The sequence below is a fragment of the Schistocerca nitens genome, chromosome 3 (assembly GCF_023898315.1).
Source record: "Schistocerca nitens isolate TAMUIC-IGC-003100 chromosome 3, iqSchNite1.1, whole genome shotgun sequence".
NCBI classification, from domain to species: Eukaryota; Metazoa; Arthropoda; class Insecta; order Orthoptera; family Acrididae; genus Schistocerca; species Schistocerca nitens.
In genome coordinates, this window is record NC_064616.1 from 918,232,838 (window position 1) to 918,377,016 (window position 144,179).

At 40.4% G+C, this 144,179-nt stretch overlaps 1 protein-coding gene across 4 annotated transcripts; it reads left to right on the forward strand.

Annotated features, from left to right (window-relative positions):
- The first annotated feature begins 2,962 nt into the window (after positions 1 to 2,962).
- Positions 2,963 to 93,868, forward strand: LOC126248980 (dynamin-1-like protein). 4 transcript variants are annotated; one of them, XM_049950542.1, is made up of 14 exons: positions 2,963 to 2,991; positions 3,239 to 3,341; positions 8,610 to 8,754; positions 43,711 to 43,919; positions 44,504 to 44,714; positions 59,970 to 60,070; positions 62,629 to 62,775; positions 63,012 to 63,175; positions 67,111 to 67,270; positions 71,278 to 71,511; positions 82,919 to 83,113; positions 83,195 to 83,453; positions 83,536 to 83,747; positions 92,801 to 93,868. In XM_049950542.1, the coding sequence occupies exons 2-14, from the start codon at positions 3,240 to 3,242 to the stop codon at positions 92,855 to 92,857; spliced, it is 2,196 nt and encodes a 731-aa protein (XP_049806499.1). In that variant the 5' UTR covers positions 2,963 to 2,991; position 3,239; the 3' UTR covers positions 92,858 to 93,868. The 4 variants fall into 4 exon arrangements, with proteins under 4 accessions (XP_049806499.1, XP_049806498.1, XP_049806497.1 ...); XM_049950541.1 differs by having other exon boundaries at positions 2,972 to 3,137; positions 3,221 to 3,341; XM_049950540.1 differs by having other exon boundaries at positions 2,972 to 3,137; positions 92,801 to 93,867.
- The last annotated feature ends 50,311 nt before the right edge of the window (positions 93,869 to 144,179 follow it).

A 144,179-nucleotide genomic window follows, 5' to 3' on the forward strand; every position in this document is an offset into this window, starting at 1 on the left:
TGGCATGAGGAGGGAAGAACTATACTGACGTGAGGTCTGGAACATGACAAGGAATGAGAATTCAGAAAGCGGACGTAATTAGTTTGATACTTAACTTTAATCCATTAATGATGAACATCGCTCTTGACGGTACATGATTCACAATATTATCTGTTAAGAATACATTCTTGAAGATAGTAATTACAGTAACTGAATATGGCGCCTTGCTAGGTCTAGCAAATGAATTAGCTGAAGGCTATGCTAAACTGTCGTCTCTGCAAATGAGAGCGTATGTAGACAGTGAACCATCGCTAGCAAAGTCAGCTGTGCAACTGGGGCGAGTGCTAGGGAGTCTCTCTAGACTAGACCTGCCGTGTGGCGGCGCTCGGTCTGCAATCACTGATAGTGGCGACACGCGGGTCAGACGTATACTAACGGACCGCGGCCGATTTAAAAGCTACCACCTAGAAAGTGTGGTGTCTGGCGGTGACACCACATATTCAATGCGGCTATTCGGCTCGGAGAAGATCCTAGAAGTCCCCTCAACACACCAGAGAGAATATTACAAAGAGTAATTATGCGCTCATGGAATAGTAATAGTACTGTACTACTTTGCGCATCGATTCTGCGAGTATATAGATGGTCAAGTAGGAAACGTAATTCACTCATAGAATTGTGCAGGGATAATTAGTAGAATATAAAGAGATATCACAATTCAGTGACTATCGAGGATTGTAATCGTGGGAGTTTTATTCTTTTCGAAAAGAGACGTGATGGGCTGATATGACATCGCAGACAAATAGCGCTATGCGATGTTTGATTATTTTTAATTTCTTTATTTTTCTTAACAATGCTGGAGGAAAGTACATGGCTCCTTTGCACAGGAATAAGGTTTCAAGTTATCTTAACAAAGATGAGCTAATCCAGGGTGGAGTTTCTGCTCTCTGTGGCCACTTGAAGGTCTCTATATGTATGAGAAATAACTTCCCAGGGAACTGTGGTTTGCAGAAGTCGGCGACGCGAGGACTTTTGTCAACACAGGTGGCGTTGTACTTTATAGTCTGTGGTAAGTCATTGAGGGTTCCTAGAGAATCAATGAGTGTGACTAAGGAAGCTTACTCAAGGCAAATGTAAGAACATGCTGTTGCAGCTATGCTGTGCAGCATGAGAGAATTAGGTGTATTGTCATCCAACCAAGTAAATCGGTTGGCCTCTGCCCCATAGCGAGAATGGCATGACAGTGAGCGTTACCAAACAACTATGGGATAGTGCTATCATTTTTTTTTTAAAGGAGAGGGGCGAATACATTTAATGTAAGGAGGACTTGATACTTGGTTGTCTGGTCATGGAAAGAGAGGCGTCTGGTCCAACTTCGACCAGGCGCGCTTGCTTAGTTTTCGAGTAAGTTTTACACTTTGCGTTTGTGCTATCCTCTTTCTGAGCAGTTCACAATTTGTGTGGCCTGCTACACAACTTATGTTGATTCATTGATTGTATTGTTTCATGGATCTCGAATCCGTTTACCCTTGAGTTACAAGCTACATAGATTAGGAAAGTGTACCGCATTTCCCAAGCAGTCTTCCAGACAATTCTGAGGTACACCCCTATTTGTTAGCGCTACATTCATTACGCATTTGAGCTTCTAGTGAGCTACCATTTGCTATAAATTTTACGACAATTAACATTCTTTCTACTAATAATTCATTGTCAATAATTTTCATTATGCTTCATATCGAACTTTGATGTCAAACAATCAATATTGTAAAACGCAGACTTGATTTGCATTTCCAAACCTAATTGTCCTACAACAGATCTTGATGAGGTTACCTTTCAGTAAAAAAGTAATCGGTACATAGACAGCACACACCACAGCCAAGCTCCAACATGACACAAAACATAGACATTTCAATATCTTTATTTTGTATAAAAACAACAAAACGTCATATGTGTAAAGAGAGGAAATATATGGAATTTTAAAATTTTTTGACAGTAGTCGACAGGCTACCAATCGTTTGGCAACATACGTGTTCCTAATTATTTTCTTCTGTAACGCTAGGAGCCTCGTGACATGTGCTGAATTTCACCAGAATATGCCATGACAGTTAACTGACTCAAAGTAGCAGAGACCGACAATCTTTCTGGTGTCTATGTTTGTGGCACTTGACCAAATACACATCGCTGTCGCTACGTTTTTAAATTTACTGGATAATTTGCAACATAAATTTTTGTCGAGATTGAGGCGTAAGTACTTTGCAGACTTTGCTTCTGTGATATCCTCATCACTGCAAGTTACTTTTATGTCAATCTCTTCTCATCATTTAGTTTCACACTGCATCAGTTTAGTTTTAGTTACTTCTGGTTGTAAGCCGTTTCAATGGAACCAACATTCAAGTTTTTCTAATCTATTTTTGACACTTTCTGGAATTCTTTCAGTCACCTCCCTTCGAATTACAACTAATATGTCTTTAACAAATAAAACTGAGTGAAGTGCATGTGGTAGGTCCTTTACGAAGAAAAAGGATGGATAGGAACCCAATATCGAACCTCCTGATCCTCCTTGGGAAATTGTTTTCCAATGTGAGGAGTAATTACTTGTATTTGAAGTTACGCCTCGGTAAATAGTTTTCCAGTTTGAGGAATAAATGCTTGAATTTGAAGTTACAATTTTCCCATCTGTTAAGTGGGAGATGAGCCATTGGAAAGCAGTGTGTCTGATTCTATAAACCCGTAATTCGTGGACAAGCAAGGAGCTATTCACTGAATCGACTGCATGGGTCAGATCACAGAATATCTCTGGTATATATTTTTCAATAAATTCATTGATGGCATTTGCAGTGTTTGAATTAGATCAAAATATTCAGTAATAATTCATTATTTCATATTGTAATGCCTATTTAATGTTGCTACACTCAAACTTCAAATGGGAAATTGATGATATATTTTGAAGTTCTTTGTGTTGGGTGTGTTGCCTTTTGTTTTTGACGAAGTTCTCAGGCAACGTAGGTTCAAGAGGTAAGAGGGAAGTTGTGTTTGTATTGCGAATTGTGTGTGAAAGTTTAGTTGTTTGTCAGTGTATTTACAACCTTAGAATGTTTGTTCAGATGGGTTGAATTGCCGAGAGAGAGAGGAAAAAAACTTAAGTTTTTCTTAGAGTAAATGTACGTACTTCCAGTGAGATATGTTTGAAACATAGATATGGGAGGTTTTTGTCATTTTATGAATGATTAATAGTTATATATAGAAATTGGGTGTATTACAGGATGGAGGCGTTAATACCGGTGATCAACAAACTGCAGGATGTGTTCAGTACTATTGGGGCCGATTCTATACAGTTACCTCAAATTATAGTAGTCGGCACGCAGGTATGTACAAGAACTACAGAACGGTGTTTACATCTGATGACATAAATAAGTAAGTGTTATATGTTACAGGTTCTTAGTGAACATAGAGATTAATTCTGTTGTACGCCGGTTTAAGTACGGTATATGTCGGATGATAGCGCAAGCGAATGTAATCACAAGACCGGATTTATTTTGTGAAACTGTTCTGTAGAAAATGATACTTAGTTCGAAGAAGAGCTCTGTGACAAGTGCATAATTTCTTTTAAAGAGCTACATTATTGTAGCAGAAACTATTGTTGTGACATATCGTTTCTTGTAAACGTCCAAGGAAGGTGGCATAGTGCTAGGCCTTTCTACTTTTATGGCAGCGATTGTGTAGTTTTTTCAGTGACAGGGAATTTGTACAGACAGTTATGTTTAGTAAGTATTCATAAGTATTAATAGATAAATACCAAGGGAAGAAGATAGTTCAATGTGGTATTGATAACGGTTTTATTTTGACATTGTTAATATTAATTTTCATTAAAATTTTTAATGTGTTTATGTGGATGCTCCAAAACATCAAATAGCGAACAGAATTTTTTGTTTATGAACTGGAATCAGCATTATAATGTTCACATATTGATTGATAATGCATCAGAGATACCACAGTTGGGCCCTGATGCCTTTCAAATCGGCATGTGACATTTGAAGAATGTTGGTATTATTTTCATTAGGGTGCAGTGGGAACCACTCCGAATGATCAACAACCTTGTCAAGTGAAGAATTTATTTTTGTAAATAGATTTAAAAAATATATCTGCATAAATCTTCCTTATGAAGAACAGCTATCAGTGATTTAGAATGATCAATTCATTTTCAATTAAAAAAAATATGCTTCTTGGCATTATAATAAGACTACCTTTGTAAAAAAAACTAAGAAGTTCTGCATAATCATTTCAAAATATTTCCATTTTATGTTATGCCTGTGCTATATGACTTTATCCATTGTTTTGGCATCTTTCTTACATTATGAAACTTCGAAGGTTTTTGAGGGCTTGTGCTCTGATATTTGTGATCGTGGTGTTATAGCGATCACTAGAGACACAGCACTTTGCCTCAGTTATGATGAAATATAGTGCATTTGCTTCAAAAAATGTCCAATAGTTAATGCACAAATCTGCTTTACTTAGTTATAGTAGTGATTATATGACAAGAAAAATGGTAATAGGCCTACTGACTGGAGATCCTGAAATCCTTGGACAGGTAGTTGCTGGACAATATAGAACAATGTCACCAATGCAACACTATGTGATTTGAACTGATTGCCATGGGCATCAACTTGCAAGCTGTTTATTCTGTGCACACACTTGGCTAGTCCAGTTAATCTACTGCAACAACCTAAAAGTTTAATGTCTCTATTCTCCCAATATTTTTTTTTTTCTTCTTACTGAATCATGTCAGTACTATGTACTGTGGTGCTATACATTGGCCACCACTGAAAGTGTGATGATTGGATGCCATACAGTTAAAGAGAACTATGAACATTGAAAACAATATGGAACATGCAGTAGCATTGCTAAATCAGTTTGCGTTTGCACTGTCACATTTGTCTAAAAAACTAGGCATGATGTTTAAAAATGAGAACAGTCGTTTCTGTGCTAGCAATTCTGGTGGAACTGTCTATAAAAGTCAGTCAGTGTAATGGAAACCTATTGAGATTAATTGGGTACAGCAGAGAAAACTGGTTTTTCTGTACTGACATCAACCAGGATTTATAGACTACGTCAGTAGTATCATCTGCGGTGCATCTGATACATACTTGATTTGGAAGATAGTGTAACCGTGATAGTACGCCATATAAGATACTTGGAGATCCTCTTTTAGTGTAACAGTGAAAAGGCGCACTGAATTCTAATAAAAGAGCAAGAAGAGAATATGGCCAGAGTCTTGGGGTCTCAGTAATTTATCTAGTTCCATTAGGCAACAATGCTTGTACAGCTGGGTGATGTCTTTGGGCAGTTGTCGTAGACATCGCCTGGTTGCATTCCCGTAAGCTATTTTAACAGTTTGTGTGCTGGGGGAAAGTAAAGTTTCACATTTGTGTAGTGTTTTGGTATTGTTGGTGGTGGCCTCCGGCTGTCCCCCCCCCCCCCCCCTCAACCCACTCTTCCCCCTACCTATTGCCCACCGTTGTTCCATCTTTGGATGATCATCATTGTCGATTAATTGCTGAGAGGAGGTACGCTTCACTTCCACTAACATTAAAGAACATAGGGACACACTGCAAGAAAACAGATGCTTAGCTGGGTGGTAACGTGCTTGCTTCTCATGCAAGCGGTCCTGGTTTTGATTCCCGCCCAGGTTGGAGAGTTTCTCCGCTCGTGGACTGCGTGTTGTGTGTCCTCATGATCATTTCATCCTCACCACTGGCTCACAAGTCGCTCAGTGTGGTGTCGACTGCAATCAGACTTGCACTTGGCGGTCGTACTTCACCAGATGGGGCCTCCCGGCCAACACTGCCATACTCTCATCATTTAGTGAGGCCTGATGGATAAATCTTAATAGCAGAGGGGTCAGTGCAGTCATAGCCCAAGATGTTAAACGAAATATTTGGAGGTATTGTGTGGACTCACTTGCAATGTACTAATTTTATGAACTTTCAAAAGGCACACTTGGCAGGAAGTGTACAACAGACAGTTGCAAGGAGGAAAAGAGCTTTAATAAGTGGCTTGTTTGTATAAATACTGACATTATATTTCTGTGTAATATAAGAAATAGGACTTATATCACAACTGGCAGTTGTAGTGGAGTTACTGAATTTAATAGCAGATAATGCTGCTAAGTTCTACAACATGTTACCAGACAGGTTCTACCATTTACACTAAAAGAATAGGAAGTTCAAGGAATAATATGGAAGTTTATGGTGAGTCATGAATAAAAAGAAAAGCACCAGGGCAAAAAGAAGGAGCTCAACATATTATGTCTTCTCCATGGGAAGATGAAAGTGATGCTTCACCAGAGTTCTGTGAAATATTCACTATCAGCTTCTTTTCTATAATTGGGAAGTTGAATGAAAGTTTTATTGGTACAAGCAGATATGCAGGAGTTTTGAAAGCTGGTGTCTAGAGACAGTTAAATCACTTGTAGCTACAAGGAATAAGGAAGGGGGAACTTTAATTAATTATTGAATTGCTGGAGAGTTGAAACTAGAGTGTTTATGTGCAGACCAGAGTACAGTACATTAGTGTCATTCTGTCACCTGTGTTTTTCAAGTGTAATCAATTCATTGATAGATTGAAATGCTTCTTCACGTGTGTCTATTAAAAAGGATAAAGGGATAACAAGGAAAGTTATAGGCCTGTTTCCCTGCTACAGGTTTCCAGAGATTGTTCAGAAGACAGTTTATGTAAAAGCAGGGTGGTGATTCTTCAGGAAAACATGGAATTCCCAGGGAATTATAATTTACCTGGAAAAGTTGGGGAAATGTCTGAGAATTTGAGGAATTTCATAAATTATTTGGGAATTCTGCGTATTTAACATAGCACTGAAATTAAATTGTACTGAGTTTTATAAATCACAAATTTTAAAATATTTAATATTTCAAAGTGTGTTAATTGAATGCATGTTATTCCATGTTAATAATTAATGTTTTAAAACTATTGTTAGGCTACTGCTTATGGCTGGCATATAGCTCATAGGAGAGGAAAGAAAAGTTATTATTGTGGTGACATATACCTCACTCTCACCACACCTCACCCCCTCCTTGTAAACCATTAATTTATTTGGAGCTTCTTACCCCATCTTCCTCCTCACACCTGGAATTCTTAGGGAATTTTTTTCCAAGTTTGAGTAGTACCCTAGAAAGACTAATCTCTGCACTATTAATTCATTTTTGGGCTTGCAGTTAGTGTTCAGGAAGCAGAAATAAACATGGAATGCAGTTTATTCTTTTCTCAGTGAGGCACTTTTAGGGCGATAGTAAATACCTTATTTTATTTAAGTAATGTATGTGATTATGTGGACACTGATACAATTTTGTATAAAGTGAAGCATTATGTTAAAGGGAAAGCAAACACCCACACTACATACAGTGTTAGATACAGAAATCTTATAAAAGTGAAATTGTTTACTCGGTGAAAGCATGTTATTTCCCAGTACAATAGGGAAGGAGGTAAGTAGCGAGACTGGTTGGTAATTATTATTATCAATCTTAGCATACTATATTTCTTGTAGAGGGGTCTGAGAATAGCACATTTCAGCCCAGCTAGAAATATACTTTTCAATGGTGGTGTATTGGCTATGTGACTAAACGTGTGTGTGTGTGTGTGTGTGTGTGTGTGTGTGTGTGTGTGTGTGTGTGAGAGAGAGAGAGAGAGAGAGAGAGAGAGAGAGAGAGAGAGAGAGAGAGAGAGAATAGTACTTTAATAATTTGCTTGAGCTTTCATCAAGTACGTAGTAGCTTTTGCTTTTCAGAGGTAGAAATTTTGAATTTCATCGTCAGAGCTTGGAGTAATGATGATTTGTCTATGTGGATATGACATTGTTTTTTGCATGTATATTATTGCATTTTTTCCTTTATCTTTCCATTCCAATCTTGTGAGCTACTTCCAGGAAGCTGGGAAAAAGCCATCGATATCTGTAACTTATTATTTGGCTGTTTTTCTTTAATAACGAGGTTCTCATATTCTTTAACTGATTTCCTGGTTTCTATTTCAACTATTGGCCACAAATATTTAATTTTATTATTTGCATTCTTCATTGCAGACGTTACGCAGATCGTTTGATTTTTAATCACTTTCCTTAAGGTAGCACACCATTTCTTGATATGTGACATCTACTTATGTCATGCCCAAAATTACAGTTTCCTTTTCCTTCCACCTGATATTTGAACTCCTGATTACGAAGCTTTTAGGCTTTCTTGTGCCATGGGAAAGCAGTTATTAAGAGTTTACAAGCAGCCATCTAGAAATACATTACTCAGAGAACTGGCATCTGTAACATTATACCCCACTCTGCCCAGCTTCCTGCAAGGCTACCTTGAAGCATTCTGTTGTCTGTTCACTCTGTTTTTCATTATACCACCAAATATAACATAATGTAGTTTTCTTTTTAAATATATATGTTAGAAATAGTTTGTGTTTAAAATCTCTTTTCTCACCAATGAGATGGGATTTTTCATTGTTTATAATATATGATATGATCCACTTTAGAGCTGTTTGGTTTTGTGTCCTGCACTGTAAGCTCCTATTTATTTAAAAAAAAAAATCTTGATGAGATGATTGTGACTGAACCCAGTCTGTTGTTACAGAGCTCGGGCAAGAGTTCAGTTATTGAGGGTATAGTTGGTCGTTCTTTTTTACCACGTGGTGTGGGCATAGTCACCAGACGCCCTTTGGTACTGCAGCTCATATATAGTCCTAAAGGAAGTACACGTCATAGGTCAGCTGAAGAAGGTAATTAATTATTATTGTAGTTGACTTAACTTCTTTCATATTTGTAATAAACAAGCCCATTCCTAGAATATAAATTTTTGTGTCATTACATTTAAAATAATGCTGTCAGTAATACTTCCATTACAGTTTCTTTCATGTCACCCTGTAATAACAAAAAGGAGAATTTTTCTGATGTGGGAAGCTTGGAAAGAATTGGCTGATTCTTTTGCAGCCATAAGGATTGTTAGGAATACACTGTGGCAGTGTTGTCTCTTTGGCTGCCATTTTCACACTATTAGATATAAGGTTGTATGTCAGTGAGAGACTGACTGGAAGCAAGGACTAGTAATAATTAGTATAGAATAAAAATCCCAAAACATTGCAAGGCCCAATGAAAGGTTAAAAATATTTTTAATATAGCTTGTGGTAAAATCTTCTGAAAAGTTGTAGCTGCTAATCCTCGTTTATTGTGGAATCAGGCTGCAGCCGGTTTCACAAAACTGAATCACATGTTCAGGTTAAATTTTGCTGGAATACATTGAGATAGGATTTACTAGTAGTTGCATCTGCATAGCTGAGTTAGCTGTTCTTAAATGTACTATCAGGAGTGCAACGCTGGTTCAAATTAGTATGTCCCTCATTTATTACCCATAATCGTCTAAAATTATTGATGGATTTTTCAACCTCCATTTCCATTTGATGATAACTGGATGTGTGCCTTATAGAATGTTGGGAAACTGTATTGGTTTAATGGCTTAATGTAAACAAGCTAATGCTACGGTCGCAGGTTTGAATCCTGCCTTGGGCATGGATGTTTGTGATATCCTTAGGTTAGTTGGGTTTAAGTAGTTCTAAGTTCTAGGGGACTGATGACCACAGATGTTAAGTCCCATAGTGCTCAGAGCCATTTGAACCACAAACAAGCCAAATTAACCTGAAGAGATCAGTTCATTATTGTGAAGCTGGTTGTACATTGATTCCTCAATAAATGAGAATTAGCAGCTACCAGCAGCCTGTACAATTTTTTAGAAGACTTTACAACAAACATTTTTTTATAAATGATTTCTTATCTATCAATAGACAAAGCTGTAGTTGCTCACATAGAAAACTTAAATGTTTAGTGAAATGGTCAACCTGTACAAAGATATAATAGTGTGTGTAACACTCCCTTGTAGCATCTATGCTGTCCATGCTTTAAGCTGAATAATAGTATCGAAAGCAACAATTTATTGAAAAAGGGTACATTGAGCCAAACCATAACAACGCTGATTACATCTGGTTGTGGGAGATATTGCCAAATATCTGTAGGTGTGCATGTACAGACACACCACTTTCAAGATAAATGCTAAGGTTGCACTGGACTCACATTCAGGATGATGATGGTTCAAATACCTGTCCCACCATCCAGATTTAGGTTTCCTGTGATTTCCCTGATTCCCACCAGCTAAATCCGTTGTTGTGAGGTCACTGGAGCAGATGAGATATGGAGATGGAGGAAAGCTCCATAGTTGTTACGACATCTTTAATGCTTTAAAAGCAGTCAAATAGATTTAATCCAGAAGATGCAGTATATAATGCTTCTTCTACAAATGCTGGAGGAAATAATAATCTGAGTATACATGGGAAGGAAATGAAATGAGGTAGTGGATAAAACACCAAAAGCAGCAAGCCTCTAAATCCCTGCTGTTCACTTAATGTCCTCCTGCAGAGGAGAATTAGTGCACGATGAACTGATGTCAGTGAGGTCACAATCTACCCACTTTACACCTCTTTCTAATATTATAGGAAAGTCAAAGGTAATTCTTAGTTGTCTTTCTGTTGGGCATTGTCCTTGTAGATGTTTCTACTTCCTCTGATAAGAAGGCTGCCTGAAATGCATTACTTGCATAGTTCTCACTGTGTACAATATTTTAGCTTCCTGTATGCTATGCTAAGGATATGAAAACTTTTGAGATTACCTTTAATTTTTATTTGTGATTTGTTCATTAATTCATCTAAGGATCATCTCAGAACTGTGCAGGATTTGTCGTCATAATACAATGAAAGTAAATGGCTGAAATGTAGACTTGCATGTAGTACATAAGGATGTTTGTACGGAGGTAGGATAGGTGATAATAGGGCAGATGATAATGAGATAACTGTAATATAGATGTTATAATTTTATATAACATCAGAATAGCTGTAGTTTAAAGGGGCAGATAATTAAATGTGTTTTAGAGTGGCTGATTTACTTTATGAAGTGTGTGATCTATAGACCATATCTACATGCTGAACTGTTTGATCAGAAGTTCAGATGTTTGTTTTTATGGACTAAAATATGTTTTAAGAGAGTGGTGTATTTGTATGCAATATTTTAAATACTATATGGAGGACAGTCTATTTTTACCTAGCTTAAAAATTTTAATTATTTTCATCCCATTATTTCAGAATATGTTGGGGACCTTGATGCTCAGTACCCTAAAATTAAATATGCCCATACAACACTAATATGAACCATGGTTTGTTTGTGTACGACAAAGTAGGACATTTAATGTATGTGACTCGCTGGCCACTGTTTTCTCTGTATAAACAGTTGCGTACTTCTGCCAACATCCAATGTGAATAAAATTTTGCTTAAAGATCCAGCAGGTAATTGTAAAATGAAGTTTCATTTATTTTTTTATATTTTTGAAGAATGTAGTAGAAAATGTACACATTGGTTCCTTCAATAACGCTACAGCATATTTCCTTCCTCATATTGGCTAACAGAACATGTTACATTTCTAATGACCTCCATCGATAGAGATGAACTCCAATCGAACTTTCTTCTCTCCTTCTGATCCATCAGTAATACAGAGTTACAGTATATCCCTTGTTGAGGGATGAAAATGTTGTGGATCTGCATAGAAACGAAAACAATTCTCCTATTGACATAGGCTCTTACCTGACATTGACTTTCGTGTGTGTGTGTGTGTGTGTGTGTGTGTGTGTGTGTGTGTGTGTGTGTGTGTGTGTGTGTGTGTGTGTGTCAGGTGGGGGAGGGGGGGGAGGCGCACACACTCACTTCACGACAGCACCAGTGATTGTATGAAAGCAAGGTTGAGAACATCCTCTTACCCTCTACTATCTGTAACTCTGAATTAATGTAATGAATCTTTCACTTACTGTAGACTGATGGACTTGTCTCGTGTGAAGCCCCCAGGCACTGATTGAGTTTATAAAAAGATATCCAACATTACAGATACATCTCTGCAGTTTTGATACACATTGTAAACCCGGGGCCTCAGTATCGTAGCTTGCTGGTAGAGGAATCAAAACAAAGTTGCACAACCCATTAATTATGCAGAGTTTGTGTGGTAATTCATTTTCTGCTTTTTGTGGGGTACAGTTATGTAAAAATCCTTGCTAAGTTAGTGGAAATGTACAGCAACAGTATATCTTCGTGATACAGTGGCTACACTTCACCACTGCCAATGTGGCAAACAAGTCTGAACGGTGTACAGCAATGTGGTAGACCCTCGCTTTGTGAAGAATTGGGAATTGCAAGAGAAGTGGAAGTCCTGGTGCTGAAAGACCAGTGTGTCACGTTTGAGACAGAAGTGGAAAAAGTGGAAAAAATAGTAATGGATGAGTTTTCAGTGTCATGCATGACATTTTGAACATGATGATCACCACGCACTGCTATCTATGAGTACTCATCCTCATTTGTAGAGCCCACCGAACCAAGGCATTGGCAGAAGAGATTGCATTGGTGTCAGCACAATCCAGGTGATGTCTTTAGTTGGTAGTCGCTATGCTGGGTGTTTCACTGTGGTCCCACGACAAAGGAGCAAAGCAGACAATGAAAAAGTGAAGTTTTCACTGGTGAAAAAGATGAAGGCATGACCATCATCGGGCAAGGTAATGCAGAGTGTTTTATGAAACTGCCATAGTGCGTAACTATCAGATTTATGATCGTAAGGGGTAAACTGCTACGAAAAATCTCCTGATGACGTTACGGGAGGCTGTCGAGGAGAAGTATTGTGAGAAAATATCGAAGGTGGTGTTTCTTATCAACCACAACTCTTTAGCTTAATGTTCCATGAACGTAGAAATCTGTGACAGTAATGTTGACGTAATTTTCTTTGGGTGAAAGCTAAAAACATTTACTGTCACTTTAATAATTTAAGGCTTGCTCAGGCATGCAGGGTTTTGCCCGGGTCAACGGTTGTTTCCCTAGTATCTCATGGGATCCCTATGGAACGGCCTCATCAAACTGCTACTCCTGGGGGGATGGGTGTACTGTCAGGTGTACCTACACCCACTCGTCAAAGAGAGTTCTGATGTATTGGTCAGATTTGAACAATGTTAGGTTGCACGTAGCTGCAGCAGTGTAAATAAGCCTCCCCAACCACAAATATCAAATAGTTATTCAGTAATAAAGTTCATTCTCCTATTTCACACTTACTAAGCATAAACTGCTGACAAAATTCATCCACCAGGGGCTCAGCATTTGGTTGCTGGGTACAGGCTTGGTGACCCCAGGTTCCTGAGCTGGGGACTGGTAAGCACCATCAGTCCTCTGTTACTGTAAGCTCTGGGCATGCTTCAGTAACCACCATGCGGTGCAACAGTGGAATGTTGTGTGTTTCGGATATCGAGGACCTCTAATAAAAAAAACCTCAACCTCAGGGTGTGCTACATGCTGATTAGGTGAATGGCTGTTGAGGTTAAACAGTCTCTAGTGGGCAACCTCTGGGTCTCCTGTTGCCCCCCAGTTTTTTAAGGCTTGCTCAGGCATGCAGGGTTTTGCCCGGGTCAACGGTTGTTTCCCTAGTATCTCATGGGATCCCTATGGAACGGCCTCATCAAACTGCTACTCCTGGGGGGATGGGTGTACTGTCAGGTGTACCTACACCCACTCGTCAAAGAGAGTTCTGTTGGTCAGTCCTCCTGAAAAGAAGTGTCAGAGTCATAGTAACAGGGCATTAGTGTGCCATAACACTTTCATTGTAATCAAGTGAACAGGAGGAACCTTGGAGAAGGTCTCCCCTTTCTATATTCACAAGGCGTTGGAAGGCATTGCTGGGTCTCTAAAAAGTGTCAAACGACTTAGCAGTGGAACACTTCTAGTTGAAACTGCTAATTCAAACCAAGTATCTAAGCTTACCTGCTCTGATATAATGGGGGTAGACCCTGTGGAGTTAATGTGAAGAATGGAAAAATATAGGCATCACGGAAATACAGAACTATGTGAGGAGAGTGAAGGGCAAATTGGAAAAATCTGCAACATTTACTCGAGCGTTTGGTAATCCAGAATTACCTGACATATCCTTGCAGGCTATATTCGCCTTAAGGTTTGCCCATTTGTTCCTAACCCAATGCAATGCTTCAGATGTCAGAGATTTGGCCATACCACTATGGGATGTAATGGGAGTGTTACGTCTGGCAATTGTGAAGGCTCAGCTCACAAATTGGACAATTCTTGTACACTGCTCCAGAGATCACCAAGTGCGGAGCAGAAAGTGTGATGTTTACAACGAGGAAAGGAAAATTCAGGAGTCAAAAGTCAAGAGATGCTTACCATGTGCTGAAGCTAAGAAGCTTTCAAAGATAAGTGACCTCCTGTTTTTGCTACTTCTGTTGCATCAGCCCTTAAGATGCCAATTGCCGAGTGCAATACCTCTGCACAAACTGAGACCACAGATGTTGTCAGTGTACCTGTGGGGGAAACGCTACATTTGAAACAGAAGTCATTCAGAAGCCATTGGCATTGGGCTTACCACACAAGCCAGACACCACTTCCCACCATCAGATGCCCACTAAGCTGTCCCCTCAATCCAGGCAACCAACTCCTCCCATAAGTAAAGAAAAACATCCTTCAAATAGTTCCAAGTCAAAGGAAATGGTAGGTAAACCTTTGGATCGGCAAGTTCTCTCCTTCTCTGATTGGGACTATGTTCCCCCCAACCTCCCCAGTAAATCCCTGCCTCCAAGGGAGAAAGAAAAGAACAACCTTCGCTAAATAGTGGCTTCCACAGGAACTTCTCTGTTGCAGTGGAATTTAAATGGATATCAATCACATTTGGAAGAATTCAGCTCCTGGTGTAGGAGAAACAGTTCTGCATCTGCTTACAAGAAACGCATCTTAGTCACTGACAGCTGCATTATGCAGTTACCACCTCTATGGGAAGGACGGTATTACTGGAGGCAGGGCTAAAGGTGGAGTGGCTGTTTTCATTGATGACAGATGCCAGTTCTCTCCTGTCCCTCTTACCACGATCATACAAGCAATTGCTGTGCACATTCTATCACACTTTAACGCCACAGTGTGTTCTTTGTGTCTTCCACCTAATGATGCTTTGGATGCAGATGCACTGCCAGAACTCCTACATGCACTCCCACGCCTGTTGCTAGTTGTGAGGGACGTCAGTGCACACAATAAACTGTGGGGCTCTGCTACCACTTGCTCCAGGGATCAGATGATCGAGCGACTCTTCCATTCTGAGAATATCTGCCTTCTGACTGTGGGTCAGGTGACACACTTTTCCACAGCTACAAGGTCTTTTACAGCCATTGACCTTTGTTTTTGTTCCCCAGCTATTACAGACTCAATTTAATGGGAAGTGGCTACGGATCTACATTCTGGTGACCACTTCCCAGTGTGGATCCATCTGCCGACTAGAACGGTGGCTGACAGAAGACCATGAAGATGAAGATGGATGATACAATGGACAAATTGGTTGCAGTACAGTCGACACGCTGTTTTTGTACAAGAAGATTGTGCACAGGAGATAGTGGCCCATATCACTTGTGAGATCCAATGGGCTGCCACAGCGTCCATCACCTGGTGTAGTAACCACCTCAGACGATGGCCTGTACCATGGTGGAATGACAACTGTTGATTGGCAGTCATAGCCAGACGAACAACTGTGTGGGACTTCAAACACCATCCAACTAAAGAAAACCTTCATGCCTAAAGATATGCGAGGTGAGTGATGAAAGAACTGAAGAGGACTTCCTGGAAGGAATTCAAGACTTCCATTAGAAGTTCCACTTCCACTGCAGAAGTTTGGGACTCAATAAGACAGATTTCAGTTATGGGTAGCACCCATCCCCTTATGGCCTTGTCAAGTAGTGGACCTTGGTGGACACGCCAGAACACATGGCTCATGTTTTAGCTGAACACTTTTTTACTCTCATTACATCATCTAGACAAGTTTCTGGTTTTGAGGTGTTCCATAGTACTGCAGAGATGAGGAAGCTCAATTTATTCTTTACAACCTTCCATTCTCCATATTGGAACTGGAATCAGCTTTGTCTGCAGCCAGACACACTGCTCCAGGCCCTAATGAGATCCATTATGCCATGCTTCATCACCTGTGCCCTGAAGCAAAAGGACAGCTTCTTTCTTGTTTCAATGACATCTGGTTTGATGGACAGTACCCCATGACTTGGAAGGGGCAATATTAATTCCATTCTCTTACCAGTGGTAGGGGTAAGACTCTCGAATCCATGGTTAACCACCACCTCATATGGCCGCTAGAGTCCCGAGGTTACCTGAGCTGCTCCCAGTGTGGTTTCAGGTGCCACTGTTCTACCCTTGACAACTTAATTCTACTACAGCGATACAGTAGTCCTCCTTATGCTGAAACCATTTGGTTTGTGTGTTTTTGACCTCAAAAAATCATGTGACAGTACTTCGAGGTACAACATTCTTTGCAAACTTCATGAATGGGGACTACGTGGATGCCTGGTCTTTCTTATGCAATCCTGTCTCGGCGACTGGCATTTTAGATACTGTGTTGGAGATGCCTTGTCTGACTGCTTTGTTCAAGAGAATGGAGTCCCCCAAGGCAGTGTTCTCAGTGTCAAAATTGTTTGCCATCACTATCAATGGCATCTCCTCCACAGTCAGGAGCCCTGTCAAATGCTCTTTGTTTGTGGATGACTATGCAATCTTCTACTCTTCCTCAGGTCTTAGTGACGATGAGGTAGCTACAGCTGACCATGAGGAGGCTGGAAATCTGGGCCAGGACAACAGGTTTTCAGTGCTCACCAGAGAAGACTACATGTGTCAATTTTACCCATGCTCATCAAAGTTTCAACCAACCAGTGCTCATAATGGGGGACAATATTTTATGTTTTCAAGAAACTGCGGTTCTCGGTTTATTCTTTGACTCAAAATTAACTTGGCTCCCACACCTGAAAAAACCCATCATCAAAGGACTTAGTCATTCACTATTTTGAAATGCCTTAGTGGAAAAACATGAGGAAGCGACAGGTCCCGCCCTCGTGCAGTTTTATAGGACATTTGTTCAGTCATGTTTAGATTATGGCAGTGTGGTCTACGGATCAGCCCATACTTCCTAACTCAAGATGCTAGACGCTGTCCAGTGTGGGGGCATTCGGATATTGACTGGAGTATTTCAGATCAGCTCAGTTCAGAGTCTGTGTGCAGAGGCTGGTGAACCACCACTATGGATTTGGTGACATATCCTTGTAGCTCGACAGGCACTGAAAATCTCTGTCGCCACAGTCATTGACATATAGTGCAGTGGTCCAACACACCTTTGAATGGCTGTTCAGGAATCATTCTTATGGGACCAAGCCATTTGGGATACATGCTACAGACTGGATCTGGATCTATTGGACGTCAAAATACAGAGCCAGGGATGGAACGCATTGCCGCCTTGGTGTCTTCAGAGGCCCAAAGTGATTTTAAGCTTGACACAGTACAAGAAAAGTTGTACTCCAGTTTATGTTTTTGCAACTGTGTTTTTGTCCATTTTAAGTATGTACCACAGTTTCATCATTGTTTATACAGGTGGAGCCCAACAAGACTTTGTCCTTGGTTTTTCTGCTGTTTTCTCTGATAGGGTTTTTAAAGTGTGTCTTTCGGAACAGTTTACAAGTTATGATGCGGAATTATATGGCATTCTAATGCCACTGAAGAGGATTCACATACCTGGCCACATTGAGATACAGGGAAACAACATGGCCAACAAAGCCACCTAGGAAGCATGTTGGAATGATGCTGTCCATCGGTGTCCCATCCTGTTACACGCTATCATCTCATTTTTCTGACAGATGGAGCATGCATCAGTGGGAGACTGAATGGTTGCAGGTAACAGAAGACACACTGCGGTCTCTCAAATTGACCACACAAGCATGGTGGACTTCACGTCAGCCTCACCGCTGGAAGGAGGTTCTTCTTACCAGACTGTGCATTGGTCATAGCCCTTTAACACATGACTTTCTCCGCCAGTGGGAGGATCCATCACTCTGTGAAGTTCGTGGTGTGCCACTTTCAGTTCAGCGTATTTTGGCAATGTGTGGCCTATATACTGATATTAGGGCAGCCCTCAGTCTCGATGGAAATCTGCCCACCATCCTCACAGATACTGATTCCAGTGTTGCAAGAATGGTGAAATTTTGTGAACTGTCAGGCCTCATCCCTAAATTAGTGGGGAAGGGAGGCAGACTTTAATACATTATAAACATGCTCTGCATCTGGGGACAGCCTTCGTTCGTCCCCAGCCGTGAGATTGTCATGCCGACTTTTCATCAGGGTGCTGATGACAATAATGTTGCGTGCCCCTCACCTCAAATCATCCATCATCATCAGACTCAACGTTGAAGTTAAGTGAATCGAAAATAGTTCAAGCCCTCAGTATAGTGGTTAACAAACACACCATAAAATTAATATAACTGGACAATACAACAAGTGTTGATTGTTTGAAGTCAAATGAACACTAACACAGTAAAATGCAAGTCTGAAGAGACACAATGTGATGATCCTAAGCGTCGACCAGTGTGGAATTGAACAGAGTCTCCACTAACAGACAGAGTTAGACTTGATGCATGTAATTCAAAGTTCAATCTAGATTGACACGCAAAAAATTCAAGTTCATCTGGACTACTGGCAGAATAAGTTGGAGTCTAGAATACTGTGAATTTTTCTGACTTCCTACTGAACTAATGCAGAATATTTCTGAGTATCATGCCTATTGTCACAGAAAACTTCTGAGTTCAAAAGTTTGCAGCTGGACTGCCACCCAAACCTACATAGGTCTTAGCTCTGCAACTCCATCCAGAACAATGCTCTTGAGGCCAGATGGCCACCACGTGTAATAAATTTGGCATCCTTTTCTCCAGAAATTCCAAGCTTCTATGTCACATGACTTAGAACAAGTTAGTTAGATCTTTATACAATAATGCAGTCCTAACAGGATGTGCCTTTAGATGTGCACTAAAAATCTGAATAAAATGACATATTACATTTAATTCTAGAAAATGCACACTGCTCACAAATTGAAGGTAAAAAAATGCATATTTTAATTGCAGTAATTAAATGCAGTTTATGCTTTCTTTGCCTTGAGTGCTTATTGTAAGGCACATATGCATCTCTCTTTCATTTGAATTGATATATTCTTTCCACTGCTGCAGTCAGGTTTAATGTAACTCAACTCCATTTTTAAATTAAAGTTGAAAGTGTACAAAATAATAATCAATTAATTAAAATAACAAACACGCAAATCTTATCAACAAAGTGTTGGTGATATATATGTGTCTGCCAACACGTACTGACTTGCTGGTAGTGTAACTGTTTTGGCCTACAAAATATGCTGATTTTAACCAAATTTATCATTAAACCATGGCTCATCGGTTAATTCTTTAAGTAATAGAACACATAGCTAGCTCAGTTGATGCGTGTTGATGATCAGTGCTAACTGATATGTCAATCTTTTTTGTGCAATTAAAATGAAAGTACTTGTTAATTATTTACTAAATTTCTGTTAAATTAACCTTCTCAGCACTGTAACTTCCCTTACACATCATCTGCATAGCAAATCAATGTATCTTTTGATTCATTCTTTTTCTCCTCTTCAAAATGGTGTATCGTGCTTTATTGTAATTATGATAATTTGTGCTACATGCGCGCATACACAAGCTTGTGTCTGTATATGTGTGGATGGATATGTGTGTGTGTGCGTGAGTGTATACCCGTCCTTTTTTCCCCCTAAGGTAAGTCTTTCCGCTCCCGGGATTGGAATGACTCCTTACCCTCTCCCTTAAAACCCACATCCTTTCGTCTTTCCCTCTCCTTCCCTCTTTCCTGATGAGGCAACAGTTTGTTGCAAAAGCTTGAATTTTGTGTGTATGTTTGTGTTTGTTTGTGTGTCTGTCGACCTGCCAGCACTTATATATATTTAGCGCACAGATCTGACAGTTCCGTATAATTTCAGCCATGCCACTCCACGGTACACCACACCCTCCAGTCAGCTGTCAGAGCCACACCAGCCTGGCCTCTGCACCACAGCGTGCCTAATTCAAATGCCATGCTCGACCAAAATCAATCACTTCAGCTCAAGTTGTAGTGCATTGTGACACATCATTCAGAGCAGGACACAGTTGCTCATGCTGCTTCTTTGGGCTGTCAAATTTTGCTTCACCCCTGTGTTGTTCTGATATGGCAGATCAGATCAAGAAACTGTTCTGTGGCAGTCATTTTCAGAGTGATGATTGATGGTGATTTTTGAGGTGTGACCTCTTGTGAATAGCCAAATTACAGACTTCTGTAACCAAGGTCTTCACCAAGTCGCTCACCAGTGTGTGAAAATGTCACACTGGAGGTGTAATATGTACAGATGGACTAAGACCGTAACTAAGTTTCTCACAGCTTGATTTTTTTTCCAGATGATAATTTAAACTTTATGACCCACCCTTGTGTATAGGAATGACCTGATTTCACTGTGACAAGTACTGTGTTTAAATAGCCATTGGTTCCTCCCATTTCACTCATGGCTTGCAATCACAGTGGCTACTGCAACTCCAATGTCAACCGCAATCTGCACAAGTCAACATTGCTGTACATTCTATGCTGGCCAGAGTGTTAATTTAATCACAACTGCTTCTGACTAGCAGGGATAAAATATGATACAGCTAATGCCTATTGCAGATGTAGATGTATATTTTTATGAGTGCTGAGTTAATAATGGCTGCATTGTATATGAATCAGTGTGACCTTCATACCTTCAAATGCTGTACTTAGTGCACTGTGAGAAAATCTGATGAGCCACTGGAGTGTTACAGGACTAGGGCAATAACCAGTCTATCTGTAGATATTGGATAACTGCCAGTAGCAATCTTATGGAAGTTAGTAATGGTACAAAACGTGTATTATGATCACAGCCACAGTCAGCTGTTTCTGTTGCTGTTGTTCATGCACTCGTAGAACATGTGTATTAGTGCCATTGCCCCATTTGGAGTCTGTATGGAGCAGAATGTGACCTAACTGAGTTTTGCATATATGAATGCCCTTGCACAACACTGGTAACCATTTCAGTGTTACTTATTAAGGCCCAAGTTGATTTTATATATGTTTGAGTGTAGAAAGTATTGCATTCCACTTTTAATTTTTAAAACAATTTTACAATATTTTATGTAAGTATTGCAGTTTTAAGTTTTTGTTTTGTGACAAATTTGAACAAGGGGACAGTCAGCTGCTACACCACTTTCCTTCACAATATATTCCGGATTTAGCAACTTCATGAGTATATTACGTTGGTTGCCAAACTTAACACTCTTTAGAGTGTGTAGGAGTTAATAAATTGGTCCAAAACTTCTTAGATGCTCCTTTCTTCGCAAAGGGAAAGGAAGAGAGTGCCGTTTGGCTGGATATTGGCCCATATGGGAATTGTGGGTAGGTACTTATTGCAGCCATGAAGGTGTGGAGTTCAAATCTACATCTTCATTTATACTCCGCAAGCCACCCAACGGTGTGTGGCGGAGGGCACTTTACGTGCCACTGTCATTACCTCCCTTTCCTGTTCCAGTCACGTATGGTTCGCGGGAAGAACGACTGTCTGAAAGCCTCCGTGCGCGCTCTAATCCCTCTAATTTTACATTCGTGATCTCCTCGGGAGGTATAAGTAGGGGGAAGCAATATATTCGATACCTCATCCAGAAACGCAACCTCTCGAAACCTGGCAAGCAAGCTACACCGCGATGCAGAGCGCCTCTATTGCAGAGTCTGCCACTTGAGTGTATTAAACATCTCCGTAACGCTATCATGGTTACCAAATAACCCTGTGACGAAACGCGCCGCTCTTCTTTGGATCTTCTCTATCTCCTCCGTCAACCCGATCTGGTACGGATCCCACACTGATGAGCAATACTCAAGTATAGGTCGAACGAGTGTTTTGTAAGCCACCTCCTTTGTTGATGGACTACATTTTCTAAGCACTCTCCCAATGAATCTCAACCTGGTACCCGCCTTACCAACAATTAATTTTATATGATCATTCCACTTCAAATCGTTCCGCACGCATACTCCCAGATATTTTACAGAAGTAACTGCTACCAGTGTTTGTTCCGCTATCATTCGCTACAATTTTCTAACGCTGCAACTTCTCTGTATACTACAGCATCATCCGCGAAAAGCCGCATGGAACTTCCGACACTATCTACTAGGTCATTTACATATATTGTGAAAAGCAATGGTCCCATAACACTCCCCTGTGGCACGCCAGAGGTTACTTTAACGTTTGTAGACGTCTCTCCATTGATAACAACATGCTGTGTTCTGTTTGCTAAAAACTCTTCAATCCAGCCACACAGCTGGTCTGATATTCCGTAGGCTCTTACTTTGTTTATCAGGCGACAATGCGGAACTGTATCGAACGCCTTCTGGAAGTCAAGAAAAATAGCATCTACCTGGGAGCCGGTATCTAATATTTTCTGGGTCTCGTGAACAAATAAAGCGAGTTGGGTCTCACACGATCGCTGTTTACGGAATCCATGTTGATTCCTACAGAGTAGATTCTGGGTTTCCAAAAACGACATGATACTCGAGCAAAAAACATGTTCTAAAATTCTACAACAAATTGTGTAGATAACTATGTTATCCTACTACACATAGTGATAATGAGATGTAGAAGACACTTCTTGGGTCAGTGGGTTTGTTACTGGCTGGAGGTGAGTAGTAATATGTTATGGATTGGCCAAGCAAATATGATAAATTTGCTCTCAGTAGACACTGCCTGTTGATGTGTGAGTTCCTCCTCTATTTTTAGTTAGAATGCATGAACACAACATTGATTTTAAAATTTTATGTGATGTTAGGACTCCCCCCCCCCCCCCCCCCCCTAAATGGATAGTATGAAGGTTTTAATTTCTAATGCACTAGCTGGGATGGTCAGACAAAGTTTTTTTATGTTAATGATCAGCTAGGCTCATGTGCATGAAAAACTGTTTCATATGCTTTGACCTTTTATTAGTCTTCAAATTTTGTGACTTCTGAGAGTGGTCAAAGTAGCAGTGAAGTACACATAGTTGAGAAGGCAAGTAAATGTCATTAATTTGTGCTTTTAGGAGCAAAGGCAATAAAGTACAACTGGAATTATTGTCTTTGCGAGAGAATAATAAAGATACAATAAAAATGAAGGTTTTAATTGTATAGATGGATTACAAGGGAAAAATTCACCAGTTCTTTTAATTATTTCTACACACTGAAATATAGGAGTGAATCAGTCATCAGAATATTGAAAAATTAATGAAGTTTGTAACTGCTGTAACAAATTTACTATTGTTGTCCCTGTTTATGTACATGATGATCCCACCATATTTTCACCATAAATATAGTGTGTATTCAATAAGCGTTGATGTACAATTTTATTTTGCACCCCAAAGCCATTTGCATTATACTCTGTCCATCGTTTATTCCTTTAAGAACCAGTCATCAAACTGTTCTCTTTTTTTCCAAATACCATCAGCATTAATGGCCCTACACATAAGAGCTAATCATCTTTTAACAAAATCATTGTGCTTGTGAAATTTCTGGAGAGCTACAAATTTAGTGGTGTTCTGGAACATTGTGTGAGTATGAGTAAGTATCACCATTAGTTGTCATGATACGGCAATTATCTCTTCAGTGATAGTAAGTAAGGAGTGAGGCTGCAGGTGCATCTGTTACTCTCGGAATTACCCTTGTGGTGCTTCACATTGCACAACTTTCCTACAACTGAAGTTAAATTATTATATAAATTTTGTATACTAATGTAGTTGCCTAGCAAGATGACATTGGAGTTGCATTTGGGAAGTGTGGGATTAAAAGTCCCATGTAGCCATTTCGATTAAAGTAATTTGTGATTTCCCTTGAGTTGCAGGATGCTTATTTGGAAAAGGACATGGCTGACTTGCTTCTCCCATGTAGTGCATTGTGATCTTGAGCTTCTTCTCTAATGACCTTGTGTGTGAGAGATTACACTCATGTCTTCCTTCCTTCCACTAGCCTAAGACAGAATTCTTTTGTGGCTGAAAGTAAACAAATTTCGGGATAAACTCTGAATTGCCAAAACTTGGGTAGATTAAGAGGCCTACTTCCATAGCTGCGTGGGCAGCACATCTTTTTTGACTGCCCTGCAGAGGATCAGAGTTAAATTACTCTTACTGCCAGGGATGTTTCCTTGATGGAAGGAGTGGAACAGGGTCCACTTAGCCACTTAGCCACTTAGTCTTGTTATGCCAATTGAGGAGATAATTGAATAAGAAGTAGCGGCATCGACGTCTGGGAAGCGAACAGTGGCCTTGCAGGGTGGTGTGTTGACTCCGTCCCCATCTGTACCACATCCAAATGATGCCTTGTGAAAACTGATTTGCATTGTGTGGTCTTCTGAGCTTGATCAAGGAGTTTAGGTTAAAAATAAAGTAGTCTGAAGTATGTTGTTTTTTTCTGTTGTAATATTAAGGTCATGTTTAATAAATGTTGCTTTTGTCATCAGTTAGTCATCCTAGGATGTGAGCATTGCTGTTTGCTGTTTCACTAGCATTATTGAAATATCAGAAATAAAGTGAAATTTATGACTGGATTCAGGATTTTTTGGTAGGGAGGTGCAACATATTATCTTGGATGGAGAGTCGTCGTCGGGTATAGAAGTAAGTTCCCAGGAAAGTGTGTTCGGACCCTTGCTGTTCATGTAGTGTATTAATGACCTCGTAGACAATATTAATAGTAAATTCAGTCTTTTTTTTTGGAGATGGCACAGTTCTCTATAATAACGTATTTTCTGAAAGAAGCTGCACAAGTATTCTGTCAGGTGTGAAGATTTGCAACTAGCTGTAAATGTTCAGAAATGTAAAATTGTGCATTTCACGAAATGAAAAAATGTGGTACCCTATGACTATATAGTCAGTGTCGCAGTTGGAATCTGCCAACTCATAAAAATACTTGGCTGTAGCATTTCCTACAGATATGAAATGGAATGGTCACATAGGCTCACTTGTCAGTAAAGTAGAAGGCAGATTTTGGTTTATTGGTAGATTACTGGGGAAATGCCATCAGTCAGCAAAGGAGATGCTTAAAAATCACTCACGTGACCCGTTCTAGACCATTGCTACAGTTTGTGGGACCTGTACCAAGTAGGACTAACAAGGGATGGTGAACATCTATGGAGAAGGGCAGCATGAATAATCACAGTTTTGTTTGACCTGTGGGAGAGTGTGCACAGAGATACTGAAGGAACTGAACTGGCAGACTCTGGAAGATAGATGTAAATTATGCTGAGAAAGCTTATGTACAGTATTTAAAGAACCACTTTAAATGATGGCTCTAGGAATATTCTGCAGCCTCCTACATATTGCTTGCGCAGGGATCAAGAGTAGGAGATTAGATTACTTACAGCACACAAAGAGGCATTAACTCAATCATTATTCCCACACTCCATACATGAATTGAATGAGGAGTGGCTTGTGGAGTACAGATGTAGATAAGAGTATTTGATTATGCTCTCTCATGTATCTGTAGAAAACACAGGAGAGAAGAGAGTATGAGAACAAGGGCATTATTTTAATGTCCCAGTGGCAGAGTTAAAAATGTGTATTTGGAACTGATTGTGTAATAGGAGAGGTGTAGAACAGATGATACAAGAAGAGTTGGGATATCAGATTATGAGTAATTGTTAAACTAAATTTGGTTAAAGCAACATAGGAGCCTTCAAAACTACAAGGGCATTCTGCAAAGTAATGCCTGTGAATTTTTTTATCTGAAAACTCTTCTAGCTTTTTAAATAAAACAAACATTATTAACATTCTTCCTATTTATTCTTCATGTCTACATACATATTTCTCAACATAGTCACCTTGGCAATGATCGCATTTCTCCCAACAAGAGAGCAGTGTGTTGATGCTGTCACCATAGAATGTTTGACTTTGTTGACGGAACTGCAGCCTCACTTCTGCTTGCACCACTTTTTCACTATCAAAGTGAAGTCCTTGAAGTTGTTATTTAAGTTTTGGAAACATGAAAATCAGATGGGGCCAAGTCGGGACTACATGGAGGATGATAAATGACAGTGAACCCAAGGCATTGGATTGTTACAGATATCGTGGCACTGATGTGGTATAACACTGTCATACTAAAGGAAAGGGTGCTCTGTTTATGGACGAACTCTTTGTGTTCAAAGCTCAATTATAACCTGCTGTTTCTCATGCTCTGACATAGTTACATTACACTGCCGTGTTACACACTGCAATTCGGGTTCCTATAGTGGCAGAGGGCTGCAAATACAGTGGACATTCAAAATAATGTGAACAGTGGTAGTAATGGGATGGTTGTGTTTGATGGTCAACAATGCAGATAAGGCAGGTGTCGTGCTGGACTGTGCATGTTGAGTACGGATTAGGCAACAGTGCAGAGTGTTTACAAGTAGTGCACACTTCGTATTTGCATTCAGAGACGGAGGTCAACGTGCAGTGAATGACCTAAAAGGGTTCCAAACAGGGTAGATTGTGGGGGCTCAGTTAGGTGGAGCATCAGTAACCAAGACAGCCAACTTATTGAATGTTTAAACAGCAACTGTTTCAACAGTCATGGCAGCCTACACAAAACATGGGAAGACATTGTGTAAACATAATAGTGGGCACAATTCAAAACTAAATGACAGAGATCGTCATACGCTAACACAAATTGTCAAAACAACACAAAACTCCGAGGGCTAATGTGACTGCGGAGCTCAATAGCCAACTTAGAGACCCCATATCTATTGACACTGTCTGCTGAGAACTCCATAAAGTAAATATTCATGAACGAGCTGCTATACTGAAACCATTAGTGACGACAACTAATGCAATGAAGTGTAAAACGTGGTGTTAGGAGCTTAAAACCTAGACAGGTGATCAGTGGAAAGACGTCACATGGTCTGATGAGTCAACGTTTTCATTATTCCCAACATGAGGCTGGGTTTATGTCTAGAGAAGGCCAAAAGAAGCCTACTGTCCTGATTGCATGATTCCAACGGTTAAGCATGGATGTGGAAGTGTGATGGTGTGGGCAGCAATATCGTGGTATTCTGCTGGTCCCATCATTACTCTCAAAGACCGTATTACAGCCGATGATTATGTGAACAGTTTAGGTGATCAGGTGCACCCCATGATTCACATGTTGTTACCTAACAGTGACGCCATATTTCAGGATGATGATGCACCCATTTACACAGACAGGATAGGCTGGAGCATGCAACTGATCTACAGCGTCTTCCCTGGCCAGCACAGTCTGCATACTTGAACATTATCGGACCCTTGTGGGTGTCATTGGAGTGCAGACTCTGGAGCAGATTTCTGCCTCCCTCATCACTACAGGATTTAGAAGAGGTTCTGATCGAAGAGTGGCATAACATTCTACTGGAGACTAGACAATCATTATATGCCAGTATTCGAAGAATAATCACAGCTGTATTGTGGGCAAGGGTCCAATCCCTTATTATTAAACCATTCCAAAGTATGTACAGGTGTTCACATTATTTTGCCTATCCCCTGTATGTAGACATGAAGAATATAGATTTAAGTATTAATAACATTTGTTTTGTGTAAAAAGCTTTAAGGGTTTTCACATAAAAAATTCAGAGGCATTACTTTCAGCACACAAGTCAAGTATCCTGACTAAAAACATAGATTATGGCATCCAAAATGACCTTTATGGAATAGGAGCTGTAACATCACACCCAAATGTAAATCCTATGGTGATTTTGCAATACCATGGCTCACTTCCAAAGTAAGAATTTTGTAAGCAGCATAAAAAAAGAATTGAACTGGTTGCAATTCACTATAACAAGCTACTGTATGTCTGATGTGGCTGTGGTGGAACTGAAAGCTGTGGATTTACAAACCATAGATGGACTTGATGGAGGGGGGGGGGGGGGTTAGAGAAGGGGAGAGGAGGAGAGAGAAAACCACTGTAGTAATTTTAGGCAGAATTAGAAATGGTGTATTTTGAGTTCAGGTTATTTTTAAAGCTAAAGCAGGGTCATATGTTTCCAGTCGGGGCCATATAGACCCTAAATAGAGGAGGGATGCTGTGCCACAACTACAGTCACAGATTATTGTACAGTAAAACTCCCATTTTTACACCTTTCAGTGGACTGATCTAAGAAAGTGTAAAATACAGGAAAGCATGGGAAACGCAATAAACAAAAACGAATAAATTACTGTTACTGTAATTCTCTTTATATTGTTAAAATATGAACTGAAAACAAAATAAGTATTTAAAAAATCTGAAATACTTAATTGTTTTTGTTTCTTTCTAATAACAATTAGCTCTACTTCTCTCCCCATAGTGTACAAAGCATCAGATGCATTATCACCACGAGATGTGCTACAGATGTACTGCCTCAAAGTGTTGATAGCTTCCCTACTGCTTGTCACAACTAGTTCTTGGTACAGCAAAAGTGGATATATCGGGTTTTGTTCTGGTGCTCCTCAGTTCTTTTTGTGACATGTTGGCACAATTTGGAACATCTCCTGTTGACTATTTTACGTTTTCAATTGTGGCAACTGGAAACAATTGGACAGTAATAACTCAAGTTGCAACCTTCATTGCACAGTTGTGTATAGAACAAGCATACGTGTGCGCGCCTGTTATTTGTGTGTGTGTGTGTGTGTGTGTGTGTGTGTGTGTGTGTGTGTGTGTGTGTGTGTGTGTGTGTGTGTTTGTTTGTTTGTGTGTGTGTGGGTGGGCGCGTGCACGCGCCTGTGTGGATACACACAGCCACTACCTTTGTGATAATCAGAAAGGCAGTGGCTGAGGGCTGACACAAATTAATGCGCACACGAGTTTCCCTTGTTGTTATCTATAGTTTGTTGCCGACAAGATCACTAGGTTCAGGGATGTCCTGGGTGAGAAAGAGGGTGGACATTGTCATGTTACTGAGCATCTTGAAGAGGAATGTTTATATCCGACATCAGCTTGTACCAGCCGAAAGACTGCGCACCTGGTTTAAATTAGCATATTTCTTGCAGATGTGATGACAATTCGTGAAACCCCATTATAGAGAAGGCTGTCTTCAAAAGCAGTGTACACTCGTGTATATGACTGTGAAATTAAATTAAAATGTTGTAATACAACGCAATGAGCACAAGGAAGGTTGTTACTAGAGTCAAAATCATCAGATCGTGATTATCATTAAGACAATATCACGGTATACTTTCTCACCCTTCCAAAAATTGTGAACCTATAATACAGGGGCCATGATCCCAACGTGCTGACAGCAAAAATATTGCTTATTGTGCTAACTTTACATTACGTGATAATAACTTTAAGTGTCAGCATTTGTGCTTTGTTCCGTATCTGACTTTGAGTTAGAATACAACACACTTTTTGCAGAAATCTGTGTGAAATTCAACGTTAAAGGTTGTGATAACATGAAAGAAAACTTAAAATGTGGGAAATGTTGTATCAAGGTATTGGTGGGAAAGCATTGTATTGAAAGAATAAGACTTAAGTTGAGGCTGACTGAAATGAACATAAAAAGCAGGAAAATGTAAAATGTGGGTATGTAAAAATGGGGTTTTACTGTATATCCTCTGGTATATTTATCTACATGGCAGACATTCCCTCTTTCTGTCTGCAGCCTGAAAGCTTCATTCACAAAATGTCTAATAACTCTTTATTGGTAGCAATATATTACAGAAATTTTAAAGAAAGAGCAGGTATGGACAAGTTCTATAATGTTCAGTACACACATTGCCTAATCCCCCCAAGGGGTCCACAACTCTTTTGTGGATACGTGCGTAGCGAGCACGGGACCCCGAGCTAATGTGGCCCTCCTTCCCTTCCGGGCTGCATACCTTCCTTTTCCGCATCCTTCCCTCTCCCCCATCTTCGCCCCTCCTCCTCTCACCTCTGGCTCTTTCCTTCCCTTTCTCCCCCTCTGGGAGTATGGTTTGTGCCTACGTCCGGAGACGGATGCTCGTAAATGTACCACATTCTTCGCCTTCTCTGCTTGTATGTCTTCATCCTTCCTTTGTCCTTCTCTTTTCCTTACCTCTTCTCTTTACCCTTTTCTCCGCTGCGGCGTTTGAGACCTCTCCTCTTTCCTTTCTCTTTCTTTGTTTTTCCCTTTCTCTTTTTTCCTCCCTGTGCATGTCTGAAGGCCGACCCACGCATTTTTGTGCGTAGCCGGTGATGGGGTAACGTGTAATTCCCTGCCCCGGGTAGACAGGTAGGACACGTACGTACCCCCTGGTAACGGCCAGGCCCAGGGAGGGGTGATTACCTGAGCTGATACCTTCCGAAAGTGCCGATTGGTCCCTCCGTCCGTTTGTCGGGAGGTGTGACCTGAGGTGTGAACAATCACCTAAGGCCGGAGTGCCCTCAGAGAGGGCCCCCACAAGGGAGGAGCGCGCCATCGGAGACGCCGGTAATCATGGGGGATTCTTCCGCATGGTTTCCTCACCTTCCACTATGTCTGCTCACAAGCGTAAGTTCACTGAGTCTCAGCCACAGACAGTTCTTCCATCGTTGCCACAGTTCCTTGTTGTTTCTCGGTCTGACGAAGGTCACGACTTCACCACGGTCAACCCTTTCATTATTCAGAAAGGTGTCGACGCAATTGCAGGTCCTGTAAAGTCTTGTTCCAGATTACGGAATGGCACCCTGTTGTTAGAAACAGTCAGTGCCCTCCAGGCACAAAAATTGCTGCGTACTTCACTGCTCCACACCTTCCCTGTCCGGGTTGAAGCGCACCGCACTTTAAATTCCTCGCGTGGAGTCGTTTATACACGCTCCCTCGATGGATTGTCTGACGAAGAAATTCAGCACTACCTGTCTGACCAGGGCGTAACGGCTGTTCATAGAGTTATGAAAAGGGTTGACACGAACATCATTCCAACCCGCGCTGTCTTCTTGACATTTGACAAAGTTCAACTCCCATCGAAAATCAAAGCAGGCTATGAGATAATTTCTGTTCGCCCTTACGTCCCAAACCCTACGCGTTGCTATCGGTGTCTGCGGTTCAATCACACCAGCCAGTCCTGTTCCAATCCGGCCAAATGTGTTACGTGTGGCAGGGATGCCCATGAGGGTGCTTGTCCACCTCCATCCCCTCGCTGCATCAACTGTATGGGTGACCACGCCGATTCCTCTCGAGATTGCCCCGTTTTTAAGGATGAAAAGCTCATCCAGGAAATAAAAGTGAAGGAAAAGGTGTCTACCTTTGCTGCTCGAAAATTATTCGCCAGTCGACAGCCCACCGTGCCTCAGACAGGAAAATACAGCACTGTCCTTGCTTCTCCTCGGCCAACAAGGGAGGCGGCCATGCAGACTTGCGACCTCACCTTTAGTGCCACGGTCGTCAGATCGGCCAGCGCAAAGATCGCCCGTTCAACCTCACCACTTTCACCTGCCCACTCTCTGGCTCACCCTTCGTCGGGTTCTGCTAAATCTCGAGCCCAAAAGTCAGACACCAAGACTTCGAAAAAAGAGCATACTCGTGAAGATTTTTTACGTACCCCAACTTCACAACCATCGGTTCCTCCTTCATCTAAACATCATACTTCCAAGAAGGCTACAAAGAAACCCAGTTCATCTCCTTCTCCGCCAAGGCGTGTCCCATCTACAGCACCACCTGGCGGAAATCGCCCTCGGCCGTCTTCTGTGTCGCCGAGGCGCACTGCTGGCGGCCGATCAACCAGCCGATCGCTGGTGGCAGGAGCTGCTCCTGAACAACCTATGGATCAGGATCTTCTGCCTTCGGCTGAATGCCATTCCATGCTGTCGGTCGCAAGCTCTGAACAGTCGTTGAGTTGACAGCAACCTTGGTCACATTCCTCCAATTTCTGTTCACCCTATGCCCATTATCCACTGGAATATCCGCGGCATTCGAGCCAATCGGGATGAATTGTCGATCCTCTTACGATCTTACTCGCCGGTCACCTTCTGTCTTCAGGAAACATAGCTGCGTCCCCATGACCGCTTTGTTCTCCCTCATTTTCAGTCCGTCCGATATGATCTCCCTTCTGTTGAAGGCACTCCAGCCCATCGAGGACTTACGATTCTTCTCCATGATACTCTCCATTATCACCCAATCCACTTAAACACTTCCTTCCAAGCTGTCGCCGTCCGTCTTTCCCTTTCTGGATACACGTTCTCTCTTTGTACTGTATACATTCCATCGTCCACACCAATGGCACGAGCTGATCTCCTTCATCTTCTTGGTCAGCTTCCACCCCCCTATTTGCTGGTTGGGGACTTCAATGCCCACCACCCGCTTTGGGGATCTCCACATCCTTGTCCACGTGGCTCACTATTGCTAGACGTCTTCCACCAAGCGGATCTAGTTTGCCTCAACACTGGGGTCCCTACATTTTTGTCTGCCTCCACGACAAATTTATCTCATTTTGAGCTTGCGGTCGGTACTGTTCCGCTAGCTCGGCGCTTCGAATGGCTCGCCCTTGATGATACACACTCGAGTGACCACTTTCCATGTGTCCTTAGACTGCAGCCTCAACTGCCATATATGCGCCCGCGATGCTGGAAGTTTGCCCAAGCCGATTGGACACTTTTTTTCGTCTCTAGCGACATTCGATGACCGTCACTTTCCCAGCGTCGACGATGAGGTCACACATATTACCGACGTTATTCTTACAGCTGCGGAACGTTCAATACCACGCACCTCCGAATTGCCCCGGCGCCCCTCAGTTACTTGGTGGAACGAGGCATGCCGTGACGCATTACGTGAGCGGCGACGTGCTCTCCGCGTTTTCCGCCACCATCCTACTTTGGCCAACTGTATCCGCTATAAGCAGTTCCGTGCGCAATGCCGTCGTGTCATCCGCGATAGCAAGAAGGCAAGCTGGAAATTCTTTATTAGCTCATTTAACACCTTCACTCCCTCCTCGGAAGTTTGGAGTCGGCTTCGACGGTTCTCAGGCGCGCCTAGTTTCTCCCCAGTCTCTGGGCTCACTGTCGCGCATGATACGTTAGTGGACCCCGTCGCAATTTCTAACTCATTGGGTCAGCACTTTGCTGAGATTTCGAGCTCTTCAAATTACCCGCCCGCATTTCTCCCGAAGAAACGTGCAGCGGAAGTACGACCTCGTGCTTTCTCCTCTCAAAATCGCGAAAGCTACAATAACAAAGGAAACAATGTCACAAGATAGTTTGCCAATTTCCACTCATTAATGATTGCATGAAAGAAAACAGTAAAAATAATAGCTGATGCTCATCCAAAACTGCCTTGTATGTGCTTCTTCAAGGAGTTAGGGATTGTAATTACTGCTTCACAGATGTACAGGGTGTTTCAAAAATGATCGGTATATTTGAAACGGCAATAAAAACTAAACGAGCAGCGATAGAAATACACCGTTTGTTGCAATATGCTTGGGACAACAGTACATTTTCAGGCGGACAAACTTTCGAAATTAAAGTAGTTACAATTTTCAACAACAGATGGCGCTGCAAGTGATGTGAAAGATATAGAAGACAACGCAGTCTGTGGGTGCGCCATTCTGTATGTCGTCTTTCTGCTGTAAGCGTGTGCTGTTCACAACGTGCAAGTGTGCTGTAGACAACATGGTTTATTCCTTAGAACAGAGGATTTTTCTGGTGTTGGAATTCCACCGCCTAGAACACAGTGTTGTTGCAACAAGACGAAGTTTTCAACGGAGGTTTAATGTAACCAAAGGACCGAAAAGCTATACAATAAAGGATCTGTTTGAAAAATTTCAACGGAGTGGGAACGTGACGGATGAACATGCTGGAAAGGTAGGGCGACCGCGTACGGCAACCACAGAGGGCGACGCACAGCTAGTGCGGCAGGTGATCCAACAGCGGTCTTGGGTTTCCGTTCGCCGTGTTGCAGCTGCGGTCCAAATGACGCCAACGTCCACGTATCGTCTCATGCGCCAGAGTTTACACCTCTATACATACAAAATTCAAACGCGGCAACCCCTCAGCGCCGCTACCATTGCTGCATGAGAGACATTCGCTAACGATATAGTGCACAGGATTGATGACGGCGATATGCATGTGGGCAGCATTTGGTTTACTGACGAAGCTTATTTTTACCTGGACGGCTTCGTCAATAAACAGAACTGGCGCATATGGGGAACCGAAAAGCCCCATGTTGCAGTCCCATCGTCCCTGCATCCTCAAAAAGTACTGGTCTGGGCTGCCATTTCTTCCAAAGGAATCATTGGCCCATTTTTCAGATCCGAAACGATTACTGCATCACGCTATCTGGACATTCTTCGTGAATTAATGGCGGTACAAACTGCCTTAGACGACACTGCGAACACCTCGTGGTTTATGCAAGATGGTGCCCGGCCACATCGACACGACATCTTTAATTTCCTGAATGAATATTTCGATGATCGTGTGATTGCTTTGGGCTATCCGAAACATACAGGAGGCGGCGTGGATTGGCCTCCCTATTCGCCAGACATGAACCCCTGTGTCTTCTTTCTGTGGGGACACTTGAAAGACCAGGTGTACCGCCAGAATCCAGAAACAATTGAACAGCTGAAGCAGTACATCTCATCTGCATGTGAAGCCATTCCGCCAGACACGTTGTCAAAGGTTTCGGGTAATTTCATTCAGAGACTACACCATATTATTGCTACGCATGGTGGATATGTGGAAAATATCGTACTATAGTTTTTCTCAGACCGCAGCGCCATCTGTTGTTGACAATTGTAACTACTGTAATTTCAAAAGTTTGTCTGCCTGAAAATGTACTGTTGTCCCAAGCATATTGCAACAAACGGTGTATTTCTATCGCTGCTCGTTTAGTTTTTATTGCCGTTTCAAATATACCAGTCATTTTTGAAACACCCTGTATGTCTGGTAATAAAATTTGACATGATAAGCGAACTAATTTAACAACAATGATGTACAAAATGACAACACAAAAAGTAAAAATTGCCTTCATTATTTATTATTATACGAGGTTCATTCAAGTTCTAAGGCCTCCAATTTTTTTTCCAATTAACTACTCACCCGAAATTGATGAAACTGGCGTTACTTCTCGACGTAATCGCCCTGCAGATGTACACATTTTTCACAACGCTGACGCCATGATTCCATGGCAGCAGCGAAGGCTTCTTTAGGAGTCTGTTTTGACCACTGGAAAATCGCTGAGGCAATAGCAGCACGGCTGGTGAATGTGCGGCCACGGTGAAGCCAAAAGTCACTAGGAACCAGGTCAGGTGAGTAGGGAGCATAAGGAATCACTTCAAAGTTGTTATCACGAAGAAACTGTTGTGTAACATTAGCTCGATGTGCGGGTGCGTTGTCTTGGTGAAACAGCACACGCGCAGCGCTTCCCGGATGTTTTTGTTGCAGTGCAGGAAGGAATTTGTTCTTCAAAACATTTTCGTAGGATACACCTGTTACCGTAGTGCCCTTTGGAACGCAATGGGTAAGGATTACGCCCTCGCTGTCCCAGAACATGGACACCATCATTTTTTCAGCACTGGCAGTTACCTGAAATTTTTTTGGTGGCGGTGAATCTGTGTGCTTCCATTGAGCTGACTGGCGCTTTGTTTCTGGATTGAAAAATGGCATCCACGTCTTATCCATTGTCACAACCGACGAAAAGAAAGTCCCATTCATGCTGTCGTTGCGCGTCAACATTGCTTGGCAACATGCCGCACGGGCAGGCGTGTGGTCATCCGTCAGCATTCGTGTCACCCACCTGGATGACACTTTTCACATTTTCAGGTCGTCATGCAGGATTGTGTGCACAGAACCCACAGAAATGCCAACTCTGGAGCCGATCTGTTCAACAGTCATTCGGCGATCCCCCAAAACAATTCTCTCCACTTTCTCGATCATGTCGTCAGACCGGCTTGTGTGAGCCCGAGGTTGTTTCGGTTTGTTGTCACACGATGTTCTACCTGCATTAAACTGTCGCACCCACGAACGCACTTTCGACACATTCATAACTCCATCACCACATGTCTCCTTCAACTGTCAATGAATTTCAATTGGTTTCACACCACGCAAATTCAGAAAACGAATGATTGCACGCTGTTCAAGTAAGGAAAAAGTCTCCATTTTAAGTATTTAAAACAGTTCTCATTCTCGCCACTGGCGGTAAAATTCCATCTGCCGTACGGTGCTGCCATCTCTGGGACGTATTGACAATGAACGCGGCCTCATTTTAAAACAATGCACATGTTTCTATCTCTTTCCAGTCCGGAGAAAAAAAAATCAGAGGCCTTAGAACTTGAATGCACCTTGTAGCAGTTGCTGGCTCAGAGCTGTGCAATATGCAATTACGAAAATCTTTGATCATTTACCCAATAGAAAAATATCAGACCAATAGCAAAGTAAATTTAAATCTAAAGGAAATTCAGCTACATATATTTGACAGCTTAAAACAACCAGTAAACAGTAAAACAAAAATTGATGAATAGATGAAAAGACATGGGGGAAGAGGCCTGACTTGGGGAGGGGGAATAGAGATAGAGAGAAAGAAAGAAAGAAAGAAAGAAAGACTAAACCCTGCTAGAGCAATTGAAGCTTCGACAAAAGTGCTTTAGCCGTGAGAAGACTGAGGGATTTCACTTTTGAATTATTGGAACATCTATCCCTGTTCATCCTGTTTCTCACCTTTTGCTTATCTTCTCATTTGAAGACATTTGTTAGTGGCAAACAGCTTTGGTGCAATGAGTGGGTTAGCGCAGGCATAGATGAGTATTTTGCAAACCTTCCAGAACTACACTTAAGGAAAAGACTGTAATCACTGGAAAAACCTGGGGCACAGTGCTTTTAACTAAAAGAAACTGACAAAAAAATAAATGCACTTTGATCTTTGCAGATGATTCTATCATGCTAATAAGTTAATGTGGAGGCTGATATTTTTTTTGATCTCTTTATTACAGCTAAGATATTTATCCTTAGTGATTGCCTCACACGATTTTTTTGGTACTTCTATCATTGGCAAATATCAAGCAGGTTTTAGGAAAAGTATACCCTTTGTGGAAGAAATTCTCAATTTGTCTTAAAAATCTGCAAGACAGACGAACTGTGATCTTCTTTGTAGACTTCAAAACAGCATATGAGTCAATAGATAGCTTACACTGTTTAATATACAGAAAGAGTTTAAAGTTGATAGAAAGACCACACAGTTGATTAAACACTTTTGATATAAAAACTGATCTGACAGGGAGATTGGTATCCCCCTTACTGTCCAGTCTTATAACAGAAAAAGAAGTATGTCCGGAGAAGGGTCTTAAGGGATGGGAAAGACCCACTGTAGTTTAATAGCTGTTTTTGGAATCAACAATGTAAACAAAGAGAGCTTCATGACATATTCAAGCGCTTTCAAAACTTGTGTGACAAACGAAAGGCTGAATGAAGTGAAAATGAACATAAGGAGAGCAGCTACATACTCTTTTTTAGTGTAAGATCAGTGTGCAGTGGGAAACTCAGCCAGGCAAGTACTAAAGATGTTAAAAAAGTTCAAGATACTCACAAAAGTAAAGTGAAAAATAATGTTAGTATATTTCATCAAAATATTGGCGGATTGAAGAATAAAATCAGGGAACTTCCAGCTATTTCTAGAAAACGTGGATGCTTTGTTGTGCTATCTGTCAGACAGGGGGAAGCAAATTATCATTTGTGGGGATTTCAATGTTGACTCCCTGAAAGAGTGTAATAGGAAGAATGACCTTGTAGTATTACTCAGTTCTTTCAATTTGAGCTCCGTCATTGATTTTCCTACTCGGATAACAAAGAACAGCAGTACGTTAATAGATAACTTTTTTATAGACCAAGATAAGTTTAAGGACATAAATGCTTATCCTGTTGAGAATGGTCTTTCAGATCATGGTGCACAGCTAGTTACAGCTAGTTACTTAAACATTAGTGTCATGCAATATTTTGTGTAATGTAATATCTTGTACAGACATCTTTTATTAACTGACACGTTCCACATCATTACGAAGTGTCGTATTCATGATCTATGGAACAAGTATTAATCTAATCTAGTGAAGGAAGCTTTCAATCACTTTTAACGTAAAATTTTGTCAACTGATCTGAGCAACAACCCTAAGAGGTTTTCGTCTGATACAAAATCAGTAAATGGCTCAAAATAATCTGTTCAGTCACTCGTTGACCCTAGTGACACTGAAATGAAAAGTAACAGGGGAAGGCTGACGTACTGAATTTGCTCTTCTGAAATTGTTTCATGGCGGGAGACTGTAATTTGGTGTCCCCTTTCAATCATCATATGATCTTTGAAATGGCAGATATGAGGTAACTGATCATGGAATAGGAAAAAAATTAAAATTGTGTTGTAGTAGAAAGGTATCAGGATCAGATGAAACACCTGTAAGATTCTACAGAGATTATGTGAAATAACTTACTCCCTTTCTAGCAGTAGTTCATTGTAGGTTACTGGAGCAATGAAGGGTATCTTGTGACTGGAAAAAAACAGAGGTCATTCCTGTTTTCAAGAAGGGTCATAGAACAAATGAACATAATTATAGGCCTATATCATGGATGTCAATCTGTTTTAGAATTATTATCATGTATTATGACATTTGTGGAGAACGAAAATCTCCTCTATTTAAGTCAACATGGATTCTGCAAACAGAGATCTTGAGAAACTCAGCTTGCTCTGTTCCTCAAAGAGATCCACAGAACTGTTGACCTCGGCACACAGGGTGATGCTGTGTTCCTTGAACTCATGAAGACATTTGACACTGTCCCTCACTGTAGATTTGCGACTGGATTCAAGACTTCCTCACAGATAGAACTCAACATGTCGCTCTTAATAGAACAAAATAGACAGATGTATAGGTAATTTCCAGAACACCCCAAGCAAGTGTGATAGGACAGTTACTGTTCATGATGTATATAAATGATCCAGCAGAAAGTGTCACAAGCTCTTTAAGGCTTTTTGCAGATGATGCAGTTGTCTACAAGAAGGTTTCAACGGCAGAAGACAGTAACAACTTGCAGAAGGATGTACAGAGGACTGTTGAACAGTGCAGGGACTTGCCGTAGACTCTGAAAATAAATAAATGTGAAATATTGTACATACATAGGAAAAGAACTCCACTACTGTACAAATTTCTGGAAACAGTAACCACCATAAGATATCTAGGAGTATCTGTTGAGAGCAACCTTAAGTGGAATACCCACATAAAACAAATAGTTGGAAAAGCAGATCTCAGAATTAGGTTCGTAGGAAGAATATTAAGGAAATGTAATAAATTTACTGAACAAGTGGCTTACAAGACACTTGTTCAACCAATTCTTGACTATTATCAATCGTCTGTTACATTGCCAAATCCTAAGTTTATTTTGTTTGCAGATGATACAAACATTGCAATAAGTAGAAAGTCAAGTACAGATTTAGAAATAGCTGCTAATCACATTTTCACTGACCTTAATAAGTGTTTTAAAGCTAATTCACTGTCATTAAACTTTGAGAAGACCCACTATATGCAGCTCACAACCTGTAAGAGATTTCCTTCCAGCGTGTGTATAACATATGGATACATGCAGATCGAAGAGGTTGGTTGGTTTGTGGGGGTTAAAGGGACCAGACTGCGATGGTCATCGGTCCCGATCGAAGAGGTTGGCAGTGTTAAATTTCTGTGGTTACAACTCGATTATAAATTCAGTTGGGAAGGGCATACCACAGAATTGCTTAAGCACCTAAACAAGTCTGTATTTGCTGTGAGAATGGTGTCTGGTGTGGGAGATATAAATATAAAAAAAAAAAACTTGCATACTTTGCTTACTTTCATTCTATTATGTCATATGGGATCATATTCTAGGGTAACTCATCAAACCGAGCAAAAGTTTTTAGGGTGCGAAAGCTTGTGATAAGAATCATTTGTGGTGTAAATTGAAGAACATCATGTAGAAACCTATTCAAGGAACTTTGTATTATAATCACTGCTTCTCAATATTTATATTCCTTAATGAAATTTGTTGCAAGTAATACATCTCTATTTCCAACCAATAGCTCGATACATAGTATCAATACTAGGAATAAGAACAGTCTACATAAAGACCTAAAATCACATTCCTTGCTCCAAAAAGGGGTCCAATATTCAGGAACACACATTTTCAATAAATTGCCAGCAACCATTAAATACTTGGTTTCAGATAAAGCACGGTTTGAACAGAATTTGAAAGAATTTTGATAGGCAACTCCTCCTACTCCATAGATGAATAATCTTAACAGAGACTGTTAAGTGAGCTTAAGTAAAAATAACTGTTAGATTTCGGTTTTGACGGCACTTGGTCACAACAGTCAAGATTAGGTATTTTGTGTATGATAAATTTATTAATAGTGTATAGCAGTGTTTCATTTTGACAGCATATTAATTCTGTAAATATTAGCTGTTACAGTTTACTGCATTGTATTCACCTATCTCCTGACAAATGATCAGGGTTGTAAGTATTATATTAAAGTGTTGTATGTTATACTTTCTGACATGTTACACACCCACGAGAATCATCTCATTTTTTGGGTCTAAGGAACGTAAACTGAATCTAATCTTATCAGTTAGGACTGATGGGGGGAGGGGGGGGGAGAGAGAGAGAGAGAGAGAGAGAGAGAGAGAGAGAGAGAGAGAGAGAGAGAGAGAGAGAGAGAGAAGAAGGAGAAGAAGAAGAAGAGCAGCACATTTCTGCATGTTATTGTTCAGTCAGCATGGTAGCATTACAGAGCTGCTGGACAAACTCTTATGGCAGATGCTACAAGAGAGGTGTTCTGCATCATGAAGGGGTTTACTAATTCAATTTTGGGAGAGTACTATCCATGAAGAGTTGGCCCACATATATCTTTCTGCCACACACATTTTGCAAAATGACTATGTGAAAATTTGAGGAATTAGAGCTGATATGGAGGCTTACCGACTATCATTCTTTCGACCTGCCATTTGCGAATGGAATAGAGGTTGGGCATCAGTTAATGGTACCAAAAGTACTCTTTGCCACACACCGACCTCTGGCTTGCAGAGTATCGATGTAGATGTAGAAGTAAAAGAAATAACCATTGGCAGACTACGTGAAACTAAAATTCTTTTATGATGATTGGCTGATGCAGACAATCTAGGAATCATTTCAAATAATAGAGGAGAGTAGATTAACTCCCTTAGAGAACTGCATGAAATAACAGCTAAAAGTGGACTGAAAATTTCTCAAGAAAAATCCAGTACCTGGAAGGTTCTCCTCTGTGGGCAAATCATGTTTTCACAATTTGGCAAAATATCTCAAGTATCCAGATTTAAATACCTATGAGAAATCATCCAGTGCTCAGGGTCAACTCTGGAAGCAAACAAAGAGGGGATCATTAAATTACTAAATGCTTATAGAATTACGTGGGATAGATGTAATGGAAAATAAATATCTCGTAATGCAGAATTAAAACATTACATCACAGTAGGCAACTGGAAGCATTATATGCATCGGATACTGTCATCATTGGAGATAGATCTTTAACTAGAGACATAGAAAAAGAAGAAAAGAAAATACTAAGGATTTTTTTTCTGGTTTGTATTGATGCTAAAGTCTGGGTGAAGACAGACATCTAATCAGTTATATCAAAATTGGGAGAAAATATGACTCTTTTAGGGAAAGAAGGTTGAAGTTTTATGGCAAAAATTAATGGCAATAGATTGGCCAAAAGGATTCTTACCTATGCCTTTTCAATGAAATTTAAAAACAATTAGATACTTAAAATACATGTAACAGGCATTACAAACAAAATTCGACAGGACACAGCTGCATTCAAAACTTTGACAAGGCATCAGTTTAAAGCCGAAACAAGTGTTACGTGTGAGAGAACATAGATAGAAGATTATAAGAAAAATCATAGTGAGAAGATGAAGAGATTTTAGAAGCAGATGAAAGCAAATACGTCAGTGTAAGTTCAAGTGTGCTCCTTAGCTGGGCATAATGGTGTAGAAAAAAAGATGCATATTGATCTAAAAAGCCCAGTCTTTCAGTACCTGGCTAAGAAAGTCTCTCTTTGCCCTCATTTATTTATTTATTCATTCTCAGTGTGTAAAAGTATCACTTCATGAGAGTATTGTACCATTAGAGGTAACATTTTTTAGCATAACTTGAGAAAATGCCCATTGGGTATCACAGTCACTTTCATCAGAATTTCCCTTTCAACTTTTTTTCTGTGCATGGGATTTTAGGTCTAGGAGTAAAATTTTCATTAAACCAAAACCAGAAATTACGTACTAGCAAAACACCTGTAGGCTAAACAATGTAGAGATTTTCTTAATAGTCTAGTCACTACTTCCATTCAAGTGTATCCAGTGGCTTAGCATTCAGTTTGCTTGTTCTGAAAGTTTGAACCCAAAGCAAAAGGGTTGAAACTGTTCAGAACTTTAGCAGTTTGCCACAACTCTTAAATGAATACGAAATATCCGTTATTTTACTGCTCAAAATCATGTCATACTGCTAGCACAAGAAGAGTATAGGTGGCTACTTTGTGAATTTTTTTACAGCCTTGAATACTGCAACAATACTGCTAGAATAGTTTGTGTATGATGATTTGAACAATTATTCCCAAGACAATAGGAGATATTTTGTGAGTTGGCAGAACTAGACTCAGGGTATTAGAATATAAAAAAAAGAGAAATTGTAGACACTGTACACGCGACAGCAATCAAATTTGAGGTAGCTACTATGTCGACAAGATAAAACTCCAGTCATTGTAACAAATAGTACAGTTTAGTGAGATGCATCATGGGGACAGCAACAGGTGTTGTACGGGCAGTCTTCACCATAATCTAATGCAGGGTGGGAAAGGTAGTGGGTGATCAGTGTGGTCACTGAACTTATCATGTGCCACCATGTTGAGGCTGTATGCAAGTACTCCACCTGAATTGACTAACTAATGCAGGCAAGAATGTTGATAACAAGAATCGCAGTTTATGACCGTGGATACTTGGATGATAGAACTACAAATCATTTGCATATTAAATGCGGAAAGATAAGTCAACAGCTGCAATGTTGGGAACAACTGCCTTGGTACAAGGTGCAGGAGCGACTGTTGTTCACGTGTTCCTTGCATGCCACATGTCGTAGAGATTGGAATGTTCAGAGGAACAGCACCATGCGACACTCAGTGTGTAAAGGAAGGTTCCCTGGAGTGGCAAGGCGTGATGATGTGTTAGTGGCAAGGTAGTAGTGTATTTGACCAATAGCCCTCTCTCCAAGTAGGTGAAGGAGCTAGCCTGGTTATACAACATAAATTGGACCCCTCACAAATGACATGGGAATGTACTGTCCATTTGCGTGCATTCATTTATTGCTTACAGTATTCTGTAGGGTATTAAAAGTTGCTTGTGAAGCCCTCAGGTTACTAGATTTCATTACGCTGAGCACGTCTCTCATGTCATCGGGAGAGATGCACGCATCTCTGTGTCAACTCTGATGGGTCTCAATGGCTTGGGGGCAGTGGCTGAGCAGTGGCAGTTTGACTTTGATCTGCCACACTTTTGACATCTCGTAGAGTTCATCTCACTTCACACTTCTGCCATCATTGGGATAGATTTCTTGAATTTTGCTTCTTGTGAGCACAGTTCGTGTGGACACTGAAATGTGCCGTGTTCACATGCAGAAACATTATAGTAGAATTACACTACAGGTTGTGCATGAGCATTTATGCCAAAGTACTTGAATATATCCTACTGTTGTATTCCTTTCCTTTAATGAATTAATCATTACAGATTTCATGTAAGTTTCATCTTTTATTCTAGGCACACTCAACATTGAAGAATTTGGGAAGTTCCTTCATAAAAAGAATGAAATATTTACTGATTTCAATGAAATACGCAAAGAGATTGACACAGAAACTGAAAAAGTAGCGGGATCAAATAAGGGCATCAATGCAAATCCTATCACTTTAAAAATTCATTCACCACATGTTGTGAATTTGACTCTTGTTGACCTACCTGGCCTTACAAAGGTAAGGGTATAATGGCTGTGAGTTCTTCAGATATGTTGTTGTCTAGATATGTTAGTGGAACATACGTGCAAGAGAAGAAGCAGAATTATTTTAAACATTATACTACCTGTTGTGCCTGTACCAAATTGACTCAATTTTTAGGTGTCTTGTTGCTCTGCTTTTTACAATTTCTGATATTAAACATTTTTAATGTGACCACATTTTGTGATTTAGTATGTGCTCCTACTTCTGTGTGAATATAAATAACAATAATGTGAAACTGAGTGTTGTAACAACAAGTTCCAAAGTGTAATGAAGGTGTACTTCAGCTACAATTACTAATCTGCAAATAACTGAAAAGTCTGTTTTCTCCATAACATTTCTTATCTTTCTTGTTTGTTTTCTCAGAATCTGGCAATTTCACAAGAATTTTCCATTAGGTGCGACAGTGTCATTTTTTTTTCTTGTCAAGTTACTTACATTGCTTTGTAATCATTGTATTTGTTCCATCCATTGAAAGCCTTTAACAATAAGTAGGGAAAAAGTAAATAATGTAGTTTTTTTTTTTAATTCTAGATCTGGTAAAATCAACTCTTTTGTTACAGGTACCTGTTGGTGACCAACCAGAAGACATTGAAGTTCAGGTACGGGAGTTAGTCTTAAAGTATATAAGTAATCCGAACTCAATAATATTAGCAGTTGTTACTGCTAATACTGATATGGCAACTAATGAAAGTCTGAAACTGGCAAAGGAATGTGACCCTGATGGACGCAGAACTTTGGCTGTAGTAACTAAACTGGATCTAATGGATGCAGGTATTTTGTTCATTTGAATTACTTCAGTGTATCTTAAGTTACGAATGTAATTTTTGTCTTTGCTGCAGAAATATTTCACAGAAAAGTCCTTCCCAATTCAGGGGACTAAAGCAAGAATAAACACATCTGGAAATTATGTACGTAAAATGATAGATTTGAAGTTGTCAAAGAATGGTCTTCATTGTCAGATGTAGCTGTACTAAGTTATGAATAGTAAATTATAATTATATTCAGAAAGAACTAAAGGAGACCAGTAGCTATGAAATTGATTTAGGAATGTACAAAACATATACTGGGCTGAATGAAGTGTGCAACGAGTTTGTTTTGAATTGTGAGAATGGGTATAATTAATATAAAGCATGTGAAATTTTTTTTAAAAAAATGAGAAGGAGAAAGTGGGCGTGTTTCCAGGAAAGGCAACAGTAATTTTCAACAGTGAATAAAAAAAAACTATATATGAATGGGAATTTGTAACTAGAGCAAAGGTGCCAAGATTAATGGAAAGGAGAGAGCAGCTGACAGCACACAAATTTAAAAAGATGTTCATTATAAAGAAACTCTACATATGAGGGGGGTAACATACATTATACAAAAACAAGGCATTAGTAGTGAAGTGACAAAGTGAAGTAACTATTAACTAGTAATGCAGAATTGGTGGTGATTTGCTTTGTTTCCTGGTTAATTTAACTTTTGATGCTTCAAATAAGTTAATCCCTAGCTATATGCCTTTTCTCTAAAGTAGTATGGCAGTGAGAAGATTGGCTACTAGCATGACATTTTTCCCCATTGCCAAAGCAACAGTGAAATTCAGTGAACAGATGGCACTTGAAAACTTCCAGTAGGAAGTAGTAGAGGCATCACTCGGTAAGGCAGAGATACTAGGCGAGGAATAGACATATGCGAGACAAAGGTGGAAAATAGTATAAAAGAAAAAGCAAATAGTGAAGGAAACTAATACCCAAATAAATGGAAAAAAAAACAGAACAAAGATAGTGAAATGTAAATATTGTATGAAAACCTGAATTACATAGTTGAGGCTGACTGTCAGCTGGGAGCTGCCAAACATGTGGGTAAAGAAGTTATATATTTGAATGACATACTGTATCTGCTGTTTTTTGTTCCTCAATAAATAATTCTGTATGTACCTATCGAGTAGCAACTGTTTGCTATTGAAACAACTTGTATCAGAAAAGAATATTTTTCAAGAGAGCGTAAAGACAATATAACTTGTAAATTGTTTAGTTCAGTTGCTTCCTTTCCGTGAGTGTCAAATTCTGAAAAATTGCTAAACAGCCTGAGAATAATGAGAATTACAGAGTTCCAGATTGTTTTTGCAAGGTGGTCAGTAGGGAAGAATAACAGTATATTGTTTTTGTATGGAGATCAATAGGGAAGAATAACATTATTCCGAAGTTTTTGCAGGAATCTGTATTCAGACACAAAACATTATTCATAAATCAATTTTTTCTTACTCTTCATTGCTATAGGTGGCATAAATTCTTATCAGACTTCAGTCTGTCTCCTCTTCCTCTACAGTTAATCTGCATTTTGTAAAACATTTTGACTCTTGCTCATTAAGACAGGAAAAAAATACAGTGTGTCTAAAGTCTTAAGCTTTTGGTTGCCTTCCCTCAGTTCTGTCATAGCACTGTTTGAAAGTTCTCTTGTGGAATAAAAAGTTACTGGTTTCTTCACTTTGTACCTTCTCATTAGGTGAAGTATAAATATTTTCATTGCCTGTTTATTTGCATTACTTGAAATGCAGTAGAAGTCATGGTCCGAAGCTCTCTGAGAAAGTTTGGGAGCTTGTAGCTTGTAGAAAATAATTAAATTTCCCGACTAAACTTTTGAAACTTTTGTGCCCTGCATCTGGATGCATGAAGTGGAATAAAGTGCCTCTTGGAAGCAACACATTCATAGGAAGTGAATATTTTGCTTCTCTGATTGAATATTGCATTTATTAGTTGAGAAACTGAATGATTTTCCAGGTTACCAAGTGATAAAACTGCTCTTAGGGGCCCAGCATTCAGTTGCTGGGAACAGGCTTGGTGGCTCGGAGTTCCCCGTAGCTGGGGACTGGCAAGCGCCACCATTCCTATGTTCGCTGCACACTTCAGCAACCACAGTATGATGCGGCAGTGGAACATTGTGTGTCACAGGGACTGGGGATCTTGGCTTGACTGCTCGGATTGCAAGGATGGTAGAAACCTCTATAAAAAAAACCACTAAACCTCAAGGTGTGCAGCACACCAATGAGATGTGTGGCTGTTGACGTCGAACAGTTGTTAGTGGGCAACCTCTGAGGTAACTACCAAACCTCAGTTGTACAGGGCTTACCTAGGTGTGTGGGGCACTATGTAGGTGGACTTTTATTTCCATAGTTGCTCATGGGACTGAGATGGATCCTTCAACATTATCCTTTCTCCTCCCAGAAGAAAGAGTGAGCTCCTGGAAGGTACCAACACCCAGTCCAACAAGAGAGCTCATGTAGCTAGACATCCCTACTTGGAACTGTTTCAGAACTCTATTCTGTACTGTAACAGAATACATGCTGCTAGTCGTAATGTATTATTATTAGTTAAAAGGGAGGGGAGAAGTTTTGACAAAGTGTCACATTTTATATTCAATTAGGTTTAGGGGGGATTGCAGGTACGTTAAAATCTGTTAAGCGGTTACAAAATGGTGCACTGTTGATGATGACCTCAACTTCCCTGCTTGTGACAAACCTGCAGAAAACCAAACACCATAGGGAGTATCCCACTGAGGCTGTGCTCCATTCCACATTAAACTACGGTTAAGGTGTTGTGACATGCAGGGATGTGGTGGACATCCCCAAAGATGACCTCAATGTTGAGTGGACCCAAGAAGGCATTGCAGACATGCAGAATATCATGAAAAGGGTGTAAGGTGATCTGATTAAATCTGACTCATTTATCCTCACTTTTAATGACACAAAACTTCGCTTAACCATGCGGCTTTGTCTCCCCAACCCAATGTGCTGTTTTAAGTGCTAGTGCTTTGGGTACACCACTCTTGGATGTAAGGCGAAAGCCACTTGCGATAAATGTGGTAAGGCTGCCCACAAAGGGGTTGGATATCCTTCTCTTCCAAAGTGTGCGAATTCCTCTGGGGTTCACCCTGTCTGGAGTAGTGACTGCTGTGTCTTCCTTGAAGAACAGAACATACAGGAGATCAAAACTAAGAGACGGATCCCCTATAGTGAAGCCAAAAAGATTTACAAGGTCCTGCAGCCCCCCCACATTCACTACCTCCTTTGCGTTACCTGTTAAACAGTCGGCTCAGAAATCTGTTGCTGCTATACAAACAGAAGCTATTACTGTCAGCACTAGTACCTGCATTTATCAGTGCACTTGTGCTGCTGCAGTTACTTGAAAGCCTGCACTACCTCCCAAAACATCAGCCAAGGCTGTGGTAGCCAAAGTTGTGGAGCTCTCTGCTCCTCCAAAGGTTCAGTGTGGTCCACCACCCAGTGCTGTCCGTACCACTGCTGTGGTTGTGGCTCCGAAGCCTACCCACGACAAAAAATCAAAGGTCAAGCATCTACCACTGATGGATTCGTGAAGTAAACAGTCAGACAGTGTCAACATCATCCTCTCTGAAATTTCTTGGGATTCTTCTGTAGAACTAATGGACTGTGATGTTAGATTGGGGCAATCATCTCTGCCCCCCCCCCCTCCCCCTCTCCAAGCCTGGGCCTCCAACCAGTATGGGCTCCCCTCCCTGGCAGAAAGACAGGGTGAAAGTGCAACACCTGTGATAGATGGCTCCTGTATTACAGTGGAACGTTGATGGGTTCAGGACACATGTAGAGGGACTGCAACTGCTAGAACAGGAATGCCCCTGTGCCTGTGTTTGCAAGAAACACACTTGCCACTGACACCCCTGTATCCTTTACCAAAGGGATGACCTGACTGGGGAGAGCCAAGGGAGGGTTTGCTGTGTTTGTCAGTAAGATGCACCACTCCTCTGCTTTCTCCGTGGTTACTGACCTACAAGCAGTAGCTGTTGCAGTTCATGTGGGTCATATCATCACTGTGCTCACTGTACTAACCTCCACATGATGCGATACTCTAAAGCTCTCGTGGGCATTATTGAACAATTCTGATGCCCATTTCTCCTGCTGGGTGATTTCAATGCCAATAACGTGTTATGGGGCTCGAGCTATACTTGCCCTAGAGGTTGAGTCTGGGAGAACCTCATGATGTCTGAGGAGCTTTGCATCCTCAATACATGCAGTCACACTCATTTCTCGGCTGCTACTGGATCATCCTCAGCCATCGACCTCTCTTTCTGCTCTCCCACCCTTGCAGACTCAGCTCAGTGGGAAGCATCTGATGACCTTCATTCCAGTGGCCACTTCACACTGTGGATCAACCTACTGGATGGAGGATTGCTTGGACAGAAGCCACCAAAATGGATGGTCCATAGGGCTAACTTGACACTGTTCAGCCAGCTGGCTGTGTGTTTGAGCACTGCAACAGTGTCCAGGAATGGGTGGACCTCATCACACAAGTGATCCCTCATGCCACTGACTTATCCATCCTGAAGTCTTCACGTCATCTTTGAAGGCAGCCTGTACCTTGTTGGACTTATAAGCGCCACTCAACAATCCGGGACAGGCTTTGATGGTTTAAATGACACCCAACAGCAGATGACATCACAGCATATTGAGTCGTGAGAGCCTAGGAGGCTCGACACATAATTAAGGAGAGCAAATAAAGGTTATCGCAAACATTCCTGGGCTCTGTCAACCATTCCACTTATTCTACCAAACTATGGGAAGCCATCAGGATTATTTCCAGTAAACAGTCATTTACCAACAGCAGCAGTGCTGAAAGAGGGGTGTCATTGCTCAGATGATAGCAGAGCATTTTGCAGAGACTACTGACAATGCCAGCCAGGATCCGCCATTTTGTCAGTACCATGTGACTGCAGAGAGGGGGCACATTGGATTACAGATACAACATATCTGAGTCTTACAATACCCTTTTTCCATGTGGGAACTCTAATTGGCACTGTCCGAGACTAGTGATGCTGCACCCAGTAACGGCGAAATCCACTACAACATGCTTTAATATTTGCCAGCATTGTCAAAGGAAATCCTCATTGAATATTTTGAATTGACTTGGCAGTCAGGTCAATTCCCCAACTTGTGGAGAGAGCAATTTTGATACGTCTCCTCAAACCAGGGAAGGACCACACATGTCCCAGTAGTTAACAGAGTATTGCCTTAATGAACTATGTCGCAAAGACCCTGGAATGAATGGTTAACCATTGTCGGGGATGGTTGTTAGAGACCAGGCAACTTCTTAGCCATTCTCAGTGTGGGTTCTGGAGATTTCGGTCCACTGTTGACAACCTGCCCCTGCTAGAGGCAACTATTCAGCAGGCTCTCCAACGTCAACATCACGAGCTCGGTATTTCCTTTGACATCTGTTCCTTTCATCATATAGTCTTTCCTGTCTAAAGTGGTATTTTAGGTCCTGCATTGGTGACATGCTGTCAGATCGTTTTGAGCAGGAGAATGGTGTCCCTCAGGGCAGTGTTTTAAGTGTTACCCTCTTTGCTATAGCCATAATCAGTATCACATCTACAGTAACTGAGTCCTGTACAATACTCAATATTTTTGGACTGTTACTCCTCCAGTATTGCAACAGTGACTCATCTGTTGCAACCTACAGTGCAGAGGTCAGAGGAGTGGGATGAAAAGACGGGTTTTCATTTAATCATTCACTTTGTATTTTAAATTTACCACATTCGCATGCGTGGTATGCCATTCTCCATTTCAAGGCTCTGTGAGGTTTCTGGGCCTCATTTTTTGTTTTTTACTCCAGACTGTCGTGGTTACCACACATGTGAGACCTGAAAGCCAGAACCCAGAATGCACTGAATATCATAAAGTGTCTCAGCCACGGGTCACGGGGAGCAGACAGGATGTATTTGATCCAGTTTTATAAGGCTTTTGTGTGTTCACTACTAGACTATGGGTGCACAGTGTAGGGATTCACAAGGCCTTCTTATCTGAAGATCATTGACAGTATCCACCATGAGTGGATAAGGCTGGCCACAGGTGCTTACAGGACTAGTCCCATACCCAGTCTTTGTGCTGAGGCTGGTGAACTGCCACTTACAATATGAGGGCAACTCCTCATGGTATGTCAGACATGTAAGTTTCTCGCAGCTCTGAATTCACCTGCATACCAAACTGTTGCTTGTGTGCATCTGTAACACCTTTTCTCCAATCATCTCTGAGCAACGAGGCCATTTGGGATCCATGTACGGCATGTGCTGGAGTCTCTTGGTTTGGACCAAGTACAATCCCAAATCCAGGGTTTTAACTGTGTGCCACCTTGGTTATCGCAGAGATGCAGAATACTTTCAGATTTAGTGCGCCCTTGCATATGTTTTTAATACATTATTTAAGGATGTTTAACTGACCAACACACCTTTACAGCTGTCTTTACAGATGGGTCAAAACAGGGGGACTCTGTAGGTTGTTTTCCCTGATCATGTCCTAACGCTTTTTTTAAGTTCGGTTCTCAGATGGCATACTTAAGCTGGAACAGCTGTGTATAACAACTAGCATCTTCTAAATTAATGTGATTTTTTTGTGCTGGCTAATGTTTAAACTGTGATAATACCCTCCCACCCCCCCTCCCACCCCCGCCCACTGCATCCTTTAGATGCCTAGAATGTTTTTGGCTCCATGCACATTGTCTTTTGTATTCTTTACACTTTCACAGCTACATAAACTAAGACTTCCTCTCTCTTTTTTTGTAATAAATTGCAAACTCTCCAGGATCTAAAGACAGGTTAGTGGAGTGGGATGTTACCCATGGAGTTTCACAGTTTCAGTTACAGGCTTGATTAGGAATACATGTCTGGAAATGTACTATTTGGATATAAAATAAGTGGAAATGTCTGATCACTTTCAAATGTTTTTCACAGTATGTCCACAAGCTGAGAAGAGTGCCAATGTCAGCCTCTGTTGTAATTATGACATTACATACCATTTTCATCAGACTACAAGAATGGTTGTGGGAAACTGGTGCATTTGCAACTAGGAGGGTTGACTGTGGCACTGCACTGTGGCCGAAGAGGACAACTTTCATCTCATAGAAGAGAACCTGATGACGAATACTCGAAACACTACCTGTGCAATGATCTGTAGAGCACACAGATCAGAGCTCATTATCTCCACTGTTTGTATACCATGAGCCGAGAAAGTTTAAAGTGATGCGATATTCAAACTTATTTTACGTCCAAATGGTACATTTCTAGATGTGCGTTTTTTTGTGAAAACTTTATCTAGTAAGTCCCCTCTACAATCTCTAGAAGCTTTTAATAGAAATTGTGAAACACTCTTTATAAGATCAAATGGTATGTAGTAGGGTTATCATAAGAGTAACAAAGAGAATGAACACCAAATAGAATTATGATCAGACAATATGGCTTACTACATAGGAACAGAACAGGGATTAAATGCAAATGTAGGAGTCTCGATAAACAAGAAAATTGAAGGTGATATTACAGATTTTGAACAAATCTTGAGTAGAACGATAAAACTTGTTTCAAAAATACACAAAAGATATTCCGTAGAGATAATTAGTCTGTGTACCAATATTGTCGCATTCTGGTGAGGAGGAAGAACTACTTTATGAGAGGGAGGGGGGCTGATAACTGGCAAATGCGCTACAGAATGATTCTATGCAGAAGTAGGACAAAAACTAATGAACTATGGATAAGACACCAGAAAAGACGGGAGACAGGTTGTATGTTAGTAGATTTTACTGTGCCCTTAACACATTCTCCCAAAAGAAAACAAATAGAAAATGGATTTGGCAGGGACCAAGGGGTACTAAAAGTGAACTTTTGTGCTCTCTTGTGAAAAACTGACATTCATATCAGGGACTTGATATACTTCATTGAAAGTTTCAGGAAGTTATAACACAGATCGAGTGACATTCTGCTCAGTTTCGATGAAGTTTTGTTGTGTACAAAGTTGCTGCTAAAGGACTTGGTGAAGCACATCAGGTCCTTCTTCACGGATTATATAACAACTGTTCCATACTTACCTCACATTTAGTTACCTCATGTGTGATGGTGATTTCTATGAACAGCTGGAAGAGGCTACTGTGTGAATTTCACTAAGTCCAGTGGTATCCAGTTGATTATAGAACAGTTCAAATAGCAGGCTCGGGACTTGGCACCATGGAAGCTTACAGTGAATAGCTACATGGATGACACCTTCATAGTGTGGATTCTGGTCTTCCGGCATATTGGACATTTAAATAACTGATAGGACTGCAGCTGGGTAACATTCTCAAGAATTGTCACTATTTTGACAGGTTAACTCTGTTATTGCCAAGACACCTTTGAAATTAGAGATCACTGGGCGTGGCTATTCGAACAGTCATCTTGGTGTATGCATAAACTCAACACACAACTAGTACGACGACACAAAGGTAACCAACATCAGATATTAGTGATGGTGAAATGTCAATTAACAACAGGTGAGCATGTACCGTTGACCCTGTCCTTGTGTTGTTTGACCAGGAAGAGAGTAGGAGTCAAAGTAGAAGTGGAAACATTAGTATCTATTTATAAGGTTATGTTCTAGCTTAATTCTGAGACACTGTTAAGACACTATCCCAATAACTCAAAGTGCACATCAGAATATCTGTGTTGTTACACTCCATTGGACAACCAGTAAAAAGGCAATATTCTCCAGTCATAGATTTGTCTATCTGTTATACGTCTGTGTGACGTTTAGTCAGTTCCCCACACTCGGACCATCAGTGTGATAGTGCAGTAGCATAATAATGCCCTTGCAACAATTGTGCGAAGAGTATATGAGTTGTGACACATTGGAAATGAGGTATAGAACTTGGAATGGGTTTTGTAGGCAGTGAAAGAAATCTAATATGTGACAAAGCCTGACACTGGAGAAATGACACCTTTAAAGAAGATATTTCAGGCTCAGTGTTTTTTTCTATTCAGCCAGAGTGATGGACAGTATGAGCTGTATACTCTGAAAATTCACCATAAAGACAATATATGGACCGACAAAGTTGATGAGTGCCTCTGATCAGCCAGAAATGTACTGGACCCACTCACAGTATCGGGGGCTTACTTAATAATGTGTAGGTGTGACAAAGTGTTGATCAGTATAACAAGATGATTAATTAGCACCAAGATCACAGAACATAAATGAAATTGCAGTCTGAGACAGATGTAAAAAATCATCTGTGACTGAGCATTCATTTAATGATGCAAGTTGTTGTACAAAATTAGCTGAAACTCTAGTTATATCAGCAAGGGAATTACTGTACTCGATTGAGGAGACAGTGAGATCTATGAACATGATATCCTGTCTTAGAGAGAATGGTGACCACATGTAGCAAGTGTAAAGGCTCATTGAAAATGATCCCAGAGAGGCCCTCGAATGGTGCCGCCACAGTGGCATATATATTCCACTCATGAACTTGACTTTGGTTCACCAGAAGTGATGTAAGATAGTTCTTCAAGAATGCCAGCTAATTGTGCTGGTGAAACATCTGACGATGACTCAAACAGCTATTGCATGAAATAACCAAAACCTACAGCTCTGGCCAACATGTCAAGATGTGTTTGTGAATATTTTGGTTATGTAACTTTTGTGTGCCAGGCTGAAGGATACCCAAGAAATACTGCTAGAGGCCACCGCCACCATACAGGCATGGAACCTCACCTTGGCACCTCTGTTGTGAGCAGCAGGCTCCAGATGGCACTTACAATCCGGACATCTTTCTGCTTCCATGCCACATCCTTGAGCATGTCCGTATACATCTACTAATAGTGTGGACAGTTGCCAAAGTGTATGCTGTCAGCCATGGATGTCATTGCTTCCAGCTTGTAGTGGCGGATGTAGAAATTTTTCTGCTGACATGCACAAAACACGATAAGCCAAACCAGCAGTCTAGACTGTTCAGTTCAGTGCCTGCAGCAGCTCAGGACAGTTATCTGAAGAGTAGATTGTGACTTAGCATTTGCTATTTACGGAATAATAGAACAGCCAAGTATGGTTGCTTCATTACTATCAGTTATACGGACAATCTCATAGACTGCTGAGACACAGAAAATATTATTTAGATTACATTGTATTAGGTTCAGGACATAAAGTGCCCTGCAACACACTGTAACAAAGTTAAGTGCCATTGTTCTACAGACTCCTAAAAAATGTTATTAGTTATTTCTTGAAGTGTTGCCACTTTTCTGTTCTAGTGTTGCCATGTCAAGCTTGTGTTTATGTCGCTGATTAGTAAGCATTTAATCTGCTACCATTGCAGAACAGTAGCAGTAAACCACTTATCTGCTACCATGGATGTTTCAGCTGAATTAATTATAGCATTCAGTCACAACAGTCCCATCAACCACCAGCAGTTACATACATATTTTCTGATCAGTAAATTCTGTAAATTTACTTACTTTCAATTAAGCCCTATAAGTATTACTCTGATATTGATTTTGAGCTGGTTTTCTAGTGTTAAAACTGCTCTAGTCTACAACATCTGGTCTTTTCTTACATATTGCGCTGTGAATTTTCTCTTCTGATATGAAGTAGGCACAATTAATTCTTAAACTGTGAAAGGTTTCCAGATTCCGTCCATCCATCCATTTGCTCGATGCAAATTTTGGACCTGATGTGTCAGGTGATACTTGGGTATTTCAGTGTGCGAGATTAAGCTTACTTTATCTGTAGCATTCTATAAATTACATATGATGTTTGTGTCAAGCATCATCCATTCTGGGTTGCTCACTCCATGTTACGAAGTGCGAATCAGGTGTACTCTGTGATCTTTTTGGCGTATGTCTAGGCACTGGTACTAAGTATAACCATCATTACTGTGCACGTAATGTATGCACTAATTGTATTATGCTTACTGAGGAATGTGCCTATGATTTCTTTAGCCATCTGGATAGGCCCGACACAGCTGCAAGACATCGGCTGTGGCCAAAAATGAATTACCACACAATACTCCTCTTCTCAGTGGGTTGAGCCATATTGTTTAGACTCCTCTAGCAGTGTGCTATGAGACTTTGGCATGGAGATTTCAGTGTGTAATAGAACTACAGACATGTATCTGCAAACAAACAAAAATAAATTATGTAACTTAATTTTTTCAAGATGAGAGTTGAAACTTCATGACTACCTGTTACACATGCATAAATTACTCCATCGTTATAGGAGGTACAAGAAGAGCCAGTAAAATAAAACCTACCCTTCATGCCTTTGAAGCCTTTGGTTTCCATTTTTCAACACTACTTCAGTGGAAGTGCAATGGTCATGAATGCCACCTGCCATCTAGCAGAGTTCCATCAGCTGATGACCATTAGCCCTCTCCCCCCCCATTTCCTGTGGGTATTGCAATACAGGAGTCAGTGTTATGATGAGATCACGTTCTAAACATCAGAAATTACCATGTCATTTGCAAAAACAAAGTAAACTTAAGGAGGGCATCTGGAGGAGTCTGCACACTGATAACTTTAACACTCTTGGCACCAAAGTGCTGCCTAACACCACACTAGATGCAGCAGTCAGATTAGAGGCCATAGGAGGGGGAGTTTTCATTGCAGTTGAGAAAAATGTTATCTCTGTTCAGGTTGAAGTTGAGTGTGACAGTGAAGTCATCAGGTAGCATGTAACAGGTGTAGATGAAATTAAGTTCATTGTTGGATGTTTTTACTGGCCACCCGATTCCACTGTGGAGAGTCATTCAAAGAAAGTCTACGGTCAGTTGCATGTAAATACCCAGATCAAGCAATTTTAGTTGGAGGCGACTGCAAGGTTCGCAGGGGAGCTTCTGTAAAGTTTGGAAGGTAGGAGACGAGGTACTGGCAGAAGTAAAGCTGTGAGTACCGGGCATGAGTCGTGCTTCGGTAGCTCAGATGGTAGAGCACTTGCCCGCGAAAGGCAAAGGTCCCGAGTTCGAGTCTCGGTCGGGCACACAGTTTTAATCTGCCAGGAAGTTTCACATCAGTGCACACTCCGCTGCAGAGTGAAAATCTCATTCTGGAAACATCCCCCAGGCTGTGGCTAAGCCATGTCGCCGCAATATCCTTTCTTTCAGGAGTGTTTGTTTTGCAAGGTTCGCAGGAGAGCTTCTGTAAAGTTTGGAAGGTAGGAGACGAGGTACTGGCAGAAGTAAAGCTGTGAGTACCGGGCGTGAGTCGTGCTTCGGTAGCTCAGATGGTAGAGCACTTGCCCGTGAAAGGCAAAGGTCCCGAGTTCGAGTCTCGGTCAGGCACACAGTTTTAATCTGCCAGGAAGTTTCACAATTTTGAACACGTTTTCTGAAAATTGTCTTAAGCAGCTAGCTGGGCAGCCCACACACAATGGAAATATCTTAAGCCATGTAGCTACAAGTAGGCCAGATCTTACCGACAATGTCAGTATAGAAATGGGATTTAGTGATGACAATGTCATTATAGCAACTGTGATTATGAAAGTTAATAAACCAGTCAAGATGGCTAGAAGAGTGTTTCTGCTAGATAGAGTAGATAAGCAGTTACTAACATCCCACTTAGTGAATTGGCATCACATAGTTCCAGTAAGATGGATGTAGAAGAATTACAGGCAAAGTGTAAATAGATTGTAAATCATGGTCTAAAGATTAACGTGCCTAGGAGGTGGTTAAAGGATGGAAAACACCTACTGTGGTTTAATAACGAAATTTGGAAGATTCTGAGGAAGCAGAGGCTGTTGCACTCTAGGTTCAAAAGGGGACGCACAAATGACGAAAAGCAAATGTTAGTAGAGATTGACGCATCTGTGAAAAGATGTCTGCTTGAAGCATACAACTACTACCTCCATCACATCTTAGCAACAGGACTATGGCAGTTGAAGATAGCGAAACAAAAGCTGAAGCTTTAAATTTCACATTCAAGATATTGTTCACAGAGGAGAACCGTACAAACATACTATCATTTGACCATCGGACAGACTGCTGTATGGACGATAAGCGTACCTGGTGTAGAGAGGCAACTTCAAGATTTGAAAACAAACAAACCACCACATCCAGATGGAATCCCAATTTGATTTTGCAGAGTGTACTCAATGGCATTGGCCCCTTACTGAAGTTGCATATATTGTGAATCTCTTGCCCAGCACCAAGTCCCAAGTGACTAGAAAAAAGCGCAGGTGACTCCAGTATATAAGAAAGGTAAAAGAATGGATCCCCAGAATTACAGACCAATATCCCTAACTTCTGTTTGCTTCAGAATCCTTGACAATATTCTCAGTTCAAATATACTTCCTTGAGGTTAAGAAGCTTATGTCCATGAATCAGCATGGTTTTAAAAAGCAACATCAATGCAAAACTTGGGTTGCCCTTGCCTCACATGATATACTGCAAACTGTGGATGAGGGCAGAAGGCAGATGCCATATTTCTAGATTTCTGGAAGGCATTTGAACACTGTACCTCATTGCAGGCTGTTAACGAAGGTACGAACATATGAAATAAGTTCACAGTTATGTGAGTGGCTCTAAGACATCATAAATAATAGAACCCAGTATGTTGTCCTCGACAGTGAATGTTTATCAGAGACAAGGATATCATCAGGAGTGCCCCAGGGAAGTGTGACAGGACCCCTGTTGTTGTCTATATATATTAATGATTTGGCAGATAGGGTGGGCAGTAATCTGCGGTTGTTTGCTGATGATGCCGTGATATACGGTAAGATGTCGGAAGTTGAGTGACTGTAGGAAGATACAAGACGACTTAGGCAAAATTTCCAGTTGGTGTGATGAATGGCAGCTAGTCTAAAACTGGAAAAATGTAAGTTAATGCAGATGAGTAGGAAGAACAAACCTGTAATGATTGGATACGGTATTACTAGTGTTGTATAAATATATGAGTGTAACGTTGCAAAGTGATATGAGATGGAACAAGCATATGAGAACTGTGGTAGGGAACCCGAATGGTCGACTTCAGTTTATTGGGAGAATTTTAGGAAAGAGTGGTTCACCTGTGAAGGGGACCACGTATAGGACACTGGGACGACCTGTTCTTGAGTACTGCTGAAGTGTGTGGAATCCATACCAGGTTGGATTGATGTTGGATTGATGGAAGACTTCAAAGTGGCTCAGAGACAGGCTGCTAGGTTTGTAACCAGTAGGTTTGAACATCACATACGAGCTACGGAGATGCTTTGGGAACTCAAATGGGAACCCAGTATTTACCAAGATGATTGAAGGGAGAACTATTGGCGGTGTGAAGCTTTTAATTCCTGTACCTCCATGTAATTGGTTGTTGGTGTGTACCATTTCTAAGTAACATACCTTAAATGTGACACTTAAATTCTGACCACCCCATGCAGTACTTTAGAGTGAGGCCTCTCCTGCTCCTGTGGTACTACTCAAGAGACATATGCTGTATGCCATAAGCTGGTTTTATCCTGTCCCTCCCTTTCATTCCCTATCTATCTGTAATGACAAAAAACACACTATATTGCATAATTTCATCAGTCTTTCATGCGAAACTTGATGCTTCATCACACAATATTGATAAACATTTAACATTTCCCATCTGTTACAGCAGTCCCTGTATGTAACTCCACAATTTTATGTTTGGGGAGGTGACAGTGTGAAACAATGTGTCTTTCCTCTGAAGGCTACCATTTTGCTGTAGAGTTGGAGAGCCGTGGCACTCTCTTAGGAACTGCTGCTTGTGAAGTTAACTGTCTGCCTGCAGCATGTCTCGTAGCAGTTAGTCCACTGGGACTGGGTCAGAAATTGATAGTCCTTTGCCAGGGCACCAACATTTTTCTGTTGTATTTTTTATATCCTTATCTGTTAAATTTATTTAACCTTTGTTCAATTTATCATTTGTATCATAAGTTTATAAAACTCACAAATAAAGTGTGTGATATGTAGTGGAAAATGTAAACTTTTATCACTTTTGCTGACTCTTGTCTCCTAAGATTAAATAGGGACACTGGAGACCTTGTTGTCCTTTTTAAAACCTAGATGTGAATGGGTCTTCCAAATATCTTGCTACTCATACTTTAACCAACATATTTAAAACCACAGGACTTGCAGTGGGTCAGTGCACAGTGCTTTAGTTGAAGGTGAAAGGCCCTATCCTGTAATTGTTGCTTGTCTAAACATATAATATTAACTAAATTTGCTTTTATAAAATTGCTGTTACTGTGTTGATTTTGCTTCATTTTTATATTAAAAATGTCATTTTTAGGCACAGATGCAATTGACATACTCTGTGGCAGAGTAATCCCTGTAAAATTGGGGATCATTGGTGTTGTTAACAGATCCCAGCAGGATATAATGGACAATAAGGTAACAGAGCTGCTTGTGTAATTTAAGTGTAACATTTCCTTTATGTAATCTGAAATTTTATCCACTGCATTTACTATTCTTGCTACTTAATTTCTCAGATACTGTCTGTACAGTTCCAGTTTTTATTAGTACAAACCGCTTGAACTTGCACCATTTTCAGCTTAAGTGCTTGGCAACTATACTTTCAAATTAAACTTTCACATTTTTCTAGCTGTTACTTCACAGATATCTTATCACAACACACTGACATTTCACACCACGTAACATGAAAAAAAGTAAAATGTTAGTAAGTTTTGCTGCACGCTTACTGGTTTCAGACCTGAGCCCATCTTCAGATGGTAGTGCTGACTTCATTGCAAGTTTTACGTGTTTATCTTCCTGGTAACCACTCTTCTACAAATTATATGACAGAGGTTTTATATTCTTTTACAATCTATATTGTTCAATGAATTGAACTAATAAGAGATGGCAGATAAATTCTACCTTTTATCTTGCATCTGTTCCAGGAAAGCTTTTGCACTTCAGTTGCAGACGAGATACTGAATTCTGTGCATACTTTTCTGATTGGTTCACACTGCAATAGACTTTAGTGTATTGTACTGTGCTAATAGTCTCTGCTGAGTAGGTACATCCCCTGATAGATTGCAAATCAAAGATATAGCTATAAAGTTTTGAGTATACGAAATGATGAACAATTAATGACTGATCCTCCTTTTGGCTTGACATTACGTATGAAAAAGCTGACAGTAGCTGAAATTATGAAAGACTGAAAAGCTGACAATCACTTACCTTCAAGAGATGCAACTCCCATTACTGCTAATGCTAAAAAACATGTTTTTAATTTTTGAAACTACATGTTCCTTACTCAGAGAAGGGGAGAGGGTTAAATTGCGACAACATTTAGGAACTCTGCATCAGAGTCATGGCTTTCATAGCTGCTGTGCATTCTAAACACAGAAAAAAAGAAGAAATCTGATGTTAGAGCTATTTGGGGAAGTTTGGTTCAGTCATTTGCAAAAGCTAGCCGGCCGGTGTGGCCGTGCGGTTCTAGGCGCTTCAGTCTGGAACCGCGTGACCGCTACAGTCGCTGGTTCGAATCCTGCCTCAGGCATGGATGTGTGTGCTGTCCTTAGGTTAGTTAGGTTTAAGTAGTTCTAAGTTCTAGGGGACTGATGACCACAGATGTTAAGTCCCATAGTGCTCAGAGCCATTTTGCAAAAGCTAGATCTTTGTATATTTGACAGAATTATGTTATCTGAGGAATTTTGTGGTGAATGATGGAGAGGACATAGGTCTACAGCCAAAATCTGCATTTGCGTTTTTTTAATTTGTTAAGATACAACTTGTTTAGGTGTTGGTCAACAGCATGTATGAATTTAACAAAATGTATTAAACTGTGCTGTCAGTGATAAATGATATTTATTCTGCTATCAGTTTTGGTCTTAAATCATCTTCACCGGCAGCTTTGCATGTTGATAAGCCAAGATTGCCTGGACCGAAACCGGTAGCTGAATAAATATCACTAGCACAGTGTAATGCATTTTGTAAAATTCGTACATGCTGTTGACCAGCGCCTAAATAAGATCTTCAGTTTACTGCCAAACACAGCAAAACAGACAATCTTGGCTTATCAATGTGCAAAGCTGCTGTTGAAGATGGTTTAAGACCAAAACTGGTAGCAGAATAAATATCATTATCACAGACAGCTCAGTGTAATGCATTTTGTAAAATTTTTTGGACATGTCGAATGCGGCCTTTCTAGAACTTGTCTTCAAGTCTGCTCACCAGTGCCTCCTCTCTAATTATTTAGTGTGAACTAGAGAAGGTCCTTCAGAAACACGTTGCAGTTGCAGCAGCTCGGGGTCCAAACTTTCATGGATATTTTGTTTAGCTTTTCAAAAGAGATTCACATAGGCACTAGAGATGGGCTGTAAAGTGACAAACTGTTTTAATTTCGGACAATTAGCATACCAATTCGCTATTAATGCCCTCATTTTTTCAATTTTGATTGTAATCATGTATGCTGTTGCTGAAGAGTAAGTGTACTTTATACCTACATTCATTCTCTTTTTACACTTGATGGGTGACGACATTAGGAAATAATAAGTGCACAACTATCACTTCTTTGTGTCATTTGTTGCATTTTTATTTTGAGCAGCCTGTCATTCCTAGCATATGTTGGCAGAACTCCAAATGCTGAGTGTTGTCACTGTGTTAGACACTACAGTATCTACATACTGGAAACTTAACCAATATGACTCTACTGCTAAAATTTTACAGGCGGTTGATGATGTAGTACCTACAATTTAGTTAATGTGATAGTAGACGTAGGAGGTATCTTTTTTGGTTGTCTGAGTATAAGACGCAATGTTTTCAGTTGCAGTTGTTACTGTGTGCCCAGACTGACCTTCATCTTAGTCTCTGGCATTAAACTGCTGAAATGATATATATCAATTTGCAGTATATCTCTGCCGTAAGTGTAAAATAGATACCACATATTCCAATTATGGTTAATTTTTTTTTTTTTTTTTTTTTTTTTTTTTTTTTTTTTTTTACAGTCGATAGCAGAATCGCTTAAAGATGAAGCAACATTTCTTCAGAGGAGGTACCCAACTTTAGCAAATAGGAATGGAACACCTTACCTTGCCAAGACACTTAACAGAATGCTGATGCATCACATACGTGACTGTTTACCTGATCTGAAGGTAGTTCTCTCATTTTAAATGTTAGAATGTACATATTTGTTAAAGGTGATTTTTTTTTTTTTTTTTGTCATAAACTTGTTACTATTAACTCTCATTTCGTTGTTTATTTCGTGGAACTTACATTGACTTTTTTCATCATCATTTTTAGTCATCTATAACTAGAAATTTTATATGAAGAAGAAAAAAAATTGAGTTGATTGATTGATTTCTCTCTTTCTTTCTTTCTATTCATACAGACAAGAGTGAATCTTATGATATCACAGTTTCAAACATTACTTACATCATTTGGTGATGATGTGTCAGACAAGAGCCAGACACTACTTCAGATTATTACAAAGTTTGCTTCAGCCTATTGTGCTACTATTGAAGGAACTGCGAGGCATATAGAAACTAATGAATTGTAAGTACTTGCTCTATAATCATGCTTTATATTATGATGTAATTGGCACATTATTGGATAATGCTGTGGTATCACAGAAATAGTGAAGATATAATTGAGCTTATCATGGTGTGGCCATCTTGAGTCATGTTTTAGTACAGTTCACTTTATTTACCTCAGCTGAGCTATGAATTAGTTCCTTGAATGATCTCCCATTCATTTCCTCCATACCTCCATATATTCAAACACTTGCTGTCATCCTGCTCATGGTCCAGGTGGTGGGTGATGCAAGAGAAATTACCACACAACACTGTACTCCATGGCTGAAAAATTTTATTGGGTATCACCATGGTCATTATTATCATCATCATCCTCCTCCTCCTCCACCCAAATCAAGTTCTTTGAATAAGGTTCATGAGGATAGAATTAGTAGTTCATACTCCTGTATTAGGTGTTTCAGCGGAGAACAAAAGAATTGAGTAGATTGAATAACAGGACAGTATGTTAGTACATTTTGAGGAGAATGAAAAATACTGATAACTGAAAGCAATATAATGTGGTGTTCCCCTGGTCATTTCATCTCCTGAGAAGGGAATGCCACCATCTTTCTGTTGTGAACTGAATACAACCTGAAGATAGATGTACTGCTTGACAAGCCCTGCGTATCACAAGCTAAGATAGGATCTGACTGGCAAGATTCAAAGAAAAACTGTAGACCTCCTCAGGAAGAGTTCTATTCCCACAAATTTCGTCCAGGACCTGAGTCAGCAGGCTGTAGTCCCCCAAGACTGTACAGCACACGGAGGATTCAAAAGGATGGTTCCACTCTTTGCCACACTGTAAGCAACATTGGAGCACCTACCTATTTTGTGGGTAAACATCTTACTTTGGTGTTGCGATTTCTCATAGATGAAAGTGACAATCGTATTTAGATGATTTCTTAGGATGCTTGAATATGCTTAAACTAAAACAGTTGGATTTTTCAGTGAACTTCGATGTTGTATCCTTATTTACAAAAGTGCCTTTGTGGACTCATTAGAGCTTATTCGCAACAGATTTTAGAAATACATTGTGACGTTATCTAAACATATTCCTACCTCAGGGTATTTCTTATGTGATTCCAAGTATTTTGAGCAAGTGGAAGTTGTGGCCATGGGAATCTGTAGCTCCCAATGTGCCCAACTATTTTACGGAAGACTTTGACGAACGTGCACTTAAGGTGGCAATTCCCCCAACCTTCCTGCTTGTTGTGCTTTTTAGGTGATGTGGCCCCATGAAATAGACAAACTATGTGTGTTTCTTCAACATTAGAAATCACTCCATTTGAATATTCAGTTATCCATGGAAGTGGAGAGAGGTGACACCCTACCACTTCTGGGTGCTATGGTTAGAAGAAAGGTCGATGGAGCTCAAGACACAGGTATTGCAAACTCCCTCTCACAGGACTTTATTTGCAGGCCAAAAGCTGTCATTACCCTCCACAGTGCAGTGGTGTCTACATTCCTTTTTGCATAGAGCACATGTGGTCTCAGATCCCAACAGCCTGCTAGGTGAGCTGCGACACCTAAGATAAGTGTTCCAACAGAATAGTTATTTTTATAAACAGTTATACAACATATTATGAAAGGCAAACACAACTCGCACACACATGACCAATGTCTATGGCAGAGACAGTGGTTTTGTGTGTGTGTGTGTGTGTGTGTGTGTGTGTGTGTGTGTGTGTGTGTAAGGCTTTTTTTGGCTGAAAGCTTGCTTGTTTAGCGGTATTTTTGTTGTGTGTGTCTGTCTGTGACTCTGCATCTCAATTGTATGTTGAATATCAATCTGTCCTTTTCATAATATTGTCATTGTTCCATCCTGGATATTCCATTGTTTGATATGTAATGTATTCTGACCAAAGTGAATGCATTGTTGGGGTGTGAATGAACATGCGGAGGCATCCACTGCAATTGCCTTTTTTGGCATGATTTCAAGAATTGAAGGGGTCCTCAAGAAATAAAGACACTTAGTGTGTTTTTTGTCCACCAGGAAAACAGTAGAACTTCTTACATTTTTAGAAAACGGGGTCTACTTAAGATCACTTGCCGGTATAGGAAGCCAGACATGTCGCATTGTGCAAGAATGTTGTGCTGAACACTAGTATGACATACACGTGTGGGCCAGCTTTACAAATCAGCTGTGGTGGAACACTGCCTGAATATGGAGCATTGCATGGTCTATGAAAAGTCTGAAGTTTTATGCTCAGCAAGTTTATACTCAGCATCATCATTCTGCAATTGTAGTTTTGAGGAGGCCATACTTATCTGTACAGCAGACAATTTTATCAACAAGGATGTGAATTTTATCGAAGCACTGCTTGAAATCCAGCACTGGCTGCCATTAAATCAAAATGGGGAGAATCAGGGACTTCAGATTTTTGACCTGACACAGCACACTGCTGACAAGTTAATTTAACTTTCGACCACAGCAGCATCTGGCAACACAGTCATTATCCACTGCACACTTGCAGAAAGTCTTTCTTCGGCACTCGGCAGGGGACACAATGAGCAGTACTTCTGTCCAGTTGTGTGTGCCTCTCTATGTGTGCCATATTCCAGCCCCGGGACTTGACAAATTTTGATGCTGTTGTGCAAGTATCATCAGTCGCATCTTGCAGCAGTAAATACCGCAATATTTACAACCTGAAGATATTAAACAGTTGTTTTGGTGAAATACTGTTGGATGTGCATAAGGTTATCCAGTGGCATACCTGAAAACTGTATTACCAACAGATCTGTGAGGAAAGCTTGAAAAATTATAAGCACTTATGCATTGAGGAAAACTACAAGTGAACGAGTGAGCCATAAAAATCTGTGGACATGGACTAATTTTTGATGGTTTACAATATTGTTATAGAATACCAGAGGGCAGGATCTATCAGATCCTATGTTCTTAACTTGAAATATTTGAGGACGACTAATATTTTCTTTGATTTTTGGTTAATATTTCAGTCATATGGGGGCAATTTTCATTCTAAAATCATGTTTCTAATAGTTTGCTGTGACTTCCCATCGTGCAGTGTCAAATTTAGTTTGGTTTTCTTGTGTCAACAGATAGAATTTCTTAATAGTTCAACAATAAACATAAATTGCTACAGTCTATCATTTGTAGGTGGAATGAGGGAAAAAATACATGTTTTTTACACAGTCATTGTGAAAGACAAGCCTGAAGAGGTCGCAGCAGTGTCGTAGTGGGGACGGAAAACATATTATACTCATCACACTAAAGGTAAGAAAAGAACTGCTGAATCACAATGTGAAAACACACGCGTGTGAATCAAAGCAAATCATAATGTATGCATAAAAATTGGTTGCCGATTTATGCAGGTTGTTCACACAACCATGAATGTGTACCAACATTTTTATGAATAGGATTTTGTGTTTTTGTGGGTTCATGTGCAGAATTTGTGGTAATAAATTACAAGATAACATCCAGTATCCATCTGACTTGTTGGAATTCACAAATGACATTGCATCTCTGATAAAATTTCAGTTGCCGTACAACCAGCCTCGTAGAACCAAATGAATGTACTGTCGAACATATGCCATAGGATAGATGGGAACAAGCAAGTGTGAATATAATGGCTCAGCCACACTGTGCAAAATGCAGAATTCTCTGATACTAAAATATATCATTACTGAGAAGAGGAATAGATGTTAGTGATAAAAACCGTAGTGTAAAAATTATGTTGCTTGACTTGTAAATGCTAAACTAGATATCTCAAATGAATACAGTAGTTCATTCAGTTACAGTGTACCATTCTTGCAGAAGTGAAAGTTTCAGCTCCATGTGCATAGCATTCATTGTTAAAGTTATGTTTTAACATTGATTTGAAGTGTTTGAAGGGCAAAGTAGTTCCATAAAAGGAGGTTTTAAAAATTGCTTTGTGAATGGTTTTTGTGATAATTTTCTTGCAGATGTGGTGGTGCTCGGATGTGTTTCATTTTCCACGAAACTTTTGGGAGAACTTTGGATACAATTCACCCATTAACAGGCCTTAGTAAAATGGATATATTAACAGCAATTCGTAATGCAACAGGGCCTCGACCAGCATTGTTTGTTCCAGAGGTTTGTAAAGTAAATATTATTTCACATACATATTTAGTGATTCTGATGTTAAAACCATTCCACATTTTATAATACTTGGGTGGTGATTTGCCTGGATTAATTTGAATTTTTGGAAAAATTGATTTTTACCTAGAAAAGCTCTGAGAATATAGAGTTATTCTAAGAGACTGGTGGAATCTTTCGAATTTTCAACTGTTTGTTGAATACTGATTGAAGGGTGCTTTGAATAATGTGTTATAAATTCCAGAATGTATTTTTGCTCTATAGGGGAATGTGCGCTGATTTGAAACTCTGCTGCAGAGTGAAAATTCATTATGGAAACAATCCTCCAGATTGTGACCAAGACATGTGTGTGCAGTATTCTTTTTTATAGGAGTGCTAGTCCCACAAGGTATGCAGGAGAACTTCCGTGAAGTTTGGAAGGTAGGAGATGACATACTGTTGGGAGTAAAGTTGTTAGGGCCGGTCATGAGTTGTGCTTGGATGGCTCAGTGGGTAAGAGCACCTGCCCGCAAAAGGCATCATGATCATCTCTACGAATTACTTTACATCCATTAACCACACCGAACTGTGTTTTTATGGAAATAACTTTGCATTGTAGTAGAGAGGGTCCATGATAACCCACAATAATTTTCTTTTTAATAGTTGATCTGAAGATCCTTACTTTACCAAAATGGACCACCAACTACAAATAAAAAGTGATTATGACTCTTTCCAGATCTGCTTTACACCGAAGAATTTGTGATATCTTTTGCATAGCAAGAAACAACACTTTGTTTGCATGTGTTTCACCTTTTTTTTTTCTCTCTCTCTCTCCAAGAAACATAGGTTTCTGGTTCCAAGTCGATACCCTAGTGTGGCTTGGATCCAGCAACCTATGTCCTTTGTCTTGTGGAGTAAAAATCAAGTTAAACAAAATCAAAAGGATGTGTGTTCCTGCGTATTAATTCCATTGCTTCACAAAAAACTGACAGTCAAGTCAATTAACCTTTTGCTGCTAGCAGATGTCCTCTCTGCATTCCGTGCTGAGGTTGGCTTTTGTTATGGCTATACTGCTCGCCAAATGCCGGTGCCTTTGTTGAGAGACTGCATTCTGTCCATATGAAATACTTAACATATGATTTTTCAAAAACTTTAGGTGAAAAAAAAATTGATTTTCGCACATTTTGCAGTATGATATCTTCACTTGCCAAATAATTGAATTTCTTTTCGTTATCCACCATACTATTTGCGCCACATCAAGTTAAGTAAAACATTGCATGAAAATTTAAAGAGTTCACAGGGGCAACACACACTGCGTAAACTTTACTTAGGGTTGATTTTAGCTGATACATTTCAGTGAATGAAAGGCAGATAAGATAACCAAAATTTTATTTAAAACTGAGTGCAGAAAAATATTCCATTTGGTTCTGAAGTTTTTGGGTTTCCGAAGGACAGTCACATGTGATGCATCCCTTCATGTCCTTGCACATTGCAAATTGTGTTCATAAGAACCATCATATCTCATAAACAATTCAAAATATTGAAATGAGATATTTTGCAAATCATAGTATGCAATGAGGCACATATGTTGTATGATAAATACTTGAAACTTTTTAATTCCCTGAGATATCGAAGTAGTTTGTCCGCAGCAGTGGAAAGTCAACGGCTCGGGACGCGTACAGATGTCTGTAGCACTGCAGGAAAGCCCAAGAGGTGCGTGTATGCATGTCCATAGAACCTGGGGAATAGCATAACAGGACGTTTATACATTTCCAAATTAGCAAAACAGTTAACATAATTGACATATTAAAAACCTTAAATTGCATAAAAACATTTCTGGATAGCTCTTCTCGGAAAAAAAATGCAGGCAGTGTTGTTAGAAGGCTTCTAAGTGAACACTATACATTATTGCTTTTGGAGAAATAAGAGCAATCATTGCCCATCACCAAATCGATGTACACACATAAAAAAAAATGAATGTGGATATTGTATCACAGACACAGTCCCTTTGACTGTTCACAGACATCACTAAACCTGCCCAAAGATGTAAACAACCTTACATGAACAGTGCCTATTAGACAGAGGGGGTCCAACAGCCCATCAGTTCCATTCATTCCATCAGTAAGGAGATACACGGCTCGTGTTGTCTGTAGTTCAACCATCCCTAGACGGTCAATACTGCAGTTCGATCGCGTACGCGTTGTTACTTTCTGCCAGGAAGGGCTCTCAACAAGGGAAGTGTCCAGGAGTTTTGGAGTGAACCAAAGCGATGTTGTTCGGGCATGGAGGAGATACAAAGAGACAGGAACTGTCGATAACATGCCTCACTCGGGCCACCGAAGGGCTATTACTGCAGTGGATGATCACTACCTACTGATTATGGCTCGGAGGAACCCTGACAGCAATGCCAATATGTTGAATAATACTTTTCGTGCAGCCACAGAACCTCGTGTTATGACTCAAACTGTGCGCAATAGGCTGCATGATGCACAATTCACTCCCGACGTCCATGACGAGGTCCATCTTTGCAACCACGACACCGTGCAGTGTGGTGCAGATGGGCCCAACAATGTGCCAAATGGACCACTCAGGATTGGCATCACGTTGTCTTCATCAATGAGTATCTATGTGCCTTCAACCAGATAAACGTCGGAGACATGTTTGGAGGCAACCACCATATCGGCAGCATATTAGCAAAGCATTCGTCTTCATGGACGACAATTCGTGCCCCCATCGTGCATATCTTGTGAATGACTTCCTTCATGATAACGACATCACTCAACTAAAGTGGCCAGCACGTTCTCCAGGCATGAACCCTATCGAACATGCCTGGGGTAGATTGAAAAGGGCTGTTTACGGACGATGTGACCTACCAACCACTCTGAGAGATCTACTCTGAATTGCCATTGAGAAGTGGGCCAATTTGGACCAACTGTGCCTTGATGAACTTGTGGATAGTGTGCTACGACGAATACAGGTATGCATCGATGCAAGAGGAGGTGCTACTGGGTATTGTGAGGTACTTGTGTACCACAATCTGGACCACCACCTCAGGAGGTCTTGCTGTATGGTGGTACAACATGCAATATGTGGTTTTTATGAGGAATAAAAAGGGGGAAATGATGTTTATGTTGATCTCTATTCCAATTTTCTGTGTAGGTTCCAGAACTCTTGGAACTGACATGATGCAAAACTTTTTTTGATGTTTGTGTGCTTTGAGTCATAGATTAACTCAGAATCCCCACTTATAACTGATGTGGCAAATCAAAAACTTCAGTTTGTGACCATGAGAACATGGAGAAATTAAGAATTTTGAGTTGGTTATCTGAGAGAAATCTTCTGATTGGATAAAATTAGCACCCTGATGAGTGGAAAATTATATTTTGATTGAGACTTGATTTAGTTGTGAGATAGAAGAGTGTATATGTGGTTGGAAGTAATATTTCATGCAAATGAATGCTGATAACAAGATTACTGGATGGTCCTCATTAGTTGGCAGACATGATATTCATTTAAATTTGTTACATATAAAAATGCATTTTCCATTTGTGTATGTATGACTAGCATAAAATATTAGACTCCACCCTGTGTGAAGTCAGTCTCATATTTTCTTTCTAGTATCTGATTTTTGGAATTTCAGTGGTTTTCTTTGTCTATTTGCTTTAGTTGTTTACATTTCTTTTAACATTGCAGTTTTTATCTGTGAGTGTTTTTTCTTTTTGCAACCTCAATGCCCCACCACCCTTCTTCCATATGAGCTTTGGTGTTCACTCATTGAATTTCATCAGTATTGCCTTTTTTCTGTGTTAAAGCATTATATTTCTTTTTTAATATCATTTACAAGTTAGACCAACATTCTGTGCTACTGTTCAAACATAACAGTTCCGTGCACCCTTTGTAAGTTTCCTTTCACTTCCGTTGTTTATGCTTATTAGCAGAAAATTATACTTTGGAGCCAAATTTTTAGGGAAAAATCACTTTATGTTAATGAACATGGCCAGTACTGCTGACAGGTCATGTCAGATGAAATTTAGTGTATAATGGTGTTCCAGATATCATTTGAACTTCTTGTGAAACGCCAAATTCGACGCCTTGAAGAGCCTGCTCTTCGCTGTGTTGAATTAGTCCATGAAGAAATGCAGAGAATCATCCAACACTGTGGTTCTGAAGTCCAGCAGGAACTAATGCGCTTCCCTAGGCTTCATGAAAAAATCGTGGATGTAGTAACTCATTTGCTGAGACGAAGACTACCAGTCACGAATCAGATGGTATGAAAACAAGCTGAATATATATTATGTTATGCATGTAGTGCTATGATACAGCAAAAATGTTGTACTAATCTTGGTTTTTCTTTTATATGTGTTAATTTTATGTAAAAGCTTTTGCTGGTTCAGAAGAGTTGTAAAAAGTTTAAAAATATTGTGTAATGTCGTCAAAAAGTTTAAAAATATTGTGTTATGTTGTCAGTAGAGTCAGGGCTATACCGTGTAGATAAATGAAGGAACTGGGTACTTTCATTTACTTTCATTACTATCATAACCTGCATCTTGTGTTAGAATTTCATGTAGTGACCTTTGTTTTTTAATTCCCTATCAGAAAATCTAACTTTCCCCTGTCTACATTGATTGGCTGAGAAGCAAAGCTATCATGTAAGTGATTTCTGGTGGTATCAGCTTACAGGTTGTTGAATTGAGAGAGAGAGAGAGAGAGAGAGAGAGAGAGAGAGAGAGAGAGAGAGCAGTTTCTCTAGTGCAGTCTTTGATTTAATTACTTACCCATTCAAATCCCAGTTACTGTGAAAGGTGGCATAGTTATCAACACATTGAACTCTCACTTGATAGATATGAGTCCGCAGCTCGTGGTCTAGTGGCTAGCGTTGCTGCCTCTGAATCATGGGGTCCCGGGTTCGATTCCATGCCGGGTTGGGAATTTTCTCTGCCTGGGGACTGGGTGTTTGTGTTGTCATCATCATCATCATCATCATCATCATCATAATTTGTGACAGTGACTAAATTGGAGTGTGCAAAAAATTGGACTGTGAAAAAAATTGCGACTTCGTATGGGTTCTGATGATCACGCAGGTTTGCGCCCCACAAACCAGTCATAATAATAATAATAATAATAATAGATGCAGAGGTGACATATCAAGCTAAAACTAAACAAAGGTCGCTACATTACGCATACATTGATTACCAAAAAGCTTTTGATAGTGTACCCCACTCATGGTTACTACAAATATTGGAAATATACAAAGTAGATCCTAAATTGATACAGTTCCTAAACATAGTAATGAAAAATTGGAAAACCACACTTAATATCCAAACAAATTCAAATAATATCACATCACAGCCAATACAGATTAAGCGTGGAATATACCAAGGAGACTCATTAAGTCCTTTCTGGTTCTGCCTTGCTCTGAACCCACTATCCAACATATTACTGGAACATACCCACACAAAATCACACATTTGCTATACATGGATGATCTAAAACTACTGGCAGCAACAAATCAACAACTCAACCAATTACTAAAGATAACAGAAGTATTCAGCAATGATATAAGTATGGCTTTTGGAACAGACAAATGTAAGAAAAATTGCATAGTCAAGGGAAAACACACTAAACAAGAAGATTACATATTGGATAACCACAGCGACTGCATAGAAGCGATGCAAAAACGGATGCCTATAAATATCTAGGATACAGACAAAAAATAGGAATAGATAATACAAATATTAAAGAAGAACTAAAAGAAAAATATAGACAAAGACTAACAAAAATACTGAAAACAGAATTGACAGCAAGAAACAAGACAAAAGCTATAAATACTTATGCCATACCAATATTGACCTACTCATTTGGAGTAGTGAAATGGAGTAACACAGACCTAGAAGCACTAAATACACTTACACGATCACAATGCAACAAATATAGAATACATCACATACATTCAGTAACAGAAAGATTCACATTAAGCAGAAAGGGAGGAGGAAGGGGATTTATCGACATAAAAAACCTACATTATGGACAGGTAGACAATTTAAGAAAATTCTTTCTAGAACGAGCAGAAACTAGCAAAATACACAAGGCAATCACTCATATAAATACATCGGCTACACCACTGCAATTTCATAACCACTTCTACAACCCTTTAGATCACATAACATCAACAGATATGAAGAAAGTAAATTGGAAAAAGAAAACACTTCATGGCAAGCACCCGTATCATCTAACACAGCCACACATCGATCAAGACGCATCCAACACATGGCTAAGAAAAGGCAATATATACAGTGAGACAGAAGGATTCATGATTGCAATACAGGATCAAACAATAAACACCAGGTATTACAGCAAGCATATTATTAAAGATCCCAATACCACAACAGATAAATCCAGACTTTGTAAACAACAAATAGAAACAGTAGATCACATCACAAGCGGATGTACAATACTAGCAAATACAGAATACCCCAGAAGACATGACAATGTCGCAAAAATAATACATCAACAGCTTGCCTTACAACATAAACTTTTAAAACAACAAGTTCCTACATACAAGTATGCACCACAAAATGTACTGGAGAATGATGAATACAAATTATACTGGAACAGAACCATTATAACAGATAAAACAACGCCACATAACAAACCTGACATCATACTCACCAATAAAAATAAGAAATTAACACAACTAATCGAAATATCCATACCCAATACAACAAATATACAAAAGAAAACAGGAGAAAAAATTGAAAAATACATCCAACTGGCTGAGGAAGTCAAGGACATGTGGCATCAGGATAAAGTTGACATCATACCAATTATACTATCAACCACAGGAGTCATACCACACAATATCCACCAGTACATCAATGCAATACAGCTACATCCAAACATATATATACAACTACAGAAATCCGTAATTATTGATACATGTTCAATTACCTGAAAGTTCCTAAATGCAATATAACACATACCGTACAGTTAATAGGAAGTGACGCTTGATCAAGGTCCGCGTCACTTTCCATTCTTAACCAGACTTAACGTCTGAGAAAGTAAAGAAATAATAATAATAATAATCATCATCATCATCAATAGGTCTGTGGTTCTATTCCCTGTCTGAGCCTCCAGACCTCCAGATATGGATTTTCTGTGGTTACCGTAAATTGCTTAAGGAAAATTCTGGTGCATTTTCCATTCATTACCATTCCCCATCATAGGTTTATTCAGCTTACCCACAACTGTCTGTGCTGATCACCACCTGTTTATCCCAGTAAACCAAAATGGCAAGTACTAATCCTTTTTGAAACATTCGTGGATCATTGAATGTCATGTCAATCAGGAAAGAGCATTATCCTGCGTACCATCTTGGATTTGGATGAAACTTGGCTTACTTGTTCTTCCTATGAAGATAAGCAACCACACCAAATGTTAACATTTATAACTGTCTGTTACTGTGTTATGCCACCTTAAAGTCAGGAAATTTTGCCATTTTTTAACACTGTGATGGCACAAAATGACACTTCTGAACATTTTGAAAATAAATTACTATTTTAAATTTATCATCCACACTGTGAAATTTAGTGATTAATAATTTCTGTGGTAAAGATTGTTGCAATGCTGCCCCATGTGGTGCGAGCATTCCCATTCCCAGGTGCCCCTTGTCACATTTGCTGGCAGGTGCGGGTAGTTTAAGTAACCATATGGTCAGATTGCACAAGTTTTGTCCAGGCACAAGCTGCTTGAGCATCTCTGCCTTGTGCACTCTACCAGTACAGTATGATTGTGTATGCTATGGCCTTTCTGCTTGACTGCCCCCGTAGCAGTTGTATGCCCTTTCCTGTACACCTGTGCCTTGTCTGCCTGAATGCCTTAATGCTGACGCTCTACCTGTTGTGGTCTACTGTAGTATAAGGACTGTAAAGATAAATAACTCGCATTTTTATGTAAAATCATCAAGAAAAAGAAATGTAGACTTATAGTCCTTTCTGTAAATTGTTGCAACTAGACCGAAAACTGGTTTTAGGCTACTTTATGAAAAGTTACTTTTACTGGTTTTGAAATGATGGAATTCATTATTAGACAACGTGCATGCATTCATCAAAAACAGGTTACGTTGGTTTGCAGATGGGTTGCCATAGGTTAAACAGTAATTCTCAGTTGCAGAAGTGTAAGAATGATGGTTATGCAACAGACTAGTGTGTTAGAATGCAACTTCCCCCCCCCCCCCTCGCCCCCCTCCTCTCTCTCTCTCTCTCTCTCTCTCTCTCTCTCTCTCTCTCTCTCTCTCTCTCTCTTTCACTCACTCAATCACACACACACACACACACACACACACACACACACACACACACACACACAATAATGGTAATTTATTTTTAAAATGTTAGCAAGTGTCATTTGTGTCATCACAGTGTTAAAAACCATAAAACTACAAAAATCTGAAGTTCCATAAAAAGAAGACAGATATAAAGTACTAACATTTGATATTGTTATTTATTTTTGTAGAGAGAACTGAATGCGTAATGTGGCATGGTGGTTAGCACACTGGACTCATATTCGGGAGGATGACAGTTCAAATCCGTATCAGACCATTTTAGGTTTTCTGCGATTTCCCTAAATCGCTCCAAGCAAATGCTGGGATGGTTTCCTTGAAAGGGCATGGTCAATTTCCTTTCCCATCTTTGAAACAAGTCAAGCTTGTACTCCATCTCTAATGACATTGATGTCAACGGGATGTTAAGTCCTCATCTTCCTTCCTTCGTTGGGAGAATAGATAAGCTTAATCCAATCTGAGATGCTAGGGGAGAATTTTTTGTGGTGGAATTGACATGGAAAACAGAGGAGTGTTTTGAAGAGGACTAGTACTTGCCATTTTGGTGCCTCTAGATGGTAAGCAGATGTTTTTCAGTAGAGACAAGAGTCCTGAAAGTCTGTCATCCAAATAAACCTGGGGTGGGGCAGATAATCTAAAGGATACACCTTACGCATGCTAATCTTGACTCAATGGTAATATTTTTGTTTTTACAATACTTTCCCCATAATTGTACTTTGGGCAATAAAACAAAATCCATGCTGCGCAAGATAAATAACATTGCTAATTGCTGCCAGTAGAAAAATCTTGAATGCTTGGTGTTCTGCAGCTTACATCTTCTATACACAGTGAGCTGCACAAGAAATGAAAATTGTTTTTTTGGGTTTATAAACCATCAGTGGCATATTATATGTTTCTAGAGCAATGACATGCTCGTCAGTTAATATTACATGATCTGAAATGTGTTCTATAATATAGTACACAGTTTCTCATATATGTTACTGCTGTCAAATTTTAGGCAGTGATAATCCTTGATAATGTTTGACATAACTGTCATATAGAGTAAACCATGAAAGACTGCGCATTGTGGCCAATTACTGTGCCCCACTGAGAGAATATCTGCTCTTGTGGACCAACACCTACTGCCTGTTACCAGTAACCTGTGCTCCTATTTAAACGACGTTTACCATTTCCTGTTCTGACTCTCCACAGTTCCTAATCCTGTACGAGCCACACAGCGCCCTGCTTGTCATTGTTGATGCCATTCCTCTGTACACTTCGTGTACAATGCCAGTGGCCTTGCCACTAGTGAACACTATCATTCCCAATGTCCTTCTGACTCCAAACCTACAACCTCCTTCATATCCTCACCCACAATTACTTCTCTTTTGAAGCAAATCCATGTTACAGCAGTGTGTACCAGCATTGCACCAGGCTGTGCCAATCTGTTCATGGACCATCTAGAGGAATTCTTCCTAATCACCCAGGATCCCAAATCCCTAACCTGGTTCTGATTCACTGATGAAGTCTTTGTGATCTGCACTGAGGGTGAGGACACCCTATCCATATCCCTCCAAAACCTGAACACCCTCCCCTGTGACTCAGTGCCACCCAGGACTGAAGCAACTGAATCATATTCTCTGCCAGGGTTTCAATTGCCTCTCTTTAAACCTTGAAATGAGGAATATCCTTCCCACTATACTTCCCACCCCCTCCCACTGTGGTATTTTGCCACCCACCAAATCTGCACAAGATCCTTGTCCATCTCTATTCGACCCCAGCTCTCATACCCTTGCCTCATGGCTCATATCCCTGGTCAGACATAGATGCAAGAACTGTCCCATACATCATCCCTCCACCACCTACACTGGTACAGTCACAGGCATCTCCTGCCCTGCCAAAGTCAGGACTACCTTTGAAAGCTGTCATGTGATCTGCAAACTAAGCTGCAGCTATGTGGGCATGACAACTAACAAACTGTCTGTCTGCATGAATGGCCTTTGGCAAACTGACCAAGAGACAGTTGGAGCATCCAGTTGCTGAAAATGCAGTGCACCACATTGTGCATCACTTACATGTCTGCTTCACAGCCCGAGTCTGAATTGCACCCTCACCCCCCCCACCACAGGATTGCTGCTCCTATGAGGCACTGTTACCATTCAGTCTGGTCACAGAGGCTAGAGACAGTGGTCATATGTATGTTTTCCCTGTCAGTAGAAGGCCTAAGTTCTTGAGAAGCCGCACTTCTTATTTTTTATTTACCAGTTTCATTCTTCAAATGAACAAGAGCATCATGAAAATATACACTGTAAAAGATACAACTTGAGATAATACAGAAAACTTTCATTGCTGTTATGTAAAATACATATTCTGTTTCAAGCATGGCGACTTTTGTTGATAAATTGGCTAACAGCTCTAAAGGTTAAACTGGCTGTACTGTAGTATGTAAACTTATGTTTAAAGTACAGTAGTAAATAATATTGACAGAGCCAAAGATGAAATTGACTGTACAACAGTACTTGTAATGTCCATGGTATAGTGTATCCAAAGTTATTTTACAACTACAGAAAACGAAATTTACATTTTAGTCACCTATTTGTATGGGCTTGTGTATAGACATCTGTAAGTATACCGTAAGTGTACTTTAAACATAAGCTTAAAACTACAGTAAAGCCAGTTAAATATTTATAGCTATCAGCGTACTTTAAATGCAATCATTAATGCTGTCGGCCAAGTTTCAACATAAGTAACCATGCTGGAAATATGTACTTTCATAACACCAGTGCAAGTTTTCTGTATTATCTCAATTTGTATCTTTTTACAGTGTATATTCTGATAATGATCTTGTTCATTTGAAGAGCAAAACCGGTAGTTAAAAAACACAGAGTGCTGCTTTCAAGAACTTAGTTTTAACAGCCACTCCCCCTGCAGGCAATTGCTATATAGAAGAGGGCCTTTTGGCCAACAGCTAAATGTATAGCAAACTTTTCATTTGTTCCATCCTGGATTGTGTGAAAGAATAAAATAACTAACAGAAAGAAAGCTGAGAGAATGAAAGTGAAATGAGTAAACACCGAAAAAAATATATATAAAAACACCAAAGAAGAGGAAAAAGGGGGGAGGGGGTGATATGCTAATGGCGAGTGAAGTGATTGAGGATATGTTTGAAAGTTTCCATATCTGGAGTTCCTGTGGTACAGAACATATGGAATTTATCTCTGAAATGTTTGTAGAATACACAGGTATAGGTCACAGTTGTTCATTTTGTAAGGATGAACCAGTGCATAATAGTCTTAAAACTCCGAAAATTCTCATAGACATACACAAATCCTCACACAGGATAAGATACACCAACAGTGCATTTAATATGCATGTAAGTCATGAAAGTGTAGAATTTTTAACTGAATCTCTGAAGTCTGCAAAATGTATATAGAAAAAGAGAAAATGCGGAATTACAATATTTTTTTCAGTCAGCATGTTAAGACATTTTGTATGACTGAAGCGCTATTCCATGTGGCAGAAGTGAAGGATGACAATTATTGAACTGTATGAAAAGAAACGTAAATTAGTTACAAGCTACAGCATACACACACTTCATTCAACATGTAAGGATCACTACAGGTATTTGGATTTAGGTTATGACATGTTAGAAATGCCTGCCATCATTGGCGATGATTTGGTGCAGGCAAATATCAAAATTCGCATGACCTGCTGAAGTGTTGAAACATCGATGCTGTCTATGACCTCCCGAATGGCTGTTTTCAGCTCAGCAATGGTATACCTTGTCTTTAAGGGTATACGGAACGCCCTATGCTTACAATGTTAAATTGAGCTAAAAGTTAGGAACATTTTCTCATTTGTTATTTGGACGATACTCTTGATTTTTTTCACAGAACGCAGAGATATGTTCTGCTTTTATGCTGAATTATTAATTTTGAAAAAATAATGTATAGTTTTTCAGATATTTTATTTTTTGTAAATGTTAAAAAAAGTTATACATTTTAACAAGTATTTTAAAATTTACATCCATTAATACAAAATAATTCCACATATCTTTTAATTCAGATATATTAGAAGGTCTTAAGGAACAACTACAGAAAATTTCATCTTTCTACTATAAATAGGTCCTGAGAAAATGTACCTTACACACAAAAAAACTAAAGTTACGGGAAATTAGCTTCAAAGTTTTTACTTCAGTACAAGCCTGCTCCATAGCTTGTATCATCAGAATCGTCCAACAGCTTCCTCTTGATGGCTCTGCTATGCTGTCTAGCCATCTTTGAATATACTTTTATGGCATTATCTGAAGACCTGAGCCGTTCCTTGTCCAAACAAAGCATAGCTGCGGCAGTTCGTAGTTCTACACAGAGCCCGAACTTTGCACTTTGTTATATTGCCCTGATTGAATGATGAAACAGCATCATAAACGCCAAAGTGAAGTGTGTTTATACCCACAAACACAGTTTTAGGTAGTCTATTCCATATCACATGGTTCACACACTCATTGGGATTTTGAGTCCGGCCATGAAGACATTTCTTTAGTACACTAATATCTGCGAGGTCTCGGAATATACATTTTATTTCATCCATTATGGCAGGTGGCAGGTGATGAGGGTGATTGTATTGTTTCTTAGTTACCTTGCCTCTGTTGTACTTGCACCAACTGTCGTCTCCTTTTGGACATAGCCCATGTTGGGGATTCTCATTGTTTGAAACTGTATGAAAAAACAGAGCCCAGACTGCTCTTCTCATTAATTCTGCATCTGGTGTATTCTGTCTTATTGCTAGACCATAGCACTTCTGAATATGATCTATTGTAGCATCTGTCAGTCTATTTTTCCCATCTAAAGTTTTTCCATCGCTCAATTTCTTGCCTTTCATGCTAGCCTTGAGCCGTCGAAGTCTTGATCCCATCCTTTTCTGATCATGGCCAACACACTCCAGTTTGGAAATTTTCACATCGTTACCATAGGGTCTCAGTTTCTCAGTTTCTTTGAAAGCCTTTGAGTCACCATCTCCAAGATAATTTATATATCTAACGTTGTACCATTTTACTGAGCGTTGATAAATACTTCTTACACCAGCAACTTCCATACCACCACTTGACCCATAGTAATTTGCCATGCACTCCTCTTCATGTTTATTTTTCATTTTCTCCTTGCATCTGCAATGCTTGGAAAGTATTGCCACATCAACTACCTTACCAGTGTCCACACTCGTAGCTGTTACTACATCATTCAGAGATGTGTGGCCTCTCTTCTGCCAGCTTCCATCAAAAGCTATGGACAAGTCTCTGCTATTATTTTCAACAACTGCTTCCTCAACAGCATCTTTCATGTTTTCCTGTGCCACATCTTCTACAGCAGAGCCTATTGCAATTATGTGTTTGTTAAATTTTGGAGGTGGAGGAGGGAGGTTCATCACACCACACAACATGGCACCTGCAGCCCTGCCCTTTCCTATACACTGTAATCCATAAACCAGTCTAATGTTTATATCGTATAGTTTACCTGTATCTGCAGTAACATGTGAGGAATTGAAGAAAGTAACACTGTGTTTGCAATAACTGCACATCAACTCTAATTCACAAGCAAGTCCTACATGTAAGTTTGTTTTCAATGAAACACCACATTTTCCACATTGTTTGCAGCACACATTGTTCTCCAAAACATCTGATAATAAAGAGATGTTAATTACCTCATATTTTGTAGTCCCAGCATTTAGTTTCTTGTATTCTTCTTCAATTCCAGCTAGTTTTCTTCTTGAAGCACTTTCCGGTGTAGTGGCAGCAGCATCACTCAATGTATCACTACCAGTGTTGAGGTTAGTCGCTACTGGGACATCAGATACTGAAGAAGATGAATCAGACGAATTTTTAGTACACTTTACTTTCTTGCGCCAATGTACACACTTTCTAAATACCTTCAGACTAGGTCTTGGCATGTTGAAGGAAAGAAAACTCAATGACTTCTCCACATAAGACTTTCACAACAATGGCATGGATGTACTCACAAAGGAAACAATACAGTTGGTGCAGAATCTATTGTCAACTGTCTAGCAGTGTAGCCAACAGAAAAGCTAACTCTTTTGTGCTCAATTATATCTCTGGCAAGGCTGTCTATATCAGGTATATTTCACGTCTCATATACAAGGTGCGGAACATCGTGTGTCGAAATTATTTTAAAAAATTATTTAAAATAGTTCTATTCACGTCATCCAAATATTTTATACATGGTATTAAACGGGAGAGTCTAAATTTTTCGAAAATGCATTTACCCAAAAATCGATTTTTTCATCGAAAAACTCATTCCGTATACCCTTAAAGTAGCCTGAAGAAAAGGAGTCGCATGTATTCAGATCTGGAGAATATGACGGCCAATTAGGCCCATGCCAGTGGCCTCTGGGTACCCCAGACCAGAATCCGATCTCCAAAGTGCTCCTCAGTGACATCAAACACTCTCCTGCTTCGATGTGGTCTAGCTCTGCCTCGGATGAACCACATCTTCTTGAAATCAGTTTCACTTTGGATAATGGGGGTGAAATCATCTTCCGAAACCTTCATGTACCGTTCATTAGTTACTGTGCCATCAAGGGATATCACACCGATTATTCGGTGACTGGACATTGTACACCCCACAGTCACCAGTTGAAGATGAAGAGACTTCTCAATCACGAAATGCAGATTCTCATTCCCCCAAACATGCCAATTTTGCTTACTGACGAGCCTATCCGAATGAAAGTGGGCTTTGTTGCTAAACTAAACCATACATGCACATACGAATTCCCATCATGCCCCGTGGACAACTGTGCAGTTTGAACGTCCTAATGCAAACTGTTTAGAAGTTACGATGATTTTATTTCATATACTTATATAATTTTCACCCTGTTTTGTGCTCTAGATTGCAATGCGTCTCAGTGAGATATGAGAATGTTATATTTGTATGAAACTTTCAAAGCTGGAAGACATAACCAAACTGGTGGTAGAGCATTGTGATGATGAGCAAGGCAGAATAATGAATAGTATCCCAAAGTGTAAGAGAGAAAATTAAATAAACTTTTGTGAAAAATGGGGAAGAAAAGGTCTTACACATTGCTAGCCACCTGAAACTCCTATATTAATGAAAAGAGAAATGTATTACACTTGCAAGTCAGATACTTTATTTCATCCTTTTACAAACAGGATGAATTCTGTGAATGTAATATTTCATGTGATGCCTGCAAATTTCTAACATTTTGTGAAGTGAATTTGTCAGCTAGCTCATGTGACAGACCCAGTGCTCTTTGTATATGATAACCAACTCAGTATACAGTTTTCTTAATTTAACTTTTTTATTTAGATGCAACTTATCTTTTTTCAGGTAGAAAACCTGGTAGCAATTGAACTTGCGTATATTAATACGAGGCACCCAGATTTTAATAAAGATGCAGCACTTGCGTCGTGCTTGTTCTCAACGCCACCGGCTGAAGAAGATACACCAACACCAAAGCCTACAAATCTAAAATATCCTGAAAATAATTTTCCTTACACACCAGTAGAACTGGAAGGGGCCAAGGTAATATAGTACTTTCATTAATTTAGTTGTAACTAGATACGTGTATATTGTGGTACAGCTAAAGATTTGTGTGTTTTGCAGAACTCCTTTGGTGCCAAGTCAAATGCTGATGCCAGTGGGTGGCTATCAAACTTGTTTCCTGCTGGTCGAATGGACAATAAAGAAAACCAAAGTATTAGAGATAAATCTATAGAACTTAATTCTTCTGCTTTACCAAACCATGTTTTTGAAGCAAAAGGTGTACTTTCGCCTCAAAAGCCAGTAAATTTGCTACCTGAAGTTCCTGTACAGACAAACAGGAAACTTTCAGAAAAAGAGAAAAGGGATTGTGATGTAATAGGTTGGTGTATAATTCAGGCTTTTAAGTCATTCTTATTCTTAATCACGCATTTTCTGATGTCTGACTTCTTGTTTTGTTTCAGAACGCCTCATAAAAGTATATTTCTATATAGTACGTAAATCAATTCAGGATACTGTACCAAAGGCTGTAATGCATTTTCTTGTAAATTATGTGAAAGATAACCTCCAGTCTGAGCTGGTTGCACATCTTTACAAATCGGCGCAGGCTGAGGAGCTGTTGAGTGAAGCGGAACATGTTGCACAGCGTAGAAAAGATGCAGCCGATATGTTAAAAGTATGTACTTTGTGGTGGTGATTCTCTAAATTTCTGTCTATCTGTATAATGGTTACCTTTATAGCTTGTGCCTCTTGACACTGCACAAGAGATGCTGTAGGTTTCTTCTAGTAAAAACAAAATTTAAGTGATATATTATTCTTCAGATTACTACTCACCCTATAGAGCAGACAAAGAGTGACAGACAGGCACAATGAAAAGACTGCTACACACATGACCTCTGCCTCTGGCAGCTGTGGTCAGACTCTGGAAGAAGGCCATTTGCTAAAAGCTAAAATGTGTAGTAGTCTTTTCCATTGGGTCTATCTGTGACTCAGTGTGTGCTCTATACAGTGAGTAGCAACCTGTCCTTTCATAGTATTGTTGTTGTTCTAGTCTGGACTTTACATTGTTTGATATATTAGTCTGATTTTTTCAGATGGATAGAAAAATTAGTCCAATCGTTCAGAGAATGACTAGGTGAACCACGGAAAATTGGAAACCAAAATATACTGTTTGGGCACACTGCACTACAAGCAGTCTTGTCAAATTCCTCACCATGTCATCAGAAGACATAAACCATGCATTATGCATAAAAATAAAATCCAAGAACAAAGAGAAGGCAGTTGGGAACATTTGTAGGCATGATACTAATTAACTCAGTAAGGAAAACTATATCCAATCATTGATGGCAGTAGCAGTGAACAGATGATAAATTTAGCTCATTGGCCACTAGATTTGATCAGTACTTCATAAATCGAAGGAAAAATGGGCCATTGGAAGTGGAGGTTTTAGATGTACTTAGACAAGCATTGTATACTCCACCAGCAAATCAAAGTTTTGCCAAGTCAACTATTAAAGACATATCAAAATTCATTAGGTTACTGAAAAGCAGCAACTCTTGTTGCTAGGATGGTATTTCACCAAAGTATTGAAACCATCTATCGAATTTGATAGTGGCCCTGCTAGATTTACCTCTTTCATTCAGTCAATATGAGTCAAGTGATATCTCTTGAAAGACTGATATGTGCAGTAGTAATTCCCATTTATAAAAGTAGAGGTTAGCAAATGACCTTTAATTATGGATTCTGCTTCCTCCTCTGTGTATTCATAAAAATGTTCGAAAACATGTCTTACAACAGAATATTGAACCTCCTACCTAAGAGTAACATTTTGGCAACTGCATGGTTTGCTTCTGTAAAGGATTCTCTACAAAGAAAGCAATATATGAACTCACCAACTTAGTTCAATAGTACTAAACAAGAAAAATTACAGTGTTGGTATTTTCTGTGAACTTGCTAAGGGCTTCAGTTGCATGGAACATAAGATTCTGTTTTGGAAATGAATATGTAATTGCATTAATTGCACCAGTGTTGCATGGGTAGTCAAATCTTGTCAGAAAATGGTCCCGTTAACAAATTATGCCACAGGTATAAAACAAAACTCACAGTGGAGAAACATTAAATATGGAGTCCTACAAGATTCAGTGGTGGCCCACTCCTGTTTTTGACCTGTGTAAATGATCTACCAGGGACATGGAGGACTCTTCAAAAACTGGAATGTGTATTGACACATGAGGATACTTCTGAAAGGATTCACACATCCACATCAGGCATAGCCTAGAGCTTAATTGAACACACTGATAACTGGTTCACAGCCAACAGTTTAAACCTCAGTTGTATAAAACAATAAAGAGTGAACTTAGGGTTAACTCTGAAACTGACAGAGTCCTTATAATTAAACTTTCGCTTCTTGAGCCAGTGTAGAAGGAAAACTGTGTACCCAACTTCATAGGAATGATGTTCAGACTGTCCACTGCAGAGTTTGTGTTGTTAGTAGTGTGTGTGTCATGACTTGTTGTTAGGTGCCAATACTGGTATGGCAACATAGGGCTAAAACACGAAAATCAGTCTGCATTACAGTTGCAGAAAGTCAACATGGGGTCTGGAAAGAGTGAGCAGGACTTTACTCGTAAATCTCAGAACAATAATAATAGTGCTACTGCTTTTAGTGAATATTGATGCATTAAAGAAATATGGAGAGGTCCTTTTTCAGCACTGGGGTTGTTGAACTTGATTTGGAAGTTCAAATTATTTAGCGATTATGGAATTTCTCTAGTAGACTGACAACCAATTGCATCACAAATTATTGAAGAAGTTACTGTTGCCTTGGCCGAGAATGCTTTATGTAATTTCCAGTCTTTGAGCAGTGCACAAGCTGTGTCTTGACAGCTGAACATTGCGTGGTTTAACATTGTTTTGGGCACGGATAGAGCAGTCTCTATTGTACTCTCAAGCTGTTGTGAATACAGATGGTCATCACGTTGAGCAAAATTTGTAACATGAGACATAAACATGTTACATAGTTGACAAGTGTTAATTTCTCATGCAGAAATTAAAATATGTTTCTATCAATGGTTTATTCATTATCTATCTTCCGCATGTCCTTACAAATTTTGCCACAAAGTTTTATTGAAATTATTGAAGTTACTTAATTGCTTAATATGCAGTACAGTGTAACCCCACTTTCACATTCCCAAAATTGACATTTTTCCCAATTTTTACAACATTTTTTGTTCAGTCCCTTAAAATTTTCAATGTTCCAGTCATTAATTTACACTCACTTTTGTGGCATTATGATTATAAAGTTATTGCTATTTACACTTAATGAAATGATGTTCATGGAGATAAACAAAAATGGTGTAATTAATAAAATGTCACTGGCAAGGCATGGGATATCTAGTAGTGTTTACAAACCTTACACAGTTAACTTTCTTTGAGCCTTGGACTCCATAGTTATGAAGTTATTAAGCTCATTAAAAGTTGGAAGTACATCCAGTGCTTGGTCTCCTAACGGCTCGTACATTGTGTGTAGCATTGTTCTTAGTTACATTATTGAACAAAATGTCAGATTGAGTTAAACTTCACTATTAGTCAGAGTGATGGGAAGTTCGCACCAATAAAGATGGCCTATGGCAGTGCCTCTTCTCAATTATACAAAATATTGCCCCAAACTGTCATAGATGTGGCAACTCCTGTGAAAATTATAGGAACTGCATGGGAATTATTGGCACATTATTTCATAAAAAATACATAGATTTTGATTTGCAGGGAAACATTCTCAAGTGGTGTATCGCAGTATCTCCCCCTCGCTCCTCTGCCTCCCCCCTCGCTCCTCTGCCTCCCCCCTCGCGCCTCTGCCTCCCCCCTCGCGCCTCTGCCTCCCCCCTCGCGCCTCTGCCTCCCCTCTCGCGCCTCTGCCTCCCCCCTCGCGCCTCTGCCTCCCCCCTCGCGCCTCTGCCTCCCCCCTCGCGCCTCTGCCTCCCCCCTCGCGCCTCTGCCTCCCCCCTCGCGCCTCTGCCTCCCCCCTCGCGCCTCTGCCTCCCCCCTCGCGCCTCTGCCTCCCCCCTCGCGCCTCTGCCTCCCCGCCTCGCGCCTCTGCCTCCCCCCTCGCGCCTCTGCCTCCCCCCTCGCGCCTCTGCCTCCCCCCTCGCGCCTCTGCCTCCCCCCTCGCGCCACTGCACTGCCTCCCCCCTCGCGCCTCTGCCCTGCCTCCCCCCTCGCGCCTCTGCCCTGCCTCCCCCCTCGCGCCTCTGCCCTGCCTCCCCCCTCGCGCCTCTGCCCTGCCTCCCCCCTCGCGCCTCTGCCCTGCCTCCCCCCTCGCGCCTCTGCCCTGCCTCCCCCCTCGCGCCTCTGCCCTGCCTCCCCCCTCGCGCCTCTGCCCTGCCTCCCCCCCTCGCGCCTCTGCCCTGCCTCCCCCCCTCGCGCCTCTGCCCTGCCTCCCCCCCTCGCGCCTCTGCCCTGCCTCCCCCCTCGCGCCTCTGCCCTGCCTCCCCCCTCGCGCCTCTGCCCTGCCTCCCCCCTCGCGCCTCTGCCCTGCCTCCCCCCTCGCGCCTCTGCCCTGCCTCCCCCCTCGCGCCTCTGCCCTGCCTCCCCCCTCGCGCCTCTGCCCTGCCTCCCCCCTCGCGCCTCTGCCCTGCCTCCCCCCTCGCCTCTGCCCTGCCTACCCCCTCGCGCCTCTGCCCTGCCTCCCCCCTCGCGCCTCTGCCCTGCCTCCCCCCTCGCGCCTCTGCCCTGCCTCCCCCCTCGCGCCTCTGCCCTGCCTCCCCCCTCGCGCCTCTGCCCTGCCTCCCCCCTCGCGCCTCTGCCCTGCCTCCCCCCTCGCGCCTCTGCCCTGCCTCCCCCCTCGCCCCTCTGCCCTGCCTCCCCCCTCGCCCCTCTGCCCTGCCTCCCCCCTCGCCCCTCTGCCCTGCCTCCCCCCTCGCCCCTCTGCCCTGCCTCCCCCCTCGCCCCTCTGCCCTGCCTCCCCCCTCGCCCCTCTGCCCTGCCTCCCCCCTCGCGCCTCTGCCCTGCCTCCCCCCCTCGCGCCTCTGCCCGGCCTCCCCCCCTCGCGCCTCTGCCCGGCCTCCCCCCCTCGCGCCTCTGCCCGGCCTCCCCCCCTCGCGCCTCTGCCCGGCCTCCCCCCCTCGCGCCTCTGCCCGGCCTCCCCCCCCTCGCGCCTCTGCCCGGCCTCCCCCCCTCGCGCCTCTGCCCGGCCTCCCCCCCTCGCGCCTCTGCCCGGCCTCCCCCCCTCGCGCCTCTGCCCGGCCTCCCCCCCTCGCGCCTCTGCCCGGCCTCCCCCCCTCGCGCCTCTGCCCGGCCTCCCCCCCTCGCGCCTCTGCCCGGCCTCCCCCCCTCGCGCCTCTGCCCGGCCTCCCCCCCTCGCGCCTCTGCCCGGCCTCCCCCCCTCGCGCCTCTGCCCGGCCTCCCCCCCTCGCGCCTCTGCCCGGCCTCCCCCCCTCGCGCCTCTGCCCGGCCTCCCCCCCTCGCGCCTCTGCCCGGCCTCCCCCCCTCGCGCCTCTGCCCGGCCTCCCCCCCTCGCGCCTCTGCCCGGCCTCCCCCCCTCGCGCCTCTGCCCGGCCTCCCCCCCTCGCGCCTCTGCCCGGCCTCCCCCCCTCGCGCCTCTGCCCGGCCTCCCCCCCTCGCGCCTCTGCCCGGCCTCCCCCCCTCGCGCCTCTGCCCGGCCTCCCCCCCTCGCGCCTCTGCCCGGCCTCCCCCCCTCGCGCCTCTGCGCGGCCTCGCCCCCTCGCGCCTCTGCCCGGCCTCGCCCCCTCGCGCCTCTGCCCGGCCTCGCCCCCTCGCGCCTCTGCCCGGCCTCGCCCCCTCGCGCCTCTGCCCTGCCTCGCCCCCTCGCGCCTCTGCCCGGCCTCCCCCCCTCGCGCCTCTGCCCGGCCTCCCCCCCTCGCGCCTCTGCCCGGCCTCCCTCCCCTCGCGCCTCTGCCCGGCCTCCCCCCCTCGCGCCTCTGCCCGGCCTCCCCCCCTCGCGCCTCTGCCCGGCCTCCCCCCCCTCGCGCCTCTGCCCGGCCTCCCCCCCTCGCGCCTCTGCCCGGCCTCCCCCCCCTCGCGCCTCTGCCAGGCCTCCCCCCCTCGCGCCTCCCCCCCCTCGCGCCTCTGCCCGGCCTCCCCCCCCTCGCGCCTCTGCCCGGCCTCCCCCCTCGCGCCTCTGCCCGGCCTCCCCCCCTCGCTCCTCTGCCCGGCATCCCCCCCCCTCGCTCCTCTGCCCGGCCTCCCCCCCCCTCGCGCCTCTGCCCGGCCGCCCCCCCCCTCGCGCCTCTGCCCGGCCTCCCCCCCCCTCGCGCCTCTGCCCGGCCTCCCCCCCCTCGCGCCTCTGCCCGGCCTCCCCCCCCCTCGCGCCTCTGCCCGGCCTCCCCCCCCCCCTCGCGCCTCTGCCCGGCCTCCCCCCCCCTCGCGCCTCTGCCCGGCATCCCCCCCCTCGCGCCTCTGCCCGGCCTCCCCCCCCCTCGCGCCTCTGCCCGGCCTCCCCCCCCCTCGCGCCTCTGCCCGGCCTCCCCCCCCCTCGCGCCTCTGCCCGGCCTCCCCCCCCCTCGCGCCTCTGCCCGGCCTCCCCCCCCCTCGCGCCTCTGCCCGGCCTCCGCCCCCCTCGCGCCTCTGCCCGGCCTCCGCCCCCCTCGCGCCTCTGCCCGGCCTCCGCCCCCCTCGCGCCTCTGCCCGGCCTCCGCCCCCCTCGCGCCTCTGCCCGGCCTCCGCCCCCCTCGCGCCTCTGCCCGGCCTCCGCCCCCCTCGCGCCTCTGCCCGGCCTCCGCCCCCCTCGCGCCTCTGCCCGGCCTCCGCCCCCCTCGCGCCTCTGCCCGGCCTCCGCCCCCCTCGCGCCTCTGCCCGGCCTCCCCCCCCCTCGCGCCTCTGCCCGGCCTCCCCCCCCCTCGCGCCTCTGCCCGGCCTCCCCCCCCCTCGCGCCTCTGCCCGGCCTCCCCCCCCCTCGCGCCTCTGCCCGGCCTCCCCCCCCCTCGCGCCTCTGCCCGGCCTCCCCCCCCCTCGCGCCTCTGCCCGGCCTCCCCCCCCCTCGCGCCTCTGCCCGGCCTCCCCCCCCCTCGCGCCTCCGCCCGGCCTCCCCCCCCCTCGCGCCTCCGCCCGGCCTCCCCCCCCCCTCGCGCCTCCGCCCGGCCTGCCCCCCTCGCGCCTCCCCTCCCCTTCTCCCTCCCATTCCCCCCTCTTCCTCTCCCTTCCCCCCTCTTCCTCTCCCTTCCCCCCTCTTCCTCTCACTGAATATGTAGCGATTTCGGAGTGGTGGCTAGGTTAGGACCTGACAGTAGAGCTTAAATTTAACTACACATGCGACTGTGTATCGTGTTCTACAAAAGTGTGGTGCACAATGTAACTAATTTCATCATCTGTCATTAGATTTATGCAACATATGTCTGTGTCTTGTAACCACCTTCGGACTTCTGTTAAATTTCTTATGTACACATCAGAAGTGTAAAAGCTGTCAATGAATTAGAGAATCGGATAAATTCACCAGAAGATATTGAAACAAACTATAATAAAAAAAAAGACCTAGCAATGTTTTCCTGAAAAATAAAACTTATATAAGAGCAAAGGTCTGGAATTGGTCAGTAGGCTGCAATTACCTGGAATTGGTCAGTAGGCTGCAATTACATCGCTAATTGGGGTTTTGTAATTTTTTAAAGTTACATGAAAAGTGTGGAAAAGGTATTGATTGTAGTAGGTAAAAACAGCAGTTCATTAGTGTAGAGGAAGAGCAGTGATTTACTCCAGAGTGTAATTGTTAATGTGAGTAGTTTAGTGTTAACTGTAATTGGCTGCTTCTGCACATTAATGTAAAACTTGACCCGTTACACATGCCCGATCCTTCATGATGGGATGTACGACTCATTGTTTGAATAAATAACTGAATCTGTGTGATGCTGAAGGATACTGGGTTAGTAATGTGTTAAATGTAGTTGAGGTATGGGATCAGTATAGAGTGTGAAAATCCACTGGTTGTTAAAGGAAATATTTCTGTACAGGTTGTATGTAATGTAAAGATGCATTTTCATCTCAATAAATAAATCACAATCTAAGGAGAAAGTGCAACATGGTTGGATGTGTCAGAGGTTGTGATACATGAAACAATTTGTACTTTTCACTAATAACACCAAAGGCAGCAAGTTTTTAATATATAAATATTATTTGCAGCATATAACCTCTACAACTGTGTAAGAGTTTGGATTGTGTACGAGAAATTCATGGCATGACATAGTCAATGCCAAATATACGCAAACATGTCAGTGAAATTGAGTAAAACTTCTTTTCGTTTATAGTGTCATTGAAGTTCAGCAGTTTATGGAGGCGTTGTATGAACTATCCAGTTTCATAAAATATTGTTCTTTCACATTCTCGTCTCTTTATATTATTACCTACAGGGTGGTGATCGCTGTTACCTTGTGTTATGATTAATTATAAATTATTACATGGTATGATAATGAGTACACGTGTTCAAGTGGTTGTAATATAGCGATCACTGTCCTTCATCAAACCTCAGTGTATCCTGTCGTTTAGTTACCCAGCTTGAACAGTAATTTCTTACTAACAGGCTATTTCTGTCACAATGTGCTGAAGGATTTTGCAGTGATTCATTGTGAATTGCGTGGCAGTATAAGATTAGCTGCAAATCACTGTACAGTCCCAGTGCTCATACTGACAGCTAGTTTGTGGGTATTGAGTGTTTCAAAGTTCAATATGTAAACAATTTTTTTGTTGGTGTTATCAGTTGGAGGGGGTTTAAGAAATAGTTCCATTATCATACGTAAGGTTGTATTTGTAGGGTATTCTATTAATTTTAGGGGAGGGGCCTGTGAGAGTATTACAGAAACATTAAAGACACCTCAGTGTGATACGAGAAAGGCATTGTGCATTGTAGACTTTACCATTAAGTTTGTGATGGCTTTTGATTCAAAACAAATTAAGGAAATCACAATTTATCCAGTGTACATCTCATGTAATGATGACGACGACAGAGTTAAAGAACTTGGAGCTTATACAGAATGATTCCTTTGTTTTTGCCATGTACTATCTGCAAGTGGTATGGATAGGTGAAAGGAATAAGTCTAGCATACTATATAATCACTGTAAGGTGCTGAGTTAGGTTGCACAATACTTAATGCACTCGACTCACATTTGCGAAGAGTAGAGTTCAAATCCCTATTTTCTCATCTAGCTTAAGGTAAATGCCAGCATGGTTCCCTTAAAACAGATACGGCCAGTTTTGTTTCCTGTCATTGCTCTATCTGAACTTATGTCCGCTCTCAAAAGGTGGTGTTGTCAGGCCATTAAACACTGATCTTTCTTCTTTTAGTACATATGTAGTTACTGTAGCAACTGTGTATGTCACTGTTGGTATTGGCACATGGAAATAAGGAGAAATGGAAGAGCATTTACATAAGCAGTGGGAAAAGAATAATAATTTGATGCTGACACATTCGGTGGAGGAAATTATACAAGCTGTAAGGAATTAAGATTTTACACTTAGGTTAGTTACACCCCATTCTCTGTCCCTCCACTCATGTCATCATATATTGTACAAATGTCACTGGATTCCAGAGGTAACCTTTTAACACACAGAACAGGTGCGTTTAAGCCTTGCCCACTTAGCTCCTCCCTCAACACTTTATCTTCAAAATTCGTGATTAGAGGATGCTAAGGAAGGGGACTTCACTGCTGTGATTAACTGTGTAGTATCTTATGCTAGCAGTAATGATACTTGTTGCAATAAAACTACTTTCTTTTTTTTTTTTTCAGGCTCTGCAAAATGCAAGTAGCATTATTAGTGAGATACGTGAAACCCATGTGTGGTGAAGACTTAATAGTGACTGGAAACAATTGATTTCGTGTTTCCAGAAAAATCGCAGTTTGCCAGTAGTTTAATTCAGATACATGGAATGTATAGCACATTTGTGACCATGTAGATGACTGGGTTTGAATGCAAATAAGTTTTAATTGTGTTTATTGTTATTTATTTGAATGATACATCTGTTTGCATTTTTTACACAACATAGAATGTAGCAATCATTATTAAATGGTGAAATTCACAGTTTTCGAAGTATGTGTGTTATTCATGGTTCCTTGTGTACCTGATTCAGACGTTTGCAGACGACTCGTAAACTTCGTGTATGTAATTAATCTTTGTATTACTACGTTTACGCAAAAAATAAGCTTGTTATTTAAATTTTAAAAATCTTGACATTTGTTAATAACTGTATGTAATCACATAGTTTGTAGGTGTTAATCATAACATCATTGCCTCTGTGAAGTGTTAGATTTTTTTTGTATAGCTCAGTTAAGTTTAAAATACAGAAAGTTTACTGTATATATGATGTTCAACTGGACCAAATATTTGGAAGGAAAAAAATTCATGAACATTTGTTTTATACTGCACTGTCAATAATTGATAATCATGTGTTGTATTGTGATCTTTGTGGAGACAACAGTTCTCCTTTCATGCCTTTAAAACGAAAAGCATTTTGAGATGTTTAAATCTATATTACACTGAACTGCGTGTATAGAAAGAGATGCCAATTCAGACACATTAATGTGGTGATACAAGAACTTATGCAATAACATTCATTTATAAGTTAATTGTTTGACCTGTCTTATTTGTAGATTATCACAATTGACAATTGTATTCACTGCAAAAAGTGAATTACTGTCAATTTTTAGTTCAGTTAAAAACATGGTACTTAATTGTTTGCCTGGCAGTTTTGAGCTTAAAGAATATTAATTAAGAGTATGTTTAGTTATGTCAAGTTTTTCATGAAAAGCTTTATATGCCATTCTTATTTGGAACTAGCAGATTTTGCATTACATCAGTTGTGGATATAATTGAAAGTTAAAATGCATTAATAAACAAATTGAAATTGTTATTGCATACTGAATTTGTTGCTGTGTTCCAATTTTATTCATTCCTTCTGTGCACTAATGTTGAGCACACTTTAATCGTATGTTGTGGACCTTTTACTGTTGTTTGTTAGGGCAGTAGCATAGACGCGTTAGACCAGGCAGAAAATCTTCAGCAAAATTCCCTCCCTGACCTTGTCATCTGAGATAATCATCCATCTCAAATGATGTTAATATGAGTGAATGGGATGTTAGCCACTGACTGCTCTCCCTTTTAAGATGAAATGTGCTCTCACAGAAACTTATTTACTGCAGTGAGATAACATAAATTTCATGTGACAATTATGCAATAATTGCACATGCTGAACAAATATGTGATTATATTAAGTTCACTGTCATACGTTGTTGATGATTGACAGTGGGGCATATTTTCATAATGTACCTAATGAATTTCTGTAAAATGTAGTACAAATGTCAATCAGTAGGAAATGTGCACCCACTGTGGCTCAGTCAGTTTAACCTAGGAAAAGATATAAAATAATTATCTCTGTAGTCCATTGCAGATGTCATTTAATATATGATCCATCTGACTCACTGCACTTCGATCAGCTTTGTTTCCATATACACACACAGAATCAGCTCATCGTCTTGTTGAAACTAAAAGTCATGTACATATAACTCTGAACTCTTTGTTCATAAAATACATCTCAGCTCGTCGAAGGATGAACAGTGTCATTTGGTAATGGTCTTCCACATGTGAGACGGTCAACATTTCCCATATAAGATGTCAAAAGAAAGTTGTCACTAGTTTCTTAAGTGACACAGCAAGTCCTGGTTAGTTTCTTTTATTTGCAGATCCCGATTGCCTCTGTTCCATCAACTGTCTTTTAGGCTTGCTATCAAAATTAAATGTGTTATCTTTCATCACACATGGTGGTCCATGAAGCATAGTGGACATTCCCCACAGAAAAATAAAAATATGAGCATACAGACTCTTTTTGAATTATATTCCCTGAAATAAGAATTAAAAATGGTTGTCAGTATTTACATGTACCCCAGGATGATTTGCAAATCAATAGAATACGCTGTTATTATTGAAAAGTGCAAGTAACTGTGCATACAAACATTTGTCGGTGGTTTCTCTAGCTGGTTGATGAATGCCAAACAGTTTTTAAGTGGGATGCTTTATTTGAAAAGGACGTGATCAGTTTCCTTCCCCAGTCCTTCCTCTACTTGAACTTGTTTAGATTACATTAGATGTACTTTCATTCCAATCGATCTGTAGTTAGGAGGTCCTCCAGGATGTAGAACATGTCAGAAAAACAATAATACATGACAAATATTAACAACTGAAACAGATAAGCTAATATACCTTCCACAGGTCCCAAGTAGAATGATAGTCATTTTTTTAATGAACACTATATGAAATAATCATTTTACAAATACTCATTTACTAAGATTGCATTAATGCACTGAATTTAAAATTTAAAAAATGTTTATTTATAAGGTAATAAACATATAATAGAACTACTACAGTACTTATTTACAATGAACACATTACTGCAATGAAATGGTGCAGAAGTTAAATTACACACACACACACACACAGTTGGTTATACTGAGAAATACATCAATGGAGTAGGAGGAGTTGGCCACCAATATATCCTTTAGGCTTCTCTTAAACTGAATTTCATTGGTTGTTAAGTTTTTATGGCTCCTGGCAAGTTACTGAAAATGTGTGAATAATGCACACCTTTTTGTACAAGGGTAGGTGACTTTAAATCCTTGTGAAGATTATTGTTATTTCTAGTACTGATTCCATGAATTGAGCTGTTGGTTTGAGAAAGTGATATGTTTTTAATGAAAAATTTTGTTACGGAATAAATATATTGGGAAGCAGTAGTTAGTATCCCTAGTTCCCTAAACAGGCTTCTGCAGGATGTTCTTGAGTTCACACCACATATAACTCTTATTGTATGTTTTTGTGCCCAGGAAACTTTAGCTTGGCTTGATGAATTATCCCAAAAAATAATCCCATATGACATTATGGAATGAAAATAAGCATAGTATGCCAGCTTTTTCACTTTTATATCCCCTATGTCTGATACAATTAACATTGCAAGTAGAGATTTGTTAAGACGCTTCAGCAATTCTGTGGTGTGCTCCTCCCAGTTGAATTTATCATCACGCTGTAATCTCAAGAATTTAACACTGTCCACTTCTTCTATCTGCTTCTCATCGTATGTTAGGCATATACTCGTGGGACACCCCTTACAAGTGCTGAACTGCATGTAGTGTGTTTTTTTAAAGTTTAGTGACAAAAGAATTGGCTAGGAACCAGTGATTAATGTCCACAAATATTTTATTAGCTGATCTTTCTAAGACTACACTTGATTTGCTATTTATTGCAATGTTTGTTTCATCAGCAAACAAAACAGACTTGGCATCTGGTAATGTTACTGATGAAAGGTCATTCCCTAAGACGGAACCTTGTGGGACCCCACATGTAATTAGTTCCCAGTTGGATGATGCCTGATGTCTCTTTCCTAATAACACCCTTTGTTTCCTGCCAGAGATATAAGATTTGAACCATTTTGCAGCATTTTCTGTAACACCATAATATTCTAATTTACTTAAAAGGATATTGTGATTTACACAGTCGAATGCCTTTGACAGATCACAAAATATACCAGTTGCCTGCAATTTTTTGTCCAATGAATTGAGTACATTTTCACTGTGAGTGTAATAGCATTCTCAGTATCAGAACCCTTTAGAAATCCGAACTGTGACTTTGACAGTATTTTATTTGTGATAAGATGGTTATAAATCCAGTTGTACATTACCTCTTCTAAATTTTTTGAGAATGCTGGAAAAAGGGAAATTGGACGGACATTTGATGCTATTTATTTATCTCCCTTGTTAAACAGTGGCTTAACTTCAGCATATTTCAACCATTCAAGAAATATTCAACTGATAAACGACTGGTTACTCAGATAGCTTAATGTGGTACTTAACTCAGAATTACATCCTTTAATTAACTTTGTTGATATTTCATCATACACACTAGATATTTTTGATTTTAAATATTTTATGATGGACATTACTACTGCTGGGGTAGCGAGGGTCAAATTCATATTACGGAAGTTACTTGAAACGTCTGGTCTGAGGTATTCAATAGCAGCATCTACAGAACCTGACAACCCCATCTTTTCAGTAACAATTATAAAATGTTTGTTAAAAAGTTCTGCAACATTATACTTGTCTATCACCAATGTATCATTTACAATTAATGCTATTTGTCCCTCTTCATGTCTGGTTCTACCGGTCTCCTCCTCCATTATATCCCATATAGTATTTATTTTGTTATCTGATATGACTATCTTTTCATTGTAATATATTTGCTTTGATATCCATATTACAGTCTTTAATATTTTGCAGTATATCATGTAATGTGCTATAGTGTCAACATCAGAGCTGTTTCAGGTAGACAGATACAGTTTTCTTTTTGTTTTACAAGATACCTCTATTCCTTGAGAAATCCACGACTTCTTTTTAGACTTTGCTCTAACCTTGGTTAGTTTTGGGGGAAAACTGTTCAAATAAGGTAAGCACTTTATTAGCAAAAGTGTTATATTTTTCATTCATGGCATGAGAACTGTTAACATCACTCCAGTGAATGTCTCTGAGGAGTGTTCCAAAATAAGTTTTAGCTTATGGATTACCCCCTTGAGCTCAGATTTAACAGATTTTATATCCTGTTCAGTATTAACATTTAACAGAAGGAACTGCAGGTCATGGTGTGAGAGGCCATTGACTATTGGTTTTGTAATATAATTTTGTTCATTGGACTTTTCTATAAAGATACTATCAATGGCTGTTTGTGAGCAATTGGCTACCCTAGTGGGGAACTTTACAGTGGGAATTAAGTTGAATGATAGTGTTACTAACTCAAATAAGTTCTTATTGGGAGAGTCTTTAAGGAAATCTACATTGAAGTCACAAGCAACCACTATTTCGTTTTTGGTTGTTAAATGGGCCAGTACAGCTTCAAGGTGGTTTATGAACAGATTAAAGTTACCTGCAGGTGCTCGATATACACTAAATATTATGAAGGATTTTTTGTGAAATTCTACTTCTGTTGCACATGCTTCCATATGCTGTTCTAGGCAAAATTTATGAATGTCTATGTTCTTAAATTTATGACAGTTCCTGATGAATGTGGCAACTCCCCCTTTCTCCATTTCTGCTCTACAAAAGTGAGATGCTAACCTAAATCCTGTAACACATAAAAGTTCTATACCATTGGTTACATGATGTTCAGAGAGACAGATTATGTCAGCTAGGTTTGAGGACTTAATTCATCTATGCAAATAATTAATTCAATAATTTTATTTCTCAGTCCTCAAATATTTTGATGCAATAAAGATAGCTGCCATTTCACAGGGATGAGTTAAAATTGGGTAGAGTTGAAATTTCTGCTGATAGTTGAAAATTATAAACTGACAGTTGTTTATGCTGATGTAATAAGCTAGAATTATGTTTTTTGGTTTCTTTCTCAAACTAAAGGTTTGTCTCAATCCTAACCTCTCTTAAAATTTGGTTTCTTTCTGTCCTCCCTACCCTAAGGAAGGGTCTTTTCTGAACCCTATAACCACTGGTATTTTATCACTCATGACAGTGCCTCCCCCCCTTTAACTTTCCTGCTATTTTCCCCAGCCAGTTTACTCTTCCCTTTCCTGTTGAGGTGAAGGCCATGCCTAGTATAATCCCGCCCATTGAGAGAATCAACAGGAACCACACCAATGTGTCACTCTGCACTCGACATAAGCAGCTGTTCCAACTCCAAATTAACTCTCTTGACAGAAGACTTCAAATGAGGTCAGTCATGATGCCCAAGATAAGATACAAACTCAACACTAGTATGCTGATGCAATCTTTGCTAGGTCACACTCTGTACTGTACCCAGGATCTCTGTCAGTACTATTACCTGGCCCACCCACTATAATCACAGTGTCTTCCTTAGTGAAATCTTTGCAAAGTGATCCTAAATCCTTCGTCACCTGGTCCAGACTAGCACTAGGTTTAAAAAAAATTGGTGACATTGTATTCTGATCCTAGATCATCCCCTTCCATGGGAACTACCTAACAACACCACTTTCTTTCTCTTTACTGATTTCCCTACATTCTTACTTTTCAATTTGCTGCTGAAAGTTTGTTGTGCCCTGTCTACACCTGCAACTGCAGGCTCGCCAGCTTCTTACTGATGCAACAGGTCAAATCTATTTTCCACATTCACCATGAAGCTGTCAGACAAAGTTCTAGGCCTGTTCCTCCTGTTACCTATTGCCACTTCCCACCTCTCTTTACCCTTCTCCCTCCTTAATCTGTCAAGATCTCCCCTGGCCTTGCCTAACTCAGCCCGAAGGGCGGCAATTTTCCCCTCCTGTTCCGGTTCTAACCTCTTCCTGTCTCTACTACATATCCTACAAAACCACTGATGAGTCTAATTTACTTTCCTTATTCCCACGCCACTACAGTCACCCACGTGGAAAAATCTACAGCACCCGTCACAACAACGCCCCGACCTAAAAATTCAACGGCAAGTCAAGCACTTTTCACTCATGACAAACGTAATAGTTTATTAAGAACAAGTCAGTTTAATTAAAAACGAAAATACGATTCCACAAATTTGGCCTGTACGCAACTGTATGTAAACGAGAATAACGGTCCAAAGTTTCCGAAACAACAACTTAAAAGTTTACGCTACTTTCCGGAAATGTGAGTTAAATAATGAAGAGGTGCGCTAGAGTTAATTTACTGGAGAGAGCAAAGAACAATTAAACGAAATTCTTTAGATCTGCTCCGGCAAAACGTAAACAGAAAATACGACTGTAACCCGACTGTACGATCTTTCGCGTTTTCTGCTATAGTACGTAAAGAAAAATGAAACCTTTAATGGTACGCTTAAAAAGCACACTAATACACCTATTTACTACGCAATCAGTACTAAACTAAATGTTGTTATAAACATGTCTCATTAGAGAGCACTAGAATAAGTTAACATTAAAGGGCGCTTTACACGTTCCGATTGGTCTGTGCAAACTAGATTCACAGTTACTGTCTGCGCATTTTACGTTGCATGTAAGCGTCCTGATCGTAGGTACAGTTTTGGTTCTTTGGTTGATTCGAAGGAGGGGACCAAACAGAGATGTCATAGGTCCCATCTGAAGCTATTTAGGGAAATCACTGGAAACCTAAGTCAGCATGACCGGACGCGGGTTTGAACCGTCGTCCTCACGAATGCGAATCCAGTGTCTTAACCACTGCGCCACCTCGCTCGGTGGGTACAGTTTTGTTCAGTCTGGAATTCATCGGGCAACAGTATAGAGGCTTTGGCAAAACTGGGTAAATTTGCTTATAAAGCAATCCTGCTGTCTACAGCTATTATTTATTTCGGTAGTTGAAAACAAAGAAAGAGGCCACAACGTAAATAGTGGACAAAGGCTGGCGTGTAAAACGCGCGTCACTTTCACATGTTAATCTTTTAAAGGAGTTAAAATCTGGTTCTACTATGAGTGTGAACGAGAAAAACATTTTTGGTACTTTTGCGACATGTCATACCATACATACAGACATAATAGCGTAATGAGAAAATCAGTAAGTGCTTACCAGAGACTTTTAGTGACACTGCCATTTCTAGCAACTAGTAAAAGATATGCTGATCTTAAACTTTATGTTGTGGTGTCATCATCATTAAGTCACATCATTCCAGAAACATGTGTTACCTACACAGTATTATGGAAGCAATATTTGAAAGTGACAATAGAAGTTTAGCACAGCTCTTTATTATTTTTCAGTGTGGTTAAGTTTCTTAATCTTGTACAGTGAAGGAAAGTTATAACATTTATTAAACAAATGTATTTACAAATTTATACGTATGGAATGTAGGCCTATTAAAATGTGAGAGACATCTTCTTTCTCCAGTGTATTTAATTTTTGTACACTACACGCTGAAGATTGTCCTCCATCCAAAACACCAACTCTCGTTCGTCAGGGTTGTTAACTGTTTCATTGTTAATCATCTTCCATGTTCTGCGACAGTCAGTCTATTTTTAGATTACCGGTAACTGAAACAATGTGAAGTACAAAACTTATTAAACATTAATATTTTAAAATTATTAACAGTTTTAAGGAGTCAGTATGGTAGTAGGAAATATATTCTACTGCGATTTTGTGGTTGTCAACAAAAAAATATGTTTATATTTTCAAATTCCAAACTCTGAGGAAGACTGGAGAGACATCTATGTAGTTTGAAGAAAAATGGAATTTCCCACATGCTCTGGGGGCCATAGATGTAAAGCCTGGTTTATATGACGACATTAGGTTGCACCACTCGTTGTGTGGAATAAGTTGCACGCAAATGGTTCAAATTTAACTGTAGACATGGCGAAACCAGTATATACTTCAGTTTCGTCGTTTTGTGAGTTCCTGAGCCGTGTCTGAAATGAAAGTTTTGGCAGCTGCACGTCGCACGAGTTGTGATGGAGTTAAAAGCTTGTTGCGTGGAATCGCTGCATAAGAAAAAATAAGAAATGTTTTTCGATTCGTGACTGATAGACGTCAGCTCGGTCGCTCAGCATCCTTGCTGAAATAATTTGTAATGGAAGACCCAAGAAGTTTTTTTAATTGTCTTAGAATGTCACCAGAGCTGTTAACGTTTCTTCTAAGTAGAGTTAATTATGCGACAAGGAATAAAGATATTGTGATGCATGAAACACTGCCGCTAGAACCGAAATTACATATCACATTGCATGCATTACAATCGAGAACACTCGGCATGCTATAAGATGCGGTTTTAGTTGGTGATGACGGTTTTTCATCGACACCAATAATTATTAACAATAATAATTATTAACACTGACAGCAGTAATTATTCGAAGCAGGGCACATTAAGAAAAGAATGATTTGCAAACTTCTCTCTTGAAGATAAATGGCTCTGAGCACTATGGGACTTAACTTCTGAGGCCATCAGAACTACTTAGGCCTAAACCTAACTAACCTAAGGACATCACACGCATCCATGCCCGAGGCAGGATTCGAACCTGCGGCCGTAGCGGTCGCGCGGTTCCAGAATTAAGCGCCTAGAACCACTCGGTCACAACGGCCGGCTTCTCTTGAAGATAGATCTGTACAGAGGCAATATTTCAAAATTCAAACATATGTGAATGGGGAGCACTGTGAGATATTTTAAATAGATGAATATTGAATAAAGAATGTAGCTTCTTGATTTTTGTAGCTTTCCCTCCTGTCAACAATATTCCATAAAAAAAAAAAAAAAAAGGCCGGCCGTTGTGGCCGAGCGTTTCTAGGCGCTACAGTCTGGAACCGAGCGTCTGCTACGGTCGCAGGTTCGAATCCTCCTTCGGGCAAGGATGGGTGTGATGTCCTTAGGTTAGTTAGGTTTAAGTAGCTCTAAGTTCTAGAGGACTGATGACCTTAGAAGTTAAGTCCCATAATGCTCAAGCCATTTGCACAATGTTTTGGAAAGAAAAAGAGTCGACCAACTCGAACAATGGGATTTTTAGTCTTGTAGACAAGAGAAGTTCTACAGCTAGAATTACGTTTGCATGTATTTTTCTTAATTCAGTTGTATATGTGCTCCTAATTCAATAAATTTTGCCCTGCTGCTTAGATATTGTCAAACTATCTATGTTCTGATCGCACGTGATGGTCTCAGAAGCAGCAATATGTTGCTTATTTTTGTATTCAGCAACCCTTAAATCCCACAAACACCTCTGTAAAGCATAGATATCCAAAAAGCGAACATTATTCTTCGTTCCCCACTTCATATTTCAGTTTGTTTACGCTCTACGAACACACATAACCTCAAAACTCATACAACTAATGTTACCAGATTTGGAACACGCCAAAACTGTTTAGTTTCACCGACGAGTTGCACAGACGCGCGGCGCGCATGCGCAGTGGCCAGTAGCTCAGTTGCCTGCAACCTAGTGTCGTCCTGTGAACTAGGCTTAAGCCTGAAAGCATGTGTGTATTATTCCTCCACCGAATAACGGATCATTCTTTTGTAATTACAAAGGATATAACAGCATAATTTTGTTGGCTATTGTCAACGCTAACCACGAGCTCATAATGGTTGATTTTGGAGTCAATTGTCGTATTTCTGACGGAGGTGTTCTTGAAACGAACCATCCCGGCATTTGCCTGGAGCGATTTAGGGAAATCACGGAAAACCTAAATCAGGATGGCCGGACGCGGGATTGAACCGTCGTCCTGTTTTAGGTATATTTCGGTATAGTACTGGAAAAATCCGACGTCAGCTTCATTTACTGATTCGAGATCATGGATGATGTGTAATAAAGTTATAGCATTCATAGTATTTACTGCATGTTCTACAATAATTTCGATAGGTTTTTGCACTATTATGGATTTATCTTTTATAGAATTAAATGAACATTCAACGGCCAATCTTGCTTGAGATAACTGAAAGTGTTTCTTGGAAAAGGCCCCACTAAATATTCCTTTAGAGAAAATGCTGGATCCCCTAGGAAAACAGGTAGGCTCTTGACACTCGATCCTGACACAATTATTCGTTAGGTATTTTGTCTTCCCTTATCTATTGCATATCAAAAGGGCATTCATCGAAAATACCTGCGCCATACCCTTTACAGTAGGAGTGTGTATTCACCGCAACGAACCTATAATTTGCATCAGTGACAGTTAATAATCCAATGGAAGAGACGGATTTATAGCGATAACACGTGGAAACAGATTTACTCGGTTTTTTAATGTGAATGTGTTCCCCATCAGTATTTCTGAGACTACCGTCTGCTGAGCTCAGCGTGAGCGAAAGGCGTGTGCATGTCAGTGTGTGTGGGTGTGTGTGTGTGTTTCCCACAAGCTTGAAAAAGGAAGTACATTCCGAAAGCTAGCCAAGCTCTGTAACTTTTGATTGTGTACCTATCGACGACGCAGCACTGCTGCGATTTTGGTGAGTCATCTCCTTTATTCCTAAATAATTCGTAATGAAAGGGATCTGTAATTTTCCACATTATTTTTCTTACTTTTCTTAAAGACTGGATAACTTTTGCCACTTTCGTACAATCATGGAAAGTACCTGACATCAAAGATGAATTGTACACATTAGACAGTGTGAAATGTACCAAGTTGGAGCCTAATCCATCTGTTATGCTTTCTGCTCCCAAGAATAACTAATTTTTTTATCTTTTGCAGTCTATATCTAATACAGCTGCATATATTATACGTACAAGATTACATAAAATTGTTGTTTTAGTTGTTTATATTTATATTCTTGATTACAATGGTACAAGTGGTTTTACTATAAGCCTGCATAATTAAAAGTTAGGATAACTGAAGTTATGACAATATCATATAACAGAAAAATATTTTGAGCTAATCAGCAGCATAGGAGCTACCATTGCCAGTCATTCAAAAGCAGAAATTAGCAACTTCATGAGAACATATTTGAAATTATCTGAAATTAGTTAATTTAGGAAATAACTGACGTCAAAAGTTCAGACCCACAAAATTTAAATTGCCATTTTTGCGGGAATGCCTGCAAGATTCTGAACTTTGATGATGTAAATTTATTTCTGTACTTTTACTGATTGAAACACAACCTCTCACTAATCAATTCAGTCAGTAAGTAAGATTTTGAATAATTCAGAATCATAAAACATTTATTGTAAGATAGATGACATATTCATAAATAAGGGTTTTCAGATGATGAGTAATAATATTGTTCCATATACTTTTGTGAATTATTAACCTGAAACATTGTTTATGAACCAAACAATAGTAAAATGTTAGAGACCATGCGGAACAGTAAAATCTAACCTAGCCAAATCTCAAAGCATTAAATAGTTTCAGAAATCACATCATGTTATTATGTCAGTTTTTTAAATAGCCACCCCTTCCGCAAAATAACAGGTAACATCTCTATGTTGGTTTGTGATAGTCTGGAATCAGAAAACATTTTGGTAATATATCCATGTTGACAAAGTGAAAGTTGTGGTCAGGAAGTAAACACTAAACATCTATGTAGCCTAAAGCGGATGACCAATGAACAACCATTTTAGCTATGCCATGTATGTAATATAATTTTGTATAACCTACATGAGCGTGTGGAAACACACAAAATCGAGTTATGGGGCAAGTAAATAAGTATTCATGCAATCACCTACAGAACTGCCAAAGAAAAATCACAGTCTGTTACTGCAGAGTCAGTTTTCTGAACAGACTGGAGTGCAAGGGGCATGGCAGCATGTTCATGGTCCAGGACTCACTAGCATGTGCAGTGAAGATGAGCATAACTTTGTTTTGTATTATACGTAAGCTGGATCAAATTGTGTGGAAAGTAAAGAAATTGTACAACAAAGACCAAACAAATGAGGCAGTACAGTTGTTAAGACACTGACCTCATATTCAGGAGGACAGTGTTTGCTCTGTCTGGCTACCCTGATTTAGGTTTTCCTAAATCATTTCAGGCAAATGCCAAGATAGTTCCTTGATCAAGGTCATGGCTGACCAGGTGTCATATCCTCATAAAAGGATACTTATACAATGTGTGTGCATATATATTTTTGAACTATTTATTTTGATTGTACAGTGACAAATTCTGTATGATTGTGAAATGATCCCTGGGCGAATCAATAAATAAACAATTAATGCATTGAGTAGGTACAACTGCAGGCTCTTTCCTCATTCATTTACCATAAGGCTGACAGCAATTAAAATCACTAGTAAATAAAACAAGCTGACAAAAAATGATGTGTAGCTTGACTACAAATATAAGAAAACAAAAAATTTCCGTTTGAGGGACTCCTGTAGCGTATGTGCTACATTGCATGCTCTAATCTGATGCGACTATATAAGCACCGACACGCAGGCAAGGTATTAATGTGGCATTTGTGTCTTTATGATGTGCATGTGGTAAATACAGATACACTGTTGTAAGCCAACATGGGTCATGACATACTTACTTGAGAAGCCTGCACTCGTATCAGAGATGAAGCAAGATATTTGGTCATCTGTTTCTTGGCACACGATTAGCTGCATACAGGAGGAACAATGATGGGGTCAAGCTGAGATCTTTGAGGTCTCTGTGGATGCAGACAGTACTGAATGACTTAGATGTTAAGCTAAGGAGGTAGATATGCTGATGACAGGGGAAATGAGACTCTGGGTTGGCTTACTGGTCTGCTTTTTATTCCTTCTTCACATGTTAACAAGGAGCATGCAGAGGAGCAAAGGGATTGGTTTACAGAAACACAGATGATGCTTACTAGATTCTCCAGTCAGTTAACAGAACCTCATCAACATATAAATTTGTTAAGATTCGGATATACACAGTAATCTATTGTACTACAGATCATGAGCTATGGAAGCGCCAGATTCTATTGTTCTCATTTTCTCATTAAACCCTAAGTTTCGAGTACTCATCACAATATAAATTACATAAGGGCATAGGTACATGTAGTCAAATGTATGATGATAACCAATAAAGCTATCCCAGAGCTACATACAGGCAAGCTTTGCAAGTCCTTAGTGCCTGAAGTTAACTGAGTCTGACTGCTCACCTATGTAGCACCTGCTGTAGGCTCATCCATCTGAGGCAGTGTTACTGGATCTCTCGTATTCTCAAAAGTTGCTGTTTGCTTGCAGATGGTATAGGACTGCATTGCCTTTTGCCTCAACTTCGCAACTGGTGCACTTGAAATCAGAGGTTTCTCAATGCGTATGACCTCTTAATGGACTGATGAAAGCAGCTTGTGCTGTGTTACTCCACCGAAGTTACAGTAGTTAGAGCTAATATTCATACTTGAATGATTTTTCATTTTTTGTAGCAACCTTTCATGATTTGGTCATTACAGTGTGAACTATGGTGATGTTAGTACCAAATGTATCCAGACATGATAAACATGATGTAATTCTTTTCTTGGCTGCCAAAGGACAAACACCAGTAGACATCCATTGGAGAATGAAGAATATGTATGAGGCAGCATGTCTGTAAAAAACCACCTTTGTGTAATGATGCACCAAGTTGGGTGCTGATTGCGATTCAACACAAAATGCCGGTCGATTGGGGAGGTCAGCCTCATTTGTTACGGACAACAACAACTCAAGTGGGAGACACTTGAGCACCTACCCTATAGCTGTGATCTGACCCCATGTGATTATCATGCCTTCGGTTCCCTAAAAAAGGCCCTGAAATGTCAATGATTCCTTTGGATGAGGAGGAGGAGGAGATTAGTGTTTAACGTCCCGTCGACAACGAGGTCATTAGAGACGGAGCGCAAGCTCGGGTGAGGGAAGGATAGGGAAGGAAATCGGCCGGGCCCTTTCAAAGGAACCATCCTGGCATTTGCCTGAAGCGATTTAGGGAAATCACGGAAAACCTAAATCAGGATGGCCGGAGACTGTTGGATGAGGGCGTGCAGCAGGCAATTATGGACTTCTTCACATTACAGAACATGGTGTTTTATCAAAGTGGTATCATCAGCCTGGTGCATTGGTGGATGATTGCTTCAATGCTCACGGCAATTTTGCCTTACCAGTTGTGGACTGTACAGCCTTTGATGAGTAACATTTTGATCGCCCCTTATAGTATGATTTTTGACAAAATATTTACACTGATACAAACCAAAACACCAACATGTTACATGTTAATGTTGAGGACTCTAATGTGATATTCACCGTTATTTGTAAGGTTTAGCTTTGAAAGCAAAATAATATCTCAGAAAAATCTAAAATTTACAAAGCCCATCAGAAAATGGGAATGAAGTTTTGTCTCCTCTCAAAGTCAAGTGTGGCTATTGGCCTGAATAAAGCTGACAATATTAAGGACGGTGACAACAAGAGCAATGAAGGCCTGCAGCATCTGGGTATCAACAAAAGAATGAGAACTTGGAGAGCATAATTGGTGCATCTGTGATCCACTGTTAGTTTACCTCTGAGGTAGCACTATTACATTTCAAAAGCTACAGGCCTCAATAGCGTTAATACTTCAGTATATAACCGCAAAGTTGCCTAGTTTGAGATGTAAAGATATTGAATTGTACTAGTACTCTTTATAAATTTTGATACTGAAATGGAAATAATTGTCTTAACATTATAAATATAGCAGAGGTAGACTTCAGCAGCACTAGATGAAAGTGTATATTTCAGGGCAGTGATCTGTGTGTCAGATAGAGATGTTAAGCTCAGTGAACCCATTAGTGCTATTCAAGAGGTGTAGGTTATGTGCTGAAAGCAGTTTTCAACTTCTTCCTCCTCTCATTGTCATCAATACAAACAGTATGCTACACTCACTGCTCTATCGCAGTCCTACATAGGAAAGTTACAGTTACACATAACATATAAACTGCTCAGGAGATGTCAACTAGAAAGACTTCCACCAGGCTGTAAGCCATACAAATAAGAAAGAAATTAAGTTAAGTTTTACCTAGTATTTATACTTCACAGTAGTTTCTGTTATAAATTAGGGCTTTCTGGTTCTGATTACTACGTGATAATGTACAGAATGCAACAAAAGATTGCTGACAACTTTCAAGGGGGTACAACGGTGCCTCGAGAAACAAATTAAAGATAGGAAACCATGCCTGGAAATGACACTATAGATCATCGAGGTTGTAGAGACCAATACTTGCCGTAGGCCACTCGTTTAGCAGGAAGCACATGTTTAGCAGTCTCTACAATGTTGTGGCAGGTTCAGTGGCAACTAATGTACTAAATACTATACAAGTATGGGTCATTGTAAGAATTTACAGTCATGGTACTTCAGTAAAAAAGTTCAGGTCTACTGCCGAAGAATCGATCTAGTGCTAGGCATTAGCCTCTTTACTCTAACAGTACTTTATGTAATACAGTTGGAAGATGTATTCCCACATAGGTTCCCATCATTAGTTTGTTCCTCGTGATACTCACTACAACCGTTAATAATTGCTTGGTATTTTTTTGTTACATCCTGTACATCTGAATGTTTTCTTAAGTTATTTAATAATGGTTTGTTTGAGTTTCATAAAGAGACCAGACACCTAAAAATATTACCTCAAAACAGGAAAAGACATGGTAGATCATAAAATGAAAAGGCTACAACAGAAGAAAGTTTTCTTGTCAGAGAATTCAATTTCCACCAGCAGTATGTAATGTGTAACTTCTGACAGATATTTATACCAACATTGGTAATTCAAGATTTTATCTTAATTTTCTTACTGTTTTCAGTGTAGATATGAAATCATATTAACTCAAAAATTAGTCAGAAGTTGAATATTGAACTTTGCTGTAATTAAGGAGCTATTTGTTCACAATGAGGGACACAGAGAACTTCTGAGTAACTTTTTTAAATAGTGTACATGCATGACATATCCTTTACAGTTTTGTTTCTGCCATCTGATTTTTATAATCATTTTTGTTGTTTAAAACATTCTCATATATTCTAAGTGTATGTGTATTTGAGCTGACGACAAATGCGGTATTGTTATGAGATGATCACTTGTGAATAAATAAATAGGTCATTAAAATATGGTATCAGAAGGAAATGTGTACAGCTACAAACATTATTAATAGTCATAATGAACCTCATTGGCTCATGACAACAATATGGAAAAATTAACTGCTTCTATTTCCCATTTAGGAAGGAACTCGTTATCTGTCTCCAGTTAACGCAAGAACATGACACTGGTGATAGTTAACAGAAGTTTATTCATTGTGGTTTCATGACTTTGAGTTATTAGCTATAAGGTAAGATAACTGTGCTCAATCCAAAAGCTGGTTTGAAAACTTCAGTGTTTTATCAGGAACAGTTCTCATCAAGGTGCACACTGTCTTACTCAGCCGGTTACAGGGTGGCCTATAGTTAAATATGCGCTCTAAAGTATTGTGCAACTTTGTATTTTTGATATATACAAATTATTGTCAGAAGTGAAGAGTGTCACTGAACACCCTAGAACCAACTGGGGATTTAACAACTGGACATTAGGTTTTGGAGGGCGGCATGTGAGCACTAAATTATTGATCTGCCTGCTGCTAACAATATAGAAAATATTATAGTCACCAAGTGGAAATTCCATAAGTTGCATGGATATTCTTCCTTGAAAAAATTTATATTCTGTCAGTAGATATTATTAATGGCTGAGACTGGAATGTGTATCAGAAACTACTGAAAATAATATAAGTAGACAGGCCATGTTTTTAACCCCAGTGTGTTCCGAATACAAGTTAATTGCAAATATTTCATAAGTTCACTAACGATCTTTCAGCAAATGTATCTTTCTAGATGCATGGCATTGATTTTACATATTGTTTTTCAAAATGAGGAAAAAATTCTGCATACACAGCTTGGTCCCATGTAGTAAATTTTTCTTGAAAAATCATAAAGAAACTCTCATATTAATATGTAATTTAATTACCAATCTCTTTAATATATGTAATTGTTGCATAGAAGAGTGTAATGGTAACAGACTAAATAAACCACAAGTTCTATCAAACGTAATAAGAGTGTGTGGTACCAGTAGCTAAAGTGACAAACATAGGCTCCCTACACCTCACACATTCGCACAGAACTGCACATTTTAGGCTGCTTGGATTCCTTTTGACGCAAGCTTTCTTCTGACTTGAGTTTTCTATCATTCTGAACATATTTATGAGTCATTTGGGATGACACATTTTGTATTGCAAGATGGCATCAAGCGAGTTGTATATGTTGGTAAACTGAACACAAGTTACAGTGAAGTGGTGAAAAAGCAATTTTGTGGCGATTGTAGCGGGGAAATTAGGAAGCTAAATGAGCGCTTAATATGTCTACAGCTCATAATGGATCAATTAAGATGTGAAAATTCCCACTTATCAAATGAAAATTCTGTACTGCAAAAGCTACAAATACCACGAGTTCCTGACCTGCAAACAAGTAGGCCTAAACTGCAAGACTGGAAACAAGTGCTGTAAAAGTAAAAAAAAAAAAAAAATGTATCAACCACAGAAATGAGCAAATGTTTGTTGATAAAAACAAGTATAGTGTGCTCTCAATAAGTGGTCGCAGTGATTGCAGTACATTTAGGCCTACAGAACTTGATAACGAACATACTGGTAGTAGATGTAATTTTGAAAGAAACCCAGTGAAAAGTGAGAAAATAAGATACAACACTAGATCCTCAGTAAAAAGATATAATGAACATCCAAAAACTACCGTAATGAAGCATAAATAGCTAATGAAAGAAAGACAGTTAATAAGGAAAATGGGAACAATTCAGAGTGGCAAAGCAGTCAGTGACTCCTTCAATTAACTCTATAATTCTGGACTTCAAAGCACACACTAAGGTCCAGTGTCACTTTACTGTCAGACAGCTGTGGAAGAAATCTAGCTGAAATCCTAAATAACTCAAATAAACATCTTCAACTGAGTGGTGTTGTGAAACTGGGCGCGAAAACAAAAAAACAAAAAACATCGTACAAGATACCAACTCAAAAGGTAATGATATTATTGTCTGGTGCGAATGGTATGGGGAGCAATGAAGCTGATACCTGCATTGAAGCTCTGAAGAATTTCCTCGAAGAAAATAGGCAGAAAAACACGATTGTCGCTACTGCCCCACATCAGTAGGATCTGACCTATAACTCGTGTGTAAACAAGGAAATTAGAAAAACAAATATTAGAATTAAGGCACTATGTTCAAACTATGGAAACAGTTCAACTCTAGATATAGGAATCTTGGACAGAGGTTAACACACTAGCCGCAGATTGTACTTGAATTATGGAGGTAAACGTTATTTGTGTGAAACATTAATTTAAATAATAAAGGAAAGGAAAGCCTTATGCATAGAAACAATTCGTTCATAAGTGAAAGTAGACCTACAGAAACCTTTTTTAGAGTAAAACAGCTCTCACATTGCATACGTGAAGGCAAAGTACTTGACAACAACATCAAAAATGACAGTAAGCTCAAAATAATATCACAAAACGCCCAATACATTAGCAACAAAACTGGAGAAATTGACGACTTTCTAAGTGGAAGTAGTCCTCATATTTATCTTGTGAGTGAACTAGGGTGCAAAACTGAAAAAATGTGTAACATTAATTTAAGTAATTATAACACTGTCAGTATGTACTGTGGGAAACAACATGAATGGAGCAGTGTCAAAAACAATGTCCAATATAAACAAATTGACTAGGTAGATCAGTTTGCATGTGAGATGATTTCTGAAATAGCTGCAATAAGAATAAAGCTTGGAAACAGCAGTTTAATAATAGCTAGCCTGTACCAATCCTCTGACAGTAGAATGGAAGAATGCTTTTGTCATTTAAAGGAACTTCTTGATAAATTATCATCTCATAAAAAACAGACTATAATAGCAGGCAAAGTGACCATTGACTCCTTGACTAATAGTATAAAGTATCTTCGATCTATTGATATGTTACAGTCCTATAATTACACCCATGAGAATTCAACACCAACAAGAATAACATGTGTCTTTTAGACATGTATTGACCACATTATTACAAACTTAAGCAAGGAAGACCTTGTAGTTAGAACCGTTGAGAACCACATTTCAGATCATACTGCATTAGTCCTAGTGCTTTATACAGACAAAGAAATAGTATTTCATGAGGACCTCTTTACCTATAAAAGAGAGCTAGACTATCACACATTAAAGAAACCCTGGCACACATAAACTGGAATCAGGTAGACCTAGATGAAACAGAAGATATTAATGAAAAGTGGGACAAATATTATACAACACTAACCCATTGTGTTAATCAAGTGTGCCCAGTGGTCAAAAAACTAAGGAAAGGTTGCAGTTCCAAGAATCTTAAACTTCCCACTAATGTGATGAAATTAAAGGAAAATATGAAATATTTGTATGTTCTTTTTAGAGACATCAAACTGCAGTACTTCCAATCTAAATACAAGGCCTGTAGAGAAACCTACAGGGAAGCACTTAAAGACATTAAAAGCACAGATGTATGCAGAACAGATGAGGCAATCCAGCAATGTTTGCAAAATGGCGTGGAGTATGGTAAACAAAGAAAGCAGGGGAAGTGAAAATGCAGTGCACAATAACATAATAATAAGAGGCAACGAAAAATTGATGAGTGACACAAAGGAAGTATGTGAGAGATTAATAGACCAATTTAGTAAGATGAGTAGGGAGGATGTGATTGACCCATCACAGGCACTAAATCCCAGTAATGTCAGTAATTTATTTTCCTGAGATGTGTTACAGAATTGGGAATTCTGAAAACCATTTCCAGCTTAAAAGCAAATACATACAGTGGCTGGGATGAAAGCTCAGCCAAATTTCTAAGAGAATGCTGTGATGAATTAAAAAAGCCACTACAACATTTAATAATCAGCTTTTTCTCAGGGGTCATTTAATGACTTCATTAAAAGTCACTCAAAATAAGACCGGCGCATAGAAAGGGAATAACTAGCGATAGGCTTATTATCTTAAGATCAGTACTTAATAAGTTGTTGGAAAAGCTACTTCTTGATCAACTTGAATCATTTTTCTGCAAGTACAGTAAACTAAAAAGCTCTCAACATCATTTCAGATGGGCAGATCTACAATAACACCTGTAGCTACATTTTTCCAAGCAGTATTGGGTAAACCTGATGATGGAAATAAAGTTATTGGCACCTTTTTAGACCTATCCAAGACCTTTGACTCTGTAAATCATTCTGTTCTTCTATATAAATTTGAAACTTATGGTGTCAATGGAGTGACATTAGATTTGTTAAGATCCTACCTTGCTGACAGGAGACGATGTGTTAAGCTGTATCATACAACTGGGGGCAAGACAACTCTCATGGAGTTTCTGCTAAATTATAAATCAAGACACGTGGATATTGAGCCAGAGTTGTCAGTTGAAATGGATGATGCTTCCCAAATAAAAGAAGCAAAATGCGTATGGCAACAAACAAGCTGCCTTCAGTTAGTTGCGTAGATGGTACATACCTTCACGACCTTAAAGCAACTAATGGAAAGACGGAAAATAGAAAAAATGACGATAAATCCCTGGGTATTATAGTAGATGTTATGGCGTTAAGTCAAGTGCCGGCACGCCAGTCAGGAACAAAAGAGAAGAGATGGCTGTGAGAAGAAGTCAGCCAATTGCGCGATGACCAGGTCTCTCTCCACGGTGACAACACCACAGTGGCGACAACTATGTGAAGAGGACATATGCGCCGTGACCGACTGGTGATACCCAGTTCACTAGCAGCGTCAACTCTAGTCACTTCACTTGTACTCTCTATGAAGGACAGACTTGGGATTGTCTATACTGAAGAAGATTGGATTATTTTGTATGTCGCCCTTTGCTTGCGACACACCTGTGTAACTGCAAAAGTTAAGTATTGTAATTTTCTTTTTGTAATAAACCTAATTAATACGACTGGTTTCATTGTTTGTCTAGTGATCCGAGTGTTCAGGCTTCCTTGACACTACACATTTGACGACACTACATATTTAGGCATGAGGAGGCGAACGAACACCAATGTGACAACCTAGAGCCTGGCTGCCACAATGTTGTTTTGTTGTGTTCTGCTGGCTCCTTAATGCTACCTTGTCTTTTCTTTGCAGGGGTGTGTTTCCATGTTTTAACAGTGTCTCTTATAGTGTTTTCTCTATTCAGTGTTTTCAGGTGGGCGATGAAGAAATTATCTTTGCTTGTGTGCTTATTTTTCTTGCTTGCATTGTCTGTTTGTCACATTTGCCTATTTCACAACGAGCAACTCACTTCTCCCACCTCTGCTCAGGCACCTCAGCTGCAAGCGATAGATGCAACGCAGCTAACACAGATGTTTCAGTTTCAGACGCAGCAGACTAAGACCCTACTAAACACAGTACAGCAGCTCCCGGTAAACCAAGCCATTAACGCAGCGCCACAAGCAATAACTGTAGCTCTGAGTGCCATACCGCCTTTTCAACGAAAAAGAAGAAGAATGCCTCGAGTGGTTGCAACAGTATGAAGCCGATATCATTGCCCACAAAGTGTCAGTTACCGTGAAACTACATTACTTTTCGTCAATGGTGTGAAGTGCAGTCTTTCGCCTCATTCAGAAATTGTTCCCTAATGCCACTCCGAGTAATCTTTCCTATGATCAGGTTGTAGATTCACTCACTAATTATTATGACCAACAAGTGGATGCGGTGGCAGCTAGGTACCAATTCTTTCGTTATAAGAAAAGGTCAGAACAAACTTATCGGTATGACGAGGAAATTCAGATGTGCTTGTGGTGCTTTATATTCAGACGTTATGTTGCGCGATATGATCGTGAACAATGCAACTGATGTCAAACTAAGAGAACAGATTTTGAAACAGTCAGATCCATCATTTCAGCACGTAGTGCCTCACCAATTAGTCAGGCTGAGTCGTCCTTTGCTCACTACCCGCCTAGTAGGCAGCAATAGCACGCATATGCCAAGCTGCGCAAACAGCTCTCCACACAGGCAAATAGAATTTAGTCATGCCCTTGGTGCTATTCACGGCACAAACGCCAAGATTGACCGTCCAGACAAGCACAGTGTTATGCTTGTGTCAAGAAAGGACACATGCAATTCGTATGTTTGTAACAGAACAAATATGATCATTCTGCCCACTCACAAAAATTAGTCACAAGGCCCACATAATCAATGCAGTGTATTCAAAGCTTACGGCAGGCATTAGCAAAACTAGCAAGCAAACAGTTTCTTCAGTGCTATGCCAGTCCAGCAAACTTTATGTTCATTTGCATGTTAGTGGAAAACGTGTGAAATTTCAGTTGGACATGGGCACCTCAGTTACATTGCTGAATCATAACACATTTGAACTGTTAGGCTCCACACGCCTGTCTAAAACTAGCACACACCTGACGAATTATAATGGACATGTCATTCCCGTTCTCGGAAAATGTACTTTGCCTGCCATTTATCACTCGCATACATGAACTGTGGCTTTCACTATGCTACAAGCACGTGATTGTGAGAACATATTTGTCCTTGATTCATTTGATTTGTTTGGCTTTAAAACTCAGAACAATGTGTTGTCAGTGTCCCCATTCAATGCCAAAGACAGTGTAGATAGCTTGCTGAAAGAATTCCCTGAACTTCATTCTGAAGGTTTAGGCAAGGCTAACAGTTTTGTTGCACATATTACTATGAAATGCAATGCTCAGTCGAAATTTTGCCGCTCCAGAACTGTTCCCATTGCAGTACAGTACAAAGTGGCTGATGAACTTAAAGAACTGCAAGATAGCGGAGCTATTGCGCTCATACAAGCTAGTCAATTGGCAAGTCCACTGGTTTTGGTCCCCAAACCTTCAGGTCACATTTGCCTCTGTGTTGGCTTTGTCTACAGTCAACCCCAAACTGTGCTTGATACTTATCCATTGCCGCACCCAGAGGATCTCATGGAGAGATTAGGCGCTGGTCGCTACTTTTCAAAAATTGATTTGCACGACACATATCGTCAAATACCACTAGATGAAGAATCTCAAAACGTGTGTGTTGTGAACACTCATTTGGGCTTGTTTAATATTTGTGTTTGCCTTTTGGCAGTGCTTCCGCACCCACCATTTTCCAATGATATTTCGAAAGCTGGCTGCTTGAAACTGTTCAAATTATCTGGACGATATTGTCGTAGCAGGTCATACATCTTAAGAACACATTGCAAATTTGCGTGCTTTGTTTTGTATGCTATCTGCTGCAGGGCTAAAGTGTAGACTGGACAAGTGATTTTTTTAAACCTGAGTTGCAGTGTCTTGGTCATGTCATAAACAGTCAAGGTGTACATCCTCTTCAGTCACATTTGTTAGCCATATGAGACCTGTCAGTTCCTCACACTCTCACAGAGTTGCAGTCAGTCTTAGAGAAAATTCACTATTATATTCGGTTCATGCCGATTTTCAAAAACTTAAAGATGCATTGCTCAGTGATCGACACTTGGTTCACTTTGATCCTTATAAACCAGTTGTGTCGCAAGTTGACACTTCTTTTGCCCAGATTTGGTGATAAAGACAGGCCTATTGCTTTCGCATCTGTAGTGGCACCACCGTTTAAGATGGGGTAAGGTTAGCTTTGATGAAATATTTCTGAGCGCACAAGTTACAGCCAGGTGCAGGCCTGTTGACAGTAAGTTACGCTACCAGCGGTTGCGAAGTAGAATGGAGGCCACAGGGTCATAGACCTGCTGAAAAGAGTAAACGCAGCGGTTTGCATGGCACAAGTTACAGGCAGAAGGGGAACACTGGCCCAAACCAGGTATTATGAGTACATGACTCGGAGCAGTGCATTAGAAAAACAGAGGTGCATAGCCTCGTACAACCAGGCGCCAGTTCACTAACAAGGCATTCAAGTGTGTCAGCTCTCTTGGATGGTGGGGCGTGTCACACCACCGACTACACGCAGCAGCAGATGGGGCGCCAGTATTCCAGTCCACGGCAGGTCGCTGGTTCGAACCTCTGAGGCCAACGTGGGTTCCACAGCCAGCCAGCGGCAGGCCACTCCACGACTCGCTACTGTGGGCAGTCTTGTCGGCTCCCAACACGTGCCGGAGGCATCCCGAGGTGAGGGCCACAGATTTTGCTGTTGCTTGTTGTCACTGTGATCCTAACCGTGACTGCGAAAAAGCATGCAGGGGCCATCCTGCAGCTTCCTGTGAGCGGCGCTGAGACAATGGGGATGGAGGCTGCTGAGTCGGCTGCCAGCACATCCTGACGTCGTCACAACTCAGCGGCCATACAAGGCCGACACACAGCAGTGCACTGCACAGGTCGCTGAGGCAGCCATTCCTCGCCAAGCCATTTCACAGACAGTAAATGGTGTCCTCAGCATTGTAGGACCTGGTGACGCAGACCGAGAGGAAATAACGAACCACATGGGAAACTCGAACGAGTTTTAATATGGTGCATCCTGACAGTTTCCATCCTCATCCAACATACCGCTACATTTGGTGTCAGAATAGCAGGTGTCGTCTGTACAGTATGACATTCGAGCCCACCGCCTACATTACAGTCACAAAATGTGGTGAGTCTTGACTAATTTTTCTTTTTGAATGTTGGCAGGCCATTTTAGATGTTTTGCGTAGGCATAGATTTTTTTTTGTCCGAATAAGTGTTAGTGTGTTAGGGGCAGTAAGATGTTGTTTTTTGAGGCATTTGATTACTTTTGTATTGGGGTATGATGATACTGAGTATGATGATACGGAGCTGTAGGAAGTCAGGTTATTCTTGTACTTAAATGTTTTGTTTCAGGACTAAATGGGAACGTAAGCAACACAATGGCAGAGTCAGGGAGGCAAGGTGTGTTGGAACCAGAAGCGGTACGGATTTTGTTGGAAAAGGTACCACAATTCACAGTGGACAATAAGCAGTTGAGAAGTGAATTAACATTTAGAAGTGAGTGGGAAACCGCATCGGATCAGTCGTTCCTGCCTAGGGTACCACAGCAGGAGATTGATCCACTTGCCACGAGTTTGATTATTCAGTTTTCTGGCAAGGCATCTGAGGATGTGCGTTCGTTTGTGGAGGACTTGGAATCTTCAGCTGTGATAAATGGTTGGTCTGATGAACAGATGTCACATGTAGCCAAGGTTAGATTAACAGGTGAAGCGAAGACGTAAGTAAGGTGTTCTGAGGCTTAAATGAAGGCAGGACGGTTTAAGCAGTTAAAGGAGTGGCTTTTACAGAGGTACAAGAAACAGAATAGCGCTCGGTACTTCAGGAAGAGGTTGAGTATAATGACGATGAGGCAGGGGAAGACGGTAGAGAAATTTGCGGACAGGATACGAGAAATTAACGAGTATACTTACAAGTTGGGTCAGAGCGATGAAGCAAATGGTGTTCTGTTGCAGGAGGCCGAGCAAAGAGCAGTTGATGTATTTCTGAGGAGGTTACCGGCGCATATGTCGCGTCAAGTGCGTGAAGGGACGCCTAAAGATTTGTATTTGGCCATTCAGCTGGCAATTCAACATGAGGAAATAGACGTGTCAACGGGGGTACATGATAGACAAGCAGTGTTTACAGCGGGTATAAAATGTTATAAGTGTGGTCGTACAGGACACGTGCAGAGACAATGTACCCAGTCACCGAGGAATAGTGGAAGGGGTGGAAATCAGCAGCGTGAAGGATGGAGAAGTGGAGTTAGTAGAGGTGGACAATCGTTAAATGGCAGAGGGGGTCCAAGACCCATCTAAGGGAGCTCCCGTTTACTTTCAATGCTACAAATACGTATGCAGAGGTGGAGTGTTCAGTGGTAGGATCCATAGGAACTAAAAAGTTTAAGATTTTGTTGGACACAGGGGCACAAGTGTCAGTGGCTACTAAGTGTTTAATGGGACGAAGGAAGTTAGACCTACCACGTTACAGGTTGCGTGGAGTGGGGGATAAGGAGGTCACACCTTTGGGGTCAGTGGCAGTTGACTTTGGCATAGGGAAAGTTCGATTTAATGCACGCATGGAGGCAGTACCATGGGTAAGCGAGGGCTACGACATGATCCTAGGAGTAGATTTCTTGCATCAACATCATACCAAAATTGACCTTGAACAATGAACTGTGGAACTTGGTGGAATGTTATTTCAGATAGGGGAAACTGTTGTCTATGCAGAGCTGTCACGAGGGCCGTTCAATGCAATGAACAAACCAACTGAACTGCCTGCATTAGCATTAAGGCTTAATTCGCATGAGTGTGTGTCTAGTGGGACCGGGAAGTCGCTCTGGGTAAGTGTAGAGTCAGATCTACCTGTGGGTACGGTATGTGTTATTGAACCATTGGAGGATAATTAAGTTTTGGACCCATTAGGTCATTTTGTGAAATGTAGTATTGTACGCATACAAGAGGGAAACGACGGGCGAGTAGTCCCCATCAAAGTGGACAATTTTAGCGCTGTAGTCGCGAATTTGAGAAAAGGAGTTTTAGTAGCGAATTTGGATGTACCTGATGACGAAGACTGGTGTTCGAGAGGTAGGCGCAGTGATTCACGACTAACTGCCAATAGAACTGCATTGTGAAACAAAGTTAAGAATTTGAAAGGAGGAGAAAGAGAGCATATGGAAGAATTGTTGTGAGGATCTAAGGATTTGTTTTTTTTTCCGTGAGGGCCGTTACCAGCAACTCCATTAGTTGAACACAGGATACCAACAGGGAATGAAGCACCTGTTTACCGTAAACCATACAGAATACCGAGGTATTTGCAGCCGATTGTGGAGGATTTCATTGATCAACAGCTTACAGACGGTATTATAAAGTATAGTAATAGTAATAGTTCCAGATGAGATTTTCACTCTGCAGCGGATTGTGTGCTGATATGAAACTTCCTGGCAAATTAAAACTGTGTGCCGGACCGAGATTCGAACTCGGGACTAAGTTCGAGTCTCAGTCCGGCACACAGATTTAATCTGTCAGGAAGTTTCATAGTAATAGTTGCTGGGTAGCGGGCATTGTCGTTATGCCTACAAAATCTATGGATGGAAGTAAGAAATACAGGTTCTGTTGCGACTACCGAGACCTTAATAATAAGACAGTAACTGATGCATACCCCATTACAAACATATCACTTAGGACAGTGCCAGTACCTTTCTGCGGTGGATTTGACAAGTGTTTATCATCAGTTAGAGGTCGCTCCAGAGGATCGTCCAAAAACTGCTTTCTGTTCTATGGGAGGCCATTACCTGTACATCAGAATGCTATTCGAGTTGAAAAACGCTCCGGAAACATTTCAGAGGTTCAAAAAAGGATCAAATGGCTGTGAGTACTATGGGACTTGACATCTGTGGTCATTAGTCCCCCAGAACTTAGAACTACTTAAACCTAACTAACCTAAGGACATCACACACATCCATGCCCGAGGCAGGATTTGAACCTGCGACCGTAGCAGTCCCGCGGTTCCGGACTGAGCGCCTAGAACCGCGAGACCACCGCGGCCTGCTTTCAGAGGTTGCTAGAGATTGTCTTGAGGGGTTTGAAACTACGACAGTGTCTGGTCTATTTGGATGATATTATAGCGTTTTCAAGTAGTATGGAGCAACATAGACAGCGGCTAAGGGAAGTCTTTAAGAGGTTAAGAGCAGATCGTTTAACGTTGAGCCTGGAGAAGTGTCATTTTGCATTGAAAGAAGTGAAATATTTAGGTCGTATCATCAGTAAGGAGGGAGTGTGAACAGATCAGAGGTTGGTACAGGCTGTAATTGATTTTCGGGAGCCGAAAACAGTTGAGGAAGTTTAATCGTTCGTCGGAGTTTGAAATTTATATCGGGCGTTCGTGAATGGCTTAGCAGCTATAGCACAGCCATTGACGCGATTTTTACGGAAGGGTGTGAAATTTGAGTGCATAGCAGAGTGTCAGAAAGCGTTTGACAAACTGAAAGAAGTGTTAACATCAAGTCCGGTTCCTGTGTTTCCAGATTTTGAAAAGGAATTCATTCTAGCATGTGATGCATCGAATCAAGCATTAGGGTGTGTTCTTAGCCAGGAAATTGATGGGAAAGAACATCCTGTAGCCTGTGCATCTAGGCAGCTGAATGCAGCAGAGAGGAACTAGTCAACAACAGAGAGGGAGACACGTAGTGTAATCTATGGAACCACATATTTTAAATATTATTTATATGGGACTAGATTTCGGGTAGTGACAGATGATGCTGCTTTGAAGTGGTTGTTGGGGTTGAAGGATCCGTCCACTAGACTCACTAGGTGGGCTGTGAGGCTTAGGGAATTCGACTACAATGTGGTGCACAAACCTGGGAAGAAGTACGTACTGCGGATGTATTGAGTAGAAAGGTGGCAAAAGTAGAAGTCATAGGGTGTGTCCTAGCAGTATGGCAAGAATTACGGGGCACTGACAATGATAGTAAATTGTATCGGACACAGCCACAATTTAATATGTATGTTGGTCTTCTGTGCAGGGAAACGAAGTTCGGGCCAAGGGTAGTAGTGCCAGCGAAGCTGAGAGATGAGGTTTTAAAAGAAGCACATGGTCACGTGTTATCTGGTCATGGTGGGAGTAGAGCGACGAATAGAAGAATGGCGGAGAGGTATTGGTGGAGGGGTAGGAAAGTAGATATGGACCACTATGTCAAGAATTTTATACCATGTGCGCAGAGAGCAGATTTGAGTCGGAAACAGATTCAGCTACAACGAATGCTGGAAGTGACATGTCCATTTTCTGTGTTGGGAATTGATGTCTTAGGACCTTTCAGTCGAACACCGTTGGGGAATAGATTCTTTCTGAGAACAATAGACCATTTTTCGAGGTATGTGGAGATGGTGGCTATGCCAAATCAACAGGCAGCAATAGTCGGACAACCGTTAGTAAATAACTGGATTTTGAAGTTTGGTGTACCGGAGACAATAATTACTGACCAAGGAACCAAATTCATGTCGGATTTAATGAAGGAACTGTGTCAATTGTTGAACATAAAGAAGTTGAGGACGAGCGCGTTGCATCCACAGGCGAACGGAAGAACAGAACGAGTGCACAGAACTATCGGGAAGATACTGAGCCATTATGTGGATTCTCATCACCGTCAGTGGAACGAGTATTTGAAGCATACTGTATGTGCATACAATGCGAAAGTACATACCAATACTGGTTTGTCTCCGTATGAGGTAGTGTATGGGCGAAAAATGCCGTCACCTTTTGATTTAGTGATGCTACAGGCAGGAAGGACCGGTCAATGTGTATGTCAGTTCGTGAGAACAATTTGGGATGTTTGGAAACGAGTACAAAAGGCGAATACGAAGGATTTGAAAAAGCAGGAAGACGCAGTGAAGCAGAAAGGAAGTTTACCACATTATAGAGTAGGGCAATGGGTATTGCTATCCAACCCCTATATGCCAAAAGGGAAAACGATGAAGTTCGTCACGAGGTATCAAGGGCCATTCCGAGTAGTTGAAACCACATCCCCCATTAATGTTAAGCTTCAGCTGCCAACTAGAATAACGATAGTATACAATGGGCGGTTGTGGCCATTTAAGGGTTGTCCGGATGTGATTCTAGGCATGTCATAGGAAGGGAAGGAGAAGAAAGGGAGAGTGGAGAGAGGCGTTAAGCGCAGGGAAAACCAGGAAGATAGAGTACAGCATGATGTAGTGTATGCTTTGCGATCCAGAAGTTAGTGGAGTATTTGTATTTTTTTTTGTTTTTTTTTTGTTTTCTTGTTAGGTTTCATTGGGTTGCGTAGATCAATTAGTCGTTGTATTTTAGTATGTTGTATGTGTTTCTGAGTATTGTGAGCCTGCTAGGGGCAGCAGTCTTTTTGAAGAGGGAGGAAGGGTGATGATGATCCCTGTTGTCAGGTCACTGAAAAGGGGAGCGTTGAGCAAGTTTGTAGAGGTAAAAACTGAGGCAGTATTGCTGATCTCGGCAGTTAACAGCTGGTACGCCGAGATGACGAGGGAGGAATTACGGAGCTGTCATAGAGGGAAGGTAACAGTATGTCCAGCCAGGGTGATAAGCACCAATCCGGATACGTGCACGGTGCACTTATTTTTAGCCAGGAAGGTAGGAATAGACTGTCCAAGGGACATCGTGGAGCCAAAAATTGAACTTGCAACGGGTTGGGATGTATTGGATCTTCTCCACCTACGAAAAATTAATAGTAGTAACAAGTTGTTTTGAGCAGGGAGTATTTGCCGAAGCGAAACGTATAGAGCTCGAGGGCAGCGGAATTTTAATCAATGGAACTGTGTGTAACATAATAGGACCAACCTTCCATCTGCCAGCGTCAATTGCAGGAGTCACGTAATTGAATGTTACACAGCCACAGCTGTACTGTCCAGAATCAACTTTAGAGCTTTTGCCAAGGCAGAATCTGACCTTCTTAAATCAAACTCTGGGGTCAGGTCTGTTGAGATCCGTAAACCATTTCATTCCAGAGCAAGAGGGGGCATATCAGCCGAATGGCTTGTGCAGCATGTTGCTCAGATTTAGGGAAAGGCAACGACAAGTAGCGATCATTTTGAGCACCTCTGTGCCAAGTGCCATTGTAACCTTAACTTTGTTGTGTGTTGTTTTCATTCTGATCAGGGGGAGAGCCAATTTCAAGAGGGAACCGACGGTAGTCCAAATCCCAGTGGATTGTATACCAAGGGCGTAAGACGGGTAGGTAAGGGGTTGATCAAGCATTAAGTGGAGTGGTCATCCAATAAGGGATTTTTACGTTTTGTCTCATGTCATGTGTTTTAAGAGGGCTAGACCACATGTAAGTTTTCTAATAGTAGTAGTAAATATGTCCTAAGTATGTGCCGACCCAGAGAAATTTAAGAGTAGTTAGAGGTCGACCCGGGGACCGGGTCTTTCCGAAGGGGGGAATAATGTAGTGGCACCACCGTTTAAGATGTGTAAAGGTTAGCTTTAGTGCAATATTTATGAGTGCACAAGATACAGCCAGGTGCAGACCTATTGACAGTAAGTTACGCTACCAGCGGTTGCAACAAAGTAGAATGGAAGCCACAGGGCCATAGACCCGGTTTGCATGGCGCAAGTTACAGGCAGAATGGGCACACTGGCCCAATCCAGGTGTTATGAGTGCATGACTCGGAGTGCTGTGTTAGCAAAACAGAGGTGTACAGCCGCGTGTAAACAGGCGCCGGTTCACTATCAAGGCATTCAAATGTGACAGCTCTCCTAGACAGAGGGGCGTATCACACCACTGGCTACACGTAGCAGCAGATGGGGCCCCAGCATTCCAGTCCACGGCAGGTCGCTGGTTCGACCCTCTGAGGCCAACCCAGGGTCCACAGCAATCCAGCAGCGGGCCACACCACGGCTCGCTACTGTGGGCTGTCTGGTTGGCTCCCAACACACGCCGGAGGCATCCCAATGTGAGGGCCGCAGATCTGGCTGTCCGATTTCAGGCGCTTGTTGACGCAGCGATCCAAACAGTGATGCGAAGAAGCAAGCAACAGGCCACCCTGCGGCTTCCCACGAGCGGTGCTGAGACAATGGGGATGGAGGCCACTGAGTCGACTGCCAGCGCATCCTGACGTCACAACTCCGAGGGGGTACAAGGTCGACACACAGCAGTGCACTGCATGGGTCGCTGAGGCAGCCATTCCGAGCCAAGCCGTTTCACAGACAGTGAAGTGATGTCCTCAGCATTGTGATACACGGCGACGCAGACCAAGAGGAATGGGGGCACTGTAGCTGGAAATAATAAATCACTTGGGAAACTCGGCCGAGTTTTAATACGGCGCATCCTGACAGTTTCCATCTTCGTCTAACATACCGCTACACATCTAAAGTGTTGTCCAAAGTTCATTGTAACTATTCACAAATAGAGAAAGGGGCATTGGCTATTGCGTGTGGTGTCACCAAATTCAACCATCAATCATATTGCAGAAAATTCTTCTTAGTAACTGATCAGAAGCCATTGCAGCCCTTGTTTCATTCAATGAAACCAGTTTCTATACGAACTGCCCAAAAATTGGGGCTTTGCTGTTGTCTCAATACCAATACACAGTAATGTATCGTCCGACAGCTCAACAAGGTAATGCAGAAGCACTTTCACTTCTTACAATTGGCCCTTTGGCCCTGATACAGACTTTGACGCTTCTGCTGCAGCTTGTTGTCACATCGATGTTCACGATTCTGAATTGCTTCAATCCTTTCCTCTGAACTAAAGGGAAACTGCACAGGCCACGAAAGCTGATTCAGATTTGAAAATTTTTGTAATATACACTCCTGGAAATTGAAATAAGAACACCGTGAATTCATTGTCCCAGGAAGGGGAAACTTTATTGACACATTCCTGGGGTCAGATACATCACATGATCACACTGACAGAACCACAGGCACATAGACACAGGCAACAGAGCATGCACAATGTCGGCACTAGTACAGTGTATATCCACCTTTCGCAGCAATGCAGGCTGCTATTCTCCCATGGAGACGATCGTAGAGATGCTGGATGTAGTCCTGTGGAACGGCTTGCCATGCCATTTCCACCTGGCGCCTCAGTTGGACCAGCGTTCGTGCTGGACGTGCAGACCGCGTGAGACGACGCTTCATCCAGTCCCAAACATGCTCAATGGGGGACAGATCCGGAGATCTTGCTGGCCAGGGTAGTTGACTTACACCTTCTAGAGCACGTTGGGTGGCACGGGATACATGCGGACGTGCATTGTCCTGTTGGAACAGCAAGTTCCCTTGCCGGTCTAGGAATGGTAGAACGATGGGTTCGAAGACGGTTTGGATGTACCGTGCACTATTCAGTGTCCCCTCGACGATCACCAGTGGTGTACGGCCAGTGTAGGAGATCGCTCCCCACACCATGATGCCGGGTGTTGGCCCTGTGTGCCTCGGTCGTATGCAGTCCTGATTGTGGCGCTCACCTGCACGGCGCCAAACACGCATACGACCATCATTGGCACCAAGGCAGAAGCGACTCTCATCGCTGAAGACGACACGTCTCCATTCGTCCCTCCATTCACGCCTGTCGCGACACCACTGGAGGCGGGCTGCACGATGTTGGGGCGTGAGCGGAAGACGGCCTAACGGTGTGCGGGACCATAGCCCAGCTTCATGGAGACGGTTGCGAATGGTCCTCGCCGATACCCCAGGAGCAACAGTGTCCCTAATTTGCTGGGAAGTGGCGGTGCGGTCCCCTACGGCACTGCATAGGATCCTACGGTCTTGGCGTGCATCCGTGCGTCGCTGCGGTCCGGTCCCAGGTCGACGGGCACGTGCACCTTCCGCCCCGACCACTGGCGACAACATCGATGTACTGTGGAGACCTCACGTCCCACGTGTTGAGCAATTCGGCGGTACGTCCACCCGGCCTCCCGCATGCCCACTATACGCCCTCGCTCAAAGTCCGTCAACTGCACATACGGTTCACGTCCACGCTGTCGCGGCATGCTACCAGTGTTAAAGACTGCGATGGAGCTCCGTATGCCACGGCAAACTGGCTGACACTGACGGCGGCGGTGCACAAATGCTGCGCAGCTAGCGCCATTCGACGGCCAACACCGCGGTTCCTGGTGTGTCCGCTGTGTCGTGCGTGTGATCATTGCTTGTACAGCCCTCTCGCAGTGTCCGGAGCAAGTATGGTGGGTCTGACACACCGGTGTCAATGTGTTCTTTTTTCCATTTCCAGGAGTGTAGTTCATCACCAGCTCACCAACTACCTAACTACTAACAACCTACTAGACGAATACCAATCAGGTTTCCGTAAACGTCGGAGCACAACATCCGCACTGATAAAGGTGACAGATGTCTTGAGACTTGCCATGGACAGACAAGAAGCGACTATCATTTGCTTCTTAGATTTCAGCAAAGCATTTGATACTGTCGACTTCGACATCTTACTAGCCAAACTTAGCGGTCTAAATTTCTCACCAAGTGCAGTGCAATGGTTTCACTCATACATGACGTCTCGTCAGCAACGCGTCCTGTCTGGGAATATAAAATCACCATGACGGCAGGTAGTGTCAGGCGTTCCCCAAGGCCCAGTATTAGGTCCTATACTCTTCTCTCTGTATGTCAATGATGTGTCATCGGTTCTGACCTACTGCAAATATCATATGTATGCTGATGACCTTCAGTTGTATCTAAGTGCGAAACCAAGCAATCTCAAGAAAGCTATTGAAAATTTCAATACTGACCTCGATGCACTGTCAAAATGGGCACAGGACATAGGTCTAAAACTAAACCCATCTAAAACCCAAGCGGTACTTGTTGGTCACTCTAAGCTCACTAGCCCAAAACATCGGGAATCCGTACCACCTCTTATCCTAAATGGAACAAATATTAACTTCTCTCCCTCAGCAAAGAGTTTGGAAGTAATAATAGATAAAAATCAAAATTGGACAGAGCACGTAACTGCGACATATCTGTGTAATTGCAAAAGTTAGGTATTGTAATTTTCTTGTAGTAATAAAACTCATCAATATGACTGGTTTGATTGTTTGTCAACTGATATGAGTATGCAGGCTTCCTAGACACTACAGTAGATGAACATGTTACACGGAAGGAGCACATCAGTTATATGTGCAAAAAAATCTCCTTGTGACATGTTACTGCTAAAATGCCTTTCTAACATACTAACACACCTGCCTTAGACGATTCTGTTTTGCAATCATAGGCTTCCACCTGCAATATGGTATGGAGATTTGGTGTGGGGCAGAGCCCAGAAAAGAGCAGTTAGGATAGTAGCTGATATTAGTAAAGGTCAGTCCTGTAGAGAATACTTAATTAAGTATAACATACTAACAGTGTATTCATTGTATGTTCTCAGGACAATACTGTTTGTAAAAGAAAATCAGGAGCATAGTATAATCAATAGTGAAATCTATAATTATAATACAAGAAATAGAGAGGATTATCACATAAAATGTAGTAATGAAAGAGCAACAGTTCATAGTTCATTTTCTGCTGGAAGACATTTTTATAACAGACTGCCAAATAATGTAAAAATGTTAAATGGTAACATATTTAAGACAAAATTAAAGGAATTGTTAACTGATAAATTTTTGTACTTCATCGAGGATTTTTAATGTTGTTGTGTATAATTTATTTATTTCTAAAGTCTTATTAATGTTCATATATTTATAAACAAACTGTATCCACGACTGCAAAAGTTATTATGGACAAACAAACCATTTATTTATTTATTATTTGTTTGTTGTTTATTATTTTGTAAATTTGAGATTAATAGCAATTTTCACTTATATTCTGGTGAGTATTTTTATTGCCTGACTTTAAGTCCTAATAGTGCTCCACAAGCTGTTCAGATGACATCCTAGTTAAGCATGATTTCATGCTACTTCAATTTTTATAACTTTACACAAAGCTTGTTTATTTATCTTTCACCCACTGACCACTTTTTCTGTTGGATATGTCAAGATATACATGGATATGTTATAAGGTATTTGGTATCTACATAGAAAACTTAGAAGATTAGACCAAGTAATTCAGTAACCCTAAAGGGGCCTCAAATGTCGGGAAATACCCCAAAGTTGAATGACAAATGTTGAACATGTCACCAGACTATGTATGTCATCGTACATGCCATGGTTGGGCTTGTTGATCCTTCTCTCGCCAATAGGGGCAGCGCTACACATTGCTCCACTAGATTACTCTGTTTGCAAACATCCTTTGTAAATGTGGTTTGTTCTAAACATAAAAGTTACAAAGTTATTGTCCTCACCATAAACAAGCAAAAGCTGTTCTCTTTTGTGTTTATTTCCTTTCGCCTCTTCGTTTTTTGTTTACAGACTTCATGCAGTAAAGAATATTTAGGTCATTTCCTGGTAGCGATGGAATTCAGAAGCTTATATTTATTTGAGTGAGATGCATTACGATGGTTTTTTTTGCTGTACTGTACATTGCAGTTAACCAGTGGGGAGCACAAAACCAGAAAATAAAGTAATAAATCTTACATCAATGTATGCACATAACTCTCTAAAGAAATGCAAAATACACTGCCTGTGAGGCACAAGAATTGAACCCTGAGCCTCACGCACTGAAGTCATGCACATATGCCCAGAGCCACACCAAAGTGAATACTTGCCCCGGGTTGGGTTGATCAGGTGTTACAGACAGATAGGCTGCACCACTGTACGTACAGTGAGGTACGTCATCTGGTAAGGTCACATGCTCAGTGTTTGTCACCCACTTTTGGGGCATTTCCAGACATTTGAGGCTGCATGTCTCTTATACTGAATTACTTGTGTCAGAGTGAGGATATAGCGTTTACACCATATAAACAAAATTACACACATACCTACATGAAGTAGTATCAGACAGAGTTAAGAAAATACATGTAGGTGTGGAAGGAAATATATATAGTTGGGTATATGTAAAGTGGCCAGCACAACACCTTTACATGATTTTACATGGAAATTGTAGAAGAAAATCTTATTAAAGGATTTGTATATTTGCATCTAAGAAGTCCCTTACACTGTAACAACAGGCTGTGACTAGCTAACAACTCAGTCTTCATTTGAAAGTAGACAGTGTGTTTAAGTTCTTTCTACTACATGGAAGCTTCTTTTATAAAGTATGCATCTGGTCTTTCAGGGTCTTTGTCACTTTAAGTCTATTTGTATACATGTGGTAGTTATCTTTACACCTAGTGCTATGATTATGTATGTTTTTATTCATCAAAGCAGTGCAGTTCATTTCTTAAAACAATTGTTCCATATAGGTACACACACTGTTCATATTTGTAATTTTTTGAATTTATTTCTTCAGGACTGCCTAGGTAATAGGTTTCCAATGCACCTAGTAACCGTCTTTTGCATTTTGAGTAGTCTGTATATGTGTATGTTATCTGCACTGCTCCACATATGTATACAGTAAAAAGTGTGGATAAGTTAGATTATAACACATTTTTAATAAAGTATCCCAATCAACAGTTTGTGATGTTTTTCATGAGAAATATATTTGTGCTAATTATGGAGCATATTTTATCTATATGAACCTCCCATGGAATGAAACAGTCCATCTTTGGAGAGTGGTATATTATCATAGAATAGACTACAGGGGGAGTGATTGATTGAGTTCAGTGAAGTTTATGGAATTCACTTTTAATACACACCATTTAATATAAGAACATATTTTGAAGCAGTATCGTACAGATAGAAAACCATTAGAAAACAATAATTTAACAGAAAGCAATTATCCATAGTTACAAACCAGCACAATAGTAAACTAATTTAAACTTCAGTAACACAAGACTCTGATCCTATGTGTCAGACTGATGTAAGAAGTGGGTACCAGACTTGTAAATACCTTAAACAATATGTACAAGAGCAACCACTGAGATTAATTTTAAGAAAAGATGAGAAATCACTTAATAAAAAAACCAAGGCAAACTACGTCATACCAAAGTTTTCCCTTCAGGTTAGCTAATCTTGATAGTTCTCAAACATGCTTTAGTGAAAAGACTTAATAATGGCCAGTCGATGAGTTTACCAAATTTAAAAAAATGAACAAGCTAAACATAAGCACTATCTCTCAGTCTGCACAATCACATAGATTTTAAAGAAAAAACAGACAACTCATGACATCTAGAAAACTTACAACTTTTTCGTGAAAGCAAATGTAGGAATTATTACTTTTAGGAAGGGCAAGACCACAGCTAAAGCAATTAACCTGACCTGCAATTTTAGTCTACCAGGTATTTAGCAATGCTCAACAGGCAATATTTATCAGGGAGGCCACAAATATATTATCAAATATCATAAGCTATAGACGCTGTTCATTCCCTTATTTGTCAGTTGGTTTGGAAACCTGGTGGCACACCTTTACTTCCAGTGCTTTGATACCCACCTACGTTCAAAGTACGGGAAACGACATCTCTGACTGCACCTGAAATGGAGAAGTGTTAGGAACATGCCATACACAGTGAACTCGCACTTCTAAGAATAAATAACGACCTCAAAACCAAGTCAGTCAGCACAGCACACATCAATGCCAAACTGCAACATCACTGTAAGAAAGAGTGTAGCAAATCAGGATTGAACTGTGGTCAAGAACTGGTGTACATCCACGGAATTTGTATTATATGAAAGCATAACACAGGTCAGTGATCAATTAGTGCCACACTATAGATGAACGTAAGACAGAAATAGTGGTGATGTGGCGATCCATACACGGTACCTGACTAACACTGTACAATGTAGATGCAATAACAATGCCTGATTCTTTCTTTGGCAGGATATGTCACGTGCAGTATATTTTCATCCACAGTCTGTTCATATTTCAACTATACAACACCATGCAGCGTGCAGCAGGTAACCTTCTCTTTGCACGGGCACCACAATAAAACACACTATCAAGTTATAATGCCACACAAAATCACGACAACCGGCAAGAGCTTCCAAATGCTAGCACACATGGCCACTGCTCACCCTGTGCTGGCCAGATAAACCACCCCTAGCGAGAAAGGTCACAAACACAGTTGGGGGAGGAAGTATGGCCAACCTACTTGGCTAGTGCCAACCTAAGCTCATAGTGCTGTACACGACACATCATCAGTCCCAGAAACTTGCTGCAATGAACTTCTGAAATACATCAGCCCCAAATATTGATATCATCTTTTTTGGATCCCTGATATGCTTGTACTCTCATGAAAGTTGTTTTACTTCCATTTATAAAGAGGCTGCACCCTTGAAAATATTTATATGCGCTTCCCATGAAGAAACAACTCCTGAATTCAAGGTCTTCTGCACATTAACTGCTGACTACTAGAGATGTGTTGTCATTATACATGACCAGTGATAGATGTACAGCTATTGGCACATCATTTACATATAGAATAAATAGTAATTGTACCAGTATTGAACCTAGTGGTACACCATGCTTTTCTTCTTTGAATGCTGAATACATAGTTTCCAGTCTGTTGCCCATTTTAAATTTTATATTGCCTATTTTCAATAAATGTCAGTAGTAAGTGGGTACACTGAATGGGGCTGGGGTTTGTTTAATGTATACTGTTTTTCTGATGACTTAATTACTTAAATACAGGTAATATTATGTAGTCAAGTGAATTAAATTAATTTGTTAAGCTGGCTTAACAATTTCATTAATTGATATAATTAATTCCTCTGTGTAAATTCATCTATATTTAATTAATTAACCAGTCAAAAAAGAGATACATTAAAAACACTCCAACTGCGCTCAACCTACCCACATACAGCTATATATATGAATTCTCATCAATTCTGAGTGCACTAAAAATTACAGGTTATTTCTAATACCATCTAATTAAAGTCCATATAGAATGAAATGAATTTTAGTTGTAAATAATGGGCATTTTGAGTACACTAAAACTAATTTTGGGAAGTTCCAGAAGTTCTTCATTCCTAATTAAAGTCCATATAGAATGAAATGAAATTTTAGTAGAAAATAATGGGCATTTGGATTACACTTGAATTAATTTATAAAAATAATTTGATGTTAATTTAGATCCAATGCTGACATCTAGTTCCCATTAATGATGGAAACAGAAGTTATAAATAACTTAAATATTTTACATGTAATTCATTTTGGTGCGTCAAAGCCCATGTTACATGAGAATGTAATGCTAGATTATTGTGAGATAAAACATGTTTAATATATATTTCAATTCATTAAAAATGAATTAATATCTTGTTTTAATTAATATTTTACATTTCATTCATTTTGGTGTATCAGATTCATTGTTGAATGTCCATACAAATCACCAATTAATTTCAAATATCTGTCTGGTTAAAGAATTTTAAATTAATTATTCTTTTCCAAGTATATTTTATCTCCATGTCTACTATTGGAATATCCACAACTGATAAGGTTACATAAAAAAATTTACTTGTACCTCACTAATCTCCCTAAAAAATTAGTATTGCTGTCGTTGTTGAGCTTCTTCAGTAAGGCTTCCATTTATATGTAATGAAAATTTATTAACAAAATTTAAAATCCGCATAGTACTGTATCACAATTTTCTAGAACTATTCTTTTATCATACTGAAATGAGAATTCCTTCTTAACTTGATTGTTGATTAAATTTTTAGTAGTTACATATCCAGTTATGTGGTTGTATTCTAATTGTATCTTTTCTTTCACTTCATCCTCAGCTTTTCAATATTCTTGTAGTTTAAAGTGAATCCCTTTATTTTCATCCCTGTGTTTGTATCATTTTTCTCGAAGTAATAAGTTTTAGTTCCAGTTGAAGCCCAATCTGTTTTTCAGTAATTTCTTAATTCTTCTATCCATTCACCTAGAAAACAACTTCTTTCCACAGTATTTTCACCATTATGAATGTATACTATACTTACTATATCAAAATATATAATAGCTTTTCCTAGGTTATCTAATACATCACATCATTTGAGCCTCGCATTAGATGTAGTGAATGCGTCTATAAAAATATTTGTAGATTGGCTACTACATAATAATCTTGGAAATTGTACTTCATCTGAACCATATTGTCATTAATAAAATTTATATCTGTATCATCTAATCGAACATCCAATAGTGTCTCATAAAATTATTGTAAATCTTTAAGTTTTCCCGTTGTCCAAATTTCCCCTGTAATGAATTCAGACTTATCTTAGCAACAACTCATTTTCCTGGGTCTAATTTTGTTCTGTCAAGATCTAAGTCAATATCTACTTTTCCTCTACATATTTTATATACATCTTATTAGTTTCAAACATATGGGGGCTTGTGTCTAATTTTATTTTCAGATAGGTATGAAACTGACAGAACTATGCTTTCAGGTACCCTAGTTTCAACTACTTTTGAAAACAATTATGTATTTTAAGTTTAATTTTTCATTTCTAATTCTAGCTGCTTTCAGGCAAATTTTATAAAAATATTTTCTATATAAGAGGAAGCAAAAAAAAAGAGCTACCAACAGAAAGAAATATTCTACTACAGAACTTCTTGGCAATAAAAAAAGACACATAAAGAAAAATTTGGCTTATGGCTACTTATAAAAAATTTATATAACAATAATATTATTACAAATATTGGAGACATTAATCACATGAAAGGAGAAAATAATTAGAAGAATTTATACCAGTTACAGAAACATTTTTCGACATTATGGTCGTGAAAATAACAGGTTTTATAGACTGTGATGGAGAAATGAAAAATAATAAATTTCGTGTAAAAAATCGGCTTATGGCAATTTAATACTTTTTTAACATTTAAACTTTCTAAATTTAATTTGTCTAGATATGGAGTTAAAATACAAATTCCTTATATCTCGTAACTCCTTTAATACTGTATCCAGCTGAACATCAGCTGATGCTGTTTTATACAGAATAGCAATAGGATTTTTATATTTTTGCTAAATAATTTATATATCTTAATACCATTAATTGTTTGCACATTAGAATCTAGTAAATACAGAATTTATGTTTGTAACTAATAAAATGCATATAAAATATGTAAAAGAAAAAATAGATATTGACTTAGATCAAGACAGAACAAAAGCAGACTCAGGAAAACGAGGTGTTGCTAAGATATGTCTGAATTCATTACAGGGGAAATTTGGACAACAAGAAAACTTGAAGATGTACAACAATTTATGAGACACTACTGGATGATCGATTAGATGATATAGATATAAATTTTATCAATGACAGTATGGTTCAGATGATTTCAAGGAATATTATGCAGGAACCAATCTACATATATTTTTATAGCAGCATGCACTACATGTAACGCAAGACTCATATGATATGTTAGATAAGCTAGGAAAAGATATTATATATTTTGATATAGAAAGTGTAGAGTACACTGATAATGGTGAAAATACTGTGGAGAGAGGGTGTATGCTAGGTGAATGGAACAATGAGTTAAGATATTACACAATAACAGATTGGGCTTCAACTCGACCTAAAATTTATTACTTTGGGAAAAATGATAATAATACAGGGATGAAAATAAAGGGATTCACTTTAAATTATAAGAATATTCAAAAGCTGAATGGTGAATCTATGATAAGATTAACAGAGGATGAAGTGAAAGAAAAGGTACAGTTACAATACAACCAAAGAACTAGAGATGTAACTACTAAGCCAGCCGTGGTGACCAAGCGGTTCTAGGCGCTTCAGTCTGGAACTGCGCGACCGCTACGGTCGCAGGTTCGAATCCTGCCTCGGGCATGAATGTGTGTGATGTCCTTAGGTTAGTTAGGTTCAAGTAGTTCTAAGTTCTAGGGGACTGATGACCTCAGCTGTTAAGTCCCATAGTGCTGAGAGCCATTTTTTTGTGACTACTAAAGGTTTAATCAACAATTAAGTTAAGAAAGAATTCTCATTTCAGTGTGATAAAAGGATGGTTCTAGAAAATTATGATACAGTACCATATGGATTTTAAATTTTGTTAATAAATTTTTATTCTATATAAATGAAAGCCTCACTGAAGAAGCTCAACAATGCCAGCAACCCTAATATGTTTAAGAAGATCGGTTAACTACAAGTAAATTTTTTATGTAACATTACCAGTTGTGAATATTTCAATACTAGACATGGAGACAAAATATGCTTGTAACTGAATAACTAATTTAAAATTACTATACCAGACAGATAGTTGAAATTAATTAGTGATTCAGAGGTTGGAAATATTAAACGGAGATATGTAGATATAAAGAAATAAAGTAACTAGAAAATGATGATAATGAGTTTCATGATTTACAATTTTTGGTTTAATACTGATTTTTCACGATAATCTAGTGTTGGATGGCTATCCAACACTGAATTTTATACACCAAAACGAATAAGATATAAAATATTTGTTAAAACTAGTTACTAATTCATTTTGTTTAATAAATTCTAACAATTTAGTGTTACATGGTCATGTAACATGGACTTTGATGAACGAAATCAATAAAATGTAAAATATTAATGGTAATTATAATTTCTATTTCCATCATTAATGGTGACAAAATATGTATAATGGATCTAAATTAATATCAATATTTTTTTAAAATTAATTTTAGAGTGATCCAAGTGCCCATTATTTTCAACTAATATTTCCTTTCATTCTATATGTATTTTAATTGGGAATGAAAAAACTTCATATATTTTAAAGTAACTGTAGTGTGGCCAAAATGCCCATTATTTTTAACTAAAATTGTATTGCATTCTATGTGGATTTCTGTTAGACAGTATTAGTAATAACATGTAATTTTTCAGTGCAGTCCAAAGTGATGTGAATTTCTACATGTAGTAGTCTTTAGGCTGAAGGCAGTTGGAGTGTTTCTAAGGCAGTCTCTTTTTTTGGCGAATTAAATAATTGGTCACAGATAAACTGATATATATTTAGCAATTAAATTTGTTAAATTAATGAAATTAATTAAGTAATTTAATTATTTTATTTATATAAATTTTTCTTTGTTTAATTTGCTTCATTCATCACAGACAGAGTATGCATTGAAAACACCCTCACTGCGCTCAGTGTGCCCACTTAGCACTATCTTGAGTATATTATTTTATCTGCCTCTTATGCCAAATTGTTTTAATGTTTGCAACAGAAGTTAAAACCCTTTGATAGGTCAAGGAACAAACTACAAACTGAATATTTTCCAATGCGTGACAAATTCATAACAATCATGCTCATGTGCCAATACTAGTACAACATTTTAGGCAAAACTAAAAATGCATGACAAACATGTAAGGCATCATCTAGCCTTGCTCAATTTTGTTTATGTATTATATCTTATAATTATTAAGGTGCCTTTATTCTGTTCAATGCTGAGTGTGTGTGCACATTTCCAACAGTGCAACTACACAATTTTCTCGAAGAAGAGGATTCACATGAAGCCCCCATTATATGATGCACATACAAAACTGGTAGCATGCTGAATTAAAACAAGACAGACAATCAAACCAAATGTGAACTTTCGTCAACTAAGGTGTAACATATACAAATCGAAAATCACTATGTAAAGTAATATGAATATTACTCAGAAATAAACTATTACCGAAGTACAGATGGCTGTGAGGATCATACAGACACCTTTCACCGCTAAATGCCTGAATTAGGACGCTTAATGCCTGTTTGGTACATTCTATTTCAAGAACACGAAGAATTAGTACAAAGAATGCTGTTCACAAACAGCTTGTATAAAAGAAAGGCTTCTGACAAAAAACATTTCTTTTGTTTCATTAGTGCATTTACGACAATTTAATTACTGAAAAATGCATAAAATCTCCAACACCAAAAATCTGAAGTTACGTACTAGCCATAGGTATCAACAACAACCGAAAAGTGTAGTATAGCTTTTGACAAATATTATTGCTATGAAGTATTAAAAACACGACTGAGGAGCCTGACATTTGCACAAAAAAGTGATGTGGTAACTTTGGCATATCTTCTCAACAGACCACTAGAAACTGACACTGGACACTGATGAGCAAAAAATTCATAATTGGGAAAAATAACCTCCATTCTAGTGGATTCTGATGTATATGACCTTTCCCTTTTGAAGAGTCTGGGCATGTTAAGCCACATCTTCTATTATTAAAGTTGTAGGTCTATAAACAACTTTTTTTATAAAATAAAGTATAAATGATGCATTTAAAGTTAATTAAACTTCACATAACGACTAAGAATGTCTCTTAAGCAGGCTATTTCTGTTTTAGGAATAACCACCAAAATGTTTTGTTTTGAAATGTGAAATACAAAAGTTGAAACTGGTGTGGCGAGTGTCGATCACAGCCAAGCATAATCGCTGCTTTGTATTCCCCTCTACGCGGATTTCTTCGATTTGTCTCCCTTGTCTTATGTTTCGCGCCATAATTTGTGAAGTATCATGTTGTATTGTGTTCTTATATTGAATAAATCAACTCATATCATTATGTGATTGACTGTTACTAGTGTAGTCTACATCGCTGCCATATGTAATGTCCACACTGGTATATAAGCTACCGGTTGCTGGTTGACTAAATACTGTCAAAGCTTACTGATATTTTTCTCATCCGTATCAGGCAAGTGAAGAATGTGTAGCTGCTTTAGGACAAAAAGGCTGCACTATAATTGCTGCTACAGTAAGATTATATTAAGAATGAAAGAAATTTTCCAAGTTGATATTTAGACAACTCAAGCAGCTAAGAAGAGAAACCTTTACTCACTGCATAGATCAATTTGATAATTTTTGTGCGACTCTGATACAAATACACAGTGGCTACCACACATTTTTCCGTTAATATGTATTTGAATAGGCAACAAAGGTAAGTCTACATTTGCAACTGGAACTATAAACTGTCTTAATGTACATGAATAATGAATACACACGGTTTATTTAAACTGTTGTGTTATTGGAAGAAATGCTTTTATTTTACCATAAAATAGCAGTGCAATGATTACGATTTGTCCCCAAAAATCCATTGCATTATGAAAGTATGAACGCGCATAAACATGACAGTCCAAAACTCATGGAGCTGGGCGCCGCCATCATTGCTAGGTGTAACTTAGCCAGCCATCCAAATAAAATGGAAGATAACACAGACTTTTGCTTCATCACATCTTTCCGCTGGTTGCACGTTGTTCTCTACAGCAAAGGCATTTCCGCTTGTTAGTGTCTATCAACATTAATCCATTACCGAGGTGACATGGGACGTGATTCCATATGTTGTAAAGATATTAAAATGTTTGAACACATATTTCATTACCTATATGGTCAATAATAACTGCCTAGCCACTTTGTTTGCATTTCATTGGACTGATCAAGATTGACTGTGACCGTAGCTCAGTGCTCACCTATGTAAAATTTTCACAGCTCAGTATATGACAAAGAATACTTATGAAGCGAGGTAAGGTGACAATCTCAACCACATTTCAACCATGAGTGTTATTCTGAAGCACTTTGTGTCTATCTTGCAGAATCATGCTACTTTCACCTAAGCTATGGCGTTTTAAATCCACCAGCGCTTACTCTCATAGCAACAATCACAGTATTGCCAATCTCTGGTAGGACCCTAAGATCTGAATACTTATCCCCACCACAAGGGAGGCTCGCTGTGTTCTTCACCAAACACATCATAACTTCTTCACATTTATGCCTGCCATCTGAAAAGAAGTAATGGACTCCCTTCAATATTCTGTATCATCCTACACCATTTGTCAGAGACTAGCAACTGTTGCAGAAGTGGGCTCACGTTACCAAGCCCTTTGTAATCACCCCGAACAACATTACATACCCTCTCAATCTTCGAAGTTTCATTTTGTTTTCACCTTCTCTTGAGAATGGTTCACTCTTGTCATGAAGTACATACCAAAGAGTTTCTATAAAACACAGAAGTGCAGGTACAGGCCTATCGTTCACTTACTAAGAAATGTAGAAGACTGTCACATTGGATATGTGTACCTAATTTTACTGAAATAAGTTATTGACGAATTGTGGGTAGCTGCTGTACATAATGAGCAAGGATTGTTCCCGAGCCTAATGCATTCAGGGCCTTGTTGGTTAGCGCTACAGAAGGCCATGGCTGTCGTAAGGCTGGATGGATGAGGAGATATGTTCAGGAGATGTGTCTAACTCAAAAACTGCTCAACCTTTTTTACACTACATTAATAGCAAACAAATGCCATTATTGAAATTTTTGAAAGTTATGTATGCTTCTTGAGTAAATACTCTGTTTTCATTGTTTACATACTCTAATAATTGTTTACCGACTGCTACATCATACAAAATACATTTTAACAGTGGAAAAGACTTTTTAAAGTATAGATTGAAAATACAATGACCTCCCTAATTATATTCGATACAACTATGGAAAATATACTGTGATTATCTTTCTTCTGCAGAGTATCATGAATATGAAGCAAATAACTTTTTGTCAAAAATTCCTAATTGTAGTTTTTTCAGACTGCGTACAACTTGAATCTTCCTAAGGAACTGGATATAAATCAATCTTCGAGCATTCTATCTGTGTTTACTAAGTACTGCCACGTGTTTGTGGACATGGTTGTTGCTGGTAAAGTGCTCATATGAAGTTGTTGAATTCGCAGAGAAGTTTGTGCTTGTACCACGTGTTTGTAATAATTTTCTTAATCAGCAAGCACCACACTGTCAGCCACACATGACAGTTCAGCACACACATCTCCTACAGTAATCTTGCACTGTTGCATATGGCCATTGCGTTGGGCATGTCCTACACCACGGATCCGCCAATGGGAGCTCACCAGATAATGTCACATTGTAACTCCACACCGCTCCCTTGTCATACACCAGCGCATAGCACTTTGGCCATAGAGAAATTCTTGCATATTATTCACAAAAATTACTGTTTGTTTTTATTGATACTAGGATTCATTGTTGAGCTGACATGGGAAAAGATTTTCTATAAAAGTGAGGGCTGCATTGTAAAGATAGCTATCCTGGAAGAAATATTTATGCACACCTCAAATGTCTGTCATTACCTATGTAGTATTTGATACTAATAATTTTCTATCCAGTTAATAATTTTGCTTGTTATTTTATTGGATTGTTCACTGTTAACTGCAGCCACTAATTCTCATATGTAAGATTTATCATTAAGTTTCTAACATCAATAAGGTTACCACTCCTTGTGAAGTACATGTCTTTATTTGACACTGGTAATTCGTCCTGGTGTCTTTTGCAGAACCATACTTCTATCATGTATTATGGGAAGAGCAGCCCTGAAATTAATCCTACTTTTAACCAGTCAGAGTTTACAAAATATGGGTAATATATCCAAAACACACTCACACACACACATACACACACACACACACACACACACACACACACACACACACACACACACACACACACACACATACATACATACATACATACATATATATATATATATATATATATATATATATATATATATATATATATATATATATATATATATATATATATATATATATATAGACAAATACACATATGTACATATTATTGCCAACAACTAGTGTTTGTTTCTGTTAGTTACTGAATTTATACTCTTTCTGTGAACAACTGTGCTTGAGGATTTTTTGACAAATGACCTCTACTTGTTACGATGATTGAGTGTAGTTGCTAATAATCATAGTCGAGTATTGCCTCCTTTTACTTTTCCTCTCTGTTAACTTGCACATGGTTAGTAGGCCTGACAGCGAAATGTGGATACACAGCTTGGCTGTGCTGTGCTGCACGTTCCTCTAAATTGATAAGGCACATCTTGAGCTCTGCTACGCAGATGCAGTCGATTTCATTGAAGCGAAATGGTGTCAGCAGTAAGTCATATGCCTGTCAAAACAACTTCATGATTTAAAAAATCGTCTTGTTTAACCTTAAGTATGTAACAGTTAACGAGAATCAATTAATGAAGCAACTCAATCGATCACTTTTATTTACTTCAGCCAGTAAAAATTTGACAGTGCCTCCAGATAGAGAAGTTAACGACTTGGTTACTCGTTCTGGTAGCGTCCATTAGTATGCACTATGTATCTGAAGAAGGTACTTAGAGAAGTTTTCATACCACATGTGCTAAAAAAATGATACATCTACAGTACAGTATGCTACAGTTTCGAGCTTCTCATTTCAAGCCTGTAATGTGGGAAAAATGGCATTCTGTATGCAAGTGTTTGATCTACTGTTAGTTTAATTTAATCTTCATAATTACTTAGGGAAGAATATGTAAGGGATAGTAGCATATTTCAAACTTGCTCACTGCAGTCTGAGAACTTATACAAGGGAATTGTTTTATCAAGATAGTAAATGCCCTTCTTAGTGTGTCTGCCAGTTCAGAGTCTTTATCTGTCTTGTTAGATGAACCAACAAGTCATAGATGTGGTTGTTATCGCTGTTTTTAGTATAATCAGGATGTTCCTCAACCAGTAAGCGTCCCATGTACTCAAGAACTGTTACAAGACAAGCATTTTATAATATACAAAAACTTTATAACCTAAACTTTTCACTATCTTCTGACAACTGTAATCTGAAAGGAAAAATTCACCTATTATTCAGAATGTGTATTTAGAGCATAGGTGGGCAACTAGCAGCCCACAGAACAGATATGGTTATTTCAGTCTGGCCTGTGGAAGAAATTTGTGTGAGATAAAGTGAGGAAGTTGCATTGTACTCAACCCGGGATGCATTTTCATCGATTAGTGCCTATGCTTGTTTCACCCAACGCCACTTAGACCACTGTTAAGGTGGCGTAGGGTTTCCTTGGGATTGTAGCTCATGACTCAGTCCAGTGAGAGTTTCACTTACTCCATGCATGTGCAATGCCATTTCACCACTGCTGGATTTTAAGAACAAAGAGAAATGCATTTCCAGTGTGAGCATGAAGTTGTGGTCCACATGCTCATGTGAGAGGGGGAGACAGCTCACTACTTTGAAAGTATGTGGGGAGAAGTGCTGGGTGAGGCAAATAAAAGTGGCCCAGAAGAGTGCATACGTTTGGGTTACCATTTCTGGCAGCATTCACGTAGGAGGACGAGACCTATAGTTACTTCCATCAGAGTGGAGCATCAGCCCATACAGCTGGCCGAACCTTGGACCACATTTATACGATCTTCACGCCTGAGAGAGTTGTTAGCAGAGCTGTCCAAGTCACTAGATTTGTCAATGTGTGATTACTTTGTGCGGTAAGTCCTCAAGTCGAAGGCAGATCACAACAATCCTCACAGTCTTCAAGAACTGTAGTAGAACGTTTCGGAAGAGACTGTAGCATTTCCAGCAGTTCTGATCCGCTTTCACTAACTAGCTAATGAGGGCCCAGAAGGGCCAAAGGATGAATGGTGGTCACTTTCAACATCTGCTATATTCAGGTTAGTACTGTATTTCGTTTCCTCTGCTGTGTTTCTTTGTGCCCTGGAACTCTGTTCTCTGAGCCATTTTTATTTGCCCCACCCTGCACTTTTGCCTCTGCATCAGTATCAACAACACACACGCACACACATATACATACTGCTTGCTCACTGTGTCTGTGCTCAGTTCGAGAACCTTTTTCCTCAGAAAAGGCTTTTCTTTTGCACCTTCTCCCCCTTTCTCTCATGACTTTGACCCGTTTCAATTTTCGCTACTAACTGGGATACACATTGTATACAAACCTGTCACTTAGATGCCCCTGGCACTCCTCTGAGAATGGTGCCCAAGTTGCGGCTTTTGTCATTCGGGCCTGTCTGTATTATTCAGTGATATATCGCAGACATTGGTAGTAGGGGACAATGGCACGAAAATGACCTGCTACTCTGGAAATGTGCGAGCCTTAACATGGTGAACAAACTACTAGTTATCTGTCGTCAATTGGGATGTAAAGTTCTTTCTGTTTGTTAATTTGGTTCAAGTGTTTCCGCGTGTCTTTACTGAGTTTATCTCCAAAATGTCTGGCATTAAGAAGAGAAAAATAGATTCTGAACACCACAAATTCCGGTACAAATGGACGGAGGATTATTTCTTTATCATCTACAAAGATAGCCCTATTTCCCTTTTGTGTAGTGAATCACTATCTATTGCGAAGGAAATATAACATGAAAAGGTACTTATCTACTAGTATGAAGCACATTCCTCAACAATAGCTCATGGGGCAATTGCAGAAGGCAAAGTTAAAATATCAATTTCCAATCTGGACAATAAATAGCAAATGTTTGCCGAACCGAGGGCACAATGTGACAGTTCGGTTAAAGCTAGTTTTACATTGGGTGTAAAAATTGCGAAATAATTAAAACATTTTGCTGAAGGCGGATTCGTAAAGGAGTGCCTCTGGACATTGCAGATGTACAGTGGCGGCGAGCTGAACATATTAGAACCTTGAAACTGTTAAAACTGAAGCTAATTTATAGTGAATTAGCAGAAACCAATTGCTTTTATAGGC

Bases quoted from the DNA above. Each gene is read 5' to 3' on its own strand.
- LOC126248980 (XM_049950540.1), top strand. The intron at 62,776-63,011 runs GTAGTTCTCTCA...CTATTCATACAG, and splicing joins ACTGTTTACCTGATCTGAAG to ACAAGAGTGAATCTTATGAT. The intron at 71,512-82,918 runs GTATGAAAACAA...ATCTTTTTTCAG, and splicing joins TACCAGTCACGAATCAGATG to GTAGAAAACCTGGTAGCAAT.